This window comes from Phaenicophaeus curvirostris, chromosome 4 (genome assembly GCF_032191515.1).
Source record: "Phaenicophaeus curvirostris isolate KB17595 chromosome 4, BPBGC_Pcur_1.0, whole genome shotgun sequence".
Classification (NCBI taxonomy): Eukaryota; Metazoa; Chordata; class Aves; order Cuculiformes; family Cuculidae; genus Phaenicophaeus; species Phaenicophaeus curvirostris.
Genome location: NC_091395.1, coordinates 26,202,722 through 26,324,617, shown reverse-complemented (window position 1 = coordinate 26,324,617; position 121,896 = coordinate 26,202,722). Strand labels below are relative to the sequence as shown.

At 43.5% G+C, this 121,896-nt stretch overlaps 4 protein-coding genes across 4 annotated transcripts; 1 reads left to right on the top strand and 3 right to left on the bottom strand.

Annotated features, from left to right (window-relative positions):
* Positions 1 to 15,275: 15,275 nt before the first annotated feature.
* On the top strand, positions 15,276 to 39,462 carry DAPP1 (dual adaptor of phosphotyrosine and 3-phosphoinositides 1). The gene is made up of 9 exons (XM_069855588.1): positions 15,276 to 15,345; positions 25,013 to 25,135; positions 28,441 to 28,574; positions 32,791 to 32,921; positions 34,978 to 35,025; positions 35,255 to 35,317; positions 37,315 to 37,400; positions 37,964 to 38,051; positions 38,500 to 39,462. Exons 1-9 carry the CDS (start codon positions 15,299 to 15,301, stop codon positions 38,548 to 38,550), a joined length of 771 nt encoding a protein of 256 aa, XP_069711689.1. The 5' UTR covers positions 15,276 to 15,298; the 3' UTR covers positions 38,551 to 39,462.
* Positions 39,463 to 40,418: 956 nt separating this feature from the next.
* On the bottom strand, positions 40,419 to 46,774 carry LAMTOR3 (late endosomal/lysosomal adaptor, MAPK and MTOR activator 3). The gene is made up of 7 exons (XM_069855593.1): positions 46,757 to 46,774; positions 46,602 to 46,637; positions 46,440 to 46,474; positions 44,169 to 44,227; positions 43,157 to 43,290; positions 42,010 to 42,073; positions 40,419 to 41,277 (listed from the first exon to the last, which is right to left on the bottom strand). The coding sequence occupies exons 2-7, from the start codon at positions 46,608 to 46,610 to the stop codon at positions 41,204 to 41,206; spliced, it is 375 nt and encodes a 124-aa protein (XP_069711694.1). The 5' UTR covers positions 46,611 to 46,637; positions 46,757 to 46,774; the 3' UTR covers positions 40,419 to 41,203.
* Positions 46,775 to 48,092: 1,318 nt separating this feature from the next.
* DNAJB14 (DnaJ heat shock protein family (Hsp40) member B14) lies at positions 48,093 to 77,444 on the bottom strand. Its single transcript, XM_069855578.1, has 8 exons — positions 77,179 to 77,444; positions 70,428 to 70,602; positions 60,734 to 60,879; positions 57,258 to 57,443; positions 56,760 to 56,854; positions 55,965 to 56,074; positions 54,603 to 54,775; positions 48,093 to 52,262 (listed from the first exon to the last, which is right to left on the bottom strand). The coding sequence occupies exons 1-8, from the start codon at positions 77,309 to 77,311 to the stop codon at positions 52,138 to 52,140; spliced, it is 1,143 nt and encodes a 380-aa protein (XP_069711679.1). The 5' UTR covers positions 77,312 to 77,444; the 3' UTR covers positions 48,093 to 52,137.
* A 1,166-nt stretch (positions 77,445 to 78,610) lies between these two features.
* H2AZ1 (H2A.Z variant histone 1) lies at positions 78,611 to 80,920 on the bottom strand. The gene is made up of 5 exons (XM_069855591.1): positions 80,756 to 80,920; positions 80,223 to 80,300; positions 79,707 to 79,820; positions 79,162 to 79,291; positions 78,611 to 79,008 (listed from the first exon to the last, which is right to left on the bottom strand). Exons 1-5 carry the CDS (start codon positions 80,756 to 80,758, stop codon positions 78,947 to 78,949), a joined length of 387 nt encoding a protein of 128 aa, XP_069711692.1. The 5' UTR covers positions 80,759 to 80,920; the 3' UTR covers positions 78,611 to 78,946.
* Positions 80,921 to 121,896: the final 40,976 nt, after the last annotated feature.

Genomic DNA, 121,896 nt, shown 5'->3' with positions numbered 1-121,896 from the left:
CTCAGTTCAAAACCAAACTGATGATTTACTCCTGCAATTTTGCATTTGGCTTCATAATTGATGCACCAGAAGAAATTTTAGCTTTTTCAACAAATAATTAATTTCACTAAAAATTGCCTCCATTCCTTGCCTGAACTGTGTAATTGCTCAACTAAATTAACAGAACCAATGAAACAAATTTAGTGATGCCAGAGAGGAGAGTGCCAGACTTTTAATTGATAAAAGAAAAGACGACCTCCGGAATTCTTGTTGGTTTGACAGCTCTGATGTTGAAACATTCCTCCAAAATGGAACCAGTGTTCTTTATTGACCTCCCCTGGAGATAATTCAGGAAATTCAAAGCAGAACCCTCTATTATTTCTTCGCTGACTCTGTTTAGAAGTTTTACGCATGTTTTCCTATGTAGAGACTCGTAAAGTAGCCCAAGCATTTAGAAGAAGTTATGCCAAGTCCTACACATATATCATAATGGAAAAAGAAGGGAGAGTTTTTTTCTGGAAAATGAAACAAAATAAGATTAGAAGCTCAGCACATATGATGTACACATTACTTGTTTAAACTTTCTCATGCTACCAGTCTCCTCACACATGGAAAGTGCCAAGCATGAAAACCAGTGGCCATGCAACTGAAAGCTGGTTACCCTCTGCTTATCCTCCTCATTCTGACCATGACCACCACAATCACCCCTCTAGCAGGCTGTGACCTCTCTCCTGGGTTGACTGCGACTGGCTTCCCTGCGCAACCCCATGTGTGCACTTGCAGAAGCAACGGTGGATGAAGCAAGACTGCCTCAAGGCTCCACTCTGCATCACCAGCACAGGAGCTGATTTCAGCCTGGAAACTATTAAGTTGGTGCAAAAAAAAATTTCTGGTTTTAACCATCAACTTTAAAGCAGTATATCTCAGCCTAGAATAAAATGTATTAATCTAAATAAGAACCATTAGAATCTACACATTTCTGCCAACAAGAAACAAGTCTATTTATTCCAGTAACATAGAATTCTGGAATCCTGGAGCTGATGAATTCTTCAATGGTGTTTTGAGTTGCTGCTTGGTTGTGGAAAATGTTCTCTTGCAGGAAGTTGTTGAGATGCTTGAAAATGTGATAGTCAGTGGGAGAGAGGTCTTTTGAGTAAGCTGGATGAGGCAGAGACTTGTAGCCCAGTTTGTGCAGCTTCTTCAGAATCACTTGTGAGACGTGTGGTCAGTCGTTGTCATGGAGAAGAGCAGTTCCTTTTCAGTTGGCCTGTGCTGGCTGTAAATGTTGCAGTTCTTGGTGCATTGTGTTGATGTCCTGGCAGTAGTCCTCTGCTGTGGTGGTTTCACCAGGATTCAAGAAGTTGTAGTGGGTGATTCCACTTGCACCCTTCTTTTGAAGCAGCTTTGATTTGGGGAAGTGTTTTGGTGCTCCATCTTGGTCCAGCCATTGCACAGCACATCTTTGATTGTCATACAGAGTCCATCTTCTGTCACATGTCACAATGCAATCAAGAAATGGATGATTTGTGTTGTGCAAAGGAAGTGTAGAGCAGACTTCATAATGGCAATTGTTTTTGATTGTCGTTCAGCTCGTGTAGCACCCATTTGTCGAGCTCTTTTAATTTTCTGCTTTGGAGCAAATGTTGAACAACTGTTGAATGATCAACATTCAGTTCTTCTGCAACCCCTTGAGCTGTTTTGCTTGGGTACACTTCAGAACTGGCTGTCAGTTGGTTGTTGTCTATCACAGAAGGACATCTCCTCATCAAGAAATTTTTTAGACCAGCGTTGAGTTGTACATTCACTGACAGTCCTCTGGCCAAATGCTTGGTTGATATTGCTAGCAGTTTCCACTGCTTTATATCCACTTACGAACTCATACAACAAAATCTTTCAAATCTGCTTCTTTAAATCTTTAATTTGACAGTGTAATATAAAAAAAAAAAAACAATGAAAACAAAACCATTAGCACAAATGAGAAGAGTGAATTTTTCCCTTTAAAATAGTATATTATGTGAACACAATTAAATAAAAGTTTAATCCAAAATTATCTTTACAATGGCAAAAAAACTGTGATTATTTTTGCACCAACGTAAATAGCTGTGCTAGCAGGCCTGTGAAGTCCTGTGCCTTCCTGCAATGCAAAGATGTTATAGGAGCAGCAGGCCTTACAGATCATGTCAACTGTGGCACGGTTCAAAATGGCACTGTCACTAAGAAAAGAGGTTTGCCCCAGGTTTATCCCAACTTCCCTCAATGTACATGCAGGTATGAAGTCCCAAGGCAGGAGCGCAGAGATGGAAGAACATGAGCCAGCAGTGTGCCCAGGTGGCCAAGAAGGCCAATGGCATCTTGGCTTGTATCAGAAACGGTGTGACCAGCAGGTCCAGGGAGATTATTCTCCCTCTGTACTCAGCACTGGTGAGACCGCACCTCGAATCCTGTGTTCATTTCTGGGCCCCTCACCACAAGAAGGATGTTGAGGCTCTGGAGCAAGTCCAGGGAAGAGCAACAAACCTGGTGAAGGGGCTGGAGAACAGGCCTTATGAGGAACAGCTGAGAGAGCTGGGGTTGTTTAGCCTGGAGAAGAGGAGGCTGAGGGGAGACCTCATTGCTCTCTACAACTACCTGAAAGGAGGTTGTGGACAGGAGGGAGCTGGCCTCTTCTCCCAAGTGACAGGGGACAGGACAAGGGGGAATGGCCTCAAGCTCTGCCAGGGGAGGTTCAGGCTTGACATAAGGAAAAAACTTTTCATGGAAAGGGTCATTGGGCAGTGGCAGAGGCTGCCCAGGGAGGTGGTTGATTCACCTTCCCTGGAGGCATTTAAGGGACAGGTGGTTGAGGTGCTGAGGGGCATGGTTTAGTGTTTGATAGGAATGGTTGGACTCTATGATCCAGTGGGTCCTTTCCAACCTAGTGATTCTATGAAAAGGGCAAAAACCTATTTCTATGAAAGAAGTAATGGTGTCAGAAAGCAGCCCCAAACCCTCCTTTCCACCACAGAAAGCCATCACTAGATCATATTTGTACCATACTCGGACCTCTCAGTAACAAGAGTGATATATAGCTGTCTAGCAGTATTTATACTACAGTGATGACTGCAGTATCTGGGGAGCATGGTATAAATACAGACCAAGCGATAGCCAGGGAAGACCAAAGAGTGGGCGAGAAGGGCAAGTGGCCAAAGCAGCTGAGAGACGTGCTGATTCAGTGCATCTCCTTCAGCTGTCCTCAGCAGCAGCAGGTTGCCATGGAGTGGAGGTCGGCAAGGTTAAAAGAACCAATTTTTCTCCCCCACCACCCCAGTTTCACAGCCTGGATCAGATCACAGCATTTTGCATTATTACATGAAGTATAATAAACAGATAACTATTTCCTTTTATGTGCCCGCCAGTCTGCAGCACTCAGCAGAGAGGTTAGAGTTGTCATCCCTGTCTTTCAGATGGGGAAACACCACGCAAAGGGAAATTGCCTTGCCCCAGCAGATCTGTGGCTGTGCCAGAAGCAGAGGACAAGTTGATGTTCTCACACCAAAATCCAGCCACAGGGCTTTTAAGATGGTAACTTGAAATACATTCCTGTTTAAATGGAAGGGAAGTGGAAATGGTTCTTCAAGAAAAACTCCTGGATGTGCATCTCTCAGTCACTGGTTTAGTTTCTTCCCAATACACATTAAAGGCAAGTATTTTCAGCTGACTCTGAATAGGGCCTTTCAGCAGTGAAATCAGCAGGAATTTTAAATATGAGCTTTGTATGTTGACTATAAATAAATCATAATTTTCTATTCCCAAATTAAACCTTTGAAATAAAAAATAGAGAAGAATCTCTCACACAAACAGGGGATTTGCAACAGGGTTTTGCAATCAGGTAGCTGGTTCAGGGGAGCTTCTTCCCCTCTGGCCTAGCAACCTCTGGGCACCTCTCCTTGTTAGAGAAGGGAGGGCACTTTGTCCTATTTTTTCCACTCAGGATATTGTATTTTTTTCTGAAGAATTGTGACAGACACGGCAGCCCCCCTGCTTGCTACGATTCTCACAAGAACAGTTTATTTTCTGACTCCATAGCTCTGCAGAGAGCTGGACTTCTCGGCAGCACCCCAGCATGCAGATTAAATACTTCACAACTACTTTTCATTACACCTTCAGAGCCCCTCGCAAGGCTGGAAAGGCTAGAGTGGACTGATCATGAGGGCAAGATGGGATTTGGGAGGGTAAGATCAGATTTGGGAGTCCCTCTTCACCTGCAGCACTGAAAATGGAGGATTGCATGGGACTACACTCACAGTGCAGTCTTACTTATCTACAGTTTCTGGAATTATTACCGTTTGACTAATTTGGACTATTTCTGCTCTTACAAAAGAAAAATTCAATTAGTGCATTGTTGGAAAGCACTATAATTACTACCGATCTCTTTGCATGGCCACTCATCCAGAAGGGCATATGGACACTACTTCTTGTGAACAGCGCTTTTCAAGCTGTGACTTCTGGCTTGATCCACTTGCCTGCCTAAGGACCCTCTCTCTGTGCTGATTCGGCACTCCAGGCTCTTCAGTAGAAGATGACCAAGGCAGGCAAAATTAAGCTCAGCTTTATCTGAGACCCTTGCTTCTCAGTTTGCAAACACTAGGAGAGCTTTTGGGAAGACCTGTCTGATGGATACCTTGTTAGACCACTTCTCAAGGTGAGTAAGCTGCCACAGCACCTTGGTTTGATCACAATCCATGCTCAATAATGTACTGCAAGTACAGGATATCTTTTCAAAACATCTCAGTCCTAGTCATCTTCTTCCCAGTTTTGCAGCAAGCTTCAAAGGCGATTTTCACAGGAGCTTTGCTCTGGACACTCAAGTTTTTGCAAGGAAAAAACCTGTAATAATAAAAATCTACTTATCAGCCCAGCAATACACGGGGTCCCTGAGGCCATGGGTTTTGATCATAAAAGATCTGATACAGTGTTTTATTTTCCTTGTGGTTTTATCGGTGCACACTCCTGTATATTAGGATCTGCTCTGTATCAGTTTGAAGGACCTGGAAGTACTCACTGTAACAGCTTCTGGAAAAAATTATTGCTGTCCACTCCTGCTGCTGTTACTTACCAGTAGTCTATGTGTTTGTGCTCGGACATCCCTGAGGCAGCTCTGCTTCAATGTCTTGTATTCCTATATATTTATGATGTTTAAGAAAAATTAATTTAAGAGCAGGACAGAAAAATAAGGTGTTTTCTGGTGTCAGGCTGTTTAATTTGCACAGAGGGTGGTTTACACAACCTGCAGTGTAACAGGAAGCTTTCAGTATTTAACTACGTGCTGGCACCATGGAACAGTTACAGTGTGAGGCAGCACAAAAATGTGTGCAGAAGCTATTGCTTATAACCCCAAAAAGCAGTTTTAACCCTGAATCCCAAACAAGCAAGATTGTTTTTCAAAGTGCCTTCACGGGCTGCTGCTGCCTAGGTAATTTGTTGTAACCATGATAGCAGACAAAGAATCAAAGTGACATTTTCCTTCTTGGCATCAACTAAACTGCCCCCTCCTCCACCCCCGCATCTGACTCCACAGGTTTTTTTCTGGAGATGCTGAGTGTGATCCCTATTTGTACGCTGGTGAGACATCTCCAAGGTATGCTGGATGTGCAGCTCTCCTTTGATGAACGTGATTATGAATACACATATGTTATTATAACTGGGTTTTATCTCTTGCAAAATACACCACAGATTAAATGCTGTCCAGCTTCTCAGTTTCTGTTTAGCTTTTTTGTTATATCCAGATTGGATCTCTATAGATTCTTTGTCTGCAGCTTTCCCGGAAACACTCTGACATGACTTTCAACCAATACAGAATTCAAAGTAATTCTCACTACCTGAAGTAGATAAACATCTTGGTCTGTTCTGTGATCTCTATACCAATTCAGCATTTTTTTATTCAGAGTGCTTTTGTTCAAAGGGCTTTTCATTTACAGATCTTCAATTTATTTCTGTTAGCCTCAGAACTGCTACTAATCCTGCACTAAAACAACTGGATTTCAGCAGCATTTCTTAAACAACTGAGCTTGATTTTAGCAGTCTAAAAATAGCTTCAATCTCATTAATACTTTTCATTGTCAGACCATTTCCTTCCCAGAAGCTGGTGCTTTGCAAATTTTCATTAGCGCATTTCTGAGTCTATCTGATCTTCTGCCTACCTTTGCTGCTCATGCTAGAGTGTGTCTGCTACCTGGTGCTCAGGACTGCAAGGATGATTACTACAAGCAGAATCCTCTGGTCCATAAAGAGATATGGCAGGGAAGACATCTGTGTAGCACATAAAGCTCTTAAGCTTTCTGTAGTAACTTATACATGTGCAGTGTGTAATTTTTACACCAGTTAGCAAAATGTTTGCTGTAGGTGTAGCATATTTACTTTGGTCAGCACCAGATGAAGTAACAACATACCGGGGTTTTTTTAAGGCTGCGAAGATCTGGGTCATTATAGATAAGAAATGCAGTTCAAATAACTAAAATTTCCTGGCTATATGTTGGGGCGGTTTACCTCTATGAATGATTACATTTCTCAATAGATTACAGATCATGGGTTTTTGTTTTCATTTCACCTCTTGCAGAGTCCTGGACTGTGAAATGCTTTTAAAGCAAGAAATTAATTAAATATTAACATTCATCAAAATCCTGATGTTGAGAGCTAGCACCTCATGACCTTCTAGTCTCAAACTTAGATTTCCCCGGAGCCCACACATAACCCATCCACGCTCCAACCCATGTCATGACTAAATGCAAAAATTGGAGTAATGCCAAGAAATAAAGGTGGCCATCAAGGATTCCTAAATTCCGATTCAAGGTATTACATCTTAGAGTCTGTCAGGACTGGGAAAGAAAGCAGACTCATTGACTGAATATGTGTGCAAATTGAATTTCTGAGTCCAAAAAGGAGATTCTCAAGTTTCTGAAACCAAATCAGGCTACACTAACAATACAACCGTCATGTTTATATGCGACTCCTCCATTTTCTTTACAGTATTAGGTCTACATTTCAAATCTCAATTTCCTTAATTCTTCCTTTTCAACCAGAAAAAATCCTTACTGGTTTATTTTTGGGTACATGCAAATTCTCTCAGTGTTCAATTACAGCTTATATTTCAGTCATCCAAATTGCAGAATAAAAATGTCTTTAAATTAGTTTCACCTACCTGCAATGAATCAGATCAGTGGTTTGACTATGAGCACATCCACAATGTTGACAAGGTTTGAGCTGTACCAACATCTGCAACAGATAAACATACGTGAATCCTACTCTGCTGTAAGGTAACATAAGCAAAGACGATGATGACTACTCTGCAAAATACACCACACGATACTCCTTCCTTGCACAGACAATTGTCTTCAGTTTAGACAAGAGGGAAAACATGTTTTTTTGTGCTGCAAACTGAAACCACTACATGAAAGCTGCATTTTGTTCAAAACAGAGCTGGGTCACTACACCAAAGTCATGCTAGCAAGGACACATCAAACCCAAACTCCTCAGCCCCTCGCTGCATTACTTGTTTATGTCAATCAGTTTGGAGATTTTTAACATTTGAGTTATGTTTATCTGAACCAGTTTTCAAGGTCTAATTATAACATGTGAAGCGGGCTGAGATTGCTGCTATGAAAGTCGCAATATAAATAAGAAGACTTGACGGGCTGACTGATATGTTGGCACAGACCAGACATGTATGTCACGTGGAACCCCAGTGCAGCTGTTGTAGTCCATGCTACAATAAATAGCTATGGGGAAGCGACGTGGTCACGTGGGATTTTTTAATACCACCTACTGTGCTACTTGGCTGAATGCACTTGTCTTGCAAATAAATAAATAAATAAATAAAAGTGACAATATCTGCAATTTAAACACAGAAAGGCAACATTCCTGGCAGCACAATGCTGGTTATTTTGAAGGCTCTGCAGAACATGGCATGCTTGCTTGCCTCCCCTGCCTCATTCTCCTTTCACATAGTCCTCCAAAGATGACCCAAGCACAACTTTTCACTCAGCAGAGCACGTGCTCCCACTTCTTTGAGCTGGAAGAGGGCACCGTGCACAATAATGAGTGCAACCTCTCCTTCCATTGCAGGACTGCTCCTCTGCAACTGCACAGTAATGAGCTTGCAAGGATCGCGTCTGGAGGCACTCACAGATGGATGTCTCAGGTAAGAGAGGGCTTCTGGAAAGGATCTCTATTTATATCCTGGACTCTGATAGATGGCTGGTCTTGGGTGCTAATGTGACAAAGTATTCTTTTTTAGAGTCGCTGAAATGCCTCAACATGAAATGGAAGATGAAACCGCTGTTGGCTTGCAAATGGTCATTCATGCCATAAACTGGCAAGAGAAGAAGCCATCAATACTGGGCATTTGCATTGCATTGAACACAAACTAATGAGGGTCCATGGAATATTAATCATATCACACCTGTGCCTTTTCTAAGGCTACGTTCTTATCCTTTATAGAAAAAAATTGTCCTGCCACAGGGCATCTGTAGATTTAAATTAGCAACCAGCAGTGAACGGAGATTTTGATAAGGCTCTGGAAAATGCCTGGCATCCATAACTCCAGCAAGATGCCTTCTAGGTTTCTATTACACAGATGTGAGTAGCATATTAACCCACGTTTCCCCAGCAAGCAAGAGGCACTACAACTGCAATCACGGTCCTTCAGAAAGGAATTGACATCCCCTTTTTGACTCAGATTCTCAGTATCATGTTTATGCAGCAATGGTGCCATAAAAAGCAAAATGATGCAACATTCAAATATTTTTGGAGCTACTGTCATAACACAATTTATTTGGGTAAAATACTTTTTCTCCCTAGCTCCTTTCTACTCACGTCTCAGTGCTACTCATGAAGTTAATCCCTGTAGCCATAACTAGTTGCAGAAAGGGACAGGGCCATCAAGTTTGATAATGCACGGATATATTTCATGTGCCATTTAAACATAGACTTTGAAGCTGCAAAAAGCCAAGGTGGCAAATTTCAAAATGGAAAAAGAAACTCAAACAAAAAAATAGTAAAACACAAGAAAAAACTTATGTAAATGAGCTGTAATAAGATCACACAAGAAACAGTTCCATGAAACAGCCATTAAAAATATTATCAGCCTTTTTTCCTAACCTCCTTTCTAGTTTAAATTGTTTCATTCTGTGTTTCAAGATACTTTCAAGCCTAAAAGCATATGCTGTATCTCCATCAATTCTGTCACATATCACTGGACACCAGCACCTGTGTTCATCTACGGCCCGGATGCACTAACAGTCTCTAATTTAAGCAGCTCAGATAGGTCCTGTAATCCCAAATGTGATCGAATCAGAGCCAGTGGTCAGGTGGAGCTGTAACTTATTGCAGATGTGGAGCTGGGCCCCTGTGTTCTGCTGCAGGACAGAGCTATGGGATTAGCTTCACAAGCAAGTGAAAGAGGAGCAGCAATTCTTGATGGGACTGTGGGTGTGAGGATGTTCACGTCTCCAACCCAGATGCTGATCCCTGCACCAGATCACTATAGAACAATGATTCAAGGCGGTACAGAGAGCCTCCTCCTCTCTGCATCTTTAATTACCGCGTAGTCACAGTCCACAGACTTGCCAGACAGGCAGGATGCCTCTTGGACAGAGACCTGACCACTGTCAGGTCACTTGGCTCAAGGCACCACATGGCCCACAAGAAGCGCTGCCTGGCTCCATCCATGCACCTCATCCTGGCCTTTGGCAGTGAGACCTGCCCGCCTTCACCTCCCCATGCGTGCTGCCCCTAACAGCCACTGAAACTCACATTTTCACATATAAAGGTAATTCCTAGATGCCCAGGTTTATTTCTTGAGCATATCTTGGTGTTTGGCTGGACAGGAAAAATCTACAGCACGCACAGTTTGGAGAGAGCTCTAAGGTGGGAAGTTTTAAAGAGGCTTTGGCTGTGTCTGAGGAGGCCTGAAAAATATGTGCATGAAATAGTGGATTGAGAAAGTTCTTAGAAAGTTTTCCCTGTAGAAATGAAACTGGGAATGTGTAATCTTCATGTCATTATCCACATTATTAAATCTGTTGAAGACCGAACCACGTGCAATAACACAGCTGTTCTAGCTAGAGGCATTTAATCTCCCACTATCATCTCTTAATATACATGCTTCAGCTTTTGGTTATGTACAGAGAAATTAAGGAGTACAAAAAAAATTAACAGGTATTGAGGGAAAATTCCTGTACTGATTTCCATGCCCCTGTTCAAGTTCACAAATCAGAAAAAAAATCCTCTACTTATCCATAAAGGAGTAGCTGAATTTACTAGAGCTGAACAGACAAGAGGAGAAAGTGCTACATGGCCAGAAAGGCTAACTATATTTGGACTCGATATATCTTTAAGACTAAGGGGAATGCGAGTTTTTTTTACTAAGGGCAGAGCTGAGAGACTTAATACACTGAATTATTAAATAAATAGCCTTGGGATCCCACACATAATCATATGAGCACGCGACATGGCAGCGTCCATCCTACTTGGCAGGAAATTCTTCAAAGATTTAGGAGGACATGGGTGTTGCACCTCTTACCATACCCAGGTGGGAATGTGGTCCTGATCCAAGCCTGGGGAATGAGTCTTCACAGCAACACAACTACAGCAATCTTCAGGTGCAGGGGAACTGCCCAGCCCATCTTGTAGGAGAAAATGGGTGAAGAACAATCCTTCCTTTCATGCAACTTGTCTTCATGCCCCTTTTCCATAAGAGCCTGGGTAATTTCACATCCCTTTTCTCACCTCTGTTCTGTGTGGCCTGTCTGAATTGCCTGCAGACAATGCAGGGTTAGCTAGCATGTTTAGAAAATCTGTTGATCATGGAAATTTGGAACATGACAAATAAATATGCCTCAGGTGTCCCAAAACTGGCAAAGAAAACTTATCACTATGCTGATATCCAGTAGGTTAAGTGTTTTCCAACAAAAAATGGCTTTCAATAAATACTCCAAGACAATCTGTGGCACATTCAGAAGGGAAGAATCAGCACAATTGCAGATGATATTAGTGTGTATACCATGCACAAATACAGTAGGAGGATTTCTGTAGTTGTTTTAGTGGGTTTCACAGTAACCCCTGGGATCATACCCATGTCTAATAGGGATTAGATGTCTTGGACCCTACAAAATTGTTAGATGCAATCACCTGAAAAGGAATAAATTAATTGGTAGCTCTGTGATTTGTTGAAAACTTTTGCTCTGCAGGTGACCACTCCACTCTAGGGGAGGCCGACCTCTCCTACTGATCACTGAGTAAAGGTGTAGGAGCTCTCCACCACAGCACACTCATAGTCACCTCACACCCTCTGCTGCTCAGGGCAGTGATAAACCCCATCCTGCAGCTCCAAACTCACAATGAGCTACAGCTCAGTCCCAGCCTGGCCCTCATCCCAATAGTGTTAACGATGGCTTTGTGGTATTTCTGTTCCTTATAGTTTCACCACTCCCTTTAGGGTTTGTTTGGGTGGTTCACAGCTATCCATAATCTATTCAGATTATCAGAAGGTGAGGTGAAATGGTAAAAGAAAAGAAATAAAAGTTTTAATTCGTTCCTGCCAAGTTCTGTCAAGTAACTGAATTTATTTAATTACACTTCTGCAGCAATTGTGTCTCTACTAGCTTTATTAGTCACATGGCTATCTAAGCCAAACTCTCCTTTATTACATTAATATAGTTGAAAACTCAAGTACAAAATTACACCAACCTGAAAAAAAAAAAAGTAAACTTTCAAATAGTTCTAAGCAATTGCTCTGAAAAACCTTGAAAACCTGGAAGAACCACTGTGATGCTGGGATGGGACCTCTTGCAGGACACACACGATATAACCTTGCCTAGCAATCCCACAATTTCTGCCTAAACACAGGTATATCATCTCCAGATGCACTGTCCTAAAAGAAAGGACCTGCTAGTTGGAGAGACCTGGTGGCTGCAATGTAAAGCATTTATTGGAGTTTAAAGTCTGCTGGTAATTACGGCATTGTGTAATAACCTAGTGTGACACAGAAAACAAGGGATAATTGCAGATACATCAATCATTGTTGGCCCACCCCAGTTTGATGGCCATAGTTTTCCTTCTGTATATTCATGTTAAAACAATGGGGTTTGGTGTTTAGTTCGGGCTTTTTTGCTTTTGTTTCTTTTTTTTCATGAGATAGGGCAGTTACTCAAGCAAGACTTAAAGACTCTGGTTTACGATGACTGGCAGATGAGAGGAGATGAGAAGAAAACCAAATTATCCACTGATATTCAAAAAGGCACTTTTCTGCTGTCTTGTTTGGGTTGCTTTGTACTCCTTAGTGCTTTGGGCTGAGCAGTGAGTGTTAGAGCACTGCTGCTATCTACAGGTTTGCACTGCACACTGCTCAAACCGGACACGAAACCAAATTCTGTGGCAAGGATGCTGGCGCTCGGGAAAGGGAACAAACCCTTGATACTAAAGTACGCTGGCTTTCGGGAAATAGGAGCTGGCAATCTGTAGCCTCTCTCTCCTGTGGCTAACATGTTTAAAAAAAACCAAACCCAAATTCAAGCAGACTTCATAAAAGGGAAGGCCGATCTGTGCTGCAGGAGAGTACAATTTCTGCTTTTATTCTTTTCTGCGAATGAAGAGGAAACGTTGCACTCCCAGGTGCAGAGTAAGAGGAAGCATCTGCTCCCAGATAGGAAGCCGTTCCCACCACAGTGCCCTGGTGCATGAAACGTGGTGGGGTACAGAAGGGCTGGAAACCAACTTTGAGTATGCAACGATGAACTTTTAAGACAATTTGTGATGTAATTAGAATTCACAAAAATCTAGTTTGTTGCTCTTCATCGTTGGAATTTACCAAATTTCTCTGCCTCTTCCCCTGTAACCCAGAAATTTTGATAATAGCTTTTCTGCGTCTGTGAATAACACAAACAATTTAATGTGGAATGGGCCCATCACTGCTGAAAACAAACAAAGCAGCTTTCACAACAGGAGAATAATAACAAATAACCTATCTGGCAAATACAAGCAAACCATGGAGACGGAAAAAGCACCTTTTTAACCACAGACTGTGGATTTCAGGATCAGGTTACCAAAGACAGTACCACATCACAAGCTTTCTCTGAACAGTAGAGGAAGGGACAAATTCAGAAAGAAGAAATATTTTTTTCCTAATAAAAAATAAAATATATATTTTTTTATAATAAGGAAACCCCCAGATTTGTGAAATCCGTGTACGGACACTTGGCTGCTGAAAGGAACAATCAAGTATAGGAGCAGAGCACCCTGTAGCCAAGGAAAGCACAATTAGAAGAACAAACAGGACAGTCTCATACAACATACAGAAACCCTGTGAAGCTTTTCCCATCTGGGAGGCTAGAAAATCTCTTCCAAAACTGATTTCCTGAGACCATCAGGAGCAGCAGGCTTTTAATGAGATTGTTCCAAATAACACATGGCTCCACACTGAGCATACTATTCACATGATTGCTTGTATGAAAATAATAAATGTTCTGGCCTCTTTAATATAAGTTCTTCTGGAAACGACGTATTTCCAGTACTGGATACCCAGTGAAAACTTCAGTGTGTGTGACTGGAAAATAACATTCTGCCCTTTATTTCTTTTTAACATTGGAGTCCTGTCTTTTTGTCAAAGAAGTTTAGTAATGAATTTGCCAGACCTGTAATAATTACTGCCTATGACCTACTGGGGAATTCAAATAACCTCTAGCATGCAACAGATCATTGAAGCATTTGGAAAGACAGACACCAGCTGAGGCTCAGAAATTTCTCATCCACACAATTCATTCCTCATCTGATATAACTTCTTTCCCTGTTTAATGGTATCTTTACAACAATCTATGTTCCTATTACTGTTTCTGAGACACAGAATGATCCCTTTAAAGTCTGCATGGAGAGGGACAGCAATCATCATGGCATCGGTTGGTCAGGGTGCCAGGCCAGCTGTCCTCAGCGGTGGTATCACACCCTGGAGGGCTGTGCACCAGGGAGCAAGCTGCAAACCCCACAGGGCTCTTGGGGTTGGTTGGGCACAGTATTTCATAGAATCCTAGAATCCCTAGGTTGGAAAGGACTTCTGAGATCATCAAGCTCAACCGTATTTGTCCACTACTAAACCACATCCCTAAGCACTTCATCGACCCATCTTTAAACACCTCCCTGGGCGGCCTGTTCAAGCGCCTGATAAACCTTTCAGTGAAGCAACTTTCTGTAATGTCCAATCTGAACCTCCTCTGGCACATCTGGAGGCCATTTCCTCTCCTATTGCCTGTCCCTTGTGAGGAAAGACCACTACCCACCTCACTACAACCTCCTTTCAGGCAGTTGTAGACTGTGATAAGGTCTCCCCCCAGCCTCTTTTCATCTAGGATAAACCACCCCAGTTCCCTCAGCTGCTCCTCACAAGTCTCATAGGGCTTGCTCTCCAGCCCCTTCACCAGCTTTGTTTCTTTCCTCTGGATGTGTTCCAGGACCTCAATTCAACACCCGAGGATTACAGAATAAACACAGATTTCACCTTAATCCAGAAAACCTCCAAAGATTTCCTCACTTTGGCAGGCGCCAAAGAAGTGAGGGGCAAGAGAAAAGCGAGCACACATGAAATCATAGAATCATAGAATAACCAGGTTGGAAGAGACCCACTGGATCATCCAGTCCAACCATTCCTATCAAACACTAAACCATGCCCCTCAGCGCCTTGTCCACCGGTGCCTTAAACACCTCCAGGGAAGGTGACTCAACCACCTCCCTGGGCAGCCTGTTCCAGTTCCCAATCACCCTTTCTGTGAAGAATTTTTTCCTAATGTCCAGCCTAAACCTCCCCTGGTGGAGCTTGAGGCCAGATACTTCAGAATATGAGCACCTGGGATGTATAGGTTAAAGCAACTGGATATATTTATTATTCTGGGAATAAAATAAAGCACTTCCAGTATGGGTGAAGCATGGCACATACCAGGCTCTGCTGGCTGCCCTGGGGGGTCCTGCTGCCCCTGCTGGGGTCCCTGGGAGGGAGATGCTGCCCTCCTGGGAGGGAGGTATTTCACCCAGGGATGGAGATGTTGCCCCTGGGGAGGAGATGCTGCCCCCGGGGATGGAGATGCTGCCCCCGGGAGAGGGAGGTACCGCACCCAGGGGAGGGAGATGCGGCGCCCGGGGAGGAAGGTGCCCCGAAAAGCCCTTGGGAGGGCGACACCGCCCCCGGGAGAGGGAGGTGCTGCCCCCATGGGAGGAGCTGCTGCAGCCGGGGAGGAGACTGTGGCCCGGGGAGGAGGTGCTGCCCGCCCGAGGGAGGCGGCGCGGCCCCCGCGGGACGATGAGCCAGCGCCGGGAGCCGGTGGAGCGGGAGCTGGAGGCGCTGGGGTGAGCGAGGGGAACGGCCCAGGGAGTCCGCAGGTCTCGGTCCTGGGTTTGGGAGGGATAAGGTAACCCGGGGTTTGTTTTAACGAGGGTTAGGTTGGACGTTCAATGGCTTTGAGTTGGAAGGGGGGAGATTTCGATGAGGCGTTAGGAAGAATTTCTTCACCATGAGGGTGGTGAGGCGCTGGCACAGGTTGCCCAGGGAAGCTGTGGCTGCTCCATCCCTGGGGGTGTTCAAGGCCAGGTGGGATGGAGCCTTGGGCAGCCTGATCCAGTGGGAGGTGTCCCTGCCCGTGGCAGGAGGTTGGGACTGGATGATCTTTAGAGTCCCTTCCAACCCAAACCCTTCTAAGGTTCTATAACATTAGGAAAAGGTGCTTCACTCAGAGGGCGGTGGAGCACTGGGTCAGCTCCCCTAAGAAGCAGTCATGGTGCCGAGCCTGACAATCATAGAATCATAGAATTGTTTGCGTTGGAAGGAACCTTAAAGATCATCCAGTTCCAACCCCCCTGCCATGGGCAGGGACACCTCCCACCAGACCAGGCTGCCCAGGTCCCCATCTAACTTGGCCTTGAACAATATTCAAGAAGCGTTTGGAAGATGCACTCAGACTCGTGTGGATTTTAGGGTTGTCCTGCACAGGGATAGGAGTTGCACTTGATCATCCTCATGGGTCCCTTCCAACTCAGGTCATTCTGTGATTCTGTAAGCCCGGCAAAGGGCTCTGCAGCCCGTGGTGGTGTGTAGCCCCTTGGGGATCCTGGTGCCTCGTCTCTGTGGTGGACACGAGGGGCCAGCCGGCTCCCACACACAGAGGATGCTGGCATGCTGCAGGTGGCCGGGAAAAACAAGTGATAGGTGGGAAAACTAGAGCATGGCACGTGTTTCATATGCAGCAGAGAGGTAGGCTTGGCAAGTCAAAACCCCCTCAGGCCAGGTTGTGCCACCATCCGTCACCTGCTTCCCAAAGGAGCACCAAGCTTCTCCTCAGGGCTGCCTGTCCCCTCAGCCTGCTCCTCATAGCTTGGTTGGGTCCTGGCCCAGTGGGCTGCATCCCCCGTGCTCCTCACTGGGCTCTGGGATGCCACAGGTTTCCCCAGGACACCGCGGGCTTTGGCAGCCGGAGCAGCAGACGGTTCGCAGGTGTTGTGAGGATGTCACCCTCGCTCAAAAGCAAAACCCAGGGAGCAGAAAGGAAGGCTGAAGGTTGCAACAGACCTTGCTCCCTGTCCAAAGTGGCTCGCCCATTTGGCCTCCCAGTTAGTTTTGTTTTTTTTACAGGAGGAAGGCTTTTCACTGGCAGCATTGTGGAGGGTGAGAAGAAATGTTGTCTGGAGGAATGTCATGGGTAGGCATAGGGAGGCCAGTAAGGGAAAGGTCAGTGGCAGCAAAGCCAACGGGGAGACAAAGCAGAAGAAAGGCCAGTGACGACAGTGACAAAGCAAAAAGGCTCTGGCGTCACCTTTGCATTCAAAAAGAATAGATTAAAAAAGTAAGGCTTTTTTGCTTCCTGAGAACTTATGGGTAAGGACTAACTCATTTATTTTTGTGACTAATTCACTTAGTGAAGAAATTGGAGTGCAACAAACAGACTTGGAATTACTATGGTCATACTGCTCATATTTTCCCATGTTCATGCCTGTTACTGAAGAATCTAACAAATATGAAATTAAGTGATACCCAGAATTCCATTTTATACTTTTTCTTTGCATTTGTAAGATTACGTTCATCCTAAAAAACTATTTACAGGGGGGAAAAAAGAGTTACAGCTGCTGTAGGAAGCATGATTAGCAGACTTGAATTGATTTAGGCTATATGACCTGAGTTGCTTTATGCCACCGATCGTGCTTATAAAAAACTTTACTTGTTGGGAAGGATTTTCTTCTCATAAATGATCTTGTAGGACTGCAGCCTGGTGTGGTACTAGTGAGAAGGAACGACTACAAACAAGAAGGCTACAAAGCTGTAACTTCTTTATTTTATTTTCACTTCAGTGGAGAATCTAAACTTTTCACTGTACCACAAAATACTAAGCATCTCCTTCAGGGCGGTGTGTTGAATGAAATGCAGTGAAAGTGAATAAGCAAGACTAAGCAGAGATTGCCTTAAAACCATTAAACAAAGTCCTTTTATTTTGGCTAGTAGTAAAGCCATGGTTTTTAGCTTTCTTTCTTTTTTCTAAAGAGGAGAAAGAAGTCCTCACACATTAAACATTCTGGTGGCATAGTCTAAAAGATCTCTTAATGTATATACTTTTTCAGCTGTGAGAAGTAGCTGTGTCACTCTACAGACTATAACTTTAAATTCTCAGTGACCACAAGGGTGTTTTATCCTAAATTTAGTCATAGAATGGTTTGGGTTGGAAGGGACCTTAAAGATCATCCAGTTCTACCCCCCTGCCATGGGCAAGGACACCTCCCACTAGCTCAGGCTGCTCAAAGCCCGATCCAACCTGGCCTTGGACTCCTCCAAGGATGGGGCATCCACAACTTCCCTGGGCAACCTGTGCCAATGTCTCACCTTCTTCACAGTAAAAAAATTCTTTGTAATATCTAATCTAAATCTCCCCTCTTTCAGTTTAAGACTGTTATTCCTCAGGCTATCACCGCACTCGCTTATAAAGAGCTTTCCTGTAGCCCCTTCGTGTACTGGAAGCCTTCTCCAGGCTGAACAAGCCCAGCTCTCTTAGCCTGTCCTCATATGAGAGGTGCCTCAGCCCTCTGACCATCTTTGTGGCCATGCCTGGTGCTGTCACAGAGCTGAGTGCCACTTACACCCAACACAGTATCCAGCAAAACTGAGACCCAATTCTGATGAGGACTATACATCACTGTCATCATAAAGACCAAAGGAGACAAGGGTCATTCAAGTGAGGAACAACTATGACATTCATATACCTTTAGGGGTGAATCTGGAGCAGGTTATTTTACAGCTTCTGCTTACTGTGCAAAAATCAAAGAAGCTGGAGAAGATTTGAAGAAGCGTGAAATGGGAAGGATTTTTTCATTACTTTTAAGAGAAAGAAGGTTGGGTACTGGGATGTCCTCATAGTTTACCAGGTCAGCTGGTCATCAAAATAGAAACGTGACAGCAGTCTAGACAGGTGTACAGTGTAAAACCTCTCTGACTGTCTGCTAGGTTTGGAGGACCTTATGTTTGCTGGGCTGGTCTAGATTAGTGATCCTGTAATTACACTGAGACTAATTGGAGTCAGTGAAAGCAAGGCGGGAGGGAAGGAGGGAAAAAAATCGATATATACAAACCCCATGTTTATTTTACCCCTGCTCTAGAAGTATCTCATCTGTCAAAAAAAAAATCAAGAAATACGATTTAACAGTCCCAGTTATAATCAGGGATGATCAAAGTCACTGAAAGATGTGGATATATCTACGGCTGTTTATCAGACTTAGGTTTTTTTTTGGCAGAGCCTTAGTATTAGTAAAGATGGACTTTCTGACCTTTCGCATAACAATAAAAAAAAGCAAGGGTAACAGATTTGGCTCTTTTTTTTAAAAAAAGCCATTTCATTCAGTCTGAAGAAAGTAGGTGGGTTATATTTATTTGGAGAGTTTGGATGTCCAAAAAATCGAGAGTTCAAAGTGAAAATTCAAATAACTGTCAGCTTCACTGACAAGGTGTCTGTCAAGGTGATTATAGGTGGAATTAATGCCTAATGAAAAGAAAGATCAGAATTGGAACACGTTAAAAATGTGCTACCTCAGTCATTTGTTAACTTATTCCCTAAGTCTACCAAAGGATGCCTAAAGGAGCACTGAAATTTGTCAAAAGGGACATACGTATCTCGGTTTACAGGAAAAAGACACCAATTCTGTAATTCTTTTTGGAAGGTCTTTTGGGTTATTCCCAGAGTCAACAATTTTTCCAGTTGCAGTTATTACTGTTACTGCTAAAAGGACAGCCTATACGCCGTGGTGTGATCATATATAATGTGGGCCTGGGGAATTCCACACTGCAGTTCACATTATTTGCGCAAGAGATGAGAATGTGGAATATCTCGTCATCCAAGTAATTAAAGGCTGGTCTAGTATCACAGCTTCCATTCCAGCACAGCATAGCTTGGGCGACACCGTCGTCTGGAGGTGAAAGGAACGGGGCAAGAGGAAACAAGTTTTGTAGCCTTTTCCTTCTTGCAGTCCAAGCATTCTTTGTCATCCCTTTTTGCACAGCTTTGATGTTCCTCCAGCTCCAAGTTTGACCATACCATGACAGGCCGTGTTTTTAAGACTGAACAATACACTTCTTGCTTGGTTTTAGTAATAGAAGAGAAATTAGGCCACAGGCCTAGGTCAGACGACGATAAAATTGGCAAATTGAGGAACTGGGACAGGGCAAATAGTCATAAGAATTTTTTTCTTCATCTGTGTTGCTAATGTACACAAGGGCAAAACTACAACAGCAAGAGAGCAGACAAAAGAAATAGGTAATAATCAGAACAAAGGCAGTTGAGAGAAGGGGGAGAGAAAATGGAAGTGAAAAGCAGAAGCTGAACTAGTGAAAGCCTGCAGTTAGAAGATGTGAACTTTAATGCTGGGTACACTGATGTTACTTCCTCATATTTCTGGTTTTAAATTATTTTTCCTATGAAATGGCACCCTTATATTCCAACAAAGTGCTTTACATAGGTGTGTGATTAAGTGTTTCAGTGTGACACATTGAAAGGATACCTAATAAATACCAGTCTTTCTGAGAGCACATCTAGACCATCTCGCCTCTAATGTGGGTCCCTCTTCCCTTTCAGAGGTGGACGAGAGATGAATTAGATTTGCTTGGCTCCTGCAGCTCAGGTAGCCAAGGTGCTTTCCACGGGGATGGTCACCCACCAAGAAGCACAAGCAGTGTTGCACCTGCTGCGATAGGGGAGGCAGCTTCTAGGAAGGGAGCAAGGAGGTCACCCAGCTGAATACCGAGAATCTTCTTCCTGCATCAGAGAAGGAACTTTGAATTGCCTGACTCCACATGCACACATTTTCTAACTCTATTCAGGCTGTAACTATCTGAGAACATAATCTGATTAGGACATAAAAAAGTGTGACCGCTCCTACTATATTTATCTGATAGCTGGGTGTATCTCAGAGTTATTGCTCCAGACACTAAAATAAATGGCAATGAGAACAACTAGCTGCCCTCTCTTCTGGCGCTAGCTATCTTTCATTTGCATAAGGAAGAAAAGTGAATGTTTCTACTGTTACGCAGTTTGCTTGTAGAAATGGCCGAGAAGAAAATTATCCAAGTGACTCAACATTTATACTAGGGTTAACCAGGGATGAGCATTTGTGTTCCTTGTATATGCTGATAGTGTTAATCTACCTGATGGATTATGACTATAGTGTATACATACAGATTATGAATGTAACATATATACTGATGAATAAACCTACAGGTTGATTCACTATTCCCTAGTTACACAGGCAGAAATGTTTTGCAAAATATTTATATGGTTTCTTTGTCAACAACATTATCAGAAATGACAGATGCCAAAGCTAAGGGCTGTCTGATCTGCAGGGGACATACATAGGAAGTTTCTTTAAAAATTTTCTTTTAAATGTCTAGGGTTGTTAAAGAAAGCAACAAATGAACATTTTGAGATTGAGGCTTTTATCTGAAGAGCGAGTTTCCCACCCCAAACATGCCAACCTGTATGGGATAAAGAGATTTAATGTAATTCAGGATGAAGTTTAAGTGAGAGGAATGGATAAATTATAAATTATGGAGAAATTATAAACCCTGGAACTGAGATTGCTAGTCAAATCAGTGAGAAGGAACCCCCAAAAGGGGAGCATGCAGGATTTTTTATAGGCAAAATGAAATAATTAGGAAAGAAAAACCTGCCAGATGTATGCATGCATTTGAGACAAGAGTGCGTGCAAGGCCAAGGACACCCAGCAGAAGCAGCTCTCAAGCAGAGAAAGACTTCCCTTGTCTTGTGTTTGTTCAGAGAAATCCGGATCAGGAACCCTAGGCATTTTCTACACTACTGGTGATTTCAGTCTGACAAGTGTCAAAGTATGTGGCATATTTCTGGAAGTTTTTTTTAGTGGATACAAGGTTCTATAAGTTGTGTCAAATAAAGGTGACTTTTGGAAGGACCTTCAGAAACAGCCCAGTATACAAAATATGCACCGTGGTTCAAAATGAAAACCTGGTTATTCTATGATTCTATGATATGGAACTATTGGAACAGGTCTAGAGGAGGGCCATAAAGATGCTCAGAAGGGTGGAGCACCTCTGCTATGAAGATGACTCAGAGAGTTGGGGCTGTCCAGCCTGGAGAAGAGAAGACTCCTGGGACACTATATAGTGACCTTCTAGTACCTGAAAGAGTTGCAGGAAAGCTGGGGAGGGACTTTATACAAGGGCATGGAGTGATAGGAAAGGGAGAATGGCTTTAAATCGGAAGGGTGTAGATTTAGATTAGACATTAAGAAGAAATTCTTCATGATGAGAGTGGTGAGGCACTGGCACAGGTTGCCCAGGGAAGCTGTGGCTTCCCCATCCCTGAAAGTGTTCAAGGCCAGGCTGGATGGGGCCTTGGGCAGCCTGGTCTGGTGGGAGGTGTCCCTGCCCATCACAGACAGGTTAGAACCATTCTATGTTTCTATGATTTCAGCTTTTTGAAGGACTTGCTGGGGGCTTCAGACAGATCGGTGTTTGTAAAGCCTTTCAATTTCCTTAATTTCTTGTTTAAAGAAGGCGAGGAGGTGGATACAGTATTATGTTTTCTATCAGCAGTTTCTTCCCCCCGGGTATCACTCAAAAGACAACAAAAACTTAAGCTAACAGTGACTGCCCTTTAGTGTCTTGCTGAGTAAGCCATGTCTCCCACTTTGATTTTCTCTCAAATTTCAAAGACTTGCCTAAAGATTTTTTCTAAACAAGAGAAATAGATTCCCCCTCTGCCAAACACTTAAATTTCACTGAAGTGTATCTAGTACTGTCTAAACACAGGGCTGTTCTGGTTTCTTTTTTGTCTTGCTTACTGGTATTTGTGTCATCAGGCTGGCTTGACTGGGAGAGCAGACTATTGCATAGGTGTATATTTGTTTACCTTCTTAGTAGGCAGTGGGAGTAGAAGGAAGCCCTGAGTAGAAGGAAGTCTGTATCTAAATGCTACATTTTCTACTGCATTTTTAAATTTTACTAGCGTTCATGCAACTGAAACAAATTTTGAGCAACCATTTTCACAGTGGGATATCCAAGTGACCTGGCGGTCATTAGCGATTGAACCATCTGTGAGAAATCAAGGGGAGAAAAGAAATGTCAGTGTGTAACAGTCACTTTGTCTCTGAGGTCTGTGTTATTATCTTCCATCCACTTCTACTTTTTAAGCTGAGCAAGAGGAACATGGTAACGTTTCACGTATTTTTGTCTGAGACAGCATATATGGGCAAGAAGGCTGATGCAACCTTGTCAGCAAAGATTTAAAACTGCACTTTAAAACAACATTGTTTTCCCAATTAAGTGGGTGGCGGTTTGTTGCTGCTGTTGTGGTGTTTTACTTAGTGGTAAAGTTTCATTTGTCACTGCCCTTTTACATGTAAAGAGAGAGCATATTTAAACACATCTATTTTAAAATCTTAGTAAAAGCCTTTTTGGAAAGGTAACTGCATTTAGGAGCAACCTGAAACTGAATACACTGCCTCTATGAAAATGACCACTTAGAGGTTTTCTCAGTGTATGTTTTTTTTAGAGAAATACTGTTATGAAGTTCCACCCAAAATAGTGTTGCCTTCTCAGCTGTAGGTCTGGCTGAGCACGCGTGCTGTAAGATCCTCATCACATCAGGACAGATCTGACCTTTGCCTATTACTGACTTGGGCAGTTAATACCAAAGCAGAGTTGGGCTAATAGGTGTTTCAAAGGATGACATTTTGATATTTAAGTATTCATTATGTATTATCTAATTATTCGCAATGGGTATAAACTGAAGAGGGGCAGGTTTATGTGAGACATAAGGAAGAATTTCTTCACCATGAGAGTGGTGAGGCACTGGCACAGGTTGCCCAGGGAAGCTGTGGACACTCCATCCCTGGAGGTGTTCAAGGCCAGGTTGGATGGGTCTTTGAGCAGCCTGATCTAGTGGGAGGTGTCCCTGCCCATGGCAGGGGTGTTAGAACTAGATGATCTTTAAGGTCCCTTCCAACCCAAACTATTCCATGATTCTATGATTATTTTATTCTACTGTGCAGATGACCCACAGAGCACGTTCTAGAGTCAAAGCAGCAACACTCTGCCTGTGCTGAGTTTCACATGAGTCTTGTCTTCCACAGGGTTAACAGCCACAAGTCTCTTACAAAGCAACTTATCAGCCAGTTGGCCTTTCAAAGAGGCAGCCACCTAAATTCAGGATTACAGCTTCATGGGAGATGCCAAGTTTAGTAGCAACTTGCAATGAATGGATACAGAGGAGGAGCATATAATATAAGAGGAGGACCTCTCTTTTCAGTTTGAAGACTGCCATGATACAAATGTGGGAAGGTGCTGTGATGACACTTCTGCTTTCAGTCAAACTGTATTTCTCTGGCTGAAACACTAACAGATTTTGACCCCAATACTACAGGCACACACAGTTTAAGGAAAGGGAAGGAGGCTTGGCATCGCTCTGCATACAGACAAAGAGAGAAGAGTGCTCCTTGCAGAGCTGTGCCCTGGGTACAGTATCGCCTCCTCCTCCCGCAACAGAGGTTGTGGTGTGTGTATAACTGCTGTTAATACCTGCGTCTTACAGGATTGGCACTCCAGCCTTTCGTATCTCTGGCCAGTTTTTGTGTTCAGTCTCAGGATCATTTCTACTGACACCCTTTCCTACAGAAAGAAATCAGGTGCTTCTGTTGTGAGTCATTCTGGATGGAAATGAAGCAGTAAACATTTAATGATGATCTTGGTAGGATTTTTTTGCCCATGAAATTCCTTATGGATTCTTCATGGAATTTTTCATATTAAAAAAAATTAATTAAGTTAGTTTTGACTGAAGGTAAACAAAGCAGGTGTTCAGATGTTTTCCTACATTATCCAGACCATGTATGGACAAGCTGGAGCAACGGCAAGATTTCCTAGATTTTCACTTCAAATTCTGCCAGTTAGTCTTTTGCCTTCCACTGTTCATTCTTCTAAAAACATTATGCTTCAAATGAAAATGTAAAGCATAGACATATGTTTAGTTGCAGATCTTAGTGGTACAGATGAACTGAGTTGCGGGAAATGAAGAGTCTGTGGGGAATTTTAAGTGTTGCCCGTTTGCCCCAAAAGAGGAAGCGTACCCAAGCGTGTAGATACGTCAGGAAGTACAGATGCTGAAAATAGGCAAAGGTTCCTACATACCCCCCAAAATTGCTTTCACCTTACCAGCACAGACCTGGGTGATTTGTTGCTTATGCAAGTAGAATCTGCAGGGCTTTTTAGATTCAGCAGCACCAGCTGTAGGTACACAACTTTGTAGTTAAAAAAATAACAATTTTCCAAGCTTGCCAAAAGGAGGCAGCTGAAAGGGGTTTCTGTGCAACCTGCCTCTGCCTGCGAGAAGGATGGGAACTTAGAATCGTAGCAGTGTTGGTTGCAGTCCACTCTTTCTCTAACTTGGCTCCACGACACAGCAGAAACTGCCAGTTAAGAGCTGAGCAAATGATGCTTCAACCCTTTATGTCTTCCCAGGTGGTATCACGATAACCTTACTCGCCATGCAGCAGAAGCACTGCTGCTTTCCAACGGGCAGGATGGAAGCTACCTCTTGAGGAAAAGTAATGAGAGACAAGATTTGTACTCCCTGTCTGTAAGGTGTGGTATGGACAGAAGTGAATTTATCTCACATCGCACAGCTAGCAGTTTTAAAATCTTCCCTTACTCCCGTGTGTCTCATGCATTGATATGAACTGCAGATTTCTTCATAGGGCTTGAATTGATTTAATGTATATTCCTAATGGTGTAATCCTGCTGAATGATGTTTTGTTAGAAGAAAAAAAAAAATTCGTTTGGATTTGGGAATTTCTGTTGTTTTTCCAAACAATGAATTAATCTCATTGATGAAAACTATCATCCCATGATGTTTTTTTTCATCATGATGGCTTGTAGATGTTCAGTCCGCATGGTAAAAACTTGCGTGACAGTTGTAAGTGCTTAAGCAACACCCGATGAGAGTCGAAAAGTTTTATATTGAGGATAGTAGTGAACGTACCAGTTCATAGGCAATTAATTAACCAGTGTCTGGATCACTGTCTAGGAACTGTCATCCAAGGGATGATGCATTGTTTTCTTGGATGTTTTTACTCCTCTGCTCTGGGCTAAAATTTGGGTTTAGCCAGTAATGCATGACTGGTTTGAACAATATTTCCTAAGTGACAGACATCAGTCCCTTGAAGTCATGAGAATTATGACAATTTACATTAGTACAGAGCACCAGAAGCCTCTAGGTCTGGGTCTTTACTTCAATACTGAATCACATTTAAGGAAACTCTCAAGAAGCAGAGAAGCCACAATAATTTAGAGAGGCAATAGGAAAGATGCTTGCATTAGAGACACAAGGTAGTTGCTGCTTCTCAGCTGAATGGAGGTAACTAACCTTCAATATATTCCTAACCTTTGGCAACTGTATGTTAAGCTTCTTCAATGAAACTTTAAGCTAGTGTGTTCAAGCTCATTTCTGCTCCAAATTCAGCCTCTGAATGAGTAGTGACCACAGCTCAACTGAATCCAGTAATTTTTTAAGCCAAAGTCACTTTGATCAATATGATGATGCCAGTTATTCACAGCCTTAGTAGATAGGAACGCAGCAAATGCCCTAGGAATTGTGACTTTCTGTGTATTCAGTACCAGGAGCTGTTGTAATAGTCACCTGGAAACAGAGCAAAGTGAAATTTGCACATACCTTGTTCCCCAGAGGTATGAAAGGCAAACACGAGTTGCTTTGCTCATCTCTGATAAAAGACCCAGGAACAGGTGTGTCTATACATGCCTTGCTGAAATTATTACTCCTATGGATAACTGTTTATACAAGGAGCTTCTGGGGTTGCCCGACAGATCAGAAGGTGATGTTAAAAAATGGGTGTTCAGAGTAGCAATGATGGAATTGAGTACAAGTCTTGTGAAACAGAATAGTAGCATTTATTAGTAATAACTCTCTGTACGAAAGTCATTCTAAACGAATCATTGCCTTGCTGTTTAATATTTTTTGACTGTAAAATGTAACTAAACATTATCTGGTATAATCTGCTTCAGACAATTTAAAAAAAAGATACACACCTTGAAGCTAGTTGTAAAGGGCACTCAGGGAACAACTTACTGTAATAAAATAACATTTATATAGTTGTCCTTTTAATAGGAAACAAAAGCTAAAGTGTTAGTTAATGAAAATAAGTTTTCTGCTTTAACAAATTCTAGCCTTAGAAGACCTAGGAAAGTCTACTTCAGGCCAGTTCCAATGTTTGTTTGGCTCTCCATGTAGGAACAGGAGTAATGTACTGCATTACCACGTGAACTGAATATCCTGAATTAGAGTTTGATCTTTTATTCTGTTACATGAGGGTTTTGATGGTACAGCTCCCTTGAAATACTGCATTTGATTTTAAAATGTTTTAATAATTTTCTAGTGTTTGTTTAAAGTTTTCCTTTCCATTTTCCTGACTAATATTAAAACTTGGTTTTATAATAAATTAGTTGATTTTGTTCTGATACATTTTTGTATGAAGGATAATTTTAGTAATTCTACCTGTCATTTTCTCTCCTAAAATTTCTTTTACAGCTTTTACTATACTTTCTGCCTCACAAGGAACTTCAGTCATTATTATAGATTGTTTTAAAAGGAAACAGTACTCTGACACAGCCCTTAAGGGGTTTTTTATCAACAGCTGTAAGAAGGCAGCAGTGAGAGACATCACATTGCCTGAAATCCCCTCCCTCGGCTAAATTAGCCAACTTTAAAAAGGAACTAGGTAACAGAGTAGAAATTGCTGTCATTGCAACATTACATTTCTTGTGAAATGAAATGAAAAGATGAAAACCATGTCCTTACAGCAGAGTCAGAGCAGCTGTTTGCCACGCAGGACATCTGCACTTGGCTTACGTGCACTCTGTCTGAGCTGGCTCTTGCACAAAGCATGCGAGAGGTTGACAGAGGCACATTCTACAATATCACGAGTACTATTCAAAGTGTACTCGAGTAATGTTCAAAGATAAATATTTGTTTAAACACCTGTTTAAAATTATAATCTGTTGTGGAAGTGGCAATAAACAGTAAAAAGAACACTACCAATCCCTTTTTTTGCAGCATGTTTTTAGTATATTGGCTACATACATTTTGCCTGAGGCAAAGTTTTCTCTGGCATATGTTGGTTGCTAGCAAAATTAACAGAAGCAACTTTTTGACAGGAGAGGTACTTAGATGCCAAGTATTTCACAGACTTCGGAAATCAAAATAATTGCCTGTCCAGGAAGCGAGGCCTTGCACACTTCTCTAAATACCATCAGCTTTCATAAACAAGTGCTGTTACTTCCCTGAGAGAAGGAGGACCCTGGTTCACGCTCAAGAGTGCCCAGCCAACCATGGAGGAACCATTCATCTGAAAACAGAGACAAAGCAGGCAAACTCGAAAGCCTTAAGCATTTAAAGTTAGGTTATTAAATCCCTGTTTGGGTGCGAAGAGGAGGCAGCCTGTTTTTGAAAGAGAAGCAGAAAATGTTTATAATGAGACTAGGATGTTACCTAAAAAGTAAGGCATATAGTACAAGTCCAGTATAGAGGCTAAAGCCTAGGGAGTGAAGGGATGTCATCCTGCTTAGACTGAAGGCTGGAAGTCTCGTTTATAAGTCTTTTTACTGATTGCTGCGAGAGTTAATTTAACTTGGCCTTTCCAGGCTTTCATCATCTCATACCTGTAAATCAGCAGTTAGATTTTTCGTAATAAATCTTAAGTCTCAGATGTGTTATTAGGGAGGAACAGTAATGGCAGTAGTATTACTGCTAGGAGAGTTATTTTCAGCCTTTGATCTGGGACTGATTTCCTGTAGTGGAAGCTGCTTTTTAAGGGTTGTGCATGATAAATAACTTCGGCATTGATGCCTTGACATATTTCCCTTTTTTATTTCAGGGGAAAAGATTCTGTGAAACACTTCCACATTGAGCAGATAGGAACTTCATTCAAATTTGGATTTAATGAATTTTCTAGCTTGAAGGAATTAGTCATGCATTTTGCAAATCAGCCTTTAATTGGAAGTGAAACAGGTAAGGAGAGCCATATGTTTGTATGACCATGTTTGTAGTCATGCTTCACACAAACCTGAGTAAAAGGAGCTTCCCATGTGTTATCAGGTAGATCTACTGCTAAAGCGTCCCTCTTCAGAAATTCACATTTGTATTGACCTCAAGTATCCAAGATGTTCCTCTTCAAAAACTCTTTCAGGCACTCTGAAGACAAATGACACGCAATCTTACAGGGCTTTGCTAACCAGGGGTGTGAGCTTCTTTTGGTTTCTCAGAGAGAAAAGGAAGCATTTCAACATATTAATGTACTAGGAGGAGCAGAACCTTCTCAAAAAAGGCCAAACCAGAGCAGGGTGTTGGGTGAGAAAATACATGCTCATCTATGAACTTGAACCTTCCCTCCCCCAATAAGAGTAAATGCAAAAGGGACTTGAAATTGTTTAGCTCCACCCTTCTTCATCCAAGGAAGAAGTCTACAGTGATACGGTTCCTCTTTCCTGTAGGGAATGCGCCCTTTCTCTCTGCAGTGGATCAGCCTGCTGATGCCATCTGCCATCACGGTGATTTATCTTGTTTTTAGGAAAAGAATGAGAAAAGCACAGGCTTCCTTAGCAGCCACTGTGCTACCTGAATTAAGAGTTAAATGATTAAACTTGATTCCTACAAGTGATTAGAACACCGGCAGACCAGAGCCACTGGAGAAACAGATGCATATTATAACGCCATTTCTAGGTTTAGCTTCAAATGTGAGAGCTGAAGATGTGTCAGTACAAGTTCATGCCAGAAACTTCTGCATCCTGTGTAGAAAGTGTATGCAAATAACTCAGTAGTACTAATTAGATACACAAGTGACCGGTTAAGTAATAGTTGGCACATGAAATAAACATGGTATGTTGCACACTAAATAAACATGCACCGGTGTTCTTCTAACGCAGCCATTTGAATTCAATGGTTACTTTGCAATTCCCCTGCCCTCCTTCACCACTCAAGAAAAATATAGCAGTGCGCTTGATATGGCCCTTGTATCTTTCAAAAAGTGTTCTCTTTTTAAGTTGCTTTTAAGAGTGTTTCAAACTTGGAGGTCCTACATTTATCTTTTGTGCCAGTAAGCTATTTTTCCTGAAGTCAGACATGCACCCACAGGTCTAATGGTGTAAAGATTTCAGTTGACATGCAAAACTCTTATTTCACCATTCCTTCACTGCATGTGTCACAAACATTAGTAATCAAAGCATTAGAGTTATGTGATCTCCGTGGACAGGATCCACACTGCTGAATGATGGGCTCACTTGTCACCTTAAAGCTCCCTAATCAGATTCTGCTGACTGTGAAACCTTTTTAGGTTGGGTGTGCTACAGAATAAGAAAAGCCATTGGAACCATCACATCCAGAAACCTTCCACATTTGCTTACTGTAGATAGCAGTTGAGAGGAAGAAACAGTTAGCACTCAAGCAACGTCCCTTCAGGTACAGGTGTCAAAGGTCTCCTGGGTGGTAAATGACGTATATAAAAAAGAGGGTAGGTGCTTATCAGAGCCTACTCTAAGGCAAGTGTCAGCGTGGCAGAAGGACCAGCCCAACACAGGGTCACACAGCAGGATGGCAGAAGGGCCAGCAGCAGAGTGACTTCTTAGCCCACACTTCCTTTCAGTGAAGAGCAGCAGCAACCTTTAGTTCAGACGTTACTAGAAAGTCGTTGGACCAGTTTTTCTTATTCCTCATTACATTTACAGGCAATTTTCTGTAGAAACACTGTGAGATAGGAATGAGAGTGTGAAGCAAGATAGCCTGAGAGCATTTTTCATCTCCTCCTTCATTATGGACAGGATTTTATAAGACATAGACCAGAAGATAGAATACGCAATGTTTCCACTATCTTCCTTTCAAGTTTTGTCTCACTAGGGCCAGTTTTGTGTACGAAGATGCACACCAGACTTTCTTTGATCAGGCCTGCGCTCCTGTGTGCTGGTCTGTGGAACACAGTGCTTCTTTCATACTGGGACAGTTGCAGGCTTGTGCTTCAAGCTCAACAACCCTTGTCTTACTACAGCTTCATTTGCCACGGCAAATTGCTACATGGATTCACATCTATTTTTCTGCAGTGTAATGTGTATACTTGCTTCTGAACTACAGATAATTAGAAGGAAATTGGGGCTACTGTGTCCTGTGAGATTGGTTATTGAACAGGCAAACTGAACCTATTCAGTAAAGCAATATACTATCATATTTCTATCTTTTTTCAACAGGTCAGCAAGTTGCTCTTAGGTAAAAACTGATAAAGCAAATGGCTAAGTTATTTTGAAAACATATAAAAACTCTAGGTCACTATCCAGACAAAAAGCCAGTCACTTGATGCTGTCATATCCAACAATAGGATTAATTTTTGTTCTTAGAAAAAGGTGTGCGTAAACATGGAAGAAGCATATTGCTACAGTGCAGCATTTACTAGTTCTTTTGTAGAGTTACCAGATGATTCTGTACAAGTGTCTTTTTTGTGACGAAAAAACATGGAGAACTTACTAGAAAACAAATATTGTATAAAATGATAAACTAGTCCTCCCAGTTCTGCAGCAGGGCTCTTGATCTGTGGTGTACAGATGATGGTACTCTGCTTCCAGGCAACAGCGTAAGAGCAGTTTCCATAGACTGGTGAGGGGGTTGTTCTCAATTTCATTTTAAATGATAAAACCTTTTTTTTTCCCTGTGAGGGCCAGAGAGAATTAAGCTGATTTTTGACTTTTCACCTATTGCAAGTTGAATACATCACATTTGCATAAACCCACTCTGCCTGCAAACAGAATTCAGTTGCTTACTTCAAATATAACTTTTCCACTTCGCTTTGTTGCCCTCTCCATTACAAAATATACTTTAAACTTTATTTCACTTACAAGTTACTCTGTCACTTGGGGGTTTCAAGTCTAAGTTCTTACCAGTTCTAGCATCCCTCCTCCCTGAGAGCTGGCAATATCAGTATTAAATGCAAATGGAGCAGCATTTGGTATGCTATGATGTTAATTTTAAAGAATGAAAGTAAATGGTGTAGCAATTACTGTTTTAAGGAGGTTCTTCACTCTTGTAAATAGATTCACAATCAAAAATGCAGCTTTATGCAGAAAACATGCAATAAACATGACCTTATTTGAAGAACAGAGAATGGCTGTAATCAAAATGTTACTTAGTTGAAAGAGCTCCATTAGAACAGTTAAGGGAGATGGTGATGTGGACTTACTGTTGGGAAGCCTGTATCTGAAGCTCTGACAGATTAAGTGATTTACACAGCAAGCAGTGGGTTATTGGCAAAACCAGGATGACTGTTAGGACCTCATATCTATTCTAGTTTCCTGCCTACCTGCCCAGCCAGCCTCCTGTGCAGGAAGGGAATTTAATGAGTCAAGTGATTCCTTGTAAGCACTAATAGGCTTAGAGGTCTTAAAAGGCACCATATCTACAGTTTTCACAGTTGCATATGAACTGCAGTCTGTGGTCACATCTTCATGAATGCAGTGAAAATGTGTGCCACATGTAGGTCAGCATTTCAGCTGGAACTGTGACATCTATGTTTCAGTTTGTTCTGTATTAGCTAGTTACTCCCTGACTGGAAAGCAGGTCCCAGCAGGACAGGATGCACCTGCCTTTGAGGATTGTCTGGTGGTCCTGTTCTGTTGCTGTCATGATTTTTTACCATGCATTGCAGAAGGGGTTTAATTATGTGCTGCTTAGAAGAAAAGTGTTTTCACTCTTGTTTTCAGAGGTGTAAGAACAAATTGACTTCCACTGTAGAGGGATAAGGGAATGGAATTAGGCAAGGTCCAAGTGCCCAAGGTACCAAGGAATCTGAACAATACAATAAAGCCACGGAAGTGAGACTGGTCAAACCAAAACAACAGCAAGTGTCCCTCTAGTTTTCATGGGTGAATTTTTGTAGCAAATACCCTTCAAAAAGCCTAAACTATTAGATGATGTGCGTTAGAAATATTTGTCTAGTTTAATCAGTATGGGAGAGTCATTTACAGCATCTGGTTGTTTTCAGACATGGACGTGGCCTAGAGTCCTGTCCCCTTCCAAGGAAAACTCCTTACAGGGAGTGTCGCAGAGATCTTGAGGAGGGTGTTACCTTTTCCTAAAATTAAAAACTTATGAAAGCTCAGGTTAATCTTTCTACAAACAGGCTTCTGCTGTTGGCTGTTTTCTAAGATTGCCTTGCCAGGTGATTTACTCCTGCTGTTTGTCTCTCCAGGAACGTTAATTGTATTGAAGCATCCCTACCCACGGAAAGTAGAAGAACCTTCCATTTACGAGTCTGTCCGTGTTCACACAGCGATGCAGACGGGAAAGACAGAAAGCGATCTTGTTCCAAACGCTCCCTCAGTAAGTTGTGTTCTGGTGCAAGGGGTGCTTCTCCTGGCCCAACTTTAGTATGGGTGTTGGAGCAAGCTATGGAATAACACTAGTAATTCATCCCTTTATGGGTTCATAAATACAGGACCGAGGTAGAATAAACACAGACCTGCTAGGTTGAGTCCTGAGGCAAAGTCTTTCACAATGGTCGTGGAGACCTCTGATGCTGTCACTGGGAAAGCATTGTCTGCCCCTAACCTAGGTGAGTCTGACTGTCCAAAGAAAGACTGCATAAAAGGTTTTTATTCTCCTATTAGCTTCCTTTTAGAGTGCTCTCTCAGCAGTCATGTTAACAGCAATTTGAAAAAAATAATCACACCACTTCTCACGTGTTTCTGACAACACTCATCAGGGTGTGTGCAACAATTTGTATGTCAGGTTGCACAGTAAGCCCTTGTTTTGCCAGGCACCCTTTACAGCTAGTGGGAAGTCTTTCTGTCCCCCCACAGTTGAGCAGAGGAATACACTACACAGAAAAAAACAAGTAAAAGCCATAGGATTTACCACGTTTTATCTCACTCGGTAAACATGAGGATTGACAGGAAACAGACAGTAGCCCTGACAAGACAAACTCATTACTTATTATTATTTTTGTAATCTTCTTGGTTTGGTAAAATCATTTTGCCTGGCCAGAAAAATACAGTCTCCTTCCCGGAAGGAAGGAAGGAAGGAAGGAAGGAAGGAAGGAAGGAAGGAAGGAAGGAAGGAAGGAAGGAAGGAGCATCTCAATTTCTAGGTTAAAAAGTGTCCTTTTGGGAAAAAAAAAATGTTCAAAGTAGTGCAAGATGGGCAGGGACACACTTGGAAAAGGAAATTTCAGCTGAAGTGTGGTACATCCAAGTTAATAACAGTCCCTATATCCTGATATCTACATTACCCAAAAGCATTTTTTAGCATTTTCACATCTGGACTTCATTACTTTAGAATCACCTTGTCTTCCTGTATTCTGACACGGACTTACACTCAAAATAGAGCAACCTGACAGAGAAGAGCCTCCACCCTTTCACCTCTGGTAATTCTGAGCAGTGTAAAAACCTGTCATATTAAAAGCTATGCCTAGTGGTGTGAGAAACAAGAGAATGTCTCCATAACAATTTGGGCCACCTGCTCTGACATCTGTGACTCACTCAGGCAGTATGTCTAGTAACTCATATCTAAGTGAGACAGGTGGTTTGCCCAGAACAGTACTGCTCAGAACAGAGAGGAAAGGTTTTAATGACATACTATATGTTTGGAAAAAAAGAAGAAAAGTTACATTAATACAGTTTAATGAAGTTAATAAAAGAACTGCTTCTGATGTCTTGCAACCAACCCTTCAGGGATGAGTTCCACTTCAGCCTCCAAAGGAACTTGACTTCCACATACAACCAGTAAAAAGGCAGTATGTTTTCAAGAGCAAGTAGTAATTAACTTGGCAAGAATTTGGTTTTTAGAAGTTAGCAGTCTCACAATGAGGTCTCTGCACAGAGTTTCAGTGAGTGCCTGGAGAAGTCATAACGTCCCAGTGTCACTCATGGTGGCAAGGAAGCAGTTCAAAAAACACTTTCTCAATAAGCCTGTTGAATGTAACAGGTTTTTCCTGTTTAATATATGGCTGTTTGACAGAAGAGAACGCTGAAGTAAAACAGCATTTCCCCCTACCTCTTGCTTTTCTGTGGATAATTCCACTGTCTGGTAAACCCCCAGGTACTTCTGGTTATAACATCCACTGAGACAACCAACCAACTTTACTTCATAAACTGTGACAGGAAATATTTTCCTGCATTGGGTCAAAAAACATGTAGGCCAGAAGCCAAAGGAGGCACAGACTAAGAGACTGCCTTCAGCAAGTGCTAGTGCAGGTCCGTGTTTAGCAGAAGCGTGGATCCAGCCATGGGAGGGGAGCACAGGGGTGACGACAAGGCAAATGGAAATGAGAAGTTTCCCCAAGAACAGGCTGCTTTTCTATCCTACAGGTGTAGGGGATGTGGGAAAGAAAAGCAGAGCTCCATCTCTAACCCTGATCCCTTTCCTTGTTACTTCACAGCTTGGTACGAAAGAAGGATATTTGATAAAACAAGGCAAAATAGTTAAGGTAAGGAAGACTCTTATGCTTTGCTTCCATTTTACAATCCTCCACAAAAGCTAGAGACAATGCAGAGCTGAAACAGCTCCACCTGAATTCCCCAGCAGAGAGGAACAGTTTGTGTTTTGAGCAACAACCAAGCACAAGTGCAAAGCCACCTACTTTAAAGGTTTTCTTTCCTAAGCAGCATTACGCTAAATTCTCACAAGACAATTACTATCCATTCTTGATCTTTCAGAATTGGAAGACAAGGTGGTTTACACTGCATAGGAATGAACTTAAGTATTTCAAAGACCAGACAGTAAGTAACAAACACCGTCTCAAATCTTTGTACCTCTGCACAGGCAGCTGCAGCCTCTTCATACCTCTGGCTTCTGAATCTCACCTTCCCAATCTAAAGCTTTCCGTGCTGTCAGAGGAGTCAAACCTCAGGTCAGGGCAGGGGAGGTTCAGATTGGACATTATGAAAAGTTTCTTCACTGAAAGGATTATCAAGCACTGGCAGAGGCTGCCCAGGAAGGTGGTTGAGTTGCCATTCCTGGAGGTATTTCAAAGACAGGTGGATGAAGTGCTTGGGGATACGATTTAGCAGTGGCTGGTACAGTTGGACTCGATGATCTCCAAGGTCTTTTCCAACCTAGTGATTCTAAACCTTTCAAATAGTCAGAGTTTTGCTAATGACTTAAGAGACAGTGAATAAATTTTACGGCTGGAAAACATTCACTGTGCTCTGTCAGTCTTGCCTACTTGATAGAGCTGCAGTTTAGAGTGCATTTTTTGGTTGCTTTGTTCAGTGGATTTTAAGCTACCAGTACAGAACAGTTTTTAATCGTAGCTTTGGCACAGAACCTTCCAGACAGCAGTGCTATAAAAATATTTCTGCAAATACTAGTAGTATGTTTTGCATTCCTTGATTTCACCCCTTTCTTTTAAGTGGTGGCACAGAGAAAACCATTCACTTAAAAACATCTTCCTTCCTAGCACTCTGACATAGATTAACCTGCTGCACCCGGGGTAAGCAGCAGGTCCTTACAGTTGCTGTGCCGTTTCTATCTTAAATCTGAGTAAAAATAAGAAATCCCTTTGCATTTTCTCCACCCTTACACCACCTCCAGTTTGGGTTCCTTCATAAACTCCGCCAAACTGTTTACCTCTGCTCCTCTGCAAAGCCCTGTTTCAAGTGTCTAACAGATTTTAACACAACAGCAGATGCCACTGCCTTCTCTCACCAAACATTACAAACTCCTTACAAACAGTTAGGTATTTACAGGACCTTCTATCAGTTTTCATTTCAGTTCAAGCCAACTTGAATTAAGTTTCCAGGACAACAATTCAAAACTCAATTTGAGTTAAGTTCGTGACTTACCTGGCAAGAAAGCATCTGTCAGGAATACAGCCTCCTCCCAGGCAGCAGTGCTGGTGTCTACTGGCACTCTCATTGTCTCTGTAGGATGGCAGACGCCTACAGGCAAGCAAATTTTTTCTAGCGTAGTGTGTTTCAGCCACAGAGCCAGAGGAAAATATAAGGAAAGGTGAGAAAACACCAGATACCTCCACACACACCTGGTGAAGGACCATAGGAACAGCTGAGGGTGTTTGAGTAGAGGGCAAACTGGTTTTCCACTTGAGATGTCTCTTCTGAGGTGCTAAACAGCGTGAGGCCAAGAGAAACAAATCAAAGGACTCTCATTCTTTAGGGAAGAGAACTTAAAGGAGACGTGTAGTAGTGCTACACAGACAGTCTGCATCCCTGTACCTGAGCACTACTGGGCCTATCACAAGGAACTTGGGTACGCACACACCACTCACACAGCCAGACTCATCGCTTTTGCTGCAAGCACTACTTCAACTTTGCTTCTGCGTTTCTCCCTGCCCAGCTTCATCCTTTTAAAGCACTTAGGAGTTAATTAAATCTCCAACAGCTGGCTAATAACCCTTCCCTCATCTCTGTAACGTTGCGCTGGAGGTGGTACTAGATTTGCTGCTGTGTCAGTTACACGATAATGCATTAACTAAACCCTCTGCAGCCTGCCTCTCGAACTTCCCTCCAGCAGAGGCCTCTGTTGTTTGTCTAGATCTAAACTGACTGTCCTGTTTTTTTTATATTTAGCTCAATTCATATCATATTAGCACTGATATTAGGTTTGCTGGTTTGAGATTACAGGAAGTATGGGTGTTACAGCTATTGTATGGAAAAACCTAGTGTGACTGTAAAGGTCTGGGCGCACTGGAGATGAACGAGCCAGCCTTATCTTCTGTTTTCATGTGCCCCCATTTTAAAATAATTTTATTTTCAAGGCCACGGAACCAATTCGGGCACTTGACTTAACTGAATGCTCAGCTGTGCAATTTGACTATTCCCAGGAAAGAGTGAATTGTTTCTGGTAAGTTGAAAGCTGTACTTTCCCCACCTTGCTGGGAAGGTCAGAATAGCCAAAGAAGTTTGAGATGTAACCACTGGGTGCTTCTGAAAGCTCCCTTGCAGGTTGTGACCCTGCTCTTCCTCTTGAGTCTGTTTCTGTCAGCCAGCTTCTGTCAGTCCTGCATGGCTTTGCCGTATCACCACTGGCTAAAGTTTTTTTTCTTGACGAGGAGCAGGGTGGAGGCCTATGTGTAGTGGGCATTTCTTTTCCTAAATGTGTAAGCACATATAATCATCACCCAGGTCCACGGAACTTAGGTATGGTCCAGTTCCCAACTCAGGCATTGCTGTGGGTCACACAGGAACCGCTTCTGTTCCCAAATGTGGGTCTTCTATGCTTACGGGCCTCAGGCAGCATCTCCCAGAGCCATAATCTGTTCTTGGCTAACTTCCTGAACAGGAACATGGCCTCCCTGCCCCTCTCTGTCAAAACAAGTGTTGGTGCAGGCCAGCTGGGTTCAGTTTTAGGAAGAACTACCAGTTGTTGTAGCAATTTAAGAAATAGCTTTGTTTGTTTCCTTACAGTTTAGTGTTCCCGCTAAGGACGTACTACCTGTGTGCAAAAACTGGAATAGAAGCTGATGAGTGGATTAAATTACTGCGATGGAAACTGGTAAGATGCTGTGCAGTGTCACACAGCAGCGCAGCTTGGGCAGCAGTGCCACCATAACCCCACACAACGCTGTAGCACCCAAGCGCTGCCGTTCTGTCTGCAAGAAGGGCATACTTGTTCTGGCTTCAAGGCCAACTAGCCTGTCATACATAGTTTTCGCATAACGTATATGCCTGCAAACCTACTTTGGCATTTTCAGAATCCACTTTTAACAAACATACTCATTGGGAAGAAGAAATTCTTTCCATCTTTAAGGACATCACTGTGTAGACAGTGAACAACATGGAGCATCAGCACAGACTGCATGTGTTGGGTCAGGAAGGAAGCACTGAGAAGACAATGTAAAGGAAGTGTTACTTCCTTAAAAATATCAGTATTTGCATTGGTCATACTAACCCACATCCACATGCTTGCAGACAAACAGTAATGGATTGTCTTTCTGTTCTAGTCACAAATACGGAAGCAAGTGGAGCAGCGCAACAACACCCTCAGTTCCTAACTGCACCTCCAGTACTTCTGCTCCATTGGCAAGAATTGTCTCTTTGCCGAGGAGAAGGCATCACTTACCGGACAGTCTCCCGTGTCTCCATTGCTCACAGTGGGCACGTGTGTGTGTGCCTGTATACCCGCACACAGACGCTTGCATCCAGCTCTGCATACATAGCCGAGTCCTCTGGGGCTGCCGAGGCACACGTGGAGATGGCTGCAAGACCAGAGTGCTGGTTTGATTTGCACAGGGTGTGCCTGCAATGCACTTAATTCAGACACCTGCTAACTAATCACAGAGGCAGGCACAGTGTAAGACTTCTGTGGTTATGCAGAGCACTCAGTAGTTTATTGCGAGCTCCATCACAGCTAACCATTAGTGGCTTATTCTGTACCTTGAGCCTCTTTCTTAAAATCATTCCTTTCTGGAAACATTAAATATTTCTTTTGTATTACCTGTTCAGGCTCTAAACCAAAAGAAAAATGTCAGAGAAAATTACATTTTTGTAAATATTACCTATATTACAATCCAGAGGATATTTCAAGGCCCTTTTCAGCACTTAGTTCTGGTGAAATATGGCTTTGTACGGCTTAGATTTGTATTGCAGTGATGGCAACAAGTGAATGTTTGTTTCAAATGGTATGTATAGGTAACGCTGAGCAGCATCGTGCGAGCACGCTTGTTTACAAACTCAGCAAACCTCTCTGATCCTGCAGACGCTGTGGCACAGAGCTTAGTACTGCTCATGCAGCACATCAGTGTTCAACAGATGCCTTTACCGTGAGAAGACAGAAGGGGAGGAGGAGGGGAAAAGCATACTGGAAAAGAAAGAAAAATCTAGATTTGGACATAGGAATAGCATTTTATTTCAACTTAGAAATTAAAAATATTTGTAAATATTTTTTATACAGAGTGTTTTCTGAATAAAATGTCATTATAAAACTACCAAAGGTCTTCTGCATTCCTGTACTGTAAAAACTTTGTCCTCCTTTTCCCTTAAGGAGTAGTTTAACAAACTGGCATCTCCCATTTAGTTAAAAAGCTTCAATGAGTTTGTACAAGAGAGGCAGTACAAGGGGAAGAGACATGGTGTTCTGCAGTGGCACCACTGTTCTGTGAAAATGGCTTGGAAATGGAGCTTGAAGCATAACCATAGGAGTAGCCTTCTTCACAGGAATGGGCTGCATTACAAAATGCTAGAAGCAAGTTCAGCGCGTGGTGTCATGAACTGGAGCCAGAAAGAGGAACAGCGCTTTGTTGGCCTAGGGAGCAGAGTCACAGACAGAGGAGTTGACCAGAACCTAACAGCAAGAGCTGGCCTTGGATGGAACACGAATGGTTTTGCCAGAAATATATGCAGAGACTCTCTGAGGCTCTGTCTCCAGCTGCTTCTGGACCAGCAATAGAAAGGTCAAGCCAGGAGCTCATTTTAAATGGAAAAGAGTTGACTGACAAATTTTGATCTCCAAGAGCTTTTGAGCCACGATTTCCCAGTCCTTAGTTCCAGCAGCACTGTTTCCCCCGACTCTGCCTGATGCTGAAGGTAGGTGAGGTATAAGCAAGGGTGTGGTGGTGCTCCCTTTCCTAGCCTGAGGCAGAGACATGCCAAGAACCCTCCCTTAAACCAGCAACACTACACAGCACTTGTCACAAGGGGAATGTGGAAGGGAACGAGGCAGGGCAAGAAGCATGGAAGCCAGTCAGCACTAACCTACATTGGCTTGGGACTCTGTATCCTTATCACCCACCAAAGACACGCTGGTTGGTCTTTAGCCTGTAAAATCCTGCACTTTGAGAAACAACTGGGAAACCTGTTCTCTCCCTGGAAAAGCTGACGTGCTGTAAAGTACTATGGTGCAACAGAAGAGTGGACCAGGCTCTGTCATTTAAAAATACTGTATTTTATTTATATTTATTTACTTAGGAAAACTTAAGGGTAAACGAGCTGGGAGCGTCACCAGTGATGAACCCATACAAAGACCATGAGACGCGAGATCTCCACAACCATATTACACAAAAACCCCATGAAGAAGTGAGACGTTTGAGTGCTTTTATCTGGGCATCAGGAAAACTCCTAAAGAAACAGCTTTCATAGAAATAGCTTTCTTCTTAGCGGAAGCAGGATGCAGACAGCATCCGGATTAGTAGCATGCCCTTGCCAAAGTATCACCTGCATAAGACAGTTGGGATATTTATTGATTGTACCGACACATCACTGCTAGTAAACCCGCTCTCACGATACTCTTTTGACCACATATTTGATAAATGCTATGTAAGCAGTCTGCTTTCCAACATGCAGTGGTAGTTGGCCTGAGGATAAACGCCACCGTGTGCCTGGTTCCCTGTAAAGCAAGAGATCTGTAGGTTGCCCACCTGAGCCAAGAGCATCATGCCGATATGGCTCAGCTGGCTGAGCTAAACTCCATGGGAGCTATTTTGGTGGTCTCTCCAGTACTGCACAATACAAGAAGCATGGCCTAAAGTAATGTCCTTCTACAACACACTAGTAGATCATTTCAGATTCAGTACTATGTACAATTTACTCTTACTTAGTATACTGAGGAGCTGTGGTATTTCTTCTGAGACGTGTTATTTGAGTGAGGATTATTGAATTTTCTGTCCACTGGGCTGCAGAGGGATACTGTGCTCTGGCTCTACCATCAGGTTAAGAAACTTCAACAACTTGCCTCAGTTCTTCAAACAGGGGCGTGAGCTCCTTCTCTAAACTTACAATCAGCCCTGGGAAGAGAGAAGAGACAGAACATTCCATCAAACGACGCAACTGAGAAGCTTCTCTCTAAGCCCCACAGCTCACTCTCTCCTTCCAAGTCACAGGCAGTGTTTTCCAAAACAAAACGTTTCACTTGAGCTGCTCATCCCCCACAGGAACAGTGGGCAGCACTCCCAGCCATGCTGCTGGCAGCCCCGAGCACCAACAGGGGCACAGCTGCATCCCACAGCTCTCCTCCATGCTGCCGCTTGCCTCACTTCCGCTACAGCCTCACTGCTTCCCACACCTACCACGGCCCAAGCAGCTGCAGCAACAATTAAACCCCTTTTGTTTGTCCCATTAGCCAGCGCCCTCATGAGCGAGGCGAAATGCCTTTATGAAGGATTTTCCTACTCCAGAGAACTGAGAAGAAGCAGCTGCACAAGTTACTGTGTAACTTGGAACTGACAGAAGACCAAACAACTAGGATGCTACAATCACCGCGGTGCAGTGAGCACTCTGATGTAGCAAGGGTGAGGTTAATCACAGGAGGAATGTGCTTCTAACCAAAAAGCAACTTCATCAAGTCACCTAATATCTCTGCATTTTTAATCACACCTTTCCCTTCTGCTCTTCGCAACATGCTGACAAAATCCATAATAGGAGCAAAGTTAGTATACCTTGAGATAAATTTATTTTTGACTATTTAAACACCTGAGCCTCAAAATACTACAGCATTTAAAATACACGTGAACACATACCGGTATTGGCATTGCTGCTAGCAATGAAACTTACTACCAGAGGTAAGCGGTTGAACTGCACCACCTGCAAGGAGAGAGAACAGCGTTCAGCCAGCAGCTAACATGTGTTGGATGTCAGAGCTCTGCCACACCAGTTCTTTCTGAAACAAACAGCTGCCTCAGCTCAACAGACAAGCAGAAGCAACAGCCACAGTGCTGCCTTTTAAGCGTAAAAAGATTCACAGTTAAAAACACTAACAGAACTCACACCATGGTTCAGGAAGCAGTACACGGGAAGTCTGGCATCTCCCTCCCTCCTGTGTTCCACAGTGTCATCCACCTGAAATCTAGGTCTACTGCAAACCTGTGGAGTATGCTATGGAGACCACACTCTCCACAGGTAACATGAGAGCAGGCAGGTTTCTTGTTTAAAAATACTATTCTGTGCATAGCAGTACCTCTTCTTCCATTCACAGGGAACTGGAATCTTAAGCACAATAAGCTACTAGCAGCAACAGATTCAAAGCAATATACTCAATCTTTGTAAACTAACTGATTCACTCATTTATGTCCCAAACAAAGCCAGACGCTGCAGGCTAAGCAGTTGTCCAGCTCACTACAGTCATCAAAAATAGCTCTCAAGACCATTAGAACTTGAGATGGAACAGAAACTCAGTAGATGATGGATTTCAGGACACAAATAACCAGTTTGTAAATAAACAAACTAACAAAAAAATGTGAGTGGCAAAGAAAGCAAGAGCTTTCTCACCTCAAAGTCATTCTGGCACCAAGATCAGCTATCTAGTAGATTGCATGTGCTTATATACTATAGGTGTCACTAATTATAAACAAATACTGTTTGTAAAAGAGAATATAAACAATTCGTAATAGATTCTGAAGGCCATATGAACAGCACCTGCTACAAATTCTCGATTACTACCTGTTCAGAAAAATTCCCCATTTTCAATCAGTAAATTTCAGTTTTGAAAAACAGAAGAGAAGCTTAACAAACAACGCAGAACTTTAGCTTGGCCATTTAAACAGTGCAAGAAATGAATCACAAATTCTTCAACAGGAGCGAGGTGGAAGTCTTGCAGAGTTCAGATCCCCTCTCCCTTGTTCAGAACAGTTCAGGTCACCAAGAATAGGCCATGCTGAGCTCACTCACCTGGTATGTGTTGTAATAACAGATGATACTTTTGTTCTTAGAAAGTCCCAGTTTACTGCCCTGATCTGTGGCAAGGGCGAAGGTGGACAGAAAGCCCGGTCGCAGTGCATGTTCTGGAGCATTGTCATTGGCAACTGGAACAAACCAAGGAAATTCTTACTCTTACATGGTATCTACAACCACATCACAACTTCTTACCCTGCTTAGTGCTGTGCCAAAAGCAGATCTGCTGTTGGGGAATACCTGGCACATCTTACATGCTTCTGCAACAAGTACACGACAACCTTCATCATTTAATAATCTGTACATGATCAGTGCTCGTTACACCAGCGTCCTCCCCAGCATGCCTAGGAAACAGGCTTTTCCTTCACAGTGCACAGCCTGTACTGACGTCACTTTGGTTCTCTGTCCAATTCCAGCCTTTGAATTGACCCCTGGCACAGAGTCACTTGAACAAAAACAGGTGAAGATGTGCAAGTTCTGCTGGGTGTTTAAATACTCCGCAACGTTAAAACAATCATCTCCAGTACTTGAACCAGTATTCTTCAGCACTTCTACACTGCAACATAAAAACACCTTAAAGGCTGCAGAGATATGGTAAAAATCACAGCACCAAAAAGTAAATGAAATTAAATAATGTGAGTGAAAGTTGGATGCAAGTGTTTCAGAGCACCAGCCAAGCCAACAAAATACCAATAAGCTCTCTTGAGTTCTCTGTATCGTCATGCGAGTGACTTGGAGACACAAGCAACTTACATCACTCCAACCCTTTCCACTGAGGAAAATTTCCACGGCCCACAATTATTGAGGACATCGCATATGCACAAACAAAAGGATAAATTTAAGCAGGTACATAACCAACTACTGAACCTGAAGTAAAAGCGTAATTTAATTCTTGAATTTTGGTAATTAGGGTACCAGGGCACAACCAGACAAGATTCTGCTGCACTTTTCCACCCCCTGCTGTTCAGTTAGGATATTGGTGCAGGGCACAGTGGGAAGCTGGAGTTACCTTTGATAACAGGCACACCATCTCTGTCTGAGACCACGATAGCATGAAGACCTTCAACACTGCAAAAAAATGAAGACGAAGCACCATTTTAGAAACAGAATAATTAGCAGCAATTTTTTTTTTTCCTGAACAAATGTGCAAGAAGTGGGAAAATATAGATTGCACTGATACTTCCACTAATCTAATATAAAAGGGACTTGTTCTTATTGGACAAGTGGTCTCCCAAAGCAGTAGAATGAAATCTAAAATAAAGCCACCGAGAACTGCATGGAACGTGTAGCTACAGGAAGAGGGCTGATATTCCAGAATCCCAAACATAAAAAGGGTATGGAACTGTTGGATTGGGTCCAGAGGAGGGCTACAAAGATGATCAGAAGGCTGGAAGCACCTCTGCTATGAGGACAGGCTAAGACAGTTGGGGTTGTTCAGCCTGGAGAAGAGAAGGCTCTGGGAAGACCTTACAGTGACCTTCTAGTATTTGAAAGGGGCTGCAGGAAAGCTGGGGAGGGGCTTTTCACAAGGGCTTGGAGTGATGGGATGAGGGGGAATGGCTTTGAATTGGAAGAGTGAAGATTTAGATTAGATATTAAGAATAAATTCTTCACGATGAGAGTGGTGAGGCAGTAGAACAGGTTGCCCAGGGAAGCTGTGGCTGCCCCATCCCTGGAGGTGTTCAAGGCCAGGTTGAGCAGCTTGGTCTGGTGGGATGTGTCCCTGCACATGGCAGGGGGGTTGGAATTGGCTTTAAGATCCCTTCCAACCCAATTCTATATTCCAATTCCCAACTCTATAAATCCATAAACATCCTTAGTCAGGCAAGGGACTCCACAGACTGGCCTGCCTGAAGGAACGCTGGTACCACAGAACTGCACTGCTGAAGCTCACCATGCCAGTGACTGACCAAGGAGTCAGACTCACGAGGTATGTTTTTCTGCTCCTCCTTACCACGTGAACGCGCTCACCCCATGCTTCTCCTACTACTGGGCTGGGCTGCCCTCTCTCTCTCTTTTCCCCTCCCTGGGGCAGTGGCAGCAGCCAAGCACGCCAGGAGTCCCCTCCCCGCACTTCAAACCTTGCACATCTGAGCACCATGCCTTGTGCCTCTGCCCTTGGTTCCCTGCTCTGCTCCTCAGGCCAGATCTCCGCTCCTCACCTCACCTTGTGCTTCGCACCTCTTGGCACCACCCCTCACAGCTGCTCACACCCTGTTCCCCCCTCACATCTCTCCCCTCGTCCCCTGCTCCACTCCTTGCACCCCTCACTTTGCCTCATACTTTGTGCCTTGCCCCTCGCTACTCTGGACACTGCCCCTCGTGGCTGCTCGCACCTCGTGTCCCCTCAGCACCTCTCCCCTCATCCCCTGCTCTGCTCCTCATGCTAGCGGCCCCCTCGTTCATCTGGGCACCGTGCCCCTCCCCTTGTGCTTTGCACCTTGTTCCCCACCTCAGCGCCTTGCCCCCTCATCCACTTCTCCCTCCCCACACCTCTCGTCCCCTGCCCAGTGCTCCCCACCAACACTTCATTCCAAGCCTCTCCCCTCGTCCCCTGTTCACCCTTCCTCGCAAACCCCACTTCCCACCTTGCCTCGTGCTTTGCACCTCGCACACCTGCGCCCCGACCCTCGCACCTGCCCACCCCTTGCTCCTCCCTCAACCCCACCTCGTGCTTTGCACTTAGCAGCTACTTGAACCTCATGTGTGCGTGTGTGTGTGCCCCTAGAGCCTCGCCCCTCAGCCAGCCCTCGGACCCTCACACAGAATCACACAAAATCACTAGGTTAGAAAAGACCCACATGATCATGGTGTCCAATCATTCCTATCAAACACTAAACCATGCCCCTCAGCACTTCGCCCAGCCATCCCTTAAACACCTCCAGGGAAGGTGATTCAACCACCTCCCTGGGCAGCCTGTTCCAGTGACCAATGACCCTTTACGTCAAATTTTTTTTTCTGATGTCCAGCCTAAACCTCCCCTGGCGGAGCTTGAGGCCATTCCCTCTTGTCCTGTCCCCTGTCACCTGGGAGAAGAGGCCAGCTCCCTCCTCCCTACAACCCACTTTCAGGCAGTTGTAGGGAGCAATAAGGTCTCCCCTCAGCCTCCCCTTCTCCAGGCTTCGCACCTCGCCCCCTGCCCCGCTCTTCGTGCCAGCGCTGCCCCCACCCCTCGCAGCCGCTCACATCTCGTTACCCCCGCAGCACCCCTCCCTTCGTCCCGTGCCCCAACTCATCCCATGCTCTCGCTTTAACCACCCCGCCCCCACCCCGCGGTTACCTCGGCAGCTTCTTGTAGAGAAACCTCTTCAGCTCCTGCGGGCAGAGACGGGCGGCGCGTTACCGGGGGAGGGGAAGGTGGGGGAAAGAGAGGCCTCCCCCCGCACGCCCGGCCCCGGCCTTCCCCCCCACCCCACGCCCGGGCCGGAGCCGCCGCACTTACGTCGGCCATGGCTGGGGGCCTGGCGCCTCCGCGGACCTGCGAGACGAGAGGCGGCCCGGTCAGGAGGAGAGGGGGCGGCGCCGGCCCCCCAAGTGACCGGGGCGGGAAAACAGAGGGTGGGTGGGCGCCGCCCGGCCCGGCCCGGCCTGTCCTACCTGCCGGCGCCGCCGCTTCCCCTTTAAGCCGCGGTCACGTGACGGCGGCGCACCCGGAAGCGCCGCGCGCACCCGGAAGCGCTGCGCGCGCAGAGGAAGAGGGACCACCTAACACCCCCCCATCGCCCCGCCCCCAATCCCCGCCGCGGGCCGGTGTCGGTGGTGGTGTGGGATAGGCCTGTGGGATCAGTGGGGCGGAATACACCCTGGAGATCATTGAGTCCAGCTGTACCTGCCCACCACCAAACCACACCCCTGAGCACCTCATCCAGCCGTCTTTTCATAGAATCATAGAATTACCAGGTTGGATGAGACCCACCGGATCATCAAGTCCAACCATTCCTATCAAACACTAAGCCATGCCCCTCAGCACCTCGTCCACCCATGCCTTAAACACCTCCAGGGAAGGTGACTCAACCTCCTCCCTGGGCAGCCTGTTCCAGTGCCCAGTGACCCTTGCTGTGAAAAAAAATTTCATAATGTCCAGCCTAAACCTCCCCTGGCAGAGTTGAGGCCATTCCCTCTTGTCCTGTCCCCTGTCACTTGGGAGAAGAGCCCAGCTCCCTCCTCTCTACAGCCACCTTTGAGGCAGTTGTAGACAATGATAAGGTCTTCCCTCGGCCTCCACGTGTTCCCTGCAGGCTGGGAACACGTTCCCCAGAGGAGCTGAATAAATGGGGCAGGCTCCCCTGGCTGCTGCCCACACACCCACAGCCCCGTGGGACCAGACCCCCTCTGCCTGTCACTATCCCTTTATCCAAAACACACGTCCAGGCCGCTGCCGGTACACAAAGGCTTCGCTTCCGTGCCTGTGTCAGAGCTTACACTGACAAAAACCCACTCACCTGGGAATTGCCAGCGTTTCTCGATGTATAGGCACAGTGCAGTTTTAAAGAAGCCCCGAGGAGATCTTATAGCAACCTTCCAACACCCGAAGGGCTTACGAGAAAGCTGGGGAGGGACTGTTCACAAAGACTTGTAGTGATAGGACTAGGGGCAATGGGTATAAATTGGAGAGGGGCAGATTTAGACTGGATTTAAGGAAGAAATTCTTCACCATGAAAGCGGTGAGGCACTGACGCAGGTTGCCCAGGGAAGCTGTGGCTGCCCCATCCCTGGAGGTGTTCAAGGCCAGGTTGGATGGGGCCTTGGGCAGCCTGGTCTAGTGAGAGGTGTCCCTGCCCTTGGCAGCAAGGCTGGAACCAGATGGGCTTTAATGTCTCTTCCAACCCAAACCATTCTTGAATGGGCTTTAAGGCCTCTTCCAACCCAAACTGTTCTATGATTCTAAAGGCAGAGATTGGCAACTTTTTTTCACAATCAACACAGGAAAAGCTCATTCAAAAGGGCAAATTTATTTGAATGCTGAGAATCTACACCTCCTTCTCAATCCAAGCCATGCAAACACAGCAATTTCATAAGGACTTGGTCACACTAGAGATACCCAAAGAGATCCCCACAAAATTCTTATTTGTGAGCTTCTTCTGGCAACACTTTGAAAATGCTACCTGGAACAACCTCAGCGCACTCGCTTATTAAAATATTCCCTACCATGCACTAAAAATGTTACAAAATGCAACAGGCTTTTAAAAAAATGGACAGCATGATTCCAAGAGACTGAGTTTACCTGTTTCCCTGTCACACAATGACAACATACTATGCAAAAGTATCTATGAGATGGTGCCTGTGTTGCTAATATTAATGGGAATTGTGTCTCCAGTATGGAAAAGAGTGTTTATAATGGTGTATTTCTTTATTATTACATTTGTACTGTTTGCTGCCCAAAGTATCTTGACGCTGTGCCACCAGGAGGGCTTCCAGTTGGCTTTATCACCAGATCTGCACAACTGGGAAGCCACTACTTTATAAAGTTATAGCTTCAAGAATTTCTATAGTCACTGATTTTTTTTTTAATAGAATATTTGCTTTTACTGTTACATTTTTCTTCTGCTTTCTTTGGCAGAGCTACAAGAAGACAGAACAACTGTTTAGGGGATGAATGAAATTTATGGAACAAACAACTTTAAAAAACATATTTGTGCCCTCCTGTTTTAATCCTTTTACAGCATTCATTACAAACTTATATTAAAAATGTATACAACTTAAAGTTGTCTCTGCTGCCTATTTAAATGAACCTGTTACATTTTAGTGACCACAATGTGATACAGTTTCTTGGAAACGTGTAACGGTATCCAGACTGTTTAAAGCCAGAAATTAAAATTTAATCTTGTTTTACCTGAACAGTTAAAAGAACTTGTGAGGAAATGTTCATCAGATGTGAACACTGAACTCACTTGTGACTCAGGATGCTCCCTAAATACAACACAAATTGGTGTTTCAGGAGATGCAAATCATCTCCCCTTTTCATTATGCTACGTCAAAGCATCGTGCCAGGATTTTTCATGCAGGGCTTTCCTGCATGCTCTTTTAAAGGAGAAATCAAGGACCCATGCTTGTGCTATCTTTAATTCCAGATTAAATACAGGTAATGACTAAATAAAAAGAGTAAGAACTTAATTCTAGGTTGCCAGAAAAGTTGAGGGATTTTCAGTTGGGCTGTTCAAAACCAGTTTTGTTTTATTCTTTTCTTTTCACTATCTTATTTTAATGAGAACCTTCTGAAGAAAGGTCATCTGAAAAGATTCAAGTACTCTACCCTCTTCAATTAGCATCTTGCTCATAAGAAAATTAGTTCTGAACTTTCCAGCAGATTCCTTCAACAAAACCAGGGAAGATAATGATGTTTCTGAAGAAAAATGACATTTCTCATCAGACTTGAGAGAAAAGGAACAATCACAAGGAGAGAAACACCCACTTGGAATATTAAAATCATGTTTGCAGGCCATATTTAGAGCAGGTTAATCTTTATGCTACAGGAAATAATAGCACCCTCCTGCATACTGCTGCATATTTCAAAGTGTGCAACTACTGCACCCGTTACATGCCAAGTAGTTTTGGTTTTTTTTTCCCACCAGTATAAACACATTAATTGTTTCCTTCTTTAAAAATGGCCATCGCAAAAGACAATGCAATGAAACGTGGCAGCTCAGGTCTCACTTGTAAACTGCTGGGATGTCTGTGTTGCCACAGGACACAGCCACTGCATTATTCCAGTCTGCTGGGGCACTGATAGCGATCTAACTGACCCAACACAGCTCAACATTCATCCAGGTTCCATTTACCTGCTCAATTGCAGCAGAAGGAAATGCAGAGCAGTCATAACCCATCCACTTATTATAAGCAGCTTTGCTAAGACCACCTCTTCCCTCCGACTTCACTGTTCCAGTATTTGATAAATGCATTACATATCCTTTTTCCTCTTAACTAAAAGATCACCTACATGCTTAGACTCATTTGTGAAAGGGAAGGCCCGGGTACTGGTGAAAGCCTTTGGAACAATTTTCTTCTATTAAGAAGACACAGGAGTACCAATATGTACTTTGATAGTTTGTTTTCATTAGTATGTTTACAATACATTCTGGACAGTTACAAAAATCTGGGGAATCATGTTTTCTTCATAAATTTCCATTGCAAACTTCAAACATTTGGGTGCGTTTCCATCACTTCTGCATACTTTTCCTATAATCTCAGTAAGGACATCCAGTACAGCAACCCTTTTTTGGTTTGTTTCAGCAGCTTTTAGTTCTGCTTTGTGCTGCGGCCTTTGATGTCCACCTTGACTGCTGGTTTAGCTGCTCAGGTAAAACCCTGCAGCCAGTCCCTCTCATATTACACCAGTTCTCTAAAGGATATTCCCACTGGGACAGTTTAGAAAAGGTACATATGCAAAATGATTTCTGGGCACTTCGAGCTACAGCATTTAGTGTATTTCTAAAGTTAAATCCTGCTCTAGATTAGAAAGAATTTCAATGGAGTCAGTCAAGTAGTTAAAACTTCAGGAGGAGAATTTGTCTCCATGAACCGGTAGCGTTGTTCCAACATAGCAGTTTTCTCAAATACTGCCCTTATTAAGAGCCACCTGGCATTCTCAAGCACGAGAAACAGTCTCCTGCATAGCACTGTTAAAGTGTAATAACATCAGCTACTGAACCTAAAAACATTTTCAACCCAGTTTTAAAACTTCAAGTACATTGTACTTAGCTGCTTCACAACACCTCTCTGCATCAGCAAGTGTGGCTACATACAGTGTCCACGTATGGCCCACTGAGTTACGTGGTCTCGTATGTAGGAGCCAAACAGTATGTTTGCTCAGTTCTAGGAAGTCGGTCCAGCAACATTCCGGTCCAGAGAAATGCATACCCTACCTCTTCTACCTCAGAACAAGTGATATGGCTCTGACCATAGGAGCGTACTGCAAACTAGCAAAGCATTTAAATAGTTGGCAAACGTGTTGAAAGGCACATAGCTTGTCCTTAGCAAAATTTCCCTGTTCCACTTGTGGAGCCCATTGAGGAATCAGTGTTGAGACCTACTGCGAAATAAAAAAATAGTAAGAAAACTGAAGCCTCCCAGAAAAAAAAAAAGGTCGCCTTTCTTTTTTTTTTGAGCTTTAAGATTTTACTATTGCATGTTTTCCTCTACCTTTCCAGAGAAAATTAAGAAAGCTATGGATGCACGGTAACCATTCTTATGAACTTAACTACTACTGGAATACCAAATGGTAGAGCTGCTGTAAATTGCTGCAAGCACTAAAAGCAATGCTTATAATGGTCTGTACAGCATTTGCAAATATTACTTTGAAAAGAGATTAGTGTAGTTCTTAGTTTTCTCAGCATTGCTTAGAAATGCTAAAAAACTACAACAGCTAACTGCTACTCTACACCAGATCAATATACCCCAACAGATATTTAGGAATAGATGCCATTATATTTAAAAATATCAAGTTCCTCTAAGCTGGTAAACTTAGAAGATTTTACATAGAGTTACAGATAAAATATTAAAAATTCTTGTTTCAACTCCACACACTTGACATCTGAATAGGAGTGATGTAATCGTACTATTTATTCCATCAGTGAGACAAAATGTTGTATGGAACTATATTTCTGAGATTTTAAATAGAAAGTCATTTAACTCGTATATACACAAAGTGTTCTTTCCACAGATATTTACATGGCAAATATGTTAGAGGAGAACCACTATGACTAAGTCTCTACAAGTATAGCATCCTTTCTGAGCTATTCTCTCTGCTGAAAGAATTCACAGAAGCTTTGAAGTAAAATCTAGACAATTAGAGTTATCTATATTTCACAGTAGGTAAAGAAGCCATTAAATGATATTTCAGCATAAGGTTTCTGGAAACAGCTACACAGTAGAGTTTTACATCCACCCTTCTTTTCCAGCATTCACGGTGAAACTAAATCTCTTCTTAATTTACAAGAGAGAGAACGGCATACGCAAAGATGTACGAGTATAATTGTAATTCATCCTTCTCGATAGAGGCTGGTCAGCCGTTCCAGTTCTTTGCAGTTGTCCATGGACATGGAGTCTGCTTTCTTTCGGAGACGGTCATCTCGGTATACTTTTGCTGCATGAAGTAAGTCTGTTTCTGTAACGAAAACAAGAGAAGAGGTTTTTCAGGTTAAAAACTGAATATTTCACATGATACATTCCTTCTTAGAGCTGTCCAAACCACCTCAAGTTTAATCCTTGCCCTTTTTCCCTTCTTTCTATTCTAACTACCCACAGACACCACCTCAATGGCAGTGCTACAGCTTCCTTTTGCTGGATCTTCACATGTATTTCATCTTTTTGAGTAGGGAAAGGTGGTACCAGCCTTCCAGCACCCTTGTATTTTATGCACCAGTACCTGATTTGAAAAAAAAACCAACAACCAAACTACCCCATAGAACTATGCATGAACAAAAGACCCCTACTACTTCTGCCAGACCTCATTAAACAATACAAATACAGGTCACACTCAGTCATTTTGCGTATTATTGACAGCTCTGGCATCTTGTCTGTGCCCAAAAATCCATTCTGAATGTTAAGTCCTTTACTTCAGCTGCTGCTGCTCCAGGCTGCCAGTGCTCAGAGGCATTAATAAAAGAGCTCTCTGTATTATACTGCTGTTCAATAGCTTGACATTGCTAAGGCATTTTAATTCTATAAAATCTTTTTCTGCCCTTCAACTCAAAATGGATTAGCAAGGCATTCTTAAATGGTAATCAACACTGGAAAGATTTTAACTGTCAAGGAGACCCAACACACAACAGGTATTGCAAATCCTTAAAACCACAAAATCAGCTGTTTCTATAAATAGAGAAAATCTGTTACGGGCTGCCTTCTCAAAATCAATTTGATAGTTTTTACAACCTGATAAATTGCAAAGAGGAAACAACACAATAGTCACCACCTTCAGGTTATTTTTCTTACAGAATCATGGGCCTCTTAACATTGTCCAGGACCCTGTTCATGCTTAAAAAAGTCAGTATGTCGAGAATAAATACTGAAGAATGTGAAAGGTATTCTTTCTCCTCTTTCCCTCCCAAGGTGGAAATTGCATACCAGCTAAACCTTTTCAAAGATATTTAGACAGTAAATATATTGCAGGAGACACAAATATAACATGCCAGGAAATCTAAGTGTAATGACTAGGTCAATAAAAGCAAACTGTACTTCTGGATCTACAAATACTACATCCTCTTTTTATTGTGCTGGATTATATCTTGTCTTTATTTTTTTGTTAACACCCACATGATTTTTGTAAACTATTTTATTACAAGACTATCAGTCGTTCATCTAGCAACCACTTGTAGAAGAAAAATCAGGTATACATTTCATGAAGAGTGAACATATTAAAACATTTCAAGATGATCAAAGGACAACCTATCTGGGAAAATACATGAGGGTTGTTTTTTTTTTGCTTATGAATTATACCTCAAAATTCTTTGATGCTTTCCTCTATTTGAAAAATGTAGGGAAAATACATTCTGATCAAATCTACTACTCCAGGCAATGATCTGAAAGTTTTCTTCCAAAGTACAAGTGTTTCTCTTGCATAGATGTGAATTATTTATCCAGTAAGGTATTACTAAAGTTGAAAAGTTGAAACTGTGTTTCAACACTGATGTCATTTTAGCAACACAGAGCATGAAAGGCTGATGAAATGGTCACAGATAATAGAATAACAGGTTCAAATTGATGATGATCCGGAGATGGCTGATTGCTATTCAGTATTCTTGTGCTTTAACGTAGAATTAGAGGATTTTGGAAGAAAATAGCTTCTTGTATAACATTAAATTAGAACGGAAAAATATATGGCAAACTAAAAATGCTCAAGTTTTAAGGTCTAATATAGCCAAGGTACCAAGTCCAGAGAGAAAGATTATTCAGCACTGCCAAAAGATTAAGCACTGATTCACAGCTTATGATGTTTTACAGGACACGCTGCATGTCCTTAGTCATCTGGAAAAGCAGCGTTTGTGTGTACTGTGGTCTAAGGCAGATTTTTTTTTCTTTTTCCCCAGAAACAACCATGTAAGCTTTTATTTATTTATTTATTTATTTATTTACATAAAAGCACCTAGGAAAAGGAAATATTGCCATGGTAAAATAATGTGGAAGAGATTAGAATTCTTAGGTTTGGTCCTTAACTTATAGCAATTTATTTCTTATTACCAGTTCGCTGTAGTCTTGAATTTTCTGAGAAATGGTCACAGATAATAGAGTAGCATATTAAAACTGCTGTTGATTGCAGATGGTTGTTAGGTCAGTGAGTAAAAGCCAGAAATTAAGTCACACTGAGGACACTTCTAGAAGTGAGAAATAGTAAGGAACCTTACACTCAGGTATTTTAGTAACACAAGCATTTCTCATTCTTGCGTGAGGGAATCCTTTTTCATAGTAACACATGCTTTCATGAACTGACGCATATCACCAGACTTACTTTGTTGCCTCTCCTTCCAACAGTTATTACGAATATTGGACACATAATCCTCTTCCACACTCTTTTCCACTTTTTGTAATGACACTCCTTTGTATTCATTTCTAAAGTCTTTGTTGACGTAATAAACTACACCCAAGTTTTCTGTCTGCATTTTTATAGTCTGCCCCGTGCTCCTGCAAAAATGGAGGGATAGGGGAAAGAGACATTAGATATTTATTTCATTTTTTTTACAATACAAATACACTTTAAAAAATGTTGTTGTTACAGAAGAACAGCACATCACTGAATTTGCCATTTCAAGACAAATAAAGAAATGAATGGCTGCATAATCTGCCAGAGAATAAAATGACTACATTTATGTGAACAGTAACTTCTGCTTAAACCTTTGACCTTTTAAAATACCCACTTTAGTAAGATGCTTGTTTCATATCTCTTCAGTCAAATATAAGCTCTCGTAATAAAAAACTACATTCAAACTGAACCGAAAGAAAAACGAGTCGCTATTCTCTAGTAACCCAGTACAGGCATCTCCATTCTAAAGTGTTTTCTGATAGCCCTGATAAATCCATCTTCCTGCTGGCATTCTGTGGATTAAAAAAAATCAGATATTGTGCAAACACTTTGGCAAAGAAGTGTTTATATGCATCACAACAGCTTAGTTGCAGAAGGGAAAAACATCACACTCTGGAAATAAAGAACTCTGAAAAATAATACAGGAGAAAAGAAACCTTTCTGCTGTGGAGCTGAGAGCTCTGCAAGGAATTAAGTAACTTTAAAACAGTTGTGGCAAATGGGCTAAGTCTACTAGCTAGATGCATGCTTGTCTATTTCTCTCAAGGAAAAAAGGTTCATATATATCCTACTGTACAAAACAGGTACGTTTCACTAGTAGACTTCTTTGCAAGAAAGTGAAGATAAATTATTTCACTATCATCTACAATAAAGTGAACAACAGACAGGTTTTCTTAAATAAGACAAGAAAGTTGCTTTCAAATAATTACTACAAGCACAGATGACCCCTAAAAATAATGGGCCTTAGCAGGTTTCATAATTTAATGAGATATGCTGGAGATGCAAACACCTTTGCAACACCCTACGCTGCATGGACCCACTGCCTTGTATTAAAGACCTCCTAAACTCTAGGGATTGCCGACCTCTTTTCTCTATTACATCCTCACAGCATGTTCTTAGTACCTAACTTTCAAGTTCCATTCTGCTTGTCTAAACCTTCCCTCCCTTTTCTCACTGTGCAAAGTCAAGGCCCGGCTGATGGAAGGCTTTCTCAAATGCTTCTAAGTGTGAGAGGGTGATTACAATATTACACTCCTCAGTTTTAAGCTAACGTAATCAAGCATTACTTACGATCTTGGGTATAAGGAGTAAGGAGGGTTAGATACCATCAACTGGCTCAACAAGGAGACAAGGATCAACACAATAATCGGCATCAACTGAATGAACATAGAGAAACCTCCCTAAGGAACAAAACAGATTCCGGTGTTTCATTAAACAGCAACAAGTAAACAGGTAAACTTGACAAAATTTAATGCTAAGCATGACTTTCTCCTTAAAGCATCAAAAGCTGCTATGAAAACTGTAAATACAAACCTGCAAACATTGTGGTGTTATCTTGACTTTCCAAAGCATACACAATATTCATAGAGGGCTCAAGCTGCAATAGTTCATGGGTCAGCATGAAGCCATAAGCGATTACCAAATGAAAAGTTGGATTTGGTTACATTGTATGCCATGATTTGGTCTCATCCATACAAGTGATACGTAACTACACAGAACTATTCATAACTCATATAAATGAATACTGAGCCTTAAGCACAACTCTTACCGCAGCCCAAATAATTTTTTACATGTAGACCAGGAGTAGTGACCAGAATTAGCGGCATATTTAGGCTAATACTACCAGTCACTAGTAGGATAGTGACAGAGATCAATAGATTTATAAACCCCGGCTATTAGCTTCTCAAGTCTGCATGTCTATTTACCAAATCAGTGAGACCACCACTTGCCAAAGTTTTAAAACATTTAACTAACAAGTACAAATCCTCCTCTCCAGCAGAGAGCTCCTGCACAGACACATCACTGAAAGCAGTTAGCAACAAATTTCACAATACACAGTTTAAAGTTAATTGGGCTTAAACATACATCACCCCTCTCTTCCTCCCTCTCATGTCCACTCTGACGGTGTTGATTAGGATGACTGTAGCCAGCGCGACCATTAGAAAATGAATGTACGCTACCTAAGGAAAGAAATATCCACATTTAAATCACAAAAAGTGCCCCTATTTAGAGGGCAATACAGAAGCACCAATATAAAGCATTTAACATTACTGCACAACAACATGTAAAATAACTAAACTTTAAGATATCTTACAATTTCAAAGTTGTTTAAAATAAATATTTTAACCTATAAGACAACTGATTTCTTATTTCATATACCACACAATCACCATGGTAACCCCAAAGAAATGAACTAAGATTTCTGAGCAACACTTGGGGAAAAAAAAAAAACGTGATGCAGATTAAAGAATTGTGGTCTGAGACAGGCTGGAGTAATTTTACTGCTTCATGATGTCACAGACTCTTATGCCATTCTGGGCAGTACCACTGTACCCCAAGGATTACACTGACATATACGCATACCTGTTGGAAAGGCCCCTCCAAAAAACATGTTGAATAGATCCTCTGGAGTAATATCTGCCTCACAACCTCTATGGAAGTTGAATCTACCGTTGCTAGGATGACTGCACGTTTGCTCTTCACTGCCTGTAAGGTCATACTGCTTTCGTTTTTCAGGATTACTCAGCACAGCGTAAGCATTTCCGATTTCTGAAGGAATAAAAGACAACTCACATAAATGAAAGATAAGAGCTATTCCAGCATGAAAATTGCAATTTCAAAGTCAAGAAGAGGCAGCAAATTATGACCTTTATTGTATGTCACAAATTAACTTTAGCACAACAAGGTTCAGAAGCATCTCTACTTTTCTTGGTGTAGCTTCCACAAAGTTTCCCATCAACGCTATTCAAAGGGCTTTTATTCTGTTGAACAAGGCAGAGGGAAGGACAGCTTTGATCCTTTCTCTAGAGGAACACCTACACCTGTGGAAATGTTGTCTCTCACTGCAGTTACAAAAAAAACCCATCAGGCATTACAATGGAAACTTCGAAGATGGGTAATTGCAAAGTTCAGTTTGCTCTAGCAGCCTAGCTTAAAAACGTCATGGACTCATTAGGCTTTCTTTGGTTTCATTTAGTAAGTGGTGACTTCTTCAAATGCCTCAACTTTATCACAAGAGTGTGAATATATTTTTTGTACGCTTCTTAAGATATTTTATGTATTATATTATCATTAATACAAAGTTTTGCACAACGTAACATAAGATGTACATGTGTGCATGACAGCAACATGTGTGTTCCCAAGGCTGTCAATATGACCTCAATGTTTGCAGTGCCTGCCATTATCACAAATGAACAACTTCAATTTTGTCAGTAAAAAGGAAAAAAACTGAGGTGAGCATGGTAAGAATCAGTTTGAAAAGACCACAAGCTCTGCTGCCTTTACAGGCTTTGATCCCAGCTGCTCTGCACAGATATACAGCTCCTGCAGACTGAAAGAAAATTTCTCTTGGCACTCAATGAACAATCTTCACTCAGTCATATCTTCATTAAATCCTTCCTGTTTTCCTCTCTTCTCTTTTCTCCAGGCCTCTCCAACAAAAGGCTTCTTTTGCAGTCAACCAACACAAGGCACAGGGATTATGTCTTTTCAGTGTTGAAAAGCCATCAGTCATCAAAAGTTCGTGAAAAGTGCAATGCCCTAACCTCAACACAGGCAAATAAGACTATGGCTTTGCATAATTAATGTTTTCAACATTATCCAATCTAAAAAAAAGTTAACAAGTCTTAGCTATGTACCTTTTAAGATGCCCTTAGAAATAATCATTAGCAATTCCTTTAAGTGAAGGGGAAAGCCCAATGAAATGAAGGCTAGTAATTTGCACCGAGAGCACGATACGTGCTACTGATACCAAATATTGCTACAAGGTTCTGCTGTTATGCAGCGTGAGGATAACAATTAAGAATTTAGGGACACATAAATCAGGTGACTGCAATAAAGTGAAGACACCATGCTGTCATGATATGGACAGCAATCTTTTGTGATTATGAGTTATTTGCTTTTCATTATTTGATGCTAATTCATGAAAGATTTGATAGAAATGTAATTTTCTTTAAATAAAGGACATGAAAAATTGAAAAAAGTGCTTAATTTTCTTTAAAGAAAGAACACAGAAAATAAAAAAAACTGATGACAGTTTCAAAGGAAAGGTTTTTGATGAACATGGTAAAAGAGGTTTCAACAGATTAAAAGTGATTACATTTGCACAAGCTTTTTAATCTAAAATATAACCGCATGGAGACTGTTTAATACAACAGAAGAGTAGTATGAGAATGCTCAAGATCTAAGTACCTTGCCTAGTACCAAACTCACTTCTATTTTCTAATGTGACCTTTCCTGAAAATAAAGCATTATTATGAAATAATAGCTATTATTATGAAACTCCTTTTCTCATCTGGATGTTAGAAACTCAGACACCTTTAAAGGCAAACTAAATCATAAACTTTCTCAGTTGTACAAAAAGATAACAATAATTTCAGTGTGAGAAAAATGCTCGATTTCATTAAATAACCTTTAGTCAAGAAGATTCCCCTACAAAACCAGATGATCTTTAAGGTCCCTCCCAACCCAAACTATTCTACGATTCTATGAAAGTTTTCTCTTCATTTACTCATCTCCTTAAGAACCATAAAGTGAAATTACGCTACGAAATCAAACTTGTACAAAGTACAAAGTACAATGTTAAATAAAAGATTAAATAATGAGAGATCTGATTTCTTACATCTTAAAAATTATTTAAAATGCTAGTTACAAGGAAGAATTCTTTTATTCATAGGGATGGAGACTATTTGATAAGAATAATATCTTTTTTACATAGTGCTGTCACATAGTTTTATTAAAATAACCATTAGCAATCAACTTGCCTGCTACGTTTTATCTACTTCTCATCTCAAATTCTTAATATATTATTATAATTACGCCTTAAATTCTGTATCAGAACTCTTCCTAAAGACTTTTTTATTTCCCTCTTCCATTTTAAGAGTTGTAACTGATTGATGTTTTCAAATGCCTGCATGTAAACCTCACATGGAAAAAAAACCAATAAAGTGGTAATCACACTGTTCTTCATCTGTGTCTGAGATGAAGGTATAGTTTTCTTCAAAAAGCTTTTCCTCAACACCTTTCCTTGTGCAGGGCTACGCTTGGCAGGCCTAGATCAGGTCAAGTCAGGCTGTAAATTTTACCTGTGATATGGTTAAAGACAACGATGAATAAGGCCATAGAATCATAGAATAGTTCGAGTTAGAAGGGACATTAAAGCTCATCCAGTTCCAACCCTCCTGTGATGGTCAGAGACAACTCTCGCTAGATCAGGTTGCCCAAGGCCCCATCCAACCTGGCCCTGAACACCTCCAGGGATGGGGCAGCCACACCTTCCCTGGGCAACCTGTGCCAGTGCGTCACTGCCCTCATTGTGAACCCAAACTCTCATGCTTAAACCCAAGTGTTTTTGTGTGGAAAAAGCCATAAAACTACACACATACAAAAAATTTGAAGGAAAAGGTAACACAGCATGGCAGGTGCATCAGTAAAAACTGCATTTTGCTATCAAGTATTATTTTGTTTTTTTCAAGCTCATGTACTTACTATCTTCCAGATAGTGAGATTCAATTGACTACATCAACTGAACAACACTGAGAAGTGCAATTGAGTTTCACAGATCAAGGATTTGCTCCCTGTACCTGAAATTTACAGTCAGTCCCCTGAAACTGAACCCTAACGCAAAAGTCCACATTATTTATCTATATTTCTAGGTATATGTTAAGATAATAAATGTTGGTTGTTTTCTTGGATAAAAACATCAGTTTAATATTAGCTAAGAAACACCACGCTGTGGTGTCTTTTTTTTTTTTTTACAAAAGTGGCCAATGCAGATGAATTTCTTTTAATCTGACAAAGTTTATTCATAACAGAAAATTTAAGTAGAAATGGTGTTTTACTTTTAAAAGCCTCTGTTGCTCCAGGTGCATGGTTTTTGTCTGGGTGGAATTTCAAAGCCAGTTTTCTATAAGCCTTCTTTAGGTCTTCTTCACCAGCATCCTTTGACACCCCAAGGACTTCATAATAATTTTTACATTTCTTTATACTGCAAAAGAAGATGAAATAAAATGTTGTAAACAAAAACATATAATAGTATGTTAGAACACAGCTGTGAATGAGGCAGTACACTGCACTGATGCAATACATTACACCTCTTGCTTTCAACAGAAAATATAGAAGTCCACTTTAGAATGTCTTTTACCATAATAAACTCCTTCTTGATCACCATAAACTACTGTACTCAAAATTACTACATACATATTTTACCACTTCTGCTCCAGAACTATCTACATTGTAAGAAATGCTTCCAGTCTGCAATGACTGCAGCACCTCCTCATCCTCAATTATATGAATAATGCTGTTAATAATGCATAAAACAAAGATTCCAAATTTACTTCACAAAGCTGGTGGGTAGGAAGGCTTGTTTGGATTGTCAACAGCAAATGCACATAATGTGTGATATGAAACAAAACCAAACAATCCCTCCCTTTCTCCAAATGAAAGTCAAAGCATAATACCCTGCAAGCATTCATTTTTCAGGGAAATAACGCATGTGAGAACAGCACTGCTGCTGGGAATGCATCTGGATCTTAATGAACTTTCTGTAAGCATTTATATACATTCAAAGAAACAGCAACAGCTCCAGCAATTACAGATTCAGCTCATCCCATACACTCACTGTAGTACTCGGAAGTATTCTTCCTGTAGGCAGTCTCACGCAGACAGGAAAAGCAAGCTCTGGAAATGATGTCATGATTTGGTGTGCTTTACAACACTCAGAAGAGAGAAAGAGCAGTTACAAGGGACACGGACAGCATTAATTTGATGGGGGCAGGAAGAACTGACCAAACCAATGAATGCAGCCTAAAATCAAACCAAGTTACCTGGGTAAGAATTCAGAAAGTTAAAAAAAATAAGGCCAAATTACAAACTTGCACTGCAGAAATGAGAGACGGTGACATCCTGGAGTGTACAGAAAGAAAAGGGCCATTCTGAGCAAGAAGTAGTAATTACAACCATAAATATTTTAAAAGCTTCATCTGAGTCTCTTCAGGTGGCTTTGACTGCGTCCACATTCTCTCAAACACACAGATTTCTATATAAACATGGGTTTAGTATTACAAAGACTATAAAAAGGGCTGCCAAGTGGAAAAAAAGGAGGTAAACCAGCCTCTGGCATTTTCATGACAGAAGAATGGATGCCCTGTAATTAAGGGAATGCTGCCATCAGGGGCAAAACCACATCATTGTGTGTGGTCCTTCATAGTTGACAGACTGATCAAATCAAGTTTCATTCGAGGGATCCCTTTTCCTGTGTTCAAATAACACAAGCTTTTATGGAACTCTTGCAGTAACGCTCACAGCAGCAGTGAATTGAATGTATGCAGGCAGCTGCCAACAGGAACATCCTATGAAATAAATATAGCTCATTATACTGAAATAGCCTTTAAAAAGCTCCAGTTAGGAAGCCAATAAAGTTAACTAAAAAAACCAAAAAACATAGCGAATCCATCATCAAGAAAGAATATACATTAATTTATACTCTGAATATTGAAAACATTTGTTAATTTGCACAATAAGAAAAAATTTTGGCAGTGTAGAGCCTTAGCCTTAATACCTGGACTGAAGTGTACTAAGATCAGATAGCTTTATTTAAAACTGTAACAGCAGCAAATTAAGCTTTTATTTCCAAGAAACTGCAATTTCAGCATCCAATCTAAATTTTTCCCCTCAATAATTCAGGATCTGAATTATCTATTTGTTGACCAGACTCTTCAGAACTCTTCTAATTCATATAAAATTAGGCAGTGGGTCATCAATGTTTACCAAAGTTGTATTTTATTAGCATTAAAAACTGCGATGTTAAGTGTTTCTGCAAGTGTTTTTAAGCATTGTGCATCCTCAACAACCTTTTCCCCCAACAGTATGTGGTCATTTCTCCAGGAAGTAACAAACATGAGAAAAAAATCCACTAAAGTTTACTTCTTTGTAGACCTGACAGGCATTTATTTCACAACATTAGAATGCAGAGAGGAGAAAAATGGAAACAAAAAAACAGCCAAAAGAAATACCAACATGTCGTTCTAACCCTCAAAAACTCACCCCCAATTTCTTTCCCATTCACAACCAGTGAAAGTCCCCAGGGGGAAACCCTCATGGGAAAAGCAGGAATGGTTGGTATCAATCAGAAGATATTCAGGTCAGCACATGACCCACCGCATTCCAACACGCAATCTGCTTAGCGCCAGTGCATCAAACCTGAGCTAATTCCTGAGGACACTGCAGGGAGGAACCTGCCTTGTGGGTCACACAGCAGTTGCCTTGGGAAGGGACAACACTCTGCAGAGAGCCATTAAGAGTTAGGGTTAGGCTTTGGGATAGAGGCAGATCTGTAGATCACGTACATCTGTCCCTGTGCAGAGTCCTCCTAGACCCCACCTGCTCTCCAAAGGCATGAATCTAATCGCTGCCCATGCAGCAGCTATCCTGAACCTGGTCCACAAACAAGCTATAGTTATTTATCAAGAAACAAGCGTTCAGCAAATTTGTAACATATTTCTACTTTCTCTTAGCAAGTCTTTACTAGTGATTTCTTTGTTAAGCTAAAAATTCTACAAATACAAAGCATCTCTATTCCAACATTCCTGATTTTGTATGAAGTAATGATTTAATATTTCAATCACATTTTTTATCACATCACCCTCATACCCTGACCTGCTACCGTAGGCTAAATAGCCAGTCTCAAAGAAAGAAGCCTTTGCGAACTTGTGATAGCCACTCTGACTTTTATTCTCCCTTGTGTGCTCTTGTCAGGATGGGCATGCTCACAGCAACACTGTCTACAACAAACCTGTAACCAATCCTCCAGATCATTTACACTGCCCTCCTATTTCCTGCAGAAGATCAACGCTGAGACAGAGAACCCCTGTTCGCTGTTTAGCCTGTTGTCATCTTCACATCTCAACCAAGTCAGCGTTGGCTCTTATAAATGTCAGCACAAACGTAAACTATGAGTGCTCTGCCAGACAGCCTGAGGATGCTGCATGTCACTTCATGGCGAATTATACGGCTATTTTGCAGAGGTTAGCAGGACTTCGGATTAGGCAGATCAAGCTTTAAAGTACATTAAACAATTGTACAAATACACAGGGGCCAAAACCCTGAAATTTCTCTCCAGCTGCTGGGAGCTGTTGGAAGCTATGGCCAGCCTGATTCTTGTCCCTCAACAGAAGCAGGCCTGTTGGACATAACACTCTCCTGGTCTCTAGATGTTGTGACAATCCTCACTCTGCCAGAAGCCTTTGCCTGGAGCGTTAAAATCTCCTATGGAGATTTGTCATAGGAGGGTACGCAGATGGAAGTAATCATCCCCTCACCACTTGTTTCCTATTGCAGGCCAGACAGTACTGACCAGCAGGGTCTGGGAAAAATTAAGAGAAACCAGTGAAGGTTTTAGAAAAGATCCATCACTGATGCTACTTATGGCTTTTAATCACACCTGAAACACTCTCAGCATGAACAACTACCTTTCTGAGAGCTGCATTTAAAATTGTTTGCTTGGTTTTACTGCACTTATGGCACTGTGGTCCCTAGGGCTAATTTTCTTGTGTATGTAAACTCCAGACAGGTGTTTGCTTTTAAAACTGCAGTTTACATATCACTTACTTACAGGCTTCCCCTTTTCTTTTAAATGGCATTTTTCAGTTCTTTATTTCTGGCTTATCTGAAGCTTGGTGCTTTCACCCTTAATTTGCTCGGAGTTTTATTTTTTGTGAATTGCTTTTCTTGTGTTTTTCCTTTCTGGTTGGATCACTTCTGTATCTGAACTACTACCAAATTATTCCTATTGTTTAGCTAATTTCTGTCCTTGATGAATTATTAGCCCCCTGACAGCACCTTGTCACAGTCCTTCTGGTTAACAGATTTGCTGGCTGTTTTAGGTGGGCACATTGCTGGATGTTCCTGAAATAATATCTGACTTTTAGAGAACAGACTTTTCAAACAGCACAACGGCAAATGATGGCCTACATTCATACACAATCTGTTGACAGAGGTAACTCATCCTGACTTGCAAAGCTCCACTATCCCAGCTTGCTGCTGACAAGCCACCTGCAGTAGCACTGGTCTGCCAGCTTCAAACTGCAGCAACAGCCAGCTCCGCTGGACACCGGGCTCTTTTCCATGTTCTGATGGCCAAAGGCAGAGGAAGCTCTTTGGGTCCGGAAATATTTGCCCTTATGTGTAGAAATTCTGGGGCTACCACTACTGGTTCTCATGTGACCACAAAACAATGTGATCCTACTGCTGTGCTTCTTGTTTCACTTTTCAAATCTACAATTCAGATTAGGTCAGCATCAATAGCTTTTATCAGGTTAACAAAACCTATCAGAGATGCTTGCATTTCTGTATCAAATAGATGCAGTGATCCATAATCATGAAGTTTTGAGTATGACTAAGTACTTTTAAGGGCTTTCCAAAGCCTCTGTCTCCTTGCACAGGGATGGCCCAAAAGACAAATACTTCAACCCCAATCTCCAAAAGCTTGCGATGGGAGCCACAACTATTTCTCCCAACAGTAATTTGAGAGCTGAGCACCAGTGTGCATTTTATCAACAAAGAACTGAGTAAGAGAAAGTTATGCTGACTGCTGATCCCAGAATTAACCAGAAAAACACAGTAAAATGCAGCCCAGTATCTACATAGGTCAAGTTTCCAATGATGCCAAAGGGCCTGATGCAAATGATAACTTGCAGCTGAATAGGGAACATGCCAGTCATAGTCCGGATGATTCAAGTTTAGTCTGCAAAAAGTGGTCTGGGTGGGGAGGAGACAGTCACAGTGGTGTTAAGGAACACAAGCTGCTACCAGCATACCCCTAGTTTCTGAAATGAATGCACCAGAAGTTTCAGAAATCTCAGTTTTACCAAGAGATGTAAACAACGCACTAAAGCGCTTGTCTTATAACCTGGTTCTTGGAGGTACCTGGTCAGTTTGTTTTACCTGTATGTGTTACATGAAATATTCAAGGCTGTGCTTACATCAGCATACTTTTCTCCAGGTTTTAAGCTTTTATTTTAGCTATAAAAAGTGTAAATTAAAGGCAATAGCTCTCTGACTAAGTCCACCATCTTCTGTGCCACTTTTCCAAGACAAGCTCTATGACTGTGATTTCCACTTTCACTTTCTCAACTATTCAATTGGATATTTCAACAATTCACAGTAGTTCTAGCAGCCTAATTAAAGACATGCCCCAATTTGTTGGCTTTGTTTTTTTGGGGTTTTTTTTCATTGTAGCACATATTGATTGCTCTTACTATTCCACTTTCAGTTAATTATCTTCTTGATCTTATGTTAAATAAGTAATGACACATCTCTTTCGGCTGAATTCAAAGAAGTCTCACCAGAAGGTCTGGGGAGAAAAGTCAGCCACAACTTACATTCCTTCTAGTTTGAGCCATAAAATGTGTAGAGGCAATTTTTTTGTTTAGTCCATGAATTCAAATCAAGTTGCCGATTATCCTTGACCGCTACTGGATTACATTTAATCTTGCCTTGAAAGGTTCCTACAGAAGTCATGCCTCTATTGGTTTATTTTCGTTCCAGGTCAAAGATCCAAATAGAAAATTTCATTCTTCTGTTTTCTTCTAAGGGGCAGACACTGGCAGGGCAGGAAAAACAGTGCTCTGCCATGATTTTCTCAAGACGGCAGTCCAAATTTATCACACTTCTAATCATGGCAGTTATCTTTCAGGTGTTAAAATGGTAATACAGATCATATGCTATGGTTTGTTTACTAAAAAGGAGACAACAGACACCATATGAATTTTTAGATCATTTGAAGGAAGTCAGTATAAAGTGTATGACCTATCTTTATCTCCAAAACTATTTTTTATCTCATGTAGGAGATGACATAATATGCACTTCACAGCAGAAAAAGAAATGGGAAAGATTAATACGCAGCAGGCAAATTATCCTTTTGTATTTTCTTCAGTTCTTTTAAGTTAACAAGAAGGAAAAAAATGTTTAAATTTTCTTTCTTACACAAAAGTTTCATTTCTTCACCTCAGGAAAAAATGCCAATAACCTACAACAGTGAAAGAATTGCTTTAAAGCAAAGACCACAGAATCCAAAGGCAAATTCTCCCTTTTTTGCCTTGCACACAATTCTTACACACTTAACTTAAGGTGACATTGCTCAGATAGCCTTTAATTGCCTTTAATTCTAGGGCACTCACTCTAAGAAGACGTAAGTCTACTGTGAGTTCTAACATATTTCTGCTGGTCTCCTGTCAATCTCTCTGATCTGCAGGTCACCTAAAGTGTAAAGACAACTTGATTCAGCCCTCAGTGACAAGACAACCATCACTGACAAAATCATGCATGTAGTACAGATGGTATTTTCAAAGCATTTCAATTCCAAAGTAACCAAGTGCTTCTAGATACTTCAAACTTCAAACTGAAGCCACATTGAAACAGCGAGCACCACTCCCACAAAGAACAGAGCATCACCCAGCGCTTATGCAATCAGTGGAAAGATATTGCATCTTATGTTTTTCCCTGTCGAGCAACTTGTTTGCAAGCTCACGTAATGCTCTACATAAGTGTTATGGTAGCTTGTTGGTGATCAGTGTCCCCGGCGTATGTACAAATAATAAAAAGGTCACAGAGGTGCTTGTTTATATTCTTATCTACCCACATTACTGGAGTAAATCCTGATGAAAATTAATACTGTTCCAAGAATGTCTTCATTATGCTTCTTAAGTCTATTGTCACATGTAGATTCAAAGGAGCTGGACAACTCCAGGAACACTGATCGGTGATCCAAGTCAGAGAGCTCAATCAGTCCACCTGTACAACCACTCACTTATAGAACTTATAGAAAGGGTTGGAAATGGCATGTGCAGTTAAATCAGGAATGCCTTCTCTCAGTCTATATTCAATTACTAATATAGAACCAAAATATCCTAGAGGGAAGAATATTTGAGGATAATGACAACCTTTCAAATCATAAGAACACAAACCAACCTAATTTCACAGAGTCAAATTCATGGTAAAATTCAGAATTTATTAAAAATTGAAGATTTTGCTACCTTGCTATCTAGAAATTTCTTTCTTTATGGGAAAAAAAACCCCAAAACATTCAGGCATGAAACTCTACTTAAAACCAGCTCCTTTCATGCAGCATTTCTTTAACCAATTCAAAGGTCCGAAAACCATTTCACTGTGGTATGGCAGAAGCATATGGTGGTGACAAGCTCTGCTCTCTAAAGAAGAGAGGGAAGCCCCACAGGGGAGCGTTTCATTTAATTGGAAAAGTCTGGGGCCTAACTGAAGCAATAACACGTGCAGCCTGTCATGTTTCCAACTAGAAAGCTCATTCTCACTGTGGTTTAGACACAAACTTTCCCTCAGCTATCATCACTGAATGTGTTATGTTTTTCCATTAAGTTTTAGCCCACTGTATTTAATCCTGCTCTCCTTGGCAAGGCGCACATATTTTTTAATTCTTAACCACACATTTTCTAAGTGGTGTGTTCATGTCACTAACTGACAACACATCTAAACCAAAATTCAGTCTCTCTCCAAAGTTTATATACTAAAGGATGGTAGCATCACTTAAGCTAAGGTCAAGCTACTGTTTTAACAGCTCATTTTCTACATGGTGTGTAAAAGACAAACAAATATGGGTCGTCCCATCAGCTATTACAATTGCTGATTAGCAAAAATCTGCGTACTTTTAAAAAATCCAACTTTTATATTCACAAAGCAGATTGTTGAAATATGTGCCAAGAAGCAATGTTGCATTGAGATAATCCTCAATGTGAAACTTCTTTGAATATCCCTAACTGGTTCTGATCTCAACAAACTGGATTAGTTTTATCTGGCTCTAGTGAATCCCTTCAAAGAAGCAATATCCAATAACATGAAAGCATACAATGGAGAAAAGCTGGCTCTGCAACGTCATTTTACTCAAGAAAAAGTAGGCAACAAATACATTCTCATAAAATAAACACACAAAAAAGAGGACTTGCAGAGAGCCTGATGTCAAAGTAGACTGCAGCTCAGAATGGCACGTCATGGGCGAATGAACAACTGGCAGTAACAGAGTCTTCCTTGTAGCAGCTTACTGAGAACATGTTACATGTCCTAATTTGACCTAAGCCTCATTTTACAGAGACCCTCTTGCTGTATATTTTGTATCAAGTGTGCCCTGAACACACACACACACACAAACATTTTGTATTCATTTTAACAGTTAATATTTCAAAGTGGCCAAAAATGTACAGGCTTTTCAGGTTTTACTTTTAGATGTATCATATAGGATAACGTAATAACATTTATGAAGCAGAGATGATAGTAAATGAACAGCTCTACTAAATAGCAACATCAAGAGGATAACCAAGCCAGAGATGATGCTGCCTACCTGCCTGAATGCAGGGCTGCTCTATCAACACAGAAAAGTTGTTTTTTCCTCACTGTTAGCACAGCTGAACAGGTTATTGAACTTGAGGAAAAGATCCCAAGATAATATCAACAGCAACATACATTTCACACAAAAAAAATCACTCACACATTTGTTTTGCACAACAGTTCATCCAATCTACACAAACTATGGGACCAGGACTTCTTCATTTCCCTTCTGAGATCCCTTGAAAATATTTGGTCTAGGCTTATCTGAAAATCATAGAATCATAAGAAAAGACCTTAGAGATCGTCAACTCCAACTGTACCTGTTTACTATTAAATCATGTCCCCAAGCACCTCATCTACCCACCTTTTAAACACCTCCAGGGATGGTGACTCAACCACCTCCCTGGGCAGCCTGTTCCTGTGCTTGAGAACACTTTATGTGAAGGTGCGTTTTGAGGCGTGTGATTTTAGACTGCCTGTATCCATATTTCTTCAGTAGAAATCGGGCCACAAAATCAAACAATATCTTTCTCACTCCTACAGCCAGAAAGTGTGTAATGATAACATGAATTGAGAGTTACTTGCCTCAAAAGGACATTTTTATTGATCTTTGTTTCTTTTCACACATCCTCCTTTCCTGATGTCACCTCATCTTAATACTATCTGCACAAAGTCCAGAGTTTGTAACGAAACTTAGCCTATGTACCTCAGTGCTTCTCAGATACCCGTACTTCCAAAACAAAATAGTTTTAACACTGGTCTAAGACCAGCCTGTACAGCAAGACTAGCTTGAAAATAAACTTTAGGAGTGAGTATATAATGTAAATTTAGATATTATGAATATAAAAATATTTAGGAATAGAAACACTGTCCTTCAAGTTGTACTACAGAATTTTCATCACTTCTTCCATTAAGATCTACTTAATAACTATTTTGAGTATTCTCTTTTCAAATCATCAAGGTTACTTTATATGAAGTTGAGTACCGCCTTTCTCAAAGAAAGCCATAGCGTCTCATATTGTGTTTAAACACAGCCAAACTCTCTTCCTTTTAGTCACAGTTGAGTCCAAGCCCTCTTGGCTATCCTTGAATTTTCAATTGCTTCTTTAGATGCTAGAGCTGAAAGCATAAGTACGTAACACACAGAATGAAAAGTAGTGATGTATTTAAGCAAGGCCATACCTGGATACTCCTTCCATTTGGTCTTTGGTGTAGCCTTTTCCACTTTCACCTGCAGCAGATGCATTGCTCTCCTTCGTGCTATTGGGCTTACTTTGATCATTGCTACTGGCTGGTTTTCGGCAGTAAGCGCCTCCCCCAGCAGTACTTCCATTCTTCGTAATAGCTTCCAACAAAACTATAAAACAACAGTATCATAGTATCATTATAGACATTAGCGATTAAGTTGGGGCTCTCAAGTATCTTAAATGGGAGCTCCACACTGTAAAAGACTAGCTGCTCCATCTTCCTTCCTTGTCTATCACCACTTTGTACCACAAATGATTCTGAAGCCAGTATAGTAATTCCTCCATGTGGCAAAACTATGGGAAAATGTTTCAAAATTAGTGGCTGGACTCCTCTCCACCTCTGCCAAAGTAATTTAATTCTGGAAAGAATTTGTCCAGACCCTTTGTTGTGAGACAGTTTTTAGAGGTACTGAACCATTCTGCAGGGTCAAAATATCAGAATATCTGAAGAAGCAACTGCAAATAGAGAAGAGGAACTAACCTAACACACTAAAGAACCCACAAATTATTCCATACAGAGACCAAGCTCTTCCCCAGCACATTTCAGTTGCTATAGCACATAACGTCTCTATACACTCTGGGCAACACCAGCTGAAAATCAAGCTACTGTTAAATGCCACAGGTAAGTCAGGCCCAGCCAACTACACCCAACTCCTGAAATCTGGATCTTGCAAACCAGCATGCTTTTGCTAGATCTTCAAATCCTCTTTTCTTCCATGTTCCAACAGATCTCAAATTTAGCATTTTTAATAAATCATCAGACACTTAAGTTTTCTTTGTCTTTCTGAACATAAGCCTGAATTTTGGGAACATCCCTCTTACCAACAGGTCAGAAACAGTACCATTCTAACTTAAGGGACTGCACACAAAGCATGATGTGGATCAAAAATTATTAAATAGTTTCTCCTGAAAAGGGATCCCTTCAGAGGAAGATGGCAAACTACATAGGCCAAATATGTTTTATAAATAACTGAGAGCTACCACCTGCATAAAAAATGCCCTAATAAAAACTCCCAAAGAAGAAATGTCCTGCTCACTGTGAAAGCATGTTGCAACTTTACTATTAAAATACATTTTCTTCTAGAACCTAGTAAGAAGAAGCCTGAAGTATTTTCTCCTAGTTCTAATAAAAAAAAAAATCTCTTCTGTGACTAGCGTGGTCTCTCTCAGAACAGCAGCAAACTAGGATCCTATACAGCATAGCTTGGAGCTCAGAGAAGCACAGGGAAGAAAATGAAGTTGAGCTAAGAAACGCTTCTTAAAATCTCCAGCATTTGGTTTTACTTATTAATTCACTGATTACCCACTGGTCACACCAGTTTGAAGTGCTGCAGATGAACAGCCACACTTAGCCTGAACAAGAAAGGCAGCTGACTTCAGCATGGTCCTGTGCCCGTGCCTGCCTCAGCAAGATGCATCAACTGATCAGATCAGGCTTTTTACGGCAGAAATAAAGAAAACGCTAACATTTGGATGCTGGGTTGCATACCAAGGGGATGTTTTCACTCCAAATGAAATTAAGTCCTTGAAAAAAGAGAGCTACAGTTGCATTATGGATTATGGCTGAAGCACATAGCCAATTTATTCTAATATCATCTGTTATGGTACTTATAAAGTTCTGAGGTAAATGAAGTGGTAAGAACTCCAACAAGGTGACTGCGTTTGCAGGCTAAGAACTAATCAAGATCAGAGATTTGAAGAGACAGTGCCCACAGAATGACGCATTTTTGGTCCAAATGCACTCCAGACAAGTGATAACAAAACTCAAAATTATTATTTTTCTGTTCCATGATGTTAGATATTTTATAATGGCATCATGTGGGATCCTATCAAACATGTGACCCTGACTTACCCTCTAGAAATAATGCTCACTGGAAGGTTTTGCAAATCCTGCCTTTATATTGGTACTGCTCTAGAAATTCCCCATCCCTGCACTAACGCTTGTGCAAAATCAATAGCAGCAATAATGGTGGAATTGCAGCTATAGACAATGGTTTGCATTTTTAATGCCCAGCAACTCTTCCACAGCAAGCTCAGCTGGTAAGTATTTTGTTAATTGATTTGGCTGCACTATACTTTCAACATTACTACTTCCCAATCACATTCTCAGACCTCCTATCCCCGTGACAGAGCTCCACTGCTGAGAAGACAGTGCAGGCCACGTGCAAAAGAAATATCAAATTCGTAAGAGTTAACTCCTTAAGACAATAAGGCAGAGCATATAAAAACGCACCACAGCTCTACATTGAAAAATAAAAATGTACAAAGCATCTGCAGTCACTGTTTCCTCCAAATACATGACACAGGTCGGACATTTAGAAACAACTTTGACCCTTCCAGGTGTGAGAACTGTAGTACTGACAGTCCACTAAAGACAAGTTTCACTGTGCATCTAGCTATTTTAAAACAGGACATACAAAGAACCAAAGACCTGTTTTATTAGCAGGTAAGACAACAACTCTTATCTCCAAACGTGTCTGAAGGCTCTCTTGTGTACTGTTACCTGGGCAGAATGAAAGATCCTTGAACTGCATTTGATTCCATCATGCATTGAACATGACTCCCAGTTTCACTAATGGAAGAGCTGTTGAATTCATACTAACGCAAAACCCTAAAAACCTAAGCTCACATACTCCTGAAAAGTTTGGTTTTACAGGCAGCGTCAGAAATACTGCAAGAAAATTTTAAAAAGCACTGAAAAATAAAGCTGTCCTTAATGTCATTTTCTGCCTTCAACTTTAAAAAGAATGGCACCTAAGTTTGAAAAGCAGATCTTGTCCTTTGTCCTCTTTAAATCCACTCTTAAAAACATATATTTTCCAGCCAAGCTATTAGTTTCCATTCAGTTGCAAGAGGAATCATTAGCAAAAATCATAATCAAACAATATTTTGAACAGCTGAATTGTAAAACAATTTTCTAGCAGGGAGTGACGTCAACATGAACACTGCTACTATGAAGTCATTATCTAAGTATCATTAAATAAGCACTGACCTTACATTTCACACTAGTAAAGCCTGAAAATAGCACTGCTGCAGTCAGCGTATTTCAGGCAGAAGCTTTGTTTTGAAAAATGAACTCCACTGATGACTGAACTAGTGCTGAATGCACTTTCAATGCAAATATCGCCAAATCAAACCACGCAGTGTATTGTTTTAGAGACAATAGTTAAAACCTGTGCTCTGTCCTTTCCCAATCCACTACCAAGATTGGGAGGAGAAAGCTCCCATCAGTAAAAGATGTAGGGCTTCCATCCTTTAATCACTGCTTTAATCACTGATGAGCCATCATTTGTGAAACAGTAGGCAATTGTTCCCAAAAGGATACTGAAGATACAACCTACAAAGCACCCTCGTCTTCAGTGAAAACTTGGTACAAACTACCTCCTAAAGGCAGTCCTTCTGAAGAGAAAGTAAGTGAGCCCAGTGACAACTGGGGCTGCGGTGTAGTGTCCCATCAGCATATAAACCAAACACATTATGACTGTAAAATGAGAATTCGTTAGAGATAAGAGAGTTCACAAAATCTTAACTGTCTCCTTCTTTTGGGTATGTGCTATAGCACATTTTTTATTACCTAAGGAATTATTGTGTGTTTTTTTTCCAAATGGATCCCCCACTTAATTTATATAAAAGATGACAATGAGATAATGAAGGAGTAATTTCATTTGTTCTTCATCTGTAAAATTCCAGTTCTAATTTATTGCACATCTTCCAGTTCCTGTCCTGAAAACAGGACGTTCTGTGTCCTTGCAGCTTACTGCACTTTTAACGGGGTTATTTAAGTGCCTCAAACTTTAGAAAAAAACATTCGATGAGTTGGTGTTGTTTTGGGAGGAAATGGGATGAGTTGAAAAGAACTGCCAACCTCCACAGCAAGAAAACTAAAGCACAGAAATGTTACAAGTGTACAGAGTCCCCTAATTTCTAAATACCTACTTCAAATCAGGCCTAGGGCATGATTTTTTTCAGAGATATTAGGACATCTGCAATTCCCATTAGCTTCAGATGGAACTTTAACTGCCCACCAATTCCACAAATCAGGCCCTTGTTTCAAGCTGAATACCCAGAAAAGGAAGCACTACCAATTAGCCACCAGTAATTGATAGCCAGTGAAGTGACTCACTTAACATCACAGAGAAATTCTGTGAAGGATTTAGTCTCAGTACACAATTCCCCACCACCATAACCACCAGACTCTCTTCTTTTCACCAGACCTGCACCTCATTTGTGATACATTTGTGACACACTTTGCTAATTTCCACAGTGAATAAAACAAGTGTCCTACAGACAATAGCCTAATTAGCCACCTATTTCTTGCACTTATTACTTTACAATGGTGGTTATGTAGCAGCAGTCCTACTTAAAAGAAAAAAAATCAAACACTCAAAACATAAATCTGATGGAGATTACTTTTTTGTTTGTTTGTTTGTTTTCCTGAGAGCTACTGTAAGTCCTGTCTTGGAGGTACAAGATGGTAATAAGCTATGTGAAGCAAAGTTACTCACTCACTTTGGGGGAAGAAGCTGAATTGAAACCTTCAGCCTTCCTGCCTATTGACCAACGCAGCTTCCAAGAAGTTATAAGTATTTTCAAGCATCTTAAGCCACAAAAATTTAGGGGAACATAGCAAACTTCTGCTTGTCTTTATTTCAGAGGGGTATCTAGTGTGGCAAGAATATAAACAGTGCCATATTCTTGATCCAAAGCAATGGTCACCTTCTTCCAGATGATTTATCAGGAACATCTCTACAGTCTTGCAGGAAAAAAAATCCCATCCAAAAAAAAAATTATAAAAAAAGAACAGCACTGACGAGACCTTTGCTTATTGTTTGCATATAAAAAGTGGTCAAGAGATAAGAGAGGACATGAAACATTTGATGAATCTGCTCAGTTGACTTAAAGGTTTCACTGCAGAACAAACCACAGTACAGAACACTTCCAGTCAGGATTTCACCCCAAATGCACGTTCCAAAAATGGTAAATACTGAGGCTTTTAAGTCGGTACAGAGCACTGCAGTCTTCCCTGTTCCTTCCACAGGCATAGATAACGTAAGCCAGAACCAGAGGAACACAACAAGTCACTGCAGCGCTCAAAGGTATTTTGAGCTGACTTCTGACACTGTGTGACAGACGCGCTCCAAGACAGGGAACCTTACTGTTGTTCCTTTTAAAAGATTTTTCCCATGCACCTTTTGCTAGAAAGGTGTTATTAGTTTTTCAAGTTTTAACAAGTATTGTCTGAAGAGCCACAAGTGCAGAGTTATAAGGGGAGACACCTACCCCATTCTCCCTAAGAAAGTTAAACCCAGGTGCAATTCCTATGTAGCTATAAAGAGAAACACCACAGAGAAAACCCAAACCACAAGGAAGTCAGAGCAATACCGAAAATCATAGAATCATAGAATAGTTAGGGTTGGAAGGGACCTTAAAGCCCATCTAGTTCCAGTACCCACTCCCCCACCACTAGATCAGGCTGCCCAAGGCCCCATCCTTCCTGGCCTTGAACACCTCCAGGGATGGAGCAGCCACAGCTTTTCTGGGCAACCTGTGCCAGAGCTCACCACCACCACAGTGAAGAAATTCTTACTTATGTCTAGTCTAAATCTGCCCTTCTCCAATCTATACCCATCACCCCTAGTCCTATCACTACAAGCTCTTGTAAACAGTCCCTCCCCAGCTTTCTTGTAGATCCTCTTCAGGTGCTGGGAGGTTGCTGGCAAAATGCTGGTAAATAAACTCTAAAACTCATTCTGGAGTTTTAGAAAGTTAGCATCCTGTATCAGGCCTGGGCAACACAAGAGTGATCTCCATCAACCACGTGCAGCAAGACAAGAGCTGTTACAAAATGTATTCCCCACTTACAAGCATATGGATAAATTTTCCCAGAAATCTTATGCATATTCTATTACTTTCTAAGGACTATTTTTAATATTATTATGAACTTCACAGCAGTTAAAACTGTTACTGGTTTGGAGGTGGCTCCAGCTCTGCCTGACCTTGCCTTGGAGCTGGGGAAAGGCTGCACACAGAGGGGATTGCAAGAGAAGAGACATCAGTTCAGCGCAGATTAGACTGGAGACAAGACGTTATCATCTACGAAGAATGGACAGTGTCTGGAGAAACACTGTCTGAAAGCAAACCTGCTGTCAGAGGGACATTCTGCCCAACTTTCAAAGAACACAATTACTTAGATGAAAGTTAACTTTACCTTAAATCAAAAATATTCCACTTTTTATAGTAGTAACTACTGCTGGTATCATTATGAACTTCACAACAGCCAGAACCCTTGCTAGTTTGGAGCTGGCTCCAGCTCTGCCTGACCTTGCCTTGGAGCTGGGGAAAGGCTGCACAGAGGGGATTGCAGAAGAGGAGACACCAGTTCAGCGCAGATCAGACTGGACACAGGATGTTAACATCGCCCAAGAATGGACAGTGCCTGGAATCACAGAATCACTAGGTTGGAGAAGACCTCTTAGATCATCGAGTCCAACCACTAAAAACACTGTCTGAGGGACAGTCTGTCTAACTTTTAAAATGCACAATTGCTTAGATGAAACTTTACTTTAGCTTAAATAGGAAACATTCCACTTCTTGTACCAGGAGGCGAGGCCGGAGGCGCTGCCCAGGCCCGAGCGCCCGCGGGGAAGGGGGAGCGGGGCCGATGCCGGCGGCGGGGAGGGACTCACCTCTCGCCGTGTCGGTCGGGTAGAGCTTCTGGGCCTTGGCGAGGAAGCGGAGGGCGCGGTCGCGGTTCCCGGCCTCCAGCGCCTCCCTGGCGATCGCGATGCACTTCTCGGCCTCGTCGCGGTTCCCCTCCATGAGCCTGTCCTTGCGCCGCCTCCGCCCGCCGCAGCGCAGAGAGAAGGGCCCCGAAGCCAGAGCGGCGGGGCGGAGGCCGGGGGGCTCCCCTCACGCCTCCCCGGGGCTCATCGCGCCGCAGCCGCAGCCCCGCCTCCCGCCCCGCGCCCGCTTCCGGGTCGGCGCCGCCGCTGCGCGTGCGCGAGCCCCGCCCCTCCCTTCCCCTCCCGCGAGGGAACGCGGGCGCGATGGAAAAGTACCGGCGGGGCGGCCGGGCGCGCGCCAGCGCTGCAGTGCGGGGCCGGCGGCGCCGCCGGGGGCAGGGCCTGCCGGGAGCGGGGCGGTGCTCCCCGCATCTGGGTCAGCGCCTCCCCGCTGCGGCGCTGCGGGAGCCGCTTCGTGGGAAGGACTCGGCTGCTGCTGCAGGGACCGGCGCCTTCTCGGGGAAGCACCAGGTTGGAAAAGACCTCGTGGATCATCGAGTCCGACCGTGTCCCCGAGTACCTCATCCACCCGTCTTTTAAACGCCTCTAGGGATGATGACTCCACCACCTCCCTGGTCTCTACAACCTCCTTGCCAGGAGGAGGTTTTCCTTACCGCTGCGACAGGGAGGCCTTCTCTGCGGGGAATGACCTTACAGAGAGCTGGAACAGTGCTGCTAACTGCGACGTGACCAGAGCTCCCTTTATCCTGCTGCCACCACTTTACCACCTTCCTTCAACTCCACTATCCGACCCCTCATAGCTACAAGGCTTCAGACTAACAGCACACCCCACTCCTGCAGCCAGGAGGGGTGAAGGGCACCCATAAACACCCCAGTAGGGGCTTGCTGCCTTCGGAGCAGGTTTTAGACTCTTCCAGCTCCCCTGCGATGAGCCAGCAGAGGCTGCTGCAGCACAGCCCTTGCTCATATGTAGGCATCTCTTCCTCATCCTCAAGAAGAGTGACAAGGGCAAGGCTGCACCTAAAGGGAAGTTTCAACATCTACTCACCTCCTCTGTCCTCCTTCTTCCCTGACAGACCCCTCCCCCCCTCTAGAGATGCTGATATTGGGCGAAATGGGCCCTAAGCAGCACCAGCCTCACCTCCACCCAGCCAAGGGCAGTCCTCGCACTACCAAGCAGCCTCACTTTGCAGGATAAAACCCCTCTGCTGCTCCACTGGATCATTTTCACTAATTGCAGCATTCCAGGACTGTTTCCAGACAGCCCCAGCACAGCCAGCAGGCGGGACTGTCAGAGCTGCATGTTCTTGGAAAGACTCTTTGGAAGCTGCATAGTTGAGACCAAGTATTTTTCAGTTAACCAGACAAGAAACAATCCATCTTCATATAACATTTATTGAATATTTCCACTCTAGTGGATGAAAAGTCTGTACAAAACCAAACATTTCCTTTACTTAAACCAATCTAAAACCAGTAAGCTCAATCAAAACCTACTACAAATACAATAGCTTCTTTGAAGCCATGGTAACACTTAAATACGGTTAAGACTTCAATTCAGAAATTTGGTTTGTTAGAAAGCTCAATGGAGCTTTAACTTCTCAAAGTTACAAAAAGGCAAAATTGTGTTTCACAGATACAGTCCACTGGAATCAACAACACTGGACAATTAAGTACTTAAGAGTCCTGAGATAACAAGGAATCCTGGTATCCTTTAGACAGTTTTCTGTTGTCCTTTCTTTCCAATGAGAGACTTGTGGATATGCGGTATTACACCTAGGAAAGAGCAACAAGACCAAGTTAGTTGTCTTTGACAATTTTGCTAAACTTGGCAGTTCAAATAAAATTACAGCATCAAGCAACCTCCACATCTGTTTTGAGTTCTGGCCACCCAGTTCCTCACAAACAACTAGCAGACAGTCTACATACCACCACCAGCAATTGTAGCCTTAATGAGAGAGTCCAATTCTTCATCTCCTCTAATTGCAAGCTGCAGGTGGCGGGGGGTGATGCGTTTCACTTTCAGGTCTTTGGATGCATTACCAGCCAGCTCCAGAACCTGAGGACAAGACCATTTTCAAACTGAGTTACACAAGTCAAGTGAGACAGCTGCATGGCCATTGCTATTTTATTCTCCACACCATATATTCCATTAACAACAACAAGCAATTCATCTTTCAAAAAGGGTTTCTCCTTCAGTACTCTGCATTTTGTAAGGTGTTTTACAGCAGAGATAATATGTTGTAGCAGCACATGTTATTAATTACTACACACTTCATCTTCCCTGTAAGTGACAGCCATTTGACTTGCACAAAATGCAGAGCAAAAGGTGCCATGCCTATTTCAGTCTCCTGATGATGGGCACAAGTGTGTTCAAAGTAGGTGGCCCAGTCCAAATTGGCAAAGTATAGTAGGCCCTGGTCATCACATTTCAGAGCTGACCAACTTGCTTGCACCTCTTACAGTAGCTTTACCTCAGCTGTCAAGTACTCCAGGATTGCAGCACTATACACAGCAGCTGTGGCTCCTACACGCCCATGGCTGGTAGTTCTAGACTTCAGGTGCCTGTGGATGCGGCCAACAGGGAACTGGAAAATAACAAAAGTACAAATAGGATATGACAGCAGAAACAGGAAAAAGAAAGCCATAGTCTAAGTGGCATATTGGGCAACAGAATCCCAGTGGCTAGCACTAGATGGCATTTCAACACTTCAGAACCCAGCTAAGGATGCTGCATGCCAAGCTCACATCAGCAATCTCACATTTTAACCACAAACAGTAACAGCAGCAACAAAGCTATTCACTCCCCTCCCACACAGATAGGCAAGAAGTCTGAAGACAAACTAGACATCAACACACTCAAGGACCAAAGAGATCCTCACACCACTCCAGACAACAGCCAAAAGGCAGACCGTGCAGGGTTTCACAAGGTACAACCAAGAGATAAACCAACCTGACCTCCATCCCCCCACGCCCCAGCCCTTGCTCACCTGCAATCCAGCCCGCTGAGAACGGGACACCGCTTTGGTCTTGGTCTTCCCAGAGTCCTTCCCAGCTTTACCACCAGCCTAGCAGGGAGAAGAGGCGTGTCAAGAGCCCGGCGGAGGGGTGGAAGGGGGGGGTGGTCTCCCTCCCAGCAGGGCAGGGCGCGGCTCCCACCGCGCATGCGCTCCCCTCCCCCGCCCTCCCTCCCCGCGGGTCGCCAAGGCGCATGCGCGCTTCCCGCCGCACCTGGCGCTACGATCCGCCCCCACCGTGCGCATGCGCGGCCGCCCCTCCCCTCTCCCCAGCGCCACCACTGCGCCTGCGGCACTTCGCCCCCCCACCCGCCGCTGAACCCCCTCCCGCCTCGTGCTGGCGCGCGCGCCGCCCGCGCTCCCTTTCTCCACCCCCCCCCCACCTCCCCGCGCGGTCTCCCCTCACTTCACCGATCGCACTATCCCGGTCCCCGCCGCCACCCACCCCCCCGAACCCCTGGCCCACAGCGCCGCCGCCGCTCCTCCCCTCCCTCGCAACTCCTCACCATCGCGAACCGGACCGTAGCGCCGCACAGGGGCAGGCAGAGAAAGGGAGCGTCCCGCGCGCACGGAGCCCGGCCGACAACACCGTCCGCCCCGGGACCCGCCGCGATTCAAACTGCGCCCGCTCCCGCCTTCCCCCGGCGCTTTATAACCACCGAGCGCGCCTACATCCGGGAACCCCGGCCTCGCCGCCAGCCAATGGCTGCGGGCGGGGGGGGCCGCTCTGCCCTAGCGACAACCAATCGCGGCGCGGGGCGGAGCCGGCCTCGCGCGCGCCTCTCTGCTGAGGGTTGGGGGGCGCGCCCCTATTTAAAGGGACAGCGCGGGGGAGGGGGCGGAGCTTTGGTGGCGGGTTTCCTCTTTCTTCCCCTCGCTCCCCCCCGCGGGTCTCCGTTATCTCGCCCGAGGAGCCCCGGTAGCGGCTCTCGCCCTCCCGGAGCTCAAAATGGTTTGATTTGGAAGGGACCTTAAAGCCCGTACAGTTCCATCCTCTCTCACCTCCCGCCAGACCAGGCTCCCCACCAGACTAGGCTCCTCAAGGCTCCGTCCAACCTGGCTTGGACACCTCCAGGGATGGGGCATCTTCCCTGGGCAACCTGCGCCAGTGCCTCACCAACCTCATCGTGAAGAATTTCTTCCTAATGTTTAATCCAAATCTTCCCCTTTCCAATGTAAAGCCATTCCCCTTCATCCTATCACTCCATGCCCTTGTGTAAAGTCCCTCCCCAACTCTATTGTAGCCCCTTCAGGTACTGGAAGGACACTATGAGGTCTCCCTGGAGCCTTCTCCAGGCTGAACAACCCCAACAGGCTGAGAGAGCCTGTCCTTGGGGCTTGTTGGGATTGCCAGCCTGAGAGGTGGTGGCCAGAAGCCTCCACGTGCCCCAGATCATTTATTAAGGGTTATTTAAGGAACCATTTTTTCACCATGAGGGTGGTTAAGCCCTGGCACAGGTTGCCCAGGGAAGCTGTGGCTGCCCCGTCCCTGGAGGTGTTCAGGGCTGGGTTGGATGGGGCTTTGGGCAGCCTGATCAAGTGGGAGGTGTCCCTGCCCATGGAAGGAGGGGTTGGAATTAGATTATCTTTAAGATCCCTTCTAACCCAAACTATTCTATGATTTACTCCCAGGTCTGGTTCCCATAGCGAGCCTGGCTCTGCCTCCCCTTATACTCCAGTTGCTTTAGGTCTGCTGTGCTGCTGGGTGAAGCCTTCTCCAGGCTGGGCTGGCCTTACCCGTCAAAGGAGGCTGCAGAACTCTGGCCCTTCGACCACAGCTCCTCTGAAGGGCAATTAACTTCTCCAGTGAAGTTAATCGGCTTAGCACATAGAGCACTTTGGAAGCATCCCAAAGGGGATTACATCCCAGGCTTGGGATGAGAAACCTATCATGCTGCATCAGTGGAGACACAGGGCTACCCAGAGCCATCTGAACAAGGATGAGGCCACATCATGATGCTGGGTCAGGGCAATGCCAGCATGGCCAACAATTCCACACACGTGCTCTGTTTTTTATTTTTACCTCTGTCTTATGCAAGAGGTGCATGATTACTAGGGGCAACCCTGCCTCAGACCCATTTCTCTCACTAATATTTCACAAACTATGGTTAAAAACTGTTCAGCATGAATTTGATTCTGAGTGAGATGTTTAGCTAGTGCAGTGCCAGATGTTCTCAACTTGGGTGCTTCAAATCCCTATCTGTACTTCCCTGAAATGAAGCCTTGGTCCCATTTTTTAGGTGCCATTTGCAGCACAGCATTGTTATTTCTACTTAAAAAAAAAAAAAGAAAGAAAAAGCAGGCTAGCTGTTAGCTGTTTCGCCTCAGAGCTCAGCTGGAGATGTTCAGTTAATCTACCTCTTTCAACTCCAAAACATAACAATTCCTTGTGCTGTTCCAGAACACCATGAATCTTGTGTATCTGAGAGACACCGAGTCATCTGTTGAGCATGCAACAAACTCAGTGAGAAACCTCCGCCCTCTGGGGCTGAATAGCTCTTTAGAGGGAAGACTGGCTCTATCTGTCATGTGCTTTACTAATCTAATCACAAACCCACCACTTTAGCAGGCGTTACTGTATCTATTTCATAGAAACATAGACTGGGCTGGGTTGGAAGGGACCATGAAGGTTATCTAGTCCAAACCTCCTGCAGTCAGCAGCAACACCTTCAACTAATTTTCAAATAATATCAAGGTATTTCCTTTACCTTGATATCAAAGGGTCCCAAGTATGATGAGCAGTCTTACAGTCTTTAATGGGAAATAGAGCTGAGCATAACATTGTCATGAGGATACTCTCCTCGCCATAACTTTTCTACTTTCTTCATATCTACAAGTGAAATACTCAGAATTCTAAGATAGGAGGGTACATGCTAATCCCTAGAGTTCTTCAAGGTTTTTCCATCTGTTTACTGATATGGTAAGGATTTGTAGCATTGTGGCTCTTCTGCTCCTACAGCTGACCCCAGATACTTGGTCTTTTGGTCACAAAGGACCCTTTGCTTGAGCCTTTAGACAGCCCAAGGCCATGTCCTCAAAGCCTTCAACATCTGAGTTTCAGTTCAGGCATTTTGTGTTGTCTGCTTCTGCTCCAGGGTGGGGAGACCTACTTCTAGGCACAGGCACAGAGAGGCAGGATGGAATCGAGAGCAGACACTCCTACATGCAGGAATCTGGTGGCTTGTGTTTATGTAACTGTCTGGTGCCTCTGCCTGTTTGAAGCATGAGCTGTTTATGCTCTCCTTCAGCAAGCAAGCAGGGAAGATAAGAGGGTTTGTTTTTTAAAAAAGTTTAAAAAAACAACCTCAAGATTTTACAGAAGCCTACATAAATTAAGATTTTGTTCAAATGTGTCTATAGTGTCTACAACAAGGATCCATTTGCCCTTCTCCTTACAGGGAAGAGCAGTCAAGTTGTAGGCCATAAGACCCTCTGGAAACAGCATTTGAGATTCTTTCCTTCTGTCCACAGAAATGCTAGAAAGCAGAACAAAAAGTCTTCCTACCAGATGGAGATAATCCTTGTCACAGACGTTCCACACTTCCCACGTGATTTTCCCCAACAACTCGTGTTGGGTGTATGCTTCCAGCTGCATGCGGCTCCTTGTGGCTGGGATTACTCTGGCAAGGCAGTCTAACACGGAAGGTTATGTTAACTAGTGCAAGTGTGTATATATACCAAACAGATTAGGTTAGGGACCTGTCAGGTGGACTACATGAAGTTAACATCAGATCACCCTACGCTAACTAACAAGCCCAACCTAAATTCCCCCCCAGCAATGTTTAAAGAGAGAAATTAAAACTGATTTAGGTACACCAGGAACGACCCCAAAGCAACTTAAGAGGCAGTCGTGAGTGCAGATAACTCAACCTCAATCCCACACGCACAAAAGGATCACCTACCACCTCCATCTTCCTATTGAAACCAGTACCTTAAGCTTAGCACCTTATCTGCATCTTATCTGTTTTTTCTCATGTAACTACCTCACAGGGGTTGGGGAGAGAGAAGGAAAATATGCTTCAAGAGGAACGGAATGGAGTTATTGGTCCATTTAACATGAGTAGGTGCCTTTAAGAAGGTGAAAAATCCTTCTCAAAGGAAGAATTATAGGAAACTTGGTGAGGAAGGATGCAGTCATGCAGTAGGTCTAGAAAGGGAATTGCTCATAGTTGGGCTTGCGTAATGGTATTCACACCCTGTGGTCTCAGTGGTGAGTTGTGCTAGGCTATCTTTTTATGAGCTCCGAAGGCCACAGTGATGAAAGGCTTTACATCATTTGAACTTGAGGATTCAGGAGGTCTTTTCCAACCTAGTGATTCTATGATCATTTACCCAGCCCTTGTACCACTGCTTTGTTTAGTTTATTAAGTTTTTCTGATGCTTCTCATTACAAGATGTAGTATTTGTACTCAACCATTGTCTTCGTTAGATATCCTGTGACTGACCTCCTATCTTGTAGTACTCTACACTTAATCCAATCGACAGGCTGCTGGTGTGGTGTCCTGAACTGCGGGTGCTTCACACTTCCCCATGAAGCTGGATGGCTTTGCTGGTGTACACCTGCCAGCTCCGACTGAGCGCTGTGCCCTGCCTTAGTAGGCTTTGTGCGGGTCCTCGCTGAGAGGCAGTCAGCCTTGCAGTGTGAGCTATTGGGTGAAGGTTACCTCCTCTTTGGAGACAGTGGGGGTTGTGGCTGAGGGACATTCAATTGCCTGGCTACATTCTCAGAGTACATTTTCCATGGGTAAACCGACAGATGTGATCTATCTGGGCTTCTGTAAAGCCTTTGACATGGTACCCCACAACATCCTCCTCTCTAAATTGGAAAGATATGGATTTGATGAGTGGACGGTGTAGTGGGTGTGAAACTGGTTGGAGGACCGTATTCAGAGCGTAGTGGTCAATGGCTCAAAGTCCAGATGGAGATCTGTGACTAGTGGTGTACTTCAAGGGTTTGTAACTGGGGCCAGTGCTGTTTAGTATCTTCATCAATGATATTGACAGTGAGATTGAGTGCACCCTCACCAAGTTTGCAGATGACACCAAGCTGAGTGGTGTAGTTGCCATATCGGAAGGACGGGATGTCATCCAGAAAGACCTGGACAGGCTGGAGAAGTGGGTCTGTGAGAACCTCATGAGGTTCAACAAAGCCAAGTGCGAGGTCCTGCACCGGGGTCGGGGCATCCCCATTTTCAGTACATGATGGGGGATGATGTGATTGAGAGCAGACCTGCAGAGAAGGACTTAGGGGTGCTAGCTGATGAAAAGCTCGACATGAGCTGGCAAGAAGCTCGCAGCCCAGAAGGTCAACCGTATCCTGGGCTGCATCGAAAGAAGCACGGCCAGCAAGTCGAGGGAAGTGATTCTGCCCCCTCTATTCCTCTCTTTTGAGACCTTATCTGGAGTATTGTGTCCAGTTCTGGAATCCTCAACATAGGAAGGATATGGAGCTATTGGAAGAGGTCCAGGAGAGGGCTACAAAGATCATCAGAGGGCTGGAGCACCTTCCACACGAGGACAGGCTGAGAGAGTTGGGCTTGTTCAGCCTGGAGAAGAGAAGGCTTTGAGGAGATCTTATAGCGATCTTCCAGTACCTGAAGGGAGCCTACAAGAAAGCTGGGGACTATTCATAAAGCCTTGTGGTGACAGGACAAGAAGGAATGGATATAAACTGGAGAAGGGCAGATTTAGACTAGACATTAGGAAGAATTTCTTCACTAGGAGAGTTGTGAGACACTGGAACAGTTTGCCAAGGGAAGTTGTGGCTGCCTCATCCCTGGAGGCGTTTAGGGCCAGGTTGGATCGGGCCTTGGGTAACCTGATCTGGTGGGATCTCCCTGCCCATGGCAGGGGGGTTGGAACTGGGTGATCTGTAAGATCCCTTCCAACTGTAACTATTCTCTGATTCTATGATTTTTCAACAAATCCGAGGAGAACTGGTGTGTGGTGCTGCTTTTGTTTCTACTCTGCCTACTACTTAATAGGATTTCCTTGGAGACTATCATTTATTTTCACTTGCCTCCAAACTATGGACGCATTCCTTTAAGCAGGGCCCACTTCTCACCCTCACTACTAGGCTATGAATGATGAAAATATCAAGACCCAAAGTACATATAGTTATAAGATATCAGGAACCTAGCAGATGAAAAGAAGATTTTTAACGTCGTGCAGGTGCTTGAGGATCTGTGTGTAGCAGGGATAATAGGTACCTTTTAAATGAAGAAGGTAGTAAATCTTATGTTTGCATGATATTACAAGACCGGAATAAGGTCAAGGAGATTTCACAGAATCATAGAATAACCAGGTTGGAAGAGACCCACCAGATCATCGAGTCCAACCATTCCTATCAAACACTAAACCATGCCCCTTAGCACCTTGTTCACCCATCCCTTACACACCTCCATAACAAACCTTTGGGCAATTAAATACTAAAAATCACACCTATAGGAGAAGATTTTAGATGTAAATATGACAACGCTTGCTTATTGAATATTTAAGAGGAAGGTAGGCATGCACGTAGAGATCTTTTACTGTGAAATCATAATGAAGTTTTACTTTGCAAGCAACTTAATGAAGTCTGGTTTAACAGATGCATTTATTAACCTGGTATCTGGAAACTGTTTTCCTAGTAGATCTGCAAATAACAGTTGCATGCTGATTTCAGAGAGACTTGAACTGCCCTTATAGCTATGCCGGTGTTCATTGTATGCTCTTGTATCTGCGATTAATAGTTTCATAATGACTAGTCCGATTAGATTTTTATCTTGCTCTTGCTTAGTCAGCTGTGAAAGGGAGCTATAGCTGGTTAGGCAAAATGAAACAAGAGTCTGTCAGAGACAGTGCCAGCCAGAAGTTGTTGCCCTCATCTTGCATGTAAACTTATCCTTTCCCACAACCTTTTTGTTGCTGTGAACCTTGGTTACCTGTTAACCGTATTTGAGGTCTGTTCAGTATCGTAACTGAAGTAATATTTATGCTGTATTTTGTGTTGTGCTATAAAGCCCTCAAATGAGTACTTACTCCAGTTGCGTTCAATTTGGGGAACTCTCAGGGTAGATCTAATTTGCCCTGTGATATCTCTGCCCTGGGGACAGTGTAATCAAATCTGTTTGTACCAGTTTTAGCAATTCGGTTATATCCATTTCTTTTCCTGATAAAGCAACCTGGAAAAAGCATTTTGGACTCTTCTTGTTGTTTAATCCACTGCCTACATTGTAAACACTGTATCCAAAGTGGTTAAATCAATGTGTTTGGTTTGAACTGGCAGCGTGCTATGAGTGTGTCTTATTCTGGTTCATTCTTTCAATCGTAGATAATTACTTCAATAATTGTATGCCTCTTCAATCAGTCTGCATACTAAAAGGTTTAAGTTAATTTGGAACAAGGAGTAGCAAACTTTAAAAACCAAATGAGAAAGGATGAACACAGTATTTCATGTCTGGCTTTCAGTGCAATGGTTTGAAAAGAAAATAAAATACTTATTCTTCTTTGTGGCACTTCAGTCTAGTCACCAGCTCTCCCAAACAGTGACTTTGTCCTATTAACTCTTTACACTTAGAACCATCCATTCTTCTTCCAGCACTTGACATCCACCTTTCAATTAAAATGGAATGTCTGAGTGCTTCTAGCCCCAACCATGCCAGTATAGCAAGGAGGAAAAGAAAAAAACATGTGATTAAAGAAATCCTTTGTGTCAAAAAGAAATGAAAGGAAAAATGTGTTTTCCTGAATGTGCCTGGTTTTAGGTTTTCAATCAAAATGCTCCTTTGTAGGAACTGGAAATGGTTCTTCACAACTTGTTCTGTGAAGATAAAAGGTAAAATAGAAATTCCATCTGTCCCTTGGAAAAGCAGAGGGAAAATTCCCTGGGGGCCTTGTCCTTTCCTTGCCATAGTTGTTGCAGGTAGAAGGGATCTGATTCTTCTTTGTTGATAGGAGTTAGCTACTATAACCATCATTTGTTTCTAGATCAACAGCCTGGTTTACTTCCTTGTGTTGTAAGTTCATTTTTGTCAAGAATTAAGTCAAGCTCACAACTGAAATATGACCCTGTACCACACCTGGCTTGTAACGCAGATGGCATAGTCCTCACTACATGATGTGTAATTAATATTAATATGTTCTCATTTTTAGTCACCTGCAACAAAGAACCACAAGCCCTAGGGTCTGTTTTACATCAAGAAAAGTACCTATTTAATGGAGCTAGGCAAGGTGTCAGTATGGATTTATTACTGATACACCTTTACAAGCAAAAATAAGAACAACTCAAGAGCTCATTTCTGCCCAAAATTTGGGATCTGCAGCTATAGGGTGTTTCATTCCCAAGACAAATGACTCCCTGAGGGGTGGTTTTTCTTTATCTTTAAATTCTAATTATTTTAGCTGAAAAAGAAAAAAGAAGGGTAAGCAGTTATTAGGTTCCTTGCTCTCTACTACAGTGAAGGTCCGTCTGCACTGGCCTCCTTTTAGTGATTTCTGAGTTATTTTAGTTACCTTAATGCAGAGGTTTGCACTGGAAGCAATTGATGCTGCAGGATGACTACTAATGTCCAATTAAATTTGATATACTGTGAAAAAGGTTTCACACTTTGACCAGGGGCATAAAAATGGATTGCTTCAACTCTAACAGGGCTATGACTGAGCAAATGAAATTGGCCCAATGGTGGCAGCAAAACATAAGAAATAAAATACAAAAGGATGAAGGTTTTCCTCTTCTGTACGGTTTTTAGTCTGAGTCATCACTGCCAAAGAGGTATCCTTGTTCTTTGGGGGTGGAGTTGCCTTTAAAACCAAAGCACAACTATTACCTTGCTGTAAAATTGGAAAAAAACCCCAAACATTTTATATTTCCTCACAGGCAACCAGACAAAGTCAGCATGAGATGGACCTTGTCCTAACACCATCCAGTTAAAAACCTCTGCTAGAACTTCAGAGCTGGAAAGGTAACATGCACTAGGAATCTTTTGTTAAAAACATATGTTTTCTTAGATTTGAATGCAAACCAGAATTTAGTGTCTGAAACTCACTAGGTGTAGTTACTGCAGATGGATAGAGGTGTAATTAATTATACAGCTATAATAAAACCACTGACTTTAACCAGTAAGCTTTTCTCTAGCTTAAAAAAAAAATAAAATCCATCCTGTTGAATTTTGTGGGGGTTTTGTATGTTCTGATAATGCCCTAATTATACATCATTGCACCTCTTCTCATTTTCTCTCCTGGGGCTGGGCCTGCATGTTCTTGCATTTGTCCAAAACCTTACACATCAGACCTCAGGTGCCCCTGGAGGCCATGCAATTGAAATAACAAGATACCAAACATTTGCAATGATGAGTAGCATTCTCACTTTCCTTTTCGTACAAAAAACAGGAAAAAAAAACTTTGAGTTGGTCAAATACAACGATTTACCAGTGGGGGCTTGCAACACCTGGGAGCAGTCTGAAGAAAGAGATAGACTCAGCACAGAGTCAAACGTCAATGATTTGAAAAGGTTTCAGCAGGAAACCTTTCCTATGGCTCTTTGATGGGATATGTGTCCATCCCTCTTATCTTAGTGAAGCAGCTGGAGCACTGCTACCATAAATCAGGAGAAAAACTAAGGGATGGTGATGGGGAAGGCTTACAGCAGGGTGGCAGCAGTGCCTGGCAAGACAGGGAGCAGACTGGGTTAAAAGGAGGTGCTCGGATCTGCTGCTGGAGGAAGAGATGGGGGACATGAACCCTGGAGCGCGGTGGCGACTGGCAGGAAGGGACAGTGCCACTACCTGCCAGGCAAATCCTTCTCCAGGGGTTAGGAAACCCTCCAGCTTGGCATGGAGCAGGTGGGAGGTAAGTGAAGGGCTGGGCTCAGGGTGGGAACACTGGCACTGAGATTTTATATGACACCATGCAGCCAGCTGGACATACTGGGAAGTGATGCTAGCCCCTGAAAGCCTCTGGTGCTAGGAGAGGTTGAGGACACAGGGAACCGCTTGCACACAAGAGCCTTTCAAATGTGAGTCTTGTGATGCCTTTCTAAGCACCGTGGCCTTGCCCAGATCTTATTACAATGTCATCGAAGCTTCTGCAGAATCCCTGGGGATTTCTTCTCACTGACACAGGGGAAAAAACCACAGGACTCATTGCTAGTTGTTGCGATGCAGTTTGCTAGCACACAAGTAATACGGCATCACAACCATTATGGGTGGGATTTAGGCATTGCACTTAATCACCTTTTTGATCCTAATCACCTGGCTTTGGCACACAGGTGACAGTGCAGGCAAGACTGCCAAAGCTGCTGCAGGAACCAGGTTGCTTAAATATGTACGCAGAGCCTGATTTGGCTCCTCAGTGCCTGGTTTGCTAGTGTAGCTCCACCAGTACCACTGGGCTTCCTCGTGCTTTATGGCAGCCTCAACGGTGCAAGGTCTGAATCATGCAAAGCAGTTTTGGAATGATTCACTGTAGAAGAAAAGTGTGGGGGCAAACAACTGATCCCTCTCCCTGAGACTACAAAGGTGGCTTCAAGGCTAGTGGTCTGCTTCCCAGCCCTGCACAGGGCAATGCAACAAAGCTGCCTGTGCTCCCGTGTTTGTGGTAGACTTAAGGCTGATTTTCTACCTGGTATCTCTGAGGAGCTCTTGCTTTGGGAGACTGCTGGTACACTGCACCTTTGGTTCCTGGTGTTAGCCACAAGGGCAAGGATCTGTGGACAACCAACCTGGAGGAAGCCTCTCCTTCCTTCATTCCTCCTGTGGGAGATCTCACTTCAGGCTTCCCGCCTCCTCTGTCAGCAGCTGCTTGAGAAACATCATTATGCTTCCCCTCTCTCTTGGTCTTGGAGGCATTTAAAACAGCACATTTATCTGAATGCAGATATAGTCACAACAGAGGACAAAGGAGTATTTTTGCTTACTAATGATGAGAAGGCCTGCTAACGTGTCTGCTTGCTGTAGGACTAGATATGTGCTTTTAAAAGCCTGTTCAGATATTGGTGGGTAGCCAAATGAGGACTGTCTGTGGTGTAATCTCTCAGAGCTGGCACGAGTGCACCCTCATACTTTGTGCACCTGCCTTTTGCTGTGCATAGGTCTCAGTCTTCCTTGCCTTTTCGGAAATCTTAGGAAAAGAAAATAGAAAATATCCCCACAAAACCCCCAAAATACAAATTAGAGATGCTCAGTGGGCCATTTCTAAAGGAACTGCCTGTGAAATGTCTCACTTGCCACATCTGACGGTGTTGCAGCCTAGCTGTAGAGGTTTCCCCTATTACCTGCACTACCATTCCCACCATATTCTTTCCGCTTTCGTTTAGAAATATTCAGTGATTATTTCACTGTTGTGTGGTAGATGTACCAGACCCTCAACAGGAACAGCTCCTCCCAAACAGCACATTTGCCACTTCTTTACCAAGTGTGTAAAGGAGTGTAAAGGAGATGCCACGGCCCTGAGCATCTTCCAGACCCTAGCCCTGCACCCATCAAAGCACAGCTATTGCCTCTTGCAGCATTTTGCACCCCACTTGTGCAGTCACCTGAACCATTCCTTGATGTATTCCAGCCTCTGCAACAGTGACAGCACAGCAAGGGTACAGTGGTAGACATCGCACAGTCATCGTGTTAAGCCAGCCTCTCCCTCAGCAGCCTTCTCTCTTCTACAGAAACGCTGCCCTTCCCTTTGCCAGAGATCTGCATTCTTCACCTGAAATGGACCCTCAACATCAACTGGCCTCCAGCAAGGAACACTTCTTACCATATTACTAGCCATCACAATTTTTTTCCCCCCTCTCCTCTTAAATAAGAGCAAAAGCATTCAGTTGTAACTGGATCAATCTATGACTTGCAGTTCCCCTTGAACTTGCCATTGGCTTATTGGGATTTAAGTACCCATCAGTGCTTTCAGGCCCTGCAGGTCCCAGTATGTTACAGGGGATTTTTTTTTTTTTTGTCAAAAGGTCTAGGAGTCATCCCTAAGTGGTGACATCACATGAACTGAATAGGGTGGGTATCAAACAGGACAGCAAGATTTCCAGCGTCTCTAAGCTCATCAGCCAGAAAATCAAACATTGAGGCATTTGCATGTTATTACTGCTTACTTATTTTATCTGCTGAATGTAATTAGCTAACTGGACTAATTTAATGCTCAGTGTTCACTAATCCTAATTAGAGGTGGGCCTGAACCAGGACTTGGGTCCCAATTAGGAGCTAACAAGCTCTTGGCAACCTGCTGCCTCCAGAGGTTGCTGCAGCTGATCATGGGAGAGTGAGGGTCTTGGAGCCCCCACGAAAGAGCAAGGAAATGGCAAACACACACCATTTCTGCCCTCAAGCTCTTTGGGCAGCTGAGAAGTATCCTGGTTTAGCCCCCTGCAGCCAGGTCAGTGGCTAAACTGGGCAGCTTTTAGTCCCAATCTCCTCCCCGCTATCAGGAAAGTGGAAAAGGGAAATGAGAAAGAGACTTACTCGTTAGAAGCTGACACTGAAACAGCTTTGATGAACAATAAAAGGAAGATAATAATGATAATTTTAAGGGAATAATTAAATCTATTCAAGTATACAAAACCCCAATTCAGATTCCCTTGATAACAATAAGTTACCAATGATGCTGCTGAGCAGGTGTGAGGAAGGTAGGGAGCTGGACTGAGGAACTGGATCCAGGAACACACAGATGGTTCAGTGGCAGACAAACAGACAAGGTCCTCCCTAAATGTCAGCTATTGAAGAAGAGAGGTAACCCTCCTCATCCCTAACCTTTTATAGTAAGATGTAATGGCATGGATTGCTTCGTTGGCCAGGCTTGGATCACCTGTCCTGCCCACTCCTCCCACCATGTGTGACCCCCTCCTTCACTTCCAGCTCTGGGATGACCTTACTTTAACCAGGAATAGGTGTAAGCAGTGGTCTTTGCCCACCAGTGACCCATTACCTTGATGATAACTATCAGGCAGTTTTGTAAGAGGCTTAGCTGAAAAGTCAGAAAATATGTTCTGCTTTAGCCCAAACCAGAACAGGACCTAAATACACAATTTGCTTTGCAATGGTCGGCATACACCTTATGTGCCATACTCCCCAAAAAGATGAGGGGTAGTTGTTTTTTGCACCCAGCTGTATCAGTCACATCAAACCATACATCTGTAGTGGCCAGAGGAGCCCCCTGGTGCTAAAGTTTTTGTGTCTTGTCATAATTTTCAGCTGCTTCTTGTCCCCTTGGCTGATTCTGAGCACGGTGACAAACCCAAATATACACTGCAGTCACTATTCACAAGTACCTGTAGCAATGAACTACGCACAGATGAAGAAGTGCACGTACCCTGTGGCAGTCATGGTCACCCAGACAGGACTTAGCACCCTTTTCTGGTTTGGCCATTGAAATGGGGCTGCTCATATCTGCTCTGCTCCTGTGTCCACAGGAGAGGGACACAGTGTGTGGGGATCCTGCAGGCACTTCGGCACATTCACATGAACATCAGATCCAAAAGTCCAGCATTGCTTGCCCTAAAGCTGCAAAACTAAAGGTCAAGGTATTAGCAGTCTCCTTTGGATCACACGTCAAACATTATTTATCTCAGCAGAAGGTTGCACTGAGAAACTTGATCGGCACTTGCCTTTGGTGTGATAAACAGGTGTTGCTTTCAAAGACCATTGTCTTCCACCTAGGACTGCGCCTGGCCTATGTCTCCCCATGTAGCAGGGAAACTTTTTATCCTCTGCAGAGCTGGAGCCATTAGCAAGATGCATTGCTTTTCCCCGCTGCAGGTGATGGGGGGGCAAAGGGCTCCTGGTAAAATTATGTGGGCAGGAGCCTTCTTGTGGAGTTCCTACAGCCTTTTCTAACCCTACTTCTCTTTCCCTGGCCAGGGATCTCTGACCCCACCAAGATGCGGTTGCTTAAGTTGCCATCTCCTCTCACTGGAAACTAATAGCTAGCTCACTGAACAAAGAGAATACAATTTGGTATCAAAAACATCCAGTCAAATTCTGGTCTCTCATCTTTTCTTCCTGCTCAATGCAGCACATCAGGCTTCTCACTGATTTATACCTTTGATGCAAGATGAGTTTCAGACCTAAGGTTATTTTGCTGTCATATGTGGACGTTGGCAACGTGTCCTCACTGTAACATGGATGAAAGGGTTTAGGAATCGTGGACATTCACAAAGGCAGTGTTCACGTCTATATGGCAGCGCTGTGGTTGGCAGTGGGCAGTGGTGGGTCGTGGACCCCACTGCCTGGGGAATGAGGCTCCTTCTGGCAAACCCCCTTGATGAACTGCTCATGAAACTCTGATGCTGCCTTATGATTTTTTTCCCCTTTTCTTCCAGAGGATCACTAGAAAATGAAATGACTGTAGTTTCCTTTGCTGTAGCAGAGCCCAAAGGGGTTGTTAACTCAGGAGTTGATCTGCTGTTTACTAAAGTTGTCGGTGCCTTTTCTGCTGGCTTCAGTGGGTGCTGTAACTGGCTTTCTATCAAAGGTGATTGATTTTCTGCGCATATGCAAGCCTTTCCTCCATTTCCAGATGAAATATCTGCTGTAACTCGTTCTCATATTCTTTTTCTCCTTGCATCCTGACTGCTCCTATATTTTACAGTTGGCAGCTGTAATCACCGCTAGCGTCCTCTTGCTGTACATCCTGCTGTGCTATGAGGACTTCCATTTCCACGTGGCTCATGTGTATGCTCGCCTGGGGTACCCCAACGCTCAACACATCCTGGGACAGAGGTATTTGCAAGGTAACATTTCTCCAGGCTGTGGCTAACTTGTTCCCAGAGTACATACAGGTATAAGCCAGAAGCAGAAATGTGGCTGCATGCTATGTATCACATCGCTGCACTGCCAGATTTTGGATACCATATTTTCTATCTTAATTATTACTCTGCTACCTTTTCTCACATCCAGGAGCTGGAGTGGAAAAAAATGAGGACATGGCCATGCACTGGTTCAGGTGAGGTGCAAAATAACCCCTCCTTGCTCCTGCTATAGGAAATTGCCCTCTCCTGGGGAAAGGCTACTGCGGTGTGGGAGGAGGAATAAGAACCGGCAGTGCTTTGGAGAGAGAGTTGCACTGAATTGTCCTGCGCTGGCAGGAGGGAGGTGCATGAGGTGGCAGTGAGGAGATCAGGAGTATCCAGCTTCTTGCTGTCATTTGAATGCTCTCCCATCTGCTATTACTATTTTTTAAATTAATGGGAGACAATTAAGTATCTAGACAGTGAGAGTGCAGAGGGATGCTGGCGCTGCTGTACAGCATTTGGGGTGGTTTGAGACACAGGTGGGCAGTGGGAAAAATGCACAGGCACAAAAGGGGAGAGGGCCAGGAGCTGCTGAGGCAGCAAAAAAGTTACAGCAGCATATTAATTTCCTGCTCTTGGCATGCACTCACAAGAGTTTTCTGCCATGTAAACGAGGCAGCTGTGCCCTGCGTGTGCATTTGCTGTGGTACCCACCATGATTACACCCATGTTGGGAGCATGAGCTGCATGCCCTGAAACCCTCCTGCTGAGAAACAGGAAGGGTGAGGGATGGAGGAAGTTACTGTACTATCTGAAATGTGAGGGGAAAGGAGACCCATGTTGGATGTTTCCTCTGTTTCTACTCAAGGTGTAGAACAGCATCAAGCTGCAGCAAGTTTAGAGGCTGAAATGACAATGCCACTGAGAGCAGGGGTTGTGAACCAAGAAGGCATCTTTAAGGACACCCATACTTAAAGAAATGCTGAGCTTTTTCACCTTTCTGAATAAGGACTTCTCCCAAATTAGGGCCTGCAAATTTTAAAGGGAGTCACAGTTCAGGACACTAGTTTATACATTCCTTCTTTGGTCTTACCTTGCTTTAAAACAATAAAACTCAGGTTTTCTTCTTCTGAACTTTCCCTTACCATTTTTTCTTGCTTCTCTCTTCCCCTGTGTAGGCAAGCTGCGGGGCAGGGCCATCCCCACTCCTCCTTCAACCTAGCAGTGGGGACACTCAGAAACATGACCATGGCACTCAAAGAAGGGTAACCTGATCTATATATTCTTCTTCCTTCCCATTACAGCTGCATTCTCAGCTCCTCCTGGGGAGAGAGGGAACCTGGTGCTGCAAATACACCACACATGCAGCTACTTCAGTGTTTCTAGTGCCATCTCCTTGTATTACCAGTAATGTAGCCCTACCTGTGGGAAGAAAACTGAAAAACCCAGTTAGCCCAACAAGGTCTTAAAAATTAGTTGACACGGTACCTAAGATGCCTGTAGTCTGACTACATATGTGTTTCCATTGGTGATTTCCTGGTCAAGTACTCCATACCGGTACCCATAATGGTATAGAAAGAGCTGTTGAAGTGACATACAACCTTTCCCCTAGAAAAACTTGTCTGTCTTTCTAGGGAAACCCCCTTTTCACACACCTTCCTGTCCAGTGAGGTCAATGAGAAATTTCCTGTTGACTGCCTGGAGGCTTAATTGAAGCTGTCTGGGACGCGTTTCTCTCCCTGACATGCCTGCACACACTGCAGAGCAGTGTTCCCAGCAAGGTCCACAGCCAAAGAAAACTTGCCTTGTGCTTTGTATGTTCACTGCAGTGACTCGTCCTGGGGCTAAATAAAGCTAAAACTACTGATGAGTTCCCATCACAGTGAAATTCAGTCTTTTCCTCATTTTTAATTCTTTATTTATTTATTTATTTATTTATTTTACTCCAAGTCTGAAAATTAAAATTGGTGCTGGGGAGACCAGTCTTAAGTTAACTGAAACTTAAAAAAGCAAGTGTTTGAGTGAAGTCTGTGTTGAAGACAGCATGTTTTTTTTCATTCTCCATTGCATGTTGCATGAACAGGCAGATTCATGTATTGTGTTACAAAGAGCATTGTATTTCAACAGCTCTAAATCTGTCTCTGCTTCAATTCAGCTAGGATGAGAAAATCGCCAAACCCAGAACATACATGCTCATACCAGAGGGAAAGCACAGAGAAAATCAGATTGTTTTCTGAATAGTGGGGAGCTGACCAGATGTGGTCAGCTGTGGACAGATGTGGTCCTTTTACAAAAGTCTATGTAAATAGAAGTCAGTTAGGAACAGATCAAACCTCTTCATAAATCTTCTTGATGAAGGTTTTATATCCTTTAGGGAAGTGGAAAAACTTCTCAGTGTGGCTGCAGCCCATGGGCTCACAGAAGCTCAGCAGCTTTTGGAAAACATCCTCAAGAGCAGAAACACACCCTGAATGCTGCAACACTGATACCTGTCCAACCTTGTCTTCTGCACTTAGCAACCCTGCTTTCTCCTTGCTGAGTCTCTAGTCTTCAGGCATGTGAAATATTCATCCAATATTATATTTGCTTTGCACTGTATCGCCACAATCAACTCTATGGCAGTGAGGTGTTGGTGTTCCTTCTTCTCTTGCTTTCTGGCTCACCGCTTCTGAATAATGCTGGAAAAGTGGAGTGGAGGAGATAAATAACCTTCAGGGTTACACTGATGATGGACATGCAAACATTGTTGAAAATAACCACTGCTAGTGTTGTAAAGAGGAAGCAAAACAGTTTTCCTTTGTCAAGAATTAATTGCCAGCTGGTGATCACACCTTGCACCAATTGATCTGCTAATACTAAGTTCGATCCAGATACTGATCTCAGCTTGATGTGTTGTTGACTGTTCATTTGAGCTGTGTGCATTTCATCATCTGCTTATGCATTGCAGTAAATGAGCAAGACTGAAGCTTTGGCACAGGAAATCAGCATGACATGCATGGATGATGTGATTTGTAATAGAAATGACAGTGATTTAATAGAAAATATAAATAATGCCTTCACTTAATAGCTATTGTTCCTTATCAACTTTACCATTGCCATGCCAATTTCTGGAAAAAATAATTAAATTTAATGGAAAGTGCCTTCATTTGCAGTGTGGTCTCTGTTTAAAGCCACACTGGGAACAGTTGCATTTCACGGGAAGTGCACTCACTAAACAAAGATCCACAGCATTTTGCCGGTAATAAAATTGTTTCCCAGGGCTGCCTTTGTTGGTGTGCAATCTTTCCTTCTTTTCCTATCGTGATTTTCCAGCTCACTTGTTGCATTACACAGGATCCTACTCTCCCATCAGGCATCTGAGGCCACACTGGTGGATGAGAGATGTGAGGGCTGCTGCCAAGGGAGCAAATGGGACAGAGGCAGAGGCCAGGCTTTGGTTTCTGACAATTGCTTTTGCACCATGACTTGTAGGTAAGGGCATGTAGGGTTTTGCCCAGGCTCCTGTTATCTGTTCCCTCTTGGATGTATCCCTCTGTCTTTCTAGGGCATGGTGGCAACACTGGGGGACATCCTGCAGGTACACAATGCTGGCACACAGTGCAGGGGCGGCTGGTGGCCACGCATTAAGTGAGGGATGGTCAGGCTTTGCCCCTGCTTCACCAGGCTGTCCCCAGGCTGGGCTCCTTGGGGCCATCTCTGCGTCTTGCTCCCAGGAGAAAAGGATGGAGTGGAGGCACCCTGGGGCCTGGCTGCCCTCCTGCCTTCCCAGCTCATCCCTGCCAGCACCTGCTGCAGACCAATGCTCTCTACAGTGCAGCCGCCTGCTCCCCCCGCCTGCATTTCTCCTTTCTCTTTTCCTTCTGCGCTCCCTCCCACGCATCCCTTTATTAAATCTGGTCCCACAAAACCCGCAGCAGAGCGAGTTCCTCTCTCCCCCAACACCCCCCCTCAAGCAGAAAAGCAAGACAGCTTTTGCCAGCTCAAAAAGGAGCTTATTTCCATGGTCTCTGCAGTGGCTGGGGACCAGGTCCTGAAGCCAGAACACTTCAAAAGCAGGGGAATATTTGCCTTGACACGAAGCTAGTGCTGCATCATGTCTCATACCCACATTTTTATTCCCCTCGTACAGTAAACACACGTGAGCTGTAGCTCCTGATTTGGAAACTATACCTACGTTCTATGTCTCATGTATAGGGAGACGAGATGCACCAGTTATGTGCAGCAGGCATCCTTTTCAGGCCTGTGATACCCTCCTTTTTGTGTCTGTGACCGGGAAAACCTTGTGTTTGTCCCTGCAAATCAGCTTCCACCAGGCAAATGGCTTGAGGGGCTGTGTCAAAAACTCACCAAAGTGTGGACCCATGGTATCTATTGCCTCTCCTCTACCCCCAAAATCATCCTCCTTGTTTTCTCTGTCCTCCTTAAACACAGCAGCAAACGTCAGAGGGGCATTCAAGCACGGTCAGGGAGAGCCATGCCCTGCTGTAGACCTGCAGCAATCAGTGATGGCTGAATTCACACCCCTTTCCTATTGCTACTGGGTCTGGCATGCTGCTGCTACATGCTCAGATTTGGCATGTGGCATTACCTCAGTGAGTACCAGGCATACTAACTTGGGTATTTGAATAGTGCATATTCCAAGAGTCTGGTGGGCAGCATCATTGCATTTCACAGTATTTAAGAAACCACCTTTTTCTGCCCCCTAGTCAATGCAAGCAAGCAGATTTTTGTGTGCTGATAAACTTTCCCACCTGAACCGCGTCATTGCCCAGCACCAAAATGGCCATTAACACCAACTGTGAGACTGCAGCTACCGTGAGACAAGTCAGCCTTAAGGTTCATGCTTTGGTGGCAAGATACCAGCACATTACTCATTTGCTAGTTATTTTGTTCACTTTCTCAAAAAAGCTGGTTCAGAATATGACATTTTTCCTTTATTTCAGCTGTAGTTTCCTTACCAGTACACATGGTCTTATACAATGGGTGAGTGACTTATCATCCAATGCTTTCCAGGTGGCCTCTTTTTTAATGAGTAGTAAGAGCTGGAAAATAAATTACAAGCAACCTTGCACATATATCAACACAAAATAACTGGAGATTTAATAAAGCCAGTTATCAAACAGCAGCTGGAGAAGGCTACTGCAACTCAATGTGGTGCCGAGACTTCACCAGGTTCAGGCAATTTGCAGAATTAGCGCTTGCATTTCTACTCTCACACCAGCTCCCCTGAGATCCTAGTTGCTGTCTGTATGATTTCGCCCTAGATTGACTTTCAGTCCAATCTCATGAAACATGGGGTTGCATTTGATGGCCAAAGGTGTTCACATTCCTCCTACCTTTTTCAATTTGTCTCTGCCGACTTGCCTTGCCAGCGCTGTGCTGGCTCATGGTGGGTACAGGAATCCTGCCTCCCCACACAAGGAACAGCCTCTGGTTGTGGAGCACTTGTCCTGTGCAATGCTGCCTGGACCTGCCTGGAAGCTGCCAACCCTCTCCTCCTTGGCACTGCCTGTACACAGGCAATTAGAAGGATTTTCTTTCCCATAACACAGCTCTAATTATAATCTAATTCAGCTTATTTGAAGTGCATTTTGGTAGCATTTCCATTATGCAAATATCAATTTATTATCCTCACATTATGTTTTGACTACAGTGGTGTTGCTAATTAGAGGCAATTTAACTGCTTTAAAAAACCCCATCCTTTCCTCTCCATGCACCCTTACCTCCTCGCAAACCACACAGAACAGACATTTCACATGGAGGCAGTGGTGAAAATCTCAGTTATCAGCTCCGTTTGCATCACTCTAATTGACTTTAATTGTGTTAGAAGCCACTTAGTGAGATTTTTCTGATTTACTTGCGTTTGGGAATGGAGGCACCAAAGAGAGGAGGGCACTTAACCCCAACAGCGTTCCTCTGCTCAAACCTTTGGGTGGGTTTGGTGTGGCTGCCTGCTCCTGGTAACCAGACATTCTGTAGCCTTTGGGGAGAAATTATAATGATGATCATGCTGGTTTGGAAGAGAAGATATGTTTCAGGATAAGAGGGAGGAAATCTGACTCAAGGGGTCTGGGTTAAAAACCTCCTAAAATGGGATATGGCAAAGAGATTTGTGTGCCCCACCATCAGGGGCCTTGGGAAACGGGGGCAATTCCTGTCTTCCCTGGCCAAGAACATCAGAGGGCCTGTAAGTTTTGATTGTGGGGGCTGCCCAGCTCGGTGTGAGCCTGATAAGATGGGCAATGGAGACTTTTTTTGAGAGGAAGTGATGCAGACGCAGGGGATTGTGTGGAAATAAGGACTGGTCAGTGGGAGTTTATGGAGGGCTGTGCGCCTGCCAATCTGTCACCAACATCCTTAAAAACCCCACAGGGTGATTCGTCCAAATGACCTTTATGATAACTGTGATTTCTGACTGTTTTTCTTCAAGAAACTTTTCTTTTGGACAAGTTAGACCTGTCTGCTACCACAGCTCCAGGCAGGATGGAATGCCCCCCACTATGTAGAGAGCATGAAAGTTTCTGCCTTCCAAAGCATCTCCAGAGACATCCCCATTTGTTGCATGTTTTCTGACTGTAGAAATGTTGTTTTACCAAACCTTTTGAGGAGCTCTTGAAGCTTCTCAGAAAGATGACTTTTGGCGGGGGGAAGGAAGCCTTATTGCCCATAGTAAAAGCCCATCAAAATGATCAAACTCATAAATGGCTAAAGAAAGTGTGCAGCTGTGGCTTTGAAGTGTGTGCTTCAGCAGCAGCTGAACATTAGGGGTCCCCAGTGGACTTTCAAAGGCTTTGTAGGAAGGGGAAAAAAAAAAAAAGAAAAGGAAAAGACTGAAGCCTTCCTGAATTTTTCTACAATATAAATCCCAGTACCCCACCCACCTACCAGGCGAGCTCTGTTGATACCAGGGGCAAAACAACAGCTTTAATGCTCTGACGTAAAGTGAAGACAGCAGCCGCTGCACTGTGTCTACAGAAACCTGGGGCTCCCAGGGAGGGCATTTTCTTCAAGCCCAAAGTCAAGCTTCAGAGCTTTCTGCCCCATTTTGACCTTAATTGCAAGTGCTGTGGCAGTGTGAAGGGTTCTTTTTATTTTGCTTGTTTCCCTCCCCTCCCCCTTTTAATTTATTTTCTTCAGAAGATATTAACTTTCATCTGTGGAGTGAATTCAGTGTTCCTGTAATGGAGGCTTAATGGCCATGGGCAGATGTGAGGGAAACTCAGCCACAGCAATGCCGTGCTGCGCCAAACCTCCTCTGGCTGGTGAGGAGCCAGGATTTTCCTGAGGGAGAGGAGTTGGCGACAAGTTTAGGCAGCTCGTTTGCACTGGTCACACGGGTGGACGAGGTGCTGAGGGGCATGGTTTAGTGTTTGATAGGAATGGTTGGACTCGATGATCCGGTGGGTCTCTTCCAACCAGGTTATTCTATGATTCTATGATTAGATGCCTTAATTGCATAGGGCAACCTGGACATCCCCTTGTCCCGCTCTCCTATGCGACGAAAAGCCATGAGCCCTTCCCTGGTGCCACAAATCTGTATCTGGATGGGAGTGAGGTCTGGGGAGCTAGTGAGGCTCTTCCCAGACCAGCTCAGTGCTGGTGGTACTGGGGACACTGCCCACTCTTTCCTTAAACCTCCAGTGAGTGATAAGTGAGTGTACCAGGCCAACACATTGCTGAGTCCTAGAAGAGTTCACCTCCAGCGTGGGCAGGTGGTGGGAAGCGGTGGGCTTTGGCTGATGGGAGCAAGATGCATATCCAAGCAGGTCTCATGCAAGCTGCAGGCAACCACAGGAAAGACATGGACCTGTTGGAGCAGGTCCAGAGGAGTGCCACCAAAATGATCAAAGGCCTGGAACACCTCTCGTGGGAAGAAAGGCTTGGGGTTGTTCAGCTTGGAGAAGAGAAGACTCTGAGGAGACCTTATTGCAGCCTTTCAATACTTGAAGGAGGCTTATAAGAAAGATGAGGAAAAACCTTTTAGCAGGGCCTGTAGGAATAGGACAAGGGGTTATGGCTTTAAACTAAAAAGGAGACGTTTAGACTAGATATTAGGAAGAAATTTCTTTTCATTGAGGGTGGTGAAACACTGGAAGAGGTTTCCCAGAGAGGTGGTAGATGTCCCATCCCTGGAAACATTCAAGGTCAGGTTTGATGGGGTTCTGGCAACTAGTTGAAGATGTCCCTGCTTACTGCAGGGGTGTTGGACTAGATGACGTTCATCGGCCCTTCCAATCCAAACCATTCTATGCTTCTATGAACAACATTTTGTGGAGTACACAGGGTTTACAAAAGGCCTCTGTGTCTTGGGAATCCTGCTTAAAAACTCTGTGTATGGTGTTGGTGTGACTCGGGGCACTGTGAGAGGACGAGATTGTACCTATGGTGCAGACAAGTTCAAGAAAGCCATTTTGTTATGTGTCCCACTGCTGAATAGCAGTGCTCTAAATGAAGGAGCTCCCCAGAAAGGGAAGTCACAGTGGATTTGTCTTCCTGAGGCTAAAATGCGTGTTTCGATACAAGTGTCCAACATGAGCCTGACAGCACTTTAAAGGGCTGTCATTTCAGTGTCCTGTGGCTGACAGCTCTGTAATTCAGCTCTCAGAGATTATTGCATATGATAACCCACATCGCTTCCCCTCGTAGACAGAAAAGGGATGAATACCACAGTGTTGTATCTTTAGTACATTAAGAAACACTTTGTGCAAAATAGATACATGATGAGCAAGATGACTGCTTGGTTGATATTCTGTGTGAGGTGCTTCCTGGCAGCTGCTCCCAACAGGATTTAGGACCTTTTGTAAACACACTCTGCCAGCATGAGGGTTAAACCCCCCATTTCCATTCACAGATCTGGTTTTTAACATTGAAAGGGGCAAAGTGGGCATCACATCACTGCCGGCTCTGCAAGATGGGCTGCTGCCAAGGCAATTTCAAACCACCTCAATCAAAGGTGGCTATCAGCTTACCTGGGAGTAACCCTTGGGCACAAGGCTCAGTGGTGCCGTGGTGCAGGAGATGCTGTGGCTCACAAGAGCTGTTGGCGTGGCATTAGCCCTTATGCAGCATCACATCCCCACAACACAAGTCCAGCCTTACAGGGACACACCAAGGTCTGTCCCACCTTGTATCTGCCCTAACATACAGGGTAGAAAGCTAGTATGACGCAAAAAACAGGCTGCATGGAGATCTCCATTATAAAATAAAATCCAAAGATTCTCAGATTGGTTTGGTTTCCCTGATGCCTCTGAGGGAAATTTTCTTCTGCACCCCTATTGCAGCTGGATTCCTGCGATTTCTCAGGATTGTCAAGGTGGCCTTCCCATGTAGCCTCATGTGCAGTGTGGAGCCCATCAGTTCTGAGAGCTGGATTGTCTTTATTTTGAATTGGGCTGCAGTACGGCCATGCCAGAAGAAAAATGTGGGTTCACAGCCTGAGAGGCAGTAAAATAAATCATGGATATTAATGTCAAATGCAATTGTTCCTGAGGTATTCCCAAAGGTGGTAAAGCATCTGTGATTCTCCAGCTCTGTGAACTTCATTACTATCAGGGATGTCAATACATACTCCTGACCATGCAAAGCCAGAATCTGTTAGGGAAATAGCTTAATCACAGCCAGAATAAGCATCTTCCAGTGTTACATACCTTAACTGGGGCTTACCGAAAACCTGGAAATATGACATGATGAAGCTTTAAGTTTTGAACCTGTCACCACCTTTTCAAACCCATTTCTGAGCAGCTGCTTCCCTTAGCCACAAGCCAGGGATCAGGATACCCTTGCTAGCTGTGAGTGTTACCTCGTACCATAAAAAAAAGGACTCATTATTTTATTTTCCATGCTTGAGGCGTTAGAAAGGAAAGGCATGGCACCTTCCCACCCAAGCCTCTCTTAGCAGTGTGGATAATTACCATCTGTTTTCCAGTTTGCTCATGATTAGGCAGGGGGATCTGATAAAAACTCGCCACATGCTGTGCAAACTGGCTGGAAAACACCTACCTGCGACAGGTCACTAATACTAACCATCTGTGACCTACTCCCTCCTTTCAAGGAGGGAGTGAAAACAGCAGCTGCTGTGGACCCCCTGATTCACCCCTCTTTGCTCCACTGAGTAGCCCCTGTGGCCAGGACTGGGAGGGTGATGGTGGCATTGGGAATAAGTAGGCTGCAGCACAGGAAGAAGTTCCAAAGTGGGATTTTTCAGGAGATTTTTTAGAAAATCCCCAGCATGTTTAGGAAGGCCTGGGTCAAGACCCTCTCTGGAATCTTTCTGGGGCTTGCTTTGAGCACGTGCTGCGGCAAAGCACCAAGGAAAATGGACAGCTGTGGCTAGGAAATCTTAGGGATAGCCACAGCTTAGAAGAAGCGTGATGATAAACAGCACAGCAGTTTGTACAGTCAGCAGCCATCCTTAAAAATAAGTGATGTTAGTGCCTGCTTTGCCATCAGCTGCTGTCCAACTATGCATACATCCCTGCTCAGAATTGATGATCCAGCCTCAAGGCTGCGGAGAAGGTGAGATGGGCAGGAGGGGATGGGAGAAAGTGGAAGGAGCCCTGGCCAGAGCTGTGCAGTGAAGGTAGATCTGCAACTGCAGCCTTGGCACTGGACCTCAGCTCAACATTCAGTCTTTGCAAAAGAGGTGAGGATGACTCAATCACGAAATCCCTAGGGAAAACCTCAGCAGGCCAGGGGTGGGACCCAAGCAAGCTATTAGGAGTGGGAGCGAATTGAAAAACAGATACAAAGGAGGGGGATGGGTTGCAGCTGTAGCAGTGACTTCCCAAGAGTGACACGCCATTGAGGTTCTGTGTAAGATGATCTCTAGATTGATAAGCTACAAAGCACTGAGTATTTTAGTGACTCAAACAGTATAAGAGTGATACCCAAATTTTTTGACTGTTTTCATCAGTGTTAATTTTCCTTACTTCAGTCAGTATGAACTTGCTATATGAAATCATATAGGGATCATACCCTGTGGTGGCTTCCAATTCCTGTGAAAATATCCCCAGTTGTCCAAAACGATAGGAAAATATTCCATGTACATACAAGTCATTACTCAAATGCACATGATCCTTTTCCTGGTCCTCCATCCAAATATAGTCAAAGCTTCACTAATTTCACTGGCCAAGGAAGAAGCAAAGAGATGCAACATACAGCGTAGTAAGGATGATCAGCAACATGGGAAATATCTCACAGTTTGATCTAAATGTGTCTCTATTCTGCTTTTCAGGGAACTATGACAGTATTGCATGGAATATAGATTTAAATCCTTACAGAAAGCCATGATGTTTCTTGTTGTTTTGCTGTCTAACAAAGAAAAAAGGCAGGAACAGCTACAAAAATAAGAGATTGTGTGAGAGCCATGCATCAGCAAGGCATGACTGTAGAGTAAGGCAATGCAGCATCCTGCAGCCAGAGCCTCCATTTTATGGTGTGAGATCCTGCAGAGCTGGATTAGAGGCAGAAATGTAAGTGTGGAAAATAACAGCGATATGAAACATGATGGCCACGAGAAGTGAGCTGCTTCCTGCATCGTATCAATCACTGCTTTGGCAAAATGGCTCCAAAAAAGAGAATGTTTTACCAGTAATGAAGCAGAAGATAAATGATGTTTGCAATACCTCATCGCACTGAGGGTTAACAGTGTAGTAAAACATCAACGCAGTGTTATTACCTCTAAGACATAACCGCATGTCATATTGCGCAGCACCTGCTGAGGATTAAGCGTCTCAATAAAGTCATCCCCTGACACTGAGTCCCTACAGCAATCATTACCAACCGCATTGCCTAAAAGCAGCTAGAAATGCCGCACACTAAAGCACTGGTGCCACGGCTGCATCTGGACCAGGATGGAAGGCTTCCTCCACTGGCAGCCCCGAACTCCTCACTGCAAGGAGGTTTTATTTTCCTTGAGTCATCCATGGCACTTTATAAACCCCCAAGACAAAATAAAAGTCCATCCTCAGGGGATGGTGTTATAATCCTGTTAAGCTAGACAGTGCCACATATGGAATGAGGAGCCAGCAGCGCTGGTCTTAATCAGTGCGGAGGCAGCTTGCAGGGAAGTGCCTGATGGTATCTGGGGTTCTTGAACCTGGTCACCCCATTGCAGATCAGATGTAGGCACTAGCTGAACAGAGGTTCCTCCAAATTCACCAAAAAAAACTGAGCCAGCTGGACAGGGGTCAATAGCAGACAAAGAGAGGATACTTTCTTCATCTTTCTGGATGTGGTATCCACCACATAATACATCAGGTGTTTTGGCTGAGAGTAATGCAGCAACATGGAGCCTATGGCTCAGAATATCCTGTTTTAAGGAAATGAATCTCCTCTTCTAAGCCTGGATAACCGCCAAGGGCAGATGATGCTTTAGCTCCGGGGCCTTAGAAATAACAGGTCCAGTTCTTCTAGGCTCAGGCAATTTTTCTTTCCCTAGGGTTTGTTGGACAAAACAAGCTACGCACAAGGCAAACAGCTCATACCAGGAAACATCACAGCTGAGCCTTCCTTGGCCAGGCGCCAGTCACGATGAAAAGATATTTAATTTATTTTAAGAGAGAAGCCAAACGTGAGATCCAGAGTAGCTCTGAGTGCTGTCTGTGTACTCACACATTGCTGCCAGACCGCCTTCCTTGCAGGTATCCTCCCGTCTCCGACACTGTCTGGAACTGCCGCAGACCTTCTTGCAAACCTGGTTTTCCTTCCCCAGAATCACTGTCCATCATCCAGACGTTAGTGAGAGGCAGCAGTTACGCATCAGCAATCACATCAGCTATGGTTATGGGGCAGTTGAATTCACTACCTGCACGTGCATCACGCAGGTACAGGCAGACGCACACCACTATTGCTTCAAGTTTCACCTGGATGTGGATGCTTTTCCCCAGTGAGGAGCGACTTGCACAAGAAACATTGTGTTGCCATCACCACCCCACATGAAATGATTGGAACTGAGTACTGGGGACCTGCAAAATCCAAATTGTGTGGGGAACCATCCTTGCCCTCTCCACTGATATCAGCTCTGAGTTTGCTGTCTGCTACTAAGGAGGTCAGATTCAAGGTTTTCCAGTTGGGTGTTTTCTCTGGTAGACCCATCCATAGAGGCAATCTCAGTCTTGCCCTGTCAATCATATGTTCACTGACAACCATAGAGATGACTTTCCAAAATGTTGGGTTTAAGTTATGTAGACCCAATGTCGCATCTTAGCGGTGTGAAGATAAGAATAACTGTATTCCTCACACGTGTGAAGTTTATAGCAATCTTTTTGGAAAAGCACTGTGAGATGGATGGACTGATGGGTTGAGACCCAGAGAAAGTCCTGGATACGGGGAGAAGGAAATAAGTGCTGTTTGAAAACTAGAAGCATAATTACCCTCCATGACTGGAATAAGCAACGAGTGGCTAGGGCAGGAAGGCAGGAGATCCTTGGGAGCGCCGTCTTCCTGTTGCAACCTCCCAGAAGAATGGTTGCATTTGGGGAGAACAGCCTCTCAGGGGTGGAAAATGTTTTCTCAGAGTTCAGGAAAAAAACCTTTGCTACCACACAGCTGATGCTTCTTCTGCTCCCTGTAAAGCGACCATTTAATTAAGGAGTCAGCTCAACAAAATTAGAATAAAAGCTGCTGGAGCTTAACATTGACCAGATCCCTTTTACTGCCAATTTTCCTCTGAAATGAATAGCCAGCCATCATGCTCTCCACCATGGCTGGCTCTAGCCTGGCTCTTCTCTGTCTACTGCTTGTGTTGGCAAGGCTGATTGCCTTAACAATAGCAAAACCAGCTCATTTTCCCCTTCTCCTGTATGGCTCAACCAGCACAATGATGGTTGATCCTCATTTGTTTCCCAAAATGCCGGTGTCCAAGTTGTCCAAGGTGTCCAATGTCTTGTCCAAGTTACTACCAACAGTATCTTTGTGAAATACTTCAAGCAAAATGTCAGTGGCTTTGCCCAAGTTCTGATAAGTATCTGCTTAAGATTAAATGAATCCAGTAGGTTTTCCCCCAAGTCAAAATTCAGCAGCACACTTAAATCCATGTTTAAATTATTTTATATTAAATTATTTTATAAAGTGGGATGAATGATTGAGTGAAGGCCTTGGGTCTGTCTGTGTGGCATGTTTAGCAGTTCCCAGGCTGTTTGCTCAAAGCTTGTTTGCAAAACAGCAGTAACAACTGTACTATAACTCACTTTTTCAGAGATGGGGAGAAAAACTCAGGCACACGTATTTTCCTTCTTCTATGAGGTGGGAACTAGACCAGCAAGTAGTTTCCCAACACCATTTGTAAGATATAATTTAGGATTTTTATATATATATATATAAAAATGTATATATAATGGCTGAAAAACTGTAGAATGAAAAGTGTCCTATGGATTCTCCAGCATTTTGAAGAAGATCATTAAAATATATTTCCATCAGGTAAAGGATGTGTGCTTGGCTAAGGGAAACTGTAAAGGAGTAGAGGATGGGCTACACGGCTGCTGAGGACCAGCACAGCATCACTGGTGCCAGCAAAGTCAGTCCAGCTGGTCCTTTCCTGACTGCCTTTACACCTGGCTGTATGAGGGGAACAAGCCTGGTGAACAAAACCCATGTTCACAACCTGTCAGGCATGCAGTCCAGTGCTCTGCAAGTTCCATTTAATAGCTAATGGAATCCAAACCAAGGAGCAGATTCCTGGTTGTTAAGTAAATACAGATCTGCTGTGATGTGTTTCCATGCAAACTTTGCTGGAGCAGCGACAAGTTGTCACTCAGACACGAACACAAATGAGTGTGGAAATGTTGCATATCTCTCCATATATTCCTCACCATCAGAGCTCTAGCACCCAGGTGAGCTGGCCAAATAGCTGGAGCACAGATGAGTGGAGCTAAATCCATCCACCACAGCATGTGGCATAATGCCTGCTGGAAACTCCTCTCAAAGCTTTTTTAATCTAACCTGCTGAGTCAAAACAACCATGGCAAAAGCCCTCCCCATGCCAGCGCTAATGCTGAATAGGGCCAGTCCATCCAAGCAGCGGGTGTGAGCAGTGACTCACTCTGGGAAGGCCTGGGGACTTTGGGAGCTGCTCCGATTCAACCAGATGATGTAATTATTATTTTGAATACATGTTGACTGAGCTCTGCAAAACCTCCTTCTTTCACATTCATGATCCCCTGCAGGAATCTGGGGGGCAGTGGGGAAATAAGAAAAATATGGTGCTTACCAACTTGGGGTCCCACAGTCCCCCAAACCAGCACAGTGCTGCAGTTCAAACAGTGGGAGCAGCAGGAAGGTGCAACTGGTATGTCCCCACTCTGTGTGAGCACACACTCACCTTGACCACCTGCACTACAAGGCTCTTCTAGAAAATGGATAATGAGAGACGAGCACCCAGGGCAAGACCAACTGACCCCATGGTCAGAGAGCCTGAGTGCACCTCAGGAACTTCTAGACCCAGACTTGCCTTGGAAAGCCAGGAAGGATCTTGCAATTTAACAAATTTGCCTTTTCTTTTTGAAAAGCTGCTGGATTTTTTTTTTCCTGCACAAGAAGAATAATGCCCATGTTGGAGCTGGAAGGCAGGATGCAGCTGGCACTGCAGTGCAGTGCAACCCCCTCCAACGCATATGGTACCCTACACCTTTTTTTTTCCTCCCAGGATCTCTGCCTCATTTGGCTCATGGGGTGGCTTTACAGGGATAGAAGACTGAACTTGCCCAGGGAACTATAAATGGCTGTTCTGATTGTTCAGTGACCTTTCAGCACAAGTAATCTATTCACATGCAGTTTCTATCAAAGGTATCAGCAACAGATATATCCACATCTCCTTTCTCATCCATGAGGATATCTCATAGAAAATGCTTTGCTAAGAGCCAGGACCTTGCTGCCATTGCACTTCTTTACTTGGATATCCTGGCCACCTCTTTTAGCCTGCTTTTCCTCTTCCCTGGCCCCATTAATCAGCCCACTGGCACATTTTGGGGAAATCTTCAAAAAGTCACACATCACAGCAGGATGTCACTTTGAGAAGTGAAGGCGGGGTGAAGCCCCAGCCCGTTAAGCTGCTCCAACAGCAGATTGCAGGGTAGGTGCTTCTGCACAGGGAAGCTCTTTAAAAGAATTAACTCAGTTTTGGAGCAATGGATAGAGAATGGCACAGAGAATGTTAGAGCTCCGGGAGGATTTTTCTCTGCTTGATGTTTTGCTTGCCGAGAGATGATGAGTTGGTCCTACTTTGTCAACGTGCTGTGTCTATCTTGTGAGAAAATTCGTTTTGTTTCCTTCTTTCTGATGCCCTGTGGGCAAGGACCGTCACATCCTAGTCTTTCTGGATGACAAGGAAATGAATTCAAGCTGAGGAATTAGATGGAGGGCTGCCTTATCCAGCAGCCAGCTCAAACAGCAGGATTTGTTTCTTACTTCACAACGTGAAGGTATATCACGCTGGTTTCTGCTCTCCAGTACTGGGCACGTTAATGTACTTCAGACTGAAGTAGGCTCCTCCAAGCTTAGCTTTGCTGTAGCGTCTGCAATCTTGAGTAGTTATCATTGCCAAGGGCTTCTCAGAGCTCAGTGGGAGGACTGCCAAGGCCATGCTGCTACATGATAGTCCTCCTAACCCACAATCCCTCTCTAATGGGCTCTTGTGTTTTTGACCCAGAGCACTGCCAGGAGAGCAGGGTAGGAGGAGGTCAGTTCACGACCCTGAGCAAGGTAAAGAGCTTACGCACCTTTCCTCCATTTGGAGGCTGTGGCACTAAGGCACCAGTTTGTCCTCGTTTCAGCACATCTCAGCTCCACTGTTCACAGAGCAGCTTGTGAAGCAGGGAGTTGTGGTCCCTGCTGGCTGGGATGATGATGCGCGTCCTTGAGAATAAGCAGAATTTCACACCACAGGCACCCCATGTTGAAAACCAAAACTGTAGTCTTTAGTGTCAACACGGACAAGATAACTTCTTGTATCTATAGGTAGGGCTATGCCACCAAGCAACTGCCACCGTGAAACTGGAAAGATGAGAGTGGCAGAGGAGGCTAACATCACATGGTGGGGCAGGAGATCCAACCTCTGCAAGTGATTCCACACCTGAAGGCATTGCTTGACATTAAACCATCATGAGTGTAAAATCCACTTGCACTCAGAGGGGGAAGAAGACATTTTCCTGTAGCGTGAGCTGTAGCTCAGCTGTGACTCTTCCAGCAGCTCAAACAAAAAAATAAGGGGGTGTTGTCAGGATTCTTCAAAATTCTGAAGAGAGCTAAAAAAAACAACCACCAGCCTGGGTTTTGGGGAACCAAACCATCAGCTTGATTTGCCAAAAAGGAACAGAGAAGCCCCTGGGACAGTTCTGGGGAAAGCTTGCAGGGGAGAGGCCTAATTAATGCTGCTCCTCAGGGGAGCAGAGGGATGTCCAGGGCGAAGCCCCAGGTGTGCCTCAAGGCCAGAGGATTTAGTCCTCCTGCTTTGAGAGCTGCTATGCACTTAGACTTGTCCCTGAGCTGCACCAGGGTCGGCTGCAGGGCTGGATGTGCTGAGGGCATCTCTCCGGTACTGCTCTCGCAGCACAGGGTCCTTCTGTGGCTGGGAAGAACCACAGCATGGGTCCACAGAGAATCCACTGCCAGCATCTTCCCTTGCCCACAGCATGGTATGCTAGAGATAACTCACCTCCGAGGTGCGCTTTATTGAGCTGCATTTCAGCTGATTAAACTAATTATTACTCCAAGATTAATGAAGTCATTCACCACTCGACTTTATTATAGCTGTTATTATAGCTGCCATCTAGGTGGCAAGAGGTTCACCTGGAAAGCTTGCTGCATTAACCTGTCTGACGAGAAGGTAGTAGCTGGTTGCTGAGGGCATTCCTGTGGCAGCCTTGAAACACAGGCAAGGTGTGTACTGCAGTCACCCTGGGTGCAGTGCTCTAGCTCTGCAGGCTTCTTTAGTTTTTTTTGGGTGACCAGAGTTTTCACAGGATCTTTTCCCAAAAGACTTGAACTGGCTCGATGAATTACAATTCCTCCTTCACCAAGAGCTGTTTGGGTGGGTGACTGGCTGGAATAGCTCTGAAAGGATAAAAATTATTAGTCCGTGGCTTTGCTAACCTGATTGATTACTGCTCATCTGGAGCACAGCAGTCTGATTCTTAAGTCCAGGAAGAACAACCTGCTTGTTTTTAGGCACCGAAAAGGCTTTCCATGATGTCCTGCTGGAATAACTGCAGCCACCAGGCAGTAAATCAACTTCCAGGAGAAAATGCTCAAGGAGCCCACAGGGATTCACAACTATTATGGAGAAATTAGACAAAAAAAAAAGTTGAAAGCTACAGGTTTTTAGGAAAATAAACATTTGTTCTGCCTCCCGCTTGGAAAGAGTTGAAAAAAGAAACATTTAGGCAAACAATTCTATTACTATTTACATAAAACATAGGCAGATACTTGCTCCATAATGCATAAACTGAAGAATGAATGGGTTGCATCCCCCCCAAAATGAAATAGTGCCAAAAATCCTGCTAAAAGTCTCCTGGCCCTAATGCAGGCCAGGGTGGAGGGGTTGAGACTGCCCTGCTGCTGCTCCCTTGGAAACGGTTCATATTAGCAGCAGGAGACTTCTTCCCTCCCTGAAGCCACCTGTGAACAATTCCCATCAGTGCCAGCTGGAGCAGCTCACCTAGTCACAAGCCCAGATTTGATCCCCTTGAGTTGAAAATGGGCTCTGCCACTAACTCGTCTGGGGCCACATGGAGCATTATGCTCATCTTACTTATATTTTTTTAACAGTAGCTATAATGATTTACCTACAAATGCCCACCATATCCCACCAGTTTGCCAAGATTTCCATGTGTGACCTTGATCCTGGGAACAGTAGTGATTGGAAAAAGCGCCTAAAGAAGAAAAGCTGAGAAGTGGGATTCCCCTCCCCCCTCTTTTTTAAAAAAAAAAAAAATATCTTTTCTGCTTAAGCCAAAGGAAAAATCTGAATTCACGGCCAACCCACCTGCTTACAGTGGCAAAGCTGAACCCCTCTCTGTGCATCACTAGGCTCAGGATATGTGGCTACTTGTAATGAAATGTGAGCTTTCAGGAGGCCTCATTTATCTTATGCTTTCCCTCCAGTAAGAGCAAAAAGCATTCCTGGTGTTTCACTTAAATACTTCTGTTGAAGTATTTAAGAGGTTGAAGTCATTGACCACAATTTCTGACAGTACATTCAAAGCAGGTTATAGTCTCCCTGTATGAAGTGTTGCACTACTGAATTATAACAAATGCTCATGCCTTTGAGGGCAATAAAAATAACTCCACTATGTGACAGAAAATGAATTATAATTCAGAATAATTCTTGGTAGAAAGCATACTTTTTTAATTACAATCATGACTGCTTTTTGATTCTGAGATTAGAAGTGGTTACCATAGTGACCCAATCCTTAAAGATAATTTTTGCCCAATGCTGAATAAAACAGTATGTGATATTTGCCTTCAGAGAAAGCAGTTTAGGAAGATGAGTTTTCCAAACGTTAGACCTTCAGTATGAAAAAGCAATGTAGGCTATACAGAAAAATAATACCCTTTTGGTTACTGCTTGAGGAGCCTTATACGCATATTTCCCTGCAAGTATCCTCATAGACGTTGTCTCAGATTTGGTGCAAGCTACAAATCTTGCTCAGCTTTCAATTCCATGCGGACTGCAGAAGAATTTCAAACTCCTCTGGAGAATCAGAAAACAGAGGAATGAGAGAGTGTTCGTCGTACAGAACAACCCAGCCATTATTGCCTATCATCAGGCAAGTTAAAAGAATTTTTTTACTTACTTTGAACGGTCTTAATGTGTATTTCTCTAATAGACCATCTACAAGCATTTCCCTGTGAAGATTTTGGGGAAACATTCTGAAGTCACAACCATTCTTATAGTCAAACAAAAGCACATTTTGATGCACAAAGTGAAATGCACACCTTGGTGAGACTAATGCATATTATTATTAGTCAATAATAACAACTTTTTGGGGCTCTATTGGTAATCCTTGACTATCTCCCTACATCCCTGTCATGGATTTGTAGGGACTGGTCTGCAGGGTTGTTTTGGGGATGCTCCCTATCCCAAGCCGTGTGGAGGGACAGGTGCTGTGCTCCCTCCCATCGATAACCCAACTATCCATCCCTTGTTGCAGCGGGGGTTATGCAGCCCTTTTTTTGCTGGGGTTCCCGTGGTAGCAAAACCAACTTACCTGTGGCCAGGCTCCCTGTGGACAACCACAGCCAGCATTGTGGGTCTGAAGGACTGGGCTAGTTGCTGGACCTCTGTCATCTTGCGGAGTCAAGTAATTTTCCTACACATAGCTTGAAATCTTTTTGGCTATTAACGATAATGATTCAAGGAGAGAGAGGCAGCACCAACCCCATTGGGGTGGCAAGTGGGTTTTCTCATGTCATCATGGAGTTTCTTGTCATCAGCGATTGCCCTGCAGTGGGCTACTTCTGTATACGATGTCCTATATTAAAATTACCTCACCTAAATTACTTTATGACACTTGCTGTGATCCCCAGTGCACCACTGATTTGGGAGAATACAGAGGTGACAACCCCTGGCTGGTGAACCATGGGTTTCTCACTTCCTGAAGCATCTTCCACCAAAAAATGCTGCTGGACCTTAGTCGTCCTGAAAATCCTGATGCTGTAGCTCCAGTTGATTAGCATACCAAACCAGCTCAGTTGGGGCTTAGTTTGAGCTGCTAGCTTTAACTGACATTTTATTTTTGGGAATGAACAGATGTAAACTTCTTCCTTCCTAAAATGGCAAAGGGGAGGGTGTTTCAGAGGTGCTGCCCCCACCTTGCTTCAAAACTGACATGCACAGGAGGAGATCAAGCAGGTATGTGGCCTTTTCAGCTTCCCTGCCATGTGCAGAGATGGGCAGGATGTTTCTCTCCCTCCCACCACTGAGCGACGAATATTTTCAATAGCAGCTTTAATTAAAAAGTGTTGAGCCTTACAATAAACGTCTCCCAATCCCCTGCAGTGATCGTCTTGCAGCAATGAGGAAGACAAAGCCTGATTGCCTTGAAATGCTTGACTTACTGAAAGCTTCCTTTCCTTTTCCTCTGTGCTCCTTCCTCCTTTGCCCCTGATAACACGCTCCTGCTAAAAGCCCCAAAATACAAGGGGAGCCGAATCTACTCAGCCAAACTTGGCTGTCCTTGGACCACGTGTGGACAGGGTTCCTGCCAGGCTTTTAACATGTGGGATGATTCAAACTCCAGTAAATCTCAGCTTAAATGCTTTTGTTTCCCAAAAACGTTGGGTGCAAAGGGCAGAGGTGTAGATAAAAAAAAAAAAGAAGCCTAAAAGAGATTGAAATTGCAAACAATGCTAAGGTGCTAGAGCAATTCAAATACTCATTTAATGTATGAATAATTAAGTAACTCATACCCAACAATTTCCAGGCACTGAATATGAGAAATGAAGGATGTAAATACAACAACCGAGATGAGCCTTTGCTTCAAGTCCCAGATTCAGGACCGAGAGAAACTGAAGTCATCTCCATCTGTCCTTAAACATCCAATACTTTGCCAATTAACTAAAAGCAACAGTAGTAATGACGGAAAAATTTGTAAGAAACCATTCTCCTCATGTAGAGCACGAGCTGAAAATACCTTTATGTTGCCTGCAACACTGAATGTACTTTCACTGTCCTCCTTACACCCAAGAGCACCCATGGGACCAGGGGCTGAAGAGCATCTCTACATCCAGCAGGGCTGAGGTGGGGTCACTGCCGCTCTCAGGAGCTCCAGTCATTCCAGTGGCAGACAGGAAGGAAGGTAAAACAAACTTTAATTTCATGTTTTTCACTGTGTCACCTCTTGATCTACACCCTAATTTCATAGCAGGGCATCAACACGTTTCTCCCCACTGCATTTTAAATGCTGCTGGTGGTAGTGAGCTTTGCAGTTAACCAGTTCTAGTGTGCTGCCTGGAGAGGGAAGGGGAAAAGGGCGATGTGGCATAAAATGCTCCCAACTACCTTCCAAAAATTTCACTATGAATAGTGGCACCTTCAATCTACCTCCAGAAATGCTCTGGGGAGCTTTGGATCGTGTTTCTTTCCATTAAACACCCTGTGCTTAAACCTGGGTTCAAGGTCCCCGGAGATGGGTCCAGAAAATGGGGGAGGACGTCAACAAATGGATTTTGGAGTGCTGGAGGTTAGGAAAGAGATTTGCAGATGCAGAAGGGTCTCAGGCAGAAGGAAAGGTGCCATCCCCAGGAGGAGAGCAAACCTCCTCCCACGCAGCGTTGTGAAACACAGGCAGAGAAGCAGCCAAACAGATGGAAACTTTCAGGCTTCAGAGACCAAAATAAGAATCTGAATTGTCAAGTTTTTGACCAGTTAAAAAAGAAGTCAAATATTTTACTTTAATTTTTATTACTATTTACTAGGGTTAAAGCTAAAACAGTCTCATAAGAGTATTCAGCAACAGACTAATAAATATTCAGGAGGAAGGGTAAGGGAAGTTTTAATTTCGTGGGAGTTTTGGGCATTCTTGGTGTTTGCTGTTAGCTACCAAACTAAAAGCTGCGTGTTTAGAAAGCACCAGTCCTTCTATGAGCCAAATCCTCATGTTGAGACCAGCACTTCCAGCTCCCATGAAGCTCTTCCCCATCTAAAAGCCAGTAAGCGTATGAGCAATCACAAGAATATAGCCATATAAACTCATGTGTTCAACATGTAGGCTGCAAACCAGAGGAAACTTTAATTAGTGAGTGAAGACCTCAAGCAACACATCAGGGAAGGCATGATCACAGTGGTCACCAACATGACTATCATTTTTATCACCATCAGCATCTACTGTTACCACTGAAAAAGCAAATTGTCTCCAGAGCCAACTCCTGGCCTCAAGGAGCAGATGTGGGCTGGTGGCAAGCAGCCCCATCAGTCACAGGGAAGTACACAGCTCTTCACTAGTGGGTGCCGATGGCATCTATCCTTCCATATTTTTGGAAGAAAGCATTATGCTGAAAGCACAGGTCTTTTCTCTAATTGCCTGCACAGCCAGGCGAGACCTACATATTTCACAAGCTCTGGTTCCACTGCCTGTGAACATCTCCATCTGCCAGCTGGCTGTAGCACTTTGCAGCTCAGGAGCTGTCTCTGCTGAGATACCTTTCCCCAGGTGGGAATCCTCTGCAGGGGTTTCACATCAAGTGTTTCTCCTTGGAAAATTGTTCTGTTCCATTAGTGGGGCTTTCAGCTTCTGGGAATGGAAACCTGTCTGTTCTCAAGGAGAAATAAACCAGCAGGGGCTTCAAATGCAGTTACCTACCTACTACCACTGGATGCAGTATACCCAGGGTTGCCCTAGAGGGCATTTGCAATCAGAATGATGTATTTTTTTCTGCACAGGGAGAAACAAAAGCAGAAGATGGTTGAATCATTACCCTGACATTTCTGGTCTATTTGTATTAGAAGATACAAGTTTGCCACGAGTTTTTCTATACAAAAAGCATTGCTTTCTTCTGTAAAGCAACTTATTAATGAGTATTTTTAAGACAGGAATCATTTAGTCCTCTGTTGTGGTTTATGAATTCCGTAGTTTGCGTATTTGGAAAGTTATACATTTACTTCTTCCAAGAGATCTCACAGAAGTTCAATCCAAACTGCTGCTTTGATTTTGTTTGCTTGTTCTACACCTGCTCCATCAGCAGCCTGCCATGCAAACGAGCCTTTGCCAAACCCATTAAAACAAATATAGAGCTGATGTGAACAGAAGTCACCTAGACGGGGAGAGGCTGGCAGCCAGGGGAGGAAGCGTCCCTGGTCCCACACCGATGACCCTTGTTGGGAGCATCACTATGGGCAGCCCACATGCTCCAGAGGGAAGCTGCTGCCTCTTCAAAGCTGTTTTACCTGGCAAACTGCTGCTGGGACCTCAACACGATGCTCCCAAGAACACCTACAGGTTTGTCTGCCCCTTGGCACCACTGCAGGACAAGCTGGTGTGGTAGCTCCACTACCTTGCTGCTCCAGCAGGATCTAAATTCTCTCTGGGACAGTGAGAAATCATGCACACCAGTTGTTTGAGTGAGCAACACAGCTAGGAAAGATTTTTAAAAAAGGAAATTGTAAATGCTCGATTCTTGATAACCTTCCTGTTTTCTGAAGACAGCCAAAACTACCTTCTTGTCCAGGCAAGAGCCCACCAAACACACTCCAGCTGAAAAAAAAACCTAAAACCATAAAAATCACACCCATGAGACACTCCCCACCAGAGCATCTCCCAGGTGAAGTGACATAAGAGGAAAAAACCCCACCAACAAACAGCATGTGGAAACAAGATACCAAACTACTATGTGGAAGGAGAGAGCAAAAATGCTGAAAGCATTATGTTTTAAGGTTGGCACATTATTGTGAATATGAATAGCTGTTATCTACCTTGTTTCCCACCTATATTATGAGAGAACTATTGTAAAATGGATGGATGCAACATTTTAGTCAAGCCCAGTTGTCATTGGGAAGATTATCTGCATGGTGGTAGGTTTATAAACAGCGGTTAGGGAACAGAAATAGTTTGTGTGCAAAAAAGCTCAGTGTGCCTGGTTGCAGGTCTCAGTTTATAAAAGCTGTACTCCCTTACCATGTGTCTGCTCCTTCTGTCTCTGCTCCAGAGGTGAACTTTATAAATCCTTTGGGCTGTTTCCCTTCTCCTTCATGAAGACGGTAAATCCTTCCAGAAGAACTGAGGCCTCTTGATGAGTGTTTTCACCATTGTGTTCTTATCCAGAACTATCTCAAAGCAAATTCAAAGCACTCCCACCCTTCCACCACATCTGCTGGATAAAGAACCTGAAAAAGTAACATCTCCATCCTACTTCAGTACTATTTTTCAGGCAGGTATGAGCATTTTTTGAGGGAAGTGGAGGAGCAGAGCGAGGGCTCTGCTTGCAGACCTGGAAGCTCTTCTGCTCCAAGCACTGATGTGCGGCTCAGGAACCAGCTGAAATCTTGGATAAAGGCAGGAGATGGATAGCTCTTCTGACAGGAATGCTACTTTTTTCTTTCCTTCTTTTATCCCTTTTCTTATAAGCAGGCCTAGAGAAACCTCTTAAGGGAGCACATCCAGGCTACTACTGTTATTTTTGATTGCAGACCCCCCCAAGCAATGGACCTGCTTGCAAATAAATAGCCCACAGAGTAACAAGCTAACAACAGAGTTATCGTGTACATCAGGATCAGGACAAAGGATTCATGGCTGTGCTAGTGCCTGCCTAAACTTGAGCTTTTGATGTAAGTAAGTGTAGATAGGCAAAAAATACACAGAAATTTCACTTTGTGTGCAAAAAAAGGCAGCCAGCAGCTTCCTCCCCAGAAGCATGACTTGCAATGAGGTAATTGTGCTAGCATAGTGGCTCCCAGGCTGTGCAGCTCACTGCTGGCACAGCACCCCAGCACAGGAAAAGCCCTCCCCATTTCGGAGCCAGCTCAGGTGTGTCAGTGTGATGCTGGGCTGCTCAACACAGAAACCAGACCTAGGAAATCATCCGCTGTCAGCTGAGTGTTTGTCACCATGCTGGGCTGGGCTGCTCGCTGCGCCTCACTATTTTGTGCTGCCCGTTGCACTTCATGCCCTGGCATTGCAGCAGTGTTGGGGTGACAAACCAGCTTCTCTGCTTTTGCAAAGGCTGATGAAATTCCTTGTTGGCGTTTCTCACAATGAGAGAGCACATGCTGGGCATTTTCATCCTTCACATTACAGAGTCTTTTCTAGCACCCTGTCAGAGCATCTCACAGGCTGAGAAATCTCAATCTACCTGCTGCATCACCTGCCTCCTACATCCAAATCAAACAGTACTGATTTTACTGCCCTGCACAGCCTGACAGTGTGTGGATACAGTGATGGCTGTCAGCCTCTTGGTGGTCTTTACCTCCAAAGATGAAATGCCCCCTGGCAGGCACGAGCTGTATATACAAAAAGCAAAGATTATTGTTCTTTTTCTAAGATCTCACAAAGGAATAAATAAAAAAAAACAAAGACGTGAGATCATTGAAGCAATTCAGCTGCCATCCCTCCCTTGAAGGTATTTTGGGGGACGGGTACAGCAGGTAGCAGGAGACAATGCTGGTTGAAGTCAGAGCACCAGCTGTCATTCCCTGCAGTGTGGAGGAACAAAGGTAAGAAACCAGTTTGTTGAACATCTAGAAATCTGCTTGGGGAGCAGCAACATAATCAGAAGTGTTATTCTTACAAAGAACATTACCTTCCTATCCAGGTATTAAAATGCATTAGTAAAAGGCATCAACCTGACAAACCAACTTTTGATTCTTAACTTGCCACTAGGCTCCCACATGAGCCCAGCCCTCCCCACCTGGTTGCTTCAGCGTATTGCTCAGCACACATATATAAAAAAGAAAATCAACCTGACTGAGAGCTCAGAACTGACATGCTGTAGGCTCATCTGGCTGGTATTTGGGGCCATCATTACCTAATGCTAATGTGGATGTGTTTTTTCTATGCAAGTTTATAGATGCTATCAGAGATGGCTTTGTATTGGGTCCCTTGAAGGAGAGGGAAGATTTGTACCAGAAAGTTTCACTGTTTCTCTGGCACTTTGTTATGGAGTGCTGGAAACTGCAAGTCAGCTTAACTAAAATTAGACCAGTTTTAATTAATACAAGAGATAGATGCAAATGACACGGGAGCTTCGTGGTGTTGACCTCATCTCACACTGGCTATTTCCCCAGCAAATGGGGCAATGATGCTTAGAGATGGTGAGAGGCAGTTTGGGAGGGTGATGCAACAAGTTTGTCTGCCAAATGTTTTTGATAAGACAGCTGGTGACAAATTGCACCATTTGAGCTGCAAACACTGCTTGGGGGTGAACAACTCAGAGGGGAAAAAGTGAAATTAGAGAGAGAACAGTTAATCCTTGTATTGTCCTTTAAAAAGATGACTAGCAGTTATAACTTCC

What these genes read in the sequence shown, in the direction of transcription:
- DAPP1 (XM_069855588.1), top strand. Translation starts at nt 15,299, where the DNA reads ATGAGCCAGCGCCGGGAGCCGGTGGAGCGGGAGCTGGAGGCGCTGGG. An exon ending in GAAAGAGTGAATTGTTTCTG is followed by an intron (nt 37,401 to 37,963) that starts GTAAGTTGAAAG and finishes GTTTCCTTACAG; the next exon opens with TTTAGTGTTCCCGCTAAGGA. An exon ending in AATTACTGCGATGGAAACTG is followed by an intron (nt 38,052 to 38,499) that starts GTAAGATGCTGT and finishes TTTCTGTTCTAG; the next exon opens with TCACAAATACGGAAGCAAGT.
- LAMTOR3 (XM_069855593.1), bottom strand. An exon ending in GTTATTACAACACATACCAG is followed by an intron (nt 42,074 to 43,156) that starts GTGAGTGAGCTC and finishes CTCTCCTTGCAG; the next exon opens with GTGGTGCAGTTCAACCGCTT. An exon ending in TAGCAGCAATGCCAATACCG is followed by an intron (nt 41,278 to 42,009) that starts GTATGTGTTCAC and finishes CTCTCTTCCCAG; the next exon opens with GGCTGATTGTAAGTTTAGAG.
- DNAJB14 (XM_069855578.1), bottom strand. Translation starts at nt 77,311, where the DNA reads ATGGAGGGGAACCGCGACGAGGCCGAGAAGTGCATCGCGATCGCCAGG. An exon ending in CCCGACCGACACGGCGAGAG is followed by an intron (nt 70,603 to 77,178) that starts GTGAGTCCCTCC and finishes GTTGTTTTATAG; the next exon opens with TTTTGTTGGAAGCTATTACG. An exon ending in CAAATGGAAGGAGTATCCAG is followed by an intron (nt 60,880 to 70,427) that starts GTATGGCCTTGC and finishes CTTCTTTTGCAG; the next exon opens with TATAAAGAAATGTAAAAATT.
- H2AZ1 (XM_069855591.1), bottom strand. An exon ending in CTCAGCGGGCTGGATTGCAG is followed by an intron (nt 79,821 to 80,222) that starts GTGAGCAAGGGC and finishes GTTATTTTCCAG; the next exon opens with TTCCCTGTTGGCCGCATCCA. An exon ending in GGCTACAATTGCTGGTGGTG is followed by an intron (nt 79,009 to 79,161) that starts GTATGTAGACTG and finishes GCTCTTTCCTAG; the next exon opens with GTGTAATACCGCATATCCAC.